General features: G+C 42.7%; 3 protein-coding genes across 10 annotated transcripts in view; all 3 read right to left on the bottom strand.

Moving 5' to 3' along the window:
- Nucleotides 1–4,759: 4,759 nt before the first annotated feature.
- pomt1 (protein-O-mannosyltransferase 1) lies at nucleotides 4,760–20,253 on the bottom strand. Of its 3 annotated transcripts, none has more exons than XM_029677486.2 (20): nucleotides 20,100–20,253; nucleotides 19,486–19,637; nucleotides 19,022–19,128; nucleotides 16,176–16,226; nucleotides 15,914–16,060; nucleotides 15,659–15,767; nucleotides 15,397–15,456; nucleotides 15,109–15,202; nucleotides 14,841–14,996; nucleotides 14,549–14,679; nucleotides 14,325–14,420; nucleotides 14,126–14,218; nucleotides 13,891–13,987; nucleotides 6,823–6,915; nucleotides 6,609–6,729; nucleotides 6,266–6,363; nucleotides 6,056–6,169; nucleotides 5,751–5,877; nucleotides 5,470–5,647; nucleotides 4,760–5,370 (listed from the first exon to the last, which is right to left on the bottom strand). In XM_029677486.2, the coding sequence occupies exons 1-20, from the start codon at nucleotides 20,235–20,237 to the stop codon at nucleotides 5,196–5,198; spliced, it is 2,337 nt and encodes a 778-aa protein (XP_029533346.1). In that variant the 5' UTR covers nucleotides 20,238–20,253; the 3' UTR covers nucleotides 4,760–5,195. The 3 variants fall into 3 exon arrangements, with proteins under 3 accessions (XP_029533346.1, XP_029533347.1, XP_064882584.1); XM_029677487.2 differs by having other exon boundaries at nucleotides 19,486–19,612; nucleotides 20,100–20,186; XM_065026512.1 differs by lacking the exon at nucleotides 20,100–20,253.
- Nucleotides 20,254–25,068: 4,815 nt separating this feature from the next.
- Nucleotides 25,069–73,235, bottom strand: LOC115140648 (rap guanine nucleotide exchange factor 1-like). Of its 4 annotated transcripts, XM_065026511.1 has the most exons (26): nucleotides 73,023–73,233; nucleotides 54,472–54,617; nucleotides 54,082–54,260; nucleotides 53,732–53,888; nucleotides 53,448–53,536; nucleotides 53,168–53,323; nucleotides 49,515–49,641; nucleotides 49,213–49,390; nucleotides 47,767–48,315; nucleotides 42,707–42,909; nucleotides 40,771–40,929; nucleotides 39,348–39,488; nucleotides 38,892–38,984; nucleotides 35,130–35,206; nucleotides 34,838–34,943; nucleotides 34,272–34,347; nucleotides 33,814–33,898; nucleotides 32,893–32,985; nucleotides 32,444–32,629; nucleotides 32,158–32,242; nucleotides 31,969–32,063; nucleotides 31,740–31,818; nucleotides 31,515–31,616; nucleotides 31,258–31,355; nucleotides 30,974–31,102; nucleotides 25,069–28,571 (listed from the first exon to the last, which is right to left on the bottom strand). In XM_065026511.1, the coding sequence occupies exons 1-26, from the start codon at nucleotides 73,048–73,050 to the stop codon at nucleotides 28,421–28,423; spliced, it is 3,567 nt and encodes a 1,188-aa protein (XP_064882583.1). In that variant the 5' UTR covers nucleotides 73,051–73,233; the 3' UTR covers nucleotides 25,069–28,420. The 4 variants fall into 4 exon arrangements, with proteins under 4 accessions (XP_064882583.1, XP_064882580.1, XP_064882582.1 ...); XM_065026508.1 differs by lacking the exon at nucleotides 40,771–40,929 and having other exon boundaries at nucleotides 73,023–73,231; XM_065026509.1 differs by lacking the exon at nucleotides 40,771–40,929 and having other exon boundaries at nucleotides 28,467–28,594; nucleotides 73,023–73,235.
- Nucleotides 73,236–110,296: 37,061 nt separating this feature from the next.
- LOC115139748 (mediator of RNA polymerase II transcription subunit 27) overlaps nucleotides 110,297–124,676 on the bottom strand; it is a 115,083-nt gene continuing 100,703 nt past the window's right edge. For all 3 annotated transcript variants that reach the window (XM_065026507.1, XM_029677484.2, XM_029677485.2), the window contains exons 7-8: nucleotides 120,577–120,654; nucleotides 110,297–111,201 (exon numbers count right to left, since the gene is read on the bottom strand). In XM_065026507.1, the coding sequence (XP_064882579.1) occupies nucleotides 111,067–111,201; nucleotides 120,577–120,654 (213 nt within the window). In that variant the 3' untranslated portion in view covers nucleotides 110,297–111,066. The remainder of the gene's footprint in view (nucleotides 111,202–120,576; nucleotides 120,655–124,676) is intronic.

The following is a 124,676-nucleotide window of genomic DNA, read 5'->3' as shown; positions in this document are numbered from 1 at the left end:
TATATTTAAAACCAAATACTTTTAGACTTTTAGACTCAAATACTATTTTACTGGGTGACTTTCACCTTTACTTGAGTAACTTTCTATTAAGGTATCTATACTTTTACTCAAGTATGACAATTGTGTACTTTTTCCACCACTGATCAGGACTAGCCTGGTGCTCAGTCTCTGAGCCATTTTGCGGTTTGTTCTTAGCTAAGCTAACATACCATGTGATCTGTCTGGCTTCCAGGCAAGAACAAATGCAAGAAGAACTTGTGCTCCAGTAAGATGTAGTGTTTTGTCTGTCTGTGCTCTCTGTACTTAAATTGTAATTTCCTATTGGGAAAAAGTCAGAGAAGAGCCCATCTGCTGAATCTGTCAGTGCGCAAAGGTCAGAGGACACCTTTTATTATCTTTATCAGTGGTGCACAATCACGCAGACATCACTTGTAGTAACAGTAAAGTTACTGTATAGCTTATGAATAGATTAGTATTGCTGTGAAGTTTTCCAAACCCACTCGCTTTGACAAGAGATTCCAGCGGTTTGGTCCCAAACCAGAGGAGCAGGGTGTGAGTACCCCCTTATTAGAACCCTTAACAGCACAAAAAACAGCCTTACTGAGATCAATGATTTGCCTATCAATACTGATTTCAATTCTCTGTGAAGCCAACTTTAGCATGTTTTATTGATTTCCAGAAAGCTTTTGATTGTGTAAATAGGGATATTTTAGCCTGTAGTTTGTTAAAGACACTTTTCTTTGATATGAAATTTGATCACCCAATCCAGTCTCTTTACAAAGTACCAATTGCTTGAGTGCGTGTTAATGAATATCGTATAGATTGGTTTCCAACACCCTCGGGTGTAAAACAAGGAGACACCTTATCACCGACTTTGTTTGCTTTGTTTATGAATGATCTGGCAAAATCATTTAAACAGTTAAATATTGGCGTAAGATATGATGACGAAATAAGTATCTAAGTATCATTTTATATGCGGATTATATTATTTTGATGGTATAAACTGAACAAGATCTGCAGAACATGTTATTATGTGCTGTCAATTGATGTAAAAGATGGAGACACACTATCAACTAGACAAAGACATTTTTAGAAAACCAGCTACTAAGAGAAGTGGTTTTCAGTTTTGTTTTGGTGAAGACATTCTTGAGTTTACTAGCAAATATAAAAATGTGGGTATTTTTATTGAACATATGACCTTTCTATACAGAACATCTGCCCTGGCCGACTCAGCAAGTAGAGCTCTTGAAGTTATAAGGGAAAACAAAAACACTCAAAGATATTGGTTTTGCTACGTATTCCAAACTTTATCAGACGTGTGTGTCCTGTTCTGGACGATTCAGCAGGAGTGTGGGGTACTAAGAGGTATTTTAAAAACGAACATGTCCATAACGGAGCAGTACGTTATTTTTTAGGTGTCCACAAGTTTGCACTTATAATTGCAATAACTGGGGATATGGGCTGGGAGCCTGTGATGTGAGATGGAAGGCGTGTCTGGTGAGACTTTGGAATAGACTGTTGGAAATGCCAACTGACAGAATAGCTAGTCAAGTTTTGCTATGGGATCTATCCATACGGGGAGCCTGGACAACTGAAATGTCCTACCTTTTTCAAGAGTCTGACTGAACTTAATCCCATAAGAGATGAGTTGCCAATTGGTGATTTGACACAAAAATAACATTTCATTCATTCCCTCTGACTGCAAGATAAGTTCTGTCATTCTTTCAGGACTGCCTTCCAAAGTTTGATAGCCAGCATTCTGTGGAAGACCAAAGGTATTCTTCTCCTGGTTCCTGAGGTAACAGCTTCTTATTTCTGATCTGCAGTTAAACCCAATAGTGTGATGTGCCATTTGATCATATTATTTGTAGTAAAGTCTAATATTCACAATTTTCAAAATCTTTCCAAAGTAATTGCCAGTAACACTAGTTTGAATGTGTGTGATGAGCAGGAGTTCTATAAGTTCTATCACAAGGCCTCAGTACCTCCCAGAAAACATTTGAACAATGTGCAGATGAGATGAACAAAAGGCTGCTCATCTACCAAAGCCAAGCTCAGGACTACCACAACTGTCTGCAAGGTTAGCATGAACTTTTGTAGCACTTTGTCAAGTTTGACTTTTTCAATGCATTTCCATTGATGGGTAACGGTTGAGGCATATTTTGTATTTTGAGGCACATTTTCTTCTCATTATCTGTCCCTTCCTCTCTGTCCTGTTCTTTGACTTTGGAAAGAATTCCAACAGCAGCTGAATGACTTGAGTGTCTTTCCAAAGGTGCCAGAGGTGCTCATCTCTAACCTGGGAGAACAACACCCTTCAACAGCAAGGCGTCACTTTGCAGGAGAGTGAGGCGAGAAAGTCACTGGGCCCTATTTGAATACTTTACTATGCACACGCCCTTCTGTCTTTTCTAGAGCAAACCACTGATCGGATAAGCTAAGATTGGTGAAAGCAATGGAGTGGAAACCATGTCTTCATCTATCCGCTCATATATCACTCCTTATCTCAAGGGAGTAACAATGCATTATAAAGTTATTCGAACAGGTCCAGTGAAAGCACACTGCCAAGCCGAATGCTGGTAGGACTAGGTGGGAGTCAGTCACGCTAGTGAATTTCCTTGTGTGCAAGGAACCATCCCGCTTTTGAGAGAGAGCTGTAGGCCTTGAATCATGCTGAAGACGAGAGACGATGAGAGCTGAGGGCATTTTGAAGTAAAAACCTTACTAATGCTTGTGTACTAAAACATCTGTCTTTAAGCCTAGGTATTGGGTTTGAGTGTCACATGAACTCATATAGGACAGAAAAGTGTGTGTGTGCGTGCAGTAATAGAGGCCTGTTCTGACTGTTTGTGAAGAATGACCCCGTGATATCTGGGCGCTCAGCCAAGAGCTGACAGAAACTAACTGGTTCCTCGTCGCTTAACTGGAGGGAAGTGTTATATTCTGCACACCAGTGATAGAGCTGTTTGGAGCCTGTTTCTGGGCGAAAAATTCATGTTTTGTGTGTGTGACCAGTACGACCATACATCATCTGGTCTGATAGTCAAAGGCGCTTTCTTGCCAAACTTGGGGGAACCGTTGAGCCTCTGTTAGAGGAAGTATGTCATTCTGGCCCCTGTTGTCCTCACTCAGTTGTGACAGACTGAGGCAACCTTTTCACCCAGTTGTCTCCCCTCACACACAGGGTCACGAGTAGCTTGACTATATCGCAAAACACCAGTCTCAATGTCAACAGTGACGAGGCGACTTTGGGATGCTGGCCTTCTAGGCAGAGATGCAAAGAAAAACCCATATCTCAGACTGGCCAAAATAATAATAATTAAGATGGGCAAAAGGACACTGGACAAAGGAACTCTGCCTACAAGACCAGCATCCCGGAGTCGCCTCTTTACTGTTGACGTTGAGACTGGCGTTTTGCGGGTACTATTTAATGAAGGACTTGTGAAGCGTCTGTTTTATCAAACTAGACACTCTAATGTACTTGTCCTCTTGCTCAGTTGTGCACCGGGGCCTCCCACTCTTTCTATTCTGGTTAGAGCCCGTTTGTGCTGTTCTGTGAAGGGAGTAGTACACAGTGTTGTACAAGAGCTTCAGTTTCTTGGCAATTTCCCACATGGAATAGCCTTCATTTCTCAGAACAAGAATAGACTGACGAGTTTCAGAAGAAAAGTCTTTGTTTCTGGCCATTTTGAGCCTGTAATCGAACCCACAAATGCTGATGCTCCAGCTACTCAACTAGTCTAAAGAAGGCCAGTTTTATTGCTTCTTTAATCAGAACAGTTTTCAGCTGTGCTAACAATTGCAAAATGGTTTTCTAATGATTAGTTAGCCTTTCAAAATGATAAACTTGGATTAGCTAACACAACGTGCCATTGAAACAGGAAAGAAAAGATGGTTAGCACAGGAAACAGGAAAGATGGTTGCTGATAATGGGCCTCTGTAGGTTTTCCTTTAAAAATCTGCCGTTTCCAGCTGCAATAGTTATTTACAATATTAACTATGTCTACACTATATTTCTGATCAATTTGATATTTTAAATGGACACAAATTTGCTTTTTCAAAAACAAGGACATTTCTAAGTGACCCAAAACTGTTGAACGGTTGTGTGTGTGCATATGTAAATATGTGCTTAATAATTTGCGTACAGGGAGGGAGTCGGGACCAGGAAATCTGGTCTCAATGCAGACAGTGGACCGATCAGACACATTAATACCAATAGCTATGCCCACGTATTAATCAGGACAAAGGATGCATGTTAGCACCAGGTACTGTATAAACGGGGATAGAGGCTGCCTGTAATTCATGTTGGTTTGGGGCCCACAGCACTATTAGCAGTGGTACAGGGAGGAGCTGGCCCGGGCTGTGCAGGAGAGCCAGGCCCAGACGAGGGAGGGACAGTGCTGGAGATACTTACTGAACATTCTGACCCAGCACCAAGACACCTTTTTTTCTGCAGCAATAGACTAGATTAAAATGAGATTTCACCAAAGACAGATTCATGGTTTGCATTTTCCGTTCTCTTGCTGCCACGAAGGGATTGAGAATACTGCTTCGGCAAAATTGTGTGTGTGACTAATAGATGTTATGGTTAGCTCTATAACAATGTTCAATACAAACAGCGTAGATTTGTTTCTGCCCGCGATTCAATCCGATCGCGAGTTGTAGGCTATACATTTACAGTAAAACGCTGTACATAAAATCTGACCTTAAAACTATTGTCTGCTGTCCAGCGTGCTGAGATACGGACAGAATCCCAGGCTAATTCTTTACAATGAATGCAACATTGTGGTTTATTCATTTAAAAAAAAATCAATTGTTATGCAGCCTTAAATTCCACATGGAGAAATTGTTTAAAAAAAAGTGGTTCATCACAGTGAAATTTTTGGGTAAACATTCCCTTTTGATCTGTAAATGATACTGAAAAATACATGTAAACATTTCATGGTTTTCACATTGACCGGAGCTGTAGCTGAAGTGAGAGATTTTAAATAGGTCCCTCAAAGATTTAAACCGTTTCTGGACCCAAAGTTCTGATCCCATGTAGATGCACCCACTAATAAAATTAAAGTAATGCACTCTACAAAACATGTTTTTAATAAGGCCTTCCTTTGGAACGGTTCCCTTAGGCGCTTCCTGCCCTGTGCAAATGTACGGCTTCGCCTCTCCCCAGTCAGCGGGGGGTGTACGGTTAAGACTTAACGTCTGCGAAACAAGATGTCCCAACTGTCCCTCCAGCGCAACGAAGCCAGCTGCTCAGCGCTCAGTTCTGGCTGACCATAGGTGAGAGGACTGAAGGTCCGAAAGGACAGATATACTGAGGACAACCCCGCCAATACGACTCCATGAAGAGCACGCCGGAGAGAAGCACATCTAGAGAGGAGGAGAATGGAACGATTATGACCGGTCATGAGAAAGGCAACCGCGTGACCTGATTCAATCCACAACCCGAGACGAGTCATTGGTGCCCACCTCAACATGTGTGTGTGCAGGTGCTCCAAAACCACAGGGATCAGCAGGATCTGGAAGGTGAGAGCTGGCAGGTAGTGATACAGGAAGAGCGTCTTCTCCATCATGAAGAAGGGCAGGTAGTTGACGGCCCAGCCACCAGCACACACTACTCCTGCCTGAAGCAGCTGGCACCAGGTGGCTGGACAACAAAGTCAAACATTACATGACTGCTTTTCGCCACTTTGCAACGTGTCAACATCATGTCAGCGTTTACATATCGTATGTCCGAAAGGCGAGTGTACCTTCTGGAATGTCTTCAATTTTCCGCCGCCTCCTTAATAGGTACGATAGGAAAAGAAGGACATACACCGCAAGGGCGAGGTTTGCCAGGGTCCAAGTGACAAAGTTCCCAATCAGGTGGATCTGGGCCTGAAACAGAGGGTCAAGGCTCATCAAGCTAACACGTGGTTGCGCCATTCCATTTCAATGTAAGAATTCATTAATACACACAACTGTTCAAATCTTGGCTGGAGTACAGTAGAGATACTGCAATATAAAACACAGCACACTTGAGTGAATGACTGACAAAAGGTTGAAGCAAACCTACATTGCTTGCAGGGTGGAGCCAGTACGCAATGTTGGTATTCATCGTGATCCATTCTAGAGGTGAAGAGCTGTACTTGTGTTCAGAATCCTCATGCTTCACCGTCAGCATCTTCCACTGTCAGACCAACACAAAAGGAGAGAACGTGAAGTCCACCAATGAAACAGCCTAAAAAGGAATCACGTGCTCATAGATATGCTATCCTATTCTTACCTGTAGCTCCAGGAATTTTGCAATGAAGGTGAGGTTGCGGTTGATGTCAATGTGTGTGGGGGAGTGTAGCTCCAGCTCTCTCTCCCTCTGCTCCAGACCTAAAAAATAAATAAAAGTCATTCTCTCATCATAACACCCATAACAATTACACAAAGTGTAGCGATTCGGTTAAGAAGCCTGATGAATGAGTTGAATAAATGTGTTATGAAGGTTGTAATGAATGACACAGCATCACTCAAAATATGTTATGACTGGTTTCATAAAGGTTTTATGAATGCCTCATGTATAGCTCCTGTAAGTAAAGTGTTACTGAACGTAGATGATGAGTGTTAGGAAAGCTTACTTCTGCCGTAGCGGTGCTCCTCTACATTCCACACACCGCTGGGCTGGTAGCCCTTGTAGATCTTATCCCCCACCACTTCCAGCTGCCTGTAGCCCCACTCTGGAAGGGAGGAACCGCTCAGCTGCACGTCGACAACATCAGAAAGAGGATGTTAAAACAGATAAAACAGTAAGGACAAACAGTTTGAGAAATCCCCCGGGCTCCCTGAGCGTACCTTGAGCACAGCCGAGGTGTTGATGTGAATCAAACGTACTTCAGAGAGAATAGTCTTCCAGACATCTTGTTCCGCCTCCCTGTTCGCAATGTCCTACAGAACAGAGTTAAGAACAATGTCAGTATATACTGTATATGTACACTCAGTGGCCAATTTATCTAGTAACGGGTTGGACCCCCCCCCCCCCCTTTGCCTCCAGAACAGGCTGAATTCTTTGGGGCATGGAAGCATTGCTCTATTGGAATCAAGGGACCGTGTGCTAGGAAGACATTCCCCATACCATTACACCACCAGCCTGTACCGTTGACACCAGTCAGGATGGGGCCATGGATTCATGCTGCTTACGCCAAATTAGGGACCATGCAATGTTTTCCACTCTTCAATTGTCTAGTGTTGGTGATCGCGTGCCCACTGGAGCCACTTCTTTTTTTCAGCTGACAGGAGTGGAATCCGGTGTGGTCGTCTGATGCAATAGCCCATCCGTGACAAAGACAGATGACTTGTGCATTCCAAGAGGCTGTCTGCACACTGTTGTACTGCCCTGTTATTTGCCAGTTTGTGGCCCGCCTGTTAGCCAAGAATCGTGCAAGCTTTCTCCTTCGACCTCATCAACAAATTGTTTTAGCCCACAGGACTGCCGCTGAATGGATGTTTTTGTTTGTAGCACCATTCTCTGGAAACCCTAGACCCTGTCGTGCATGAAAATCAAACGTTCAATCGAACTGTAACTGAATACCTCTGCCTACTTTATATAGCAAGCCATGGCTCACTGTCTGTAGGAGCAAACTATTTTAGTGAACTGCGTGGTGTACCTAATAAACTGGCCACTGAGTGTGTGCGCACAGACACAAGTATGTGGACACCCTTAAAAAAATGATTGGATTTGGAAAATTCAGCCACACCCATTGTTGACAGGTGTATAAAAATTGAGCACACGACCATGCAATCCCTGTAGCCAAACATTGGCAGTAGAATGCCCATATTGAAGAGCTCAGTGACATTGAACGTGGCACCGTCATAGGATGCCACTTTCCAACAAGTCAGTTCCTTCTGCCCTGTTAGAGCTAGAGCTGCCCCAGTCAACTGTATGTGCTGTTATTGTGAAGTGGAAACGTCTAGGAGCAACAACGGCTCAGCCACAAAATGGTAGGCCACACAAGCTCCCAGAATGGGTCCGCCGAGTGCTGAAGCACGTAGCGTGTAAAAATCATCTGTCCTCGGTTGCAACACTCACTACCGAGTCCCAAACTGCCTCTGGAAGCAATGTCAGCACAATAACTGTTCGTCGAGCAGCCACACACACACAAGCCTAAAGTCACCATGCGCAATGCCAAGCGTCGGCTGGAGTGGTGTTAAGCTCGTCGCCATTGGACTCTGGAGCGGTGGAAACACGTTCTCTGGAGGGATGAATCATGCTTTACCATCTGGCAGTCCAAAGGACGAATCTGGGTTTGGCGGATGCCAGGAGAACGTTACCTGCCCCAATGCATAGTGCCAACTGTAAAGTTTGGTGGAGGAGGAATACTTGTCTGAGGCTGTTTTTCATAGTTCATGCTAGGCCCCTTAGTTCCAGTGAAGGGAAAGCTTAACACTACAGCATACAATGACATTCTAAAAGATTCTGTGCTTCCCCAAACTGTTGCCACAAAGTTGGAAGGCCCTTTCCTGTTTCAGCATGACAATGCCCCTGTGTACAAAGCGAGGTACATACAGAACTGGCTTGTCGAGATCATTGTGAAAGAACTTAACTGGCCTGCACTGAGCCCTGACCTCAACCCCATCGAACACCTTTGGGATGAATTGGCATGCTGACTGCGAGCCAGGCCTAATCGCCCGACCTCACGAATACTCGTGACGGAATGGAAGCAACTCCCTGCAGTAATGTTCCAACATCTAGTGGAATGCCTTCCAAAAATAGTGAAGGCTGTTATAGCAGTAAAGTGGGACCAACTCCATATTAATGCCCATGATTTTGGAATGAATGATGTTCGACGAGCAGGTGTTCATACTTTTGCTCATGTAGTGAATACACATATACAGTTGAAGTCGGAAGTTTACATACACCTTAGCTAAATACATTTAAACTCAGTTTCACAATTCCTGACATTTAATCCTAGTAAAAAAATCCCTGTATTAGGTCAGTTAAGAGCACCACTATTTGAAGAATGTGAAATGTCAGAATAATAGTTGAGAGAATTATTTATTTCAGCTTTTACTTCTTTCGTCACATTCCCAGTGAGTTAGAAGTTTACATACACAGTTGGTAGCATTGCCTATAAATAGTTTAACTTGGGTCAAACGTTTTGGGTAGCCTTCCACAAGTTTCCCACAATAAGTTGGGTGAATTTTGGCCCATTCCTCCTGACAGAGCTGGTGTAACTGAGTCAGGTTTGTCGGCATCCTTGCTCACACTTTTTCAGTTCTGTCCACAACATTTCCATGGGATTGAGGTCAGGGCTTTGTGATGGCCACTCCAATACCTTGACTTTGTTGTCCTTCAGGCATTTTGCCACAACTTTGGAAGTATGCTTTGGGTCATTACCCATTTGCGACCAAGCATTAACTCCCTGACTGATGTCTTGAGATGTTGCTTCATTATAGCCACAATTTTCCATCCTCATGATGCCATCTATTTATGAAGTGCACATGATGAAACTGGCGCTCATGAGGACCGCCACAAGAAGAGGATAAGTTCATTAGAGCTACCAGCCTCAGAAATTGCAGCACGTAACAGACGCATTTCACGTAACAGACGCATCTCAACATCAACTGTTCAGAGGAGACTGCGTGAATCAGGCCTTCATGGTCAAATTGCAGCAAAGAAACCCCTACTAAAAGGACACCAATAAGAAGATACTTGCATGGGCCAAGAAACACGAGCAATGGACATTAGACCAGTGAAAATCTGTCCTTTGGTCTGATAAGTCCAAATTTGAGATTTTTGGTTCCAATCGCCGTGTCTTTGTGAGGTGCAGAGTAGGTGAACAGATGACCTCGGCACGTGTGGTTCCCACTGTGATGCATGGAGGTGGTGTGATGGTGCTTTGCTGATGACACTGTCGTTGATTTATTTAGAATTCAAGGCACACTTAACCAGAATGGCTACCACAGCATTCTGAAGCGATACACCATCCCATCTGGTTTGTGCTTAGTGGGACTATCATTTGTTTTTCAACAGGACAATGAACCCACATACCACCAGGCTGTGTAAGGGCTATTTGATCAAGAAGGAGAGTAATGGAGTGCCGCATCAGATGACCTGGTCTCCACAATCACCCGACTGCAATCCAATTATAGTAAGTATAGCTGAGAGTTTTCAGCTATACTATTCATGGCTGTTTATTTACCACCACAGATATATGCTGGCACTAAGACAGCACTCGGTCAGCTGTATAAGGAAATAAGCAAACAGGAAACCACTCATCCAGAGGCGGAGCTCCTAGTGGCCGGAGACTTTAATGCAGGGAAACTTAAATCAGTTCTACCAAATTTCCATCAACATGTTAAATGTGCAAGCAGAGGGAAAAAAAAAATTCTAGATCACCTGTACTCCACACACACAGATGCGTACAAAGCTCTCCCTCGCCCTCCATTTGGTAAATCCGACCACAACTCTATCCTCCTGATACCTGCTTACAAGCCAAAATGAAAGCAGGAAGCACCAGTGACTAGTCTATTAAAAAAAGTGTTCAGATGAAGCAGATGCTAAACTACAGGTTTGTTTTGCGATCACAGACTGGAACATGTTCCTGGATTCTTCCGATGGCATTGAGGAGTACACCACAGTCACTGGCTTTATCAATAAGTACGCAGATGACATTATCCCCACAGTGACTGTACGTACATACCCCAACCAGAAGCCATGGATTCCAGGCAACATTTGCACTGAGCTAAAAGGGTAGAGCTGCCGCTTTCAAGGTGCGGGACCCGGAAGCTTACAAGAAATCCTGCTATGCCCCGTGACGAACCATCAAACAGGCAAAGCGTCAATACAGGGCTAAGATTGAATCATACTACACCGGCTCCGACGCTCGTCTTATGTGGCAGGGCTTGCAAACTATTACAGACTACAAAGGGAAGCACAGCCGCGAGCTGCCCAGTGACATGAGCCTACCAGACTAGCTAAATCACTTCTATGCTCACTTCTAGGCAAGAAACACTGAGGCATGCATGAGAGCATCAGCTGTTCCAGACGACTATGCGATCACGTTCTCCGTAGCCAACGTGAGTAAGACCTTTAAACAGTTCAACATACACAAGGCTGCGGGGCCAGACAGATTACCAGAATGTGTGCTCCGGGCATGTGCTGACCAACTGGCAGGTGTCTTCACTGACATTTTCAACATGTCCCTGATTGAGTCTGTAATACCAACATGTTTCAAGCAGACCACCATAGTCCCTGTGCCCAAGAACACAAAGGCAACCTGCCTAAATGACTACAGACCCGTAGCACTCAAGTCCATAGCCATGAAGTGCTTTGAAAGGCTGGTAACGGCTCACATCAACACCATTATCCCAGAAACCCTAGACCCACTTCAATTTGCATACTGGACAAAAGGAACACTTATGTGAGAATGCTATTCATTGACAACAGCTCAGCAGTCAACACCACAGTACCCTCAAAGCTCATCACTAAGCTAAGGATCCTGGGACTAAACACCTCCCTCTGTAACTGGATCCTGGACTTCCTGTCAGGCTGCCTCCAGGGGGTGAGGGTAGGTAGCAACACATCTGCCACGCTGATCCTCAACACTGGAGCTCCCCAGGGGTGGGTGCTCAGTCGCCTCCTGTACTCCCTGTTCACCCACGACTGCATGGCCAGGCACGACTCCAACACCATCATTAAGTTTGCAGACGACACAACAGTGGTAGGCCTGATCACCGACAACGACGAGACAGCCTATAGGGAGAAGGTCAGAGACCTGGCCGTATGGTGCCAGAATAACAACCTATCCCTCAACGTAGCCAAGACTAAGGAGATGATTGTGGACTACAGGAAAAGGAGGACCGAGCACGCCCCTATTCTCATCGACGGGGATTTAGTGGAGCAGGTTGAGAGCTTCAAGTTCCTTGGAAGAGGGCACAACAAAGTTTATTCCCCCTCAGGAAACTAAAACGATTTGGCATGGGTCCTAAGATCCTCAAAAGATTCTACAGCTGCAACAGAGAGCATCCTGACTGGTTGCATCACTGCCTGGTATGGCAATTGCTCGGCCTCCGACCGCAAGGCACTACAGAGGGTAGTGCGTACGGCCCAGTATATCACTAGGGCCAAGCTGCCTGCCATCCAGGACCTCTACACCAGGCGGTGTCAGAGGAAGGCCCTAAAAATGGTCAAAGACCCCAGCCATAGAATGTTCTCTCTACTACCGCATGGCAAGCGGTCCCGGAGTGCCAAGTCTAGGACAAAAAGGCTTCAACAGTTTTTACCACAAAGCCATAAGACTCCTGAACAGGTAACCAAATGGTTACCTGGACTATTTGCATTGTGTGCCTCCCCCCAACCCCTCTTTTATACTGCTGTTACTCTCGGTTTAGCTTATATGCATAGTCACTAACTATACATTCATGTACATACTACCTCAATTGGGCCGACCAACCAGTGCTCCCGCACATTGGCTAAACGGGCTATCTGCATTGTGTTCCGCCAACCCCTTTTATGCTACTGCTACTCTATGTTCATCATAAAAGAATAGTCACTTTAACCATATCCACATACTACCTCAATCAGCCTGACTACTGTTGTTTTATTTCTTTACTTCCCTATTGTTCACCTAATACCTTTTTTGCACTATTGGTTAGAGCCTGTAAGTAAGCATTCACTGTAAGGTGAATACACCTGTTGTAAATAAACTTTGATTTGAATTGAGATGGTTTGGGATGAGTTGGACCGCAGAGTGAAGGAAAAGCAGCCAACAAGTACTCAGCATGTGGGAACTCCTTCAAGACTGTTGGAAAAGCATTCCAGGTGAAGCTGGTTGAGAGAATGCCAAGAGTGTGCAAAGCTGTCATCAAAGCAAATGGTGGCTACTTTGAACAATCTAAAATATATATTTTGATTTGTTTAACACTTCTTTGGTTACTAAATGATTCCATGTGCTATTTCATAGTTGTGATGTCTTATTATTCTACAATGTAGAAAACAGTAAAAAATAAAAACCCTTGTATATAACTAGGCAAGTCAGTTAAAGAACAAATTCTTATTTTCAATGTAGGCCTAGGAACAGTGGGTTAACTGCGTTGTTCAGGGGCAGAACGACAGATTTTCACCTTGTCAGCTCAGGGATTCAATCTCGTAACCTTTCGGTTACTAGTCCAATGCTCTAACTACTAGGCTACCTGCCGCCCCAGAGGTGTCCATGAGTAGATGTGTCCAAACTTGACACACACGCGCATTGGTTCCAGTATCTCAGAAACGGGTGGCTTCCAGGGCTTTTCACGCACAATAGTGTCTAGGGTTTATCGAGAATGTCAGCGGCAGTCCTGTGGGTGAAAACAACGACTTCTCATCAGCAAGATGGAGAATGGCAAGAATCGCACAAGCTAACAGACGGGCCACAAACAAGCAAATAACTGCGCAGTTCAACAGTGGTGTGCAGAACAGCACCTCAGAACGCATAACTCGTCGTTCCTTGTTACGGATGGGCGGCTCCAGTGGGCACGCCATCACCAACACTGGACAATTGAGGAGTGGAAAAACGTTGCCTGGTCCGACGAATCCCGGTTCCTGTTGCATCATTCTGATGGCAGTCAGGATTTGGCATAAGCAGCACAAGTCCACGGCCCCATCCTGTCTGGTGTCGGTGGTGTAATGTTTTTCGAACACATTAGGTCCCTTGATATCAATTGAGCAACGTTTCCATACCCTGAAGAATTCAGGCTGTTCTGGAGGTAAAGAAATGATCCAACCCGGTACTAGATATGTGTACCTAATAAAGTGTAACTCTTTTGTGGACATTGGAAAGAATCACAAAACAAAACAATGAGCATAAAATGAGTGTATAAGTCATTGTGATTAAATGCATGTAAAACAAAAAAGGTGGGAGTGTGTGTGTGCGTATGTCTCACCACTTTCCAGAGATTCTGGGCTGGCATTGACACATTGAAGTCAATGTAGCCAGACACCTCCTGTGCGTGAGGACTCATGGGAGCTGCAACGTCGTGCCTGAGAGACCATAAATAATACTAATGATGAGGTTAGGCAATAGCTAAGCACAGTAACATGACTAATATATTGGTTACAGATAAATTGACTGGGGCGCAGACGGAAAAGGCGGTGTGCAGAACCGTGGCTATACAGTACGTGTTGAGGAGGCGGGAGGTCATGCCGTGAAGAAGCTGGACAACATCACCATGGCGAACAGGGCGGGGAGGGCTGCTCACAACAAGGTCTTGTCTGGAAGAGAATCAGATAAACAACATGGCAACCGTTTAGTGGATAAACACTGCATCACAATGTGGGGGTGTTCTAGGCATCCAAATTAAAGCTGGCCTGCACAAACCTGCCTGGATCTTTGATTATCCACCAATTGTTGACATCTTTGAATGGATAACAGGTCACTTGCTGCTGGTGAGAGCTACCACGCCCATTTTCATACCTTCGGAGCACAAAAAAAATAAGAAACTGGTCATGCTGCAAGAACACAAATGCACTACATACTAGTGTTGTGTCACGTGCATGGTCCAGATCTGATAAAATAATTGAGAACCAGAAACACCCCCTCACCTGATGGGATAGTTTGCCTTATGGGAGTGTAGCCAGCAGGGTATGGGTTTACTGGAGACACTGCGGAGGGTCACCTGAGAGCCATAAGCCACCTCCAGAGGCTGACCCTGAGTGATCCTGGCCAATCCTCCCTGAATACAGCCAAACACACTAGATATAACCCCAAATGACATGCAGCAGAGCAGCGCCACTAGCCAATGTCAAGTCTTTTAAAAACACTTCATAAATCCAATAGATAATTCTGGTGGGTTGCTTGCCATCTCAACTGGGTCTCAGAGAGAGGGATGCTGACCTCTAGGCTGGCCTGGAAGGCACTGCTCATCATCTGGTCGTGTGGGCCACTGCGGTAGAGCAGGTTCAAATGCACATAGAAGAATCCCAGGTAGAGCAGTAGGGGTAGGACCACGAGGGCCAGGAAGCGGGTCACTACCTGCATCAGCACCACACCCTGCACGGTTGGGAGACACTTCAAACATCAGTAGTATGCTACTGGGAAGTCAAGCTGTCCATTTGAATTAATGGATATATTCATAAACAAAAAACAAACCTAATGAACTCACATTGCTCAGTGCTCTGTCCCCGATAAGCTGCCACGTGTGCACGGCCGCCAAGCCCAGCAGCAGAAAGTAGGTGAACAGGCCCATGTACTTTACTCTGATGAATGAGAAGCAGACCGTTTAGACATGCATGCAAACAAACCCAAACCTTTATGAGTTAGACCTAAAGAGGTAAAACACCGACAATCACAAACATGACCATGGGATGATTGTGAAAAACTGTTTAAACTTCAGTTTTCAATACATTCATTTCCATCCAATTAGTTTTAAAATGTGGCTGATTGAACTAACCCCACAGCACAGGCACATGTGACTCCAGTCAGCACCAGCCACGCCAATCTGACTGGTGAGCTAAAAAGGATGAAGAGAAACATCAGCTGGCACGGACACAGGCTCTGAGAGCACGCCGAGCGGACACTACACATCAACCATAATCAAGGGAAGTGGGGTACATTTCTGCTATGTACCCCACTTGTACTGTGTGTTAAGATGTGTTGGTGATCATAGAATGACAATCCCTTCCTAGTAGGTACAGAGGAATTGCAACACTTACCCGCTTTGTGCATTGTGAAATCTGAGGTAGGATACGACAGCGAGCAGAAGGAAGAAGATAAGCACAGATTCCAGCAGCATGAAGCGGGACTGAACAATCAAGGAATTCTCTGTTTCACAACAACAGAAAACACATAGTTCATCTTACTACACTCAATGGAGATGGCAAACAATGAGCAACAATGGAGTCAAAAATCTAATATACAAATCCAAATCCAACTTTGACTGTATAGGAGGAAGTACAGGACAACATTACCCATGAGGAAGAGCAATGCAGCCCCCAGTGCTGTGAGGTGCGAGTACCCGAGTTCCACAACCAGAAGGTAACACAGGGGTACACACAGTGACCCGGCCAGGGCCGGTATCAGTCTTAAACTCCATACAGGTACATTACTGGAGTACTCTGCAATGAATCGTAAGAAACAACTTGATTAAACAACTTAAGAAAAGCACATACATTCAGATGTTGGGAATTAGATCTGAAGATGCATTGGCAATGTAGTAATTAGATTTCCTACCTGCTCCAATCCTGTTCCAGATAAAGTTACCATCAAATCCACCAAGATAAGCTGTATAAATGAGAGAAACAACAATGAGCATTACTCTAAGTCTGTTATTCCCAAACTGGGTTAAGCAAAAAAAAAAAAAAAAAAAGTGATTCACATTTTCAAACAGCCCATTTAGATTTTCCAACGGGGCTAAACATTTGGATGATGTTTTTCTCACTCGCCTGAGTAGCCTTGTTTCACTGCCAAAAATAAAATTAAACCATCTAGCGTTCATCGAAATAACAACACAATGTCAAATACAGGTAAGCCTAGTCAAATAATTAACATCCAATCACATTAACAGTCCGTATGTAGCTGCTGCTCATTCCGTTTGCTCAAAAATGGATAAATGGTTAAAAAAAAGTAAGGCCCGTGTCCATTGACATGTATAAAACAACAGATACCATTAATAAGAAGGGGCTAGAAGCGTCTTATATGGTGAGCTACCGAGTGTCTAGGACACATACTATTGTAGAGGTCTTAATTCTTTCTGCTGCCGCGGATATGGCTGGGACAATGCCGGGGGAAAAGGCCCAAAAAACTATACAGACAATGCCTTCATCAAACAACACTGTTTCACAACACACCAGTGACACGGCAAGAGAGGTTTTGAAATGTTTACTGCTTTGCATACAAGCCAGTGAATTCTATAAGTTACAGCTGGAGGAGTCAACAATTGTGGCGGGCCTGGCACAGCTCCCGGTGTATGTCCGTTACGTTTATGGGATGTCAATTAAGGAAGACATCCTCTTCTGTAAACCACTGGAAAACAGGACAGGATATTTTTAAAGTACTGGACAGCTTTGTGCCATTAAATGGACTTTGGTGGTCAAGATGTGTTGGTATCTGTACTGATGGCGCAAAAGCCATGACAGGGAGACAGTGGAGTGGTAATGCACGTGCAAGCAGTTGCTCCCGACGCCACTTGGGTACACTGCACGGATGACATAAACAACTGGATTCGTTATCCCTTTCATGCCCTGCAACAAGCGGTTCTGTGAAAATTGAATTTAAATCAGAAGCCACTGCCAGATTTCTTGATAGGACTGTACTCACGAGTACCCTGCCTTGGCAAATTGCACTGTTAAGACACTGATGACCTTTGCAACCACGTACTTATGTGAGAGTGGATTCTCGTGCCTCACTAGCATGACAACTATACACAGGCAGTGTGTGGAAAATGATTTAAGACTGAGAACCTTTAAAGCACACCTTTCTCATTAACCTGTGGTGAGTTATTCACAATTTGATGAACAAATAAGGTTTTATACATAAAATAAGGTTTTATATATATTATTATTATTATGTGTCCTGGTCCTATAAGAGATCTTTGCCACTTCCCACATGCCGTGTTGTGACAAACTCACTGTGTGAATGGCAGGCTTACAATGATGGCAAAAAACAACATTTAAGAGTATGCTTACCTTGGTGCTAGAGGGGATACGCAGATGGAGGTTGAATGTTTGAATGGGTACAGGACTAAACCATTTTTGGGAACCACTGTTTTAAGTGAAGGGATTAAAGGTTCATCACAAAATTAATTTCCATGTAAATGCTAAATAGAATACACTATATATAAAAAAAGTATGTGGACCTTCAGATTAGTGTGTGGACCTTCAGATTAGTGTGTGGACCTTCAGATTAGTGGATTTGTCTTTTTCAGCCACATCCATTGTTGACAGGTGTATAAAATTGAGCACACAGCCTTGCAACCTCCATAGACAAGCATTGGTAGTAGAATTGCCTTACTGAAGAGCTCAGTGACTTTCAATGTGGTACCGTCTTCGATGCCACCTTTCCAACAAGTCAGTTGTTCAAATTTCTGCCCTGCTACAGCTGCCCCGGTCAACTGTAAGTACTGTTATTGTGAAGTGGAAATACCTAGGAGCAACAACGGCTCAGCCACAAAGTGGTAGGCCACACAACTCACAGAACGGGACCGCCGAGTGCTGAAGCACGTAGCGTGTAAAAACCGTCTGTCCTCGTTTGTAACACTCACTACCGAGTTCCAAACTGCCTCTGGAAGCAACATCAGCACATGAACTGTTCGTCGGGAGCTTTATGAAATGGGTTTCCATGGCCGAGCAGTCACACACAAGCCTAAGATCACCATGCGCAATGCCAAGCGTCCGCTGGAGTGGTGTAAAACTCACCACCATTGGACTCTGGAGCAGTGGAAACGTGTTCTCTGGAGCGATGAATCACGATTCACCATTTGGCAGTCCGACAGAAAAATCTGGGTTTGGTGGATGCCAGGAGAACGTTACCTGCCCCAATGCATAGTGCCAACAGTAAAGTTTGGTGGAGGATGAATAATGGTCTGGGCTGTTTTTCATGGTTCAGGATAAGCCCCTTAGTTCAGTGAAGGGAAATCTTAACGCTACAGCAAATAATGACATTCTAGACAATTCTGTGCTTCCAACTTTGTGGCAACAGTTTGGGGAAGGCCCTTTCCTGTTTCAGCATGACAATGCCCCCGTGCACAAAGCAAGGTCCATACAGAAATGGTTTGTCAAGATTGGTGTGGAAGAACAGAGCCATGACCTCAATCTTTGGGATGAATTGTAACGCCGACTGAGAGCAAGGCCTAATCGCACAACATCAGTGCCTGACCTCACTAATGCTCTTGTACCTGAATGGAAGCAAGTCCCCACAGCAATGTTCAAACTAGATGTGGAAAGCCTTCTCAGAAGAGTGGAGCCTGTTATAGCAGGGGGGGTCCCATGCCCATGATTTTGAAATAAGATGTTCCACGAGCAGGTGTCCATACAAAACTTTTGGCCATGTAGTGTATGTTGTAAGGGTTCAGTACTTACCTCCAAATGCTAGAATCATGTGACCAAGAGGTGGACCACTCTCATCAACAAAGAAGACCTGCTTTGTGTAGAGAGATACAAACTGTCCATAGTACACCTCATCAAACCTGCAAAACATCAAAGGGGGTGTCAGGGAAAACTACTGTCTTGCTAAATAATTAAATAAACAATATCTTATTAAAAAAAACTATATTGGCCTTATCTACCAAGGGCAGTCCAGTAGCTGTGACAGTTAGGGGACAGTGTAGTATGGGCTACTGTTGTTTAATGTGGGCCCTTCAACACCAGGATTTGTAGACTTTTGTTCCAGTACAGTTCTAGACACACAGATTGATTCAACTATTCAGTGGCTCTATCAGGTTTGTTCCGTGTTTCACACTGGGTTGGAACAAAAGCCTGCACACCCTATTGGATCCGGACCAGGAGTGAATTACATAGAGGTTGGATATACAGTAGCTACTTACACTACAGCTTTAGGGAAGTTAATTCCATACAGTCTGGACAAAAGTCCAAGGGCTGTCACCACCACCAAAACCAAATTGATTTCGGCTCTGATCACAATAGGCAACTTGATAGACGTCAGCATGGCTCCTGTGTGCCCAGTTGTCAGCATTAACTACAAGGATTCAATCATAACCAATGACAAAATCAGACAATTGTTCCCACATTACAATCTACTTAGCTAGTTAACAATCGAATAAAAGACGAGGCTAGAGACTGAGTGGATCCATGATGCTTGCATGGCCAAGTGTCTGTACAAAATGTAGCCAGCTACTGCTTGCTAACATATGGAGCAAAGAACATCACCTATAGGCAAACAGGCTACTCATTGAATTACATACCGAACAATTTAGGATATCTTGGCTACCTCTGTTGTAAACACATAATTGATTGACTGATTCCATGTGTTTTCCCCTAACTAGCTAACTAATTATAGCTAGCTAACCGACTGGCTAACCTTTACGCACCCCATTCCACCCACTCTTAGCAAGCTAACCTTAGCCTTTAATCTTCTAGCAAAATTTGAGGACGCGAATGTATATTATTAACTAGCTAGGTACAATGGCCATACAACTACCTTTAATTTGGCACTGTTTCGGAATGTCTCAACATTTCGATGCCAGCACGGCTTTCCATCAGTGAGACCATAAATCGGTAATCGACTTGAGGGCCTGCTGCAGTGGAGACGATGGCCGCGTTCAGACGTTGCATGCATCAACCAATGCTTGCGTGTTACCTCATTGTCTGTGTCTATAATTAATACCGCGTTCAAACAGTGTTGCACCTTTTTTGGCAACGTATTCAAGTAAGGAATCTGTGGCAAGATATCAGTAGGTTTATAATTGAACACATTTCTGACGAGTTTACACTATTGTGGAGAGATATACTGCTTGAAATCTTTACTTACGATATAAATAAGTTGAAACAATTTTATGTAATTCATTAAATTATTATTTTGGCCAAATGTCATATTCACAAATGTAAATTTACAAACACACCACATTTGATTACCTTATAAAAATACATGTAACTATATTTTAAGACAATGAAATACTCTGCCAATTTTTTATTTTATAATTTTTTTTTTTTTTAATTAAAAAAACAATGCCGCGTTCAAAACAACTGGGAACACCATAGTCTCATTACACTCCAGTTTGGAATTCCCAGATGGATGACCGTTCAAAACGATTTTCCCAGTCTGAGCTGTTTTTTTTGTCAGAGTTCCCAGTTGTAATGAACTCGGTAATAGGGGAACCGCATGTTTTTTAAATTTTTTTATTTAACATGTCCCAGATTGTGCGGGGTAGTTACATAGTTTGGCCCTTTGTCCCGCAACCAAACACTCAAGACGCTTTCAGTCAGACTTCATATTCATTTGATGATTATTTACATTCCAACCTATTTAGTTTGCAATCACGTTGCGCTTATGACAGCTATGCAACTCAGTGGCCAGTAGTGATGGGTCGTTCGCGAAAGAGTCGGCTCTAAGTTGAACGTTGGGAGCCGGCTCGCATATCAGAAGAGCCTAATCTATTTATACAAATATTTTAAATAAATTAATGATTATTCCATTTTTTAAATGAATAGAATTAACTAATTCAACGAACGAAAAATAAATAAAAATAATATAGGTCTAAATGCTCAAATGTACACATTTGTTCTGACTGTCTGCTCAGACTAACAGCCTCACCTGTTGTTCCTGTCAATCAGACACGCAGTGTCAACCAATGAACCAAAGATGCGTGAGGGAGGGCTGAGCCAACTCCCTCACAGTCACACACTTTGCAGCTGAGGAGAGAGAGGAAGGATAGCTGTGAAAACAACAGCAACGCAGTCTCTCTTCTATGTACCAGTTTATGGCAAAGTCTATGTTCATAGCAAAACAAGGCCACATTGATATTGCAATGGCTAAAAGGATTGCCACCAATTTCCAGCCGTGGAGGACAGAGGTTTTAGAAATTATAGCAATAGTCTATGTATAAAATTTCAAGTAGGAAAACCCTTTTAAAATCACTTATTCCACAACTGTAGACTGAGAGCACATAGGCTTAAGTGTGGGAAAGAGTCCAAAAAGCTACTGCAGTTTGCCTTACCACTGACTGCTGGACATCAAGCCCTCAGCAGTCCAATCCCTGTACCTTTTGCGGAATATCAGTCTGTCCCTGATGTTTTTCCTGGAGAGAAGAGGCTTCTTTGCTGCCCTTCTTGACACCAGGCGTCTTCGCCTCACTGTGCGTGCAGATGCACTCACACTTGCTGCCATTCCTGAACAAGCGCTGTACTGGTGGTGCCCCAATCCCGCAGCTGAACCCTTCATCACAACAATTGAACCACTTTCCTTGAAATTCTTGATGATCCGATAAATGGTTGATTTAGGTGCAATCTTACTGGCAGCAATATCCTTGCCTGTGAAGCCCTTTTTGTGCAAAGCAATGATGACGGCATGTGTTTCCTTGCAGGTAACCATGGCTGACAGAGGAAGAACAATGATTTCAAGCACCACCCTCCTTTTGAAGCTCTCAGTCTGTTATTTGAACTCAATCAGCATGACAGAGTGATCTCCAGCCTTGTCCTCATCAACACTCACACCTATGTTAACGAGAGAATCACTGACATGATGTCAGCTGGTCCTTTTGTGGCAGGGCTAAAATGCAGTGGAATTTTTTTGGGGGGGATTCAGTTAATTTGCATGGCAAAGAGGGACTTTGCAATTCATCTGATCACTCTTCATAACATTCTGGAGTATATACAAATTGCCATCATACAAACAGAGGCAGCAGACTTTGTTAAAATTAATATTTGTGTCATTCTCAAAACTTTAGGCCACGACTGTACAGTATATATATTTTTCACTTTAGTTTATTTAGTAAATATTTTCTTAACTCTATTTCTTGAACTGCATTGTTTAAGGGCTTGTAAGTAAGCATTTCAAGGTAAAGTCTGCACCTGTTGTATTCAGGCGCATGTGACAAATCAAATTTGATTTGTTCAAGTAGGCTATCCATCCTCATTTTTAAAGATCGCCCTACATCCGACTACCAAAGACACACTCCAGGCCTGCGTAAGCACAGTGCAATGGAACGGAATAAATGAATTACATCATCATGCTTCTGACCCGATCCTATTTAAAACAAGTTGTTCTGTTTTTATTAGAATTATATAATACATTTTTTAGACCTTATCAAACCCTAGTGGATTTAATCTTAATTATTGACTGTTTGGCATGTCCATGTTCAGAACGCAATTTACAGCAGGCCTAGCCGCTATATCAGTGTGAATGTTATAGCCTGTTTAACAATGCATTTCTGTATTGAAGCAATGCAATTAGAACAAATGTGAACTGCAAACATTTAACATATTTAGCAAATATGGGGCAGACTATATAACGAACTAGGCTATAAACTGAATAACATTCAAAGTGAAGTTGATGACAACATAATACATAAAATACCATAAATACACAACTTGAAGCAACCACATATTTAGCCATGGAGCACGTTCTGATTGGTCAAGCCTTGACAAAGCCACAACTTATTTATTCATCGAAACCCAGCCCTTTCGCGCCACCGCCAGCTACTGCACCCATAATTCCAGTTGTGAAAATAGCAACAATATTGGACACCCCGAATCTCTAACGCTACTGCCAGCTCTAGAGGGTGCAATCAATTCAAGACTCAAAAAGCTCACTTCAATGAAGTGAGTAGAAAAATGGTCCAATGTAGCAGAACAGATTATTTCCCCCGATGTTCCGACTGAGCTTCTGACTGTCATATTTAAGGCCGATTAGAAATACAGTACCAGTTAAAAGTTTGGACACACCTACTCATTCCAGGGTTTTTCTTTATTTTTAATATTTTCTACATGGTAGAGTAATAGTTAAGACATCAAAACTATGAAATAACACATATGGAATTATGTAGTAACCCAAAAAAAGTGTTAAACAAATCAAAATATATTTTATATTTGAGATTCTTCAAAGTAGCTACCCTTTGCCTTGATGACAGCTTTGCACAGCCTTGGCATTCTCTCAAGCAGCTTCAGCTTAGTCACCTGGAATGCATTTCAATTAACAGGTGTGCCTTGTTAAAAGTTCATTTGTGGAATTTCTTTCCTTCTTAATGTGTTTGAGCCAATCAGTTGTGTTGTGACAAGGTAAGGGTGGTATAGAGAAGATAGCCCTATTTGGTAAAAGACCAAGTCCATATTATGGCAAGAACAGCTCAAAAAAGCAAAGAGAAATGACAGTCCATCAGTATTCTCCTTGGACAAATAGCCCTGACACAGCCTGGAGGTGTGTTGGGTCAATATCCCGTTGAAAAACAAAATGATAGTCCCACTAAGTGCAACCCAGATGGGATGATGTATCCCTGCAGAATGCTGTGGTAGCCATGCAGGTTAAGAAGACATGAAGGTCAGTCAATCGGGACAATTTCAAGAACTTTTAAAGTTTCTTCAAGTGCAGTCGCAAAAACCATCAAATGCTATGATGAAACTGGCTCTCTCATAAGCAGAGGATAAGTTCATTAGTTAATTGCACCTCAGACTGCAGCCCAAATAAATGCTTCACAGAGTTCAAGTAAGACATCTCAACACCAACTTTTCAGAGGAGACTGCGTGAATCAGGCCTTCATGGTTGAATTTCTGCAAAGAAACCACTACTAAAAGGACACCAATAAGAAGAGACTTGCTTAGGCCAAGAAACACAAGCAATGGACAGATCGGTGGAAATCTGTCCTTTGGTCTGATAATTCCAAATTTGAGATGTTTGGTTCCAACCGCTGTCTTTGTGAGATGCAGAGTAGGTGAATGGATGATCTCCGCATTCGTGGTTCCCACTGTGAAGATTGGAGGTGTGATGGTGCTTTGCTGGTGACAACGTCTGTGATTTATTTAGAATTCAAGGCATATTTAACCAGCATGGCTACCACAGCATTCTGCAGCGATACATCATCCCATCTGGTTTGGGCTAAGTGGGACTATCATTAGTTGTCAACAGGACAATGACCCAACATACCTCCAGGCTGTGTAAGGGCTATTTGACCAAGAAGGAGAGTGATGGATTGCTGCATCAGAAGACATGGCCTCCACAATCCCCTGTCCTCAACCCAATTGAGATGGTTTGGGATGAGTTGGACCGTAGAGTGAAGGAAAAGCAGCCAAGACTGTTGGAAAAGCATTCCCGATGATGCTGGTTGAGAGAATGCCAAGAGTGTGCAAAGCTGTCATTAAGGCAAAGGGTGGCTACTTTGAATAATCTCAAATATATATATTTTGATTTGTTTAACACTTTTTTGGTTACTACATGATTCCATATGTGTTATTTCATAGTTTTGACATCTTCACTATTATTCTACAATGAGAAAATAGTCAAGTAAAGAAACTCTTGAATGAGTAAGTGTGTCTGAACTTTTGACTGGGACTGTATGTTTTTTTCATAAGGAAAACCTCCATGGACCCTCCATTCATTCTATGCTTACTTGATAACATGCAAGTGCAGACTGCATGGTATGACTGTGGCGGGGAGAAGAAATAATACCAACAGAGCATGAAGATATACTGCAGGTTTTATTTATTTGCACAGGGATTTGTGTGGTCTGGTAGGGTTGATTACATCAAGGGATAATGGTGCTAATGTGCCATCTTGATTTTGCGATACACACTGATGAAAAATATCAAACGCAACATGAAACAATTTCAAAAAGATTTTACAGAGTTACAGTTTAAATAAGGAAAGCAGACAATTGGCCTCAGATACCTTAACAAAATAGGTAGGGGCGTTGATCAGAAAACCAGTTAATACTTGGTGTGCAGCGAGGCACATCTCCTTTGCATAGAGTTGATCAGGCTGTTGCTTGTGGCCTGTGGAATGTTGTCCCACTCAATGGCTGTGCGAAGTTACTGGATATTGGCGGGAACTGGAAAACATTGTCATAAACTGATCCAGAGCATCTCAAATGTGCTCAATGGGTGACATATCTGGTGAGTATGCAGGCCATGGAAGAACTGGGACATTTTTAGCTTCCAGGAATTGTGTACGGATCCTTGCGACACGTGGCCGTGCATTATGTTGAAACATGATGGCAGACGATGAAAGGCACGACAATGGGTCTCAGGGTCTTGTCACGGTATCTCTATGCATTGAAATTGCCATTGATAAAATGCAATTGTGTTCCTTGTCCGTAGCTTATACCTGCCCATACCATAACCCCACCGCCACCATGGGGCACTCTGTTCACAACCGCTCGCCCAGACAACGCCATCTGCCCGGTACAGTTGAAACGGGGATGCATCCATGAAGAGCACGCTTCTCCAACATTGCTAGTGGCCATTGAAGGTGAGCATTTGTCTACTGAAATTGGTTATGACGCCAAACTGCAGTCAGGACAAGACCCTGGTGAGGATGACGAGCACACAGGTGAGCTTCCCTGGGACGGTTTATGGTTGTGCAAACCTACAGTTTCATCAGCTGTCTACTGGTTGGTCTCAGATGATCCCGCAGGTGAAGAAGCTGGATGTGGAGGTCCTGGGCTGACGTGGCTGCACATGGTCTGCGGTTGTGAGTCCGGTTGGAAGTACTGCCAAATTCTCTAAAACAACATTGTGGCTTGTGGTAGAGAAATGAATATTAAATTCTGGCAACAGCTCTGGTGGACATTCCTGCAGTCAGTATGCCAATTGCACGCTCCCTCAATCGTGAACCATCTGTGGCGACAAAACTGTACATTTTAGAGTGGCCTTTTATTGTCCCTAACACAAGGTACACCTGTGTAATGATCATGCCGTTTAATCAGCTCTTGATTTACCACACATATCAGGTAGATGGATCATCTTGGCAAAGGAGAAATGCTCACTAAAAGGGATGTAAACAAATGTGTGCACAAAGTTTGAGAGAAATAAGCTTTTTTTGCGTATGGAAAATTTCTGGGATCTTTTATTTCAGCTCATGAAACCAACACTTTACATGTTGCGTTTATATTTTTGTTCTGTATAAAAGGCCTTCATTCACCATCCAGATTAAACAGTAGAGGGATGGTGACCAGGTCCACTTCTGATTGCTGTAATGTTTCTAATGTTCACTGCTATGACACATACATCACATCACTTTTTTTGTTCATTTGATTTTTAAGTGCAAGTACAGTGGAGTCTGGAATTATTGGATCCCTTGATAAAGATATGCAAAAAAGACTGTAAAAATGCAAAAATAAATATTATTTTATACTAATACAATTTTTCGGAGAAAGATTGTTTAAAATAAATTAAATAAATTAAAAAAGAATAAAATGTATTGGATCCCGTTTTCAATTCTCCAGCAACCCTCCCCTAGCCAGGATAACGACAAAGCCTTTTTCTAAAATGTTTTATGAGATTGGAGAACACATTCGGAGGGATCTTAGATTATTCCTCCATACAGAATGTTTCCAGATGCTTGATATCCTTCATCTGTGCTTATAGACTGTCCCCTTCAATTCAAGCCACAGGTTTTCAATGAGGTTCAAAATGTTGATTTTGTGGTCAATTAACCATTTTTGGGGGATGATTTTTTAACATATGCTTTGGGGTTATTGTTTTGCTGGAAGATTCACCCGTGGAAAAGTTTCAGCCTTCTGGCAGAGGCAACCAGGTTTTTTGGCTAAAATGTCCTGGTACTTGGTAAAGTTAATGACGCCGTTGACCTTAACAAGGTCGTCGGGACTAGTGGAAGCAAAATAGCCCCGTGTCATTAAAAAAATACACCACCATATCTTACAGTAGGGATGAGGGTTTTTTCTGCATATGCATTGCTCTTTTGCCCAAGGAGCTCTATTTTCGTGTCCTATGACCATAGCTCTGGCTCCAATCCAAGTGCCAATGCCGTTTAGCAAACTCCTGGCGCTGCTATGGTCAGATGACATGAAAATAGAGCTAATTGGCCATGCACATCAATGGTGAGTTTGGCTTTCAAAAGAAAAATGCATAGACACTACTGTAAAATATGGTGGTAGATCTTTGATGTTATGGGGCTATTATGCTTCCACTGGTCCTGGAGCCCATGTTAAAGGTCAATGGCATTACCAAGTACCAGGACAATTTATACACAATATATTTATTTACAATATAGTTCAGCATTTGTATTGTTTATTTTATACAGTCTCCTTTGCTCATCTTTATCAAGGGATCCAATAAATCCGGACCCCAGTGTATATGAACTTCATGTATCACTTCCCCGCATTTCTGAAGTATAATTTTCACATCCTTTTAAAGAACAAAACAAAAACTGCATTGCATCAGTCAGACAGTATCATACATACAACACATCCTTGAAAAAACCCATGTTTTTTTAATGACAAAATGACGTCTTATGTGCACCAGTAATATATATTTTCCCACCAGTCTAGAAGCAGACCCAGGTGATTTGAGTGTCTTTGCGCAAAGTTCTGCACCACCCATAGCAGTTCTCTGCCATGTCAGGCGATACAGCGTCACAGTTTGTGGCAGCAAAAAAAGGGGCCTGGAGTCCCGTATAAAAAAAGTCTAAACTGAGTGACATTGGGCAGTGTTTCCCAAGGCCCACATCAGTATGATAAGGTTTTAGTCAGGGCAATGCCTTGGGTTGTGAGAGGACAGCCCCTAGCGTATCCTGTAATGCTTGGACCATACCCATAATATGGCATCGGGTGGATGAGGTTGGTGTCAAAGGTGAACATGAGCAATCTTTTTGCGAGCCTTCCAACACTGCACAGTGTCTCTCTCACTGGCTTTACTCACACACAGACAGAGAATCCCAAATCTGAGAGGTCCAGTAAAAAACATAAAATCATCCAGTCTTTTAGCTGCCTTCACAGTTCTACTTGTTTGTAGTCTCCTGTAATTCCATGATTTTGTAAAAGACCAAAAGGTCCAATACAGCGGGACAAGTTCCTATGTCTTCTCTTCGCGCTCTGTTTTGCGCCGCGTAATGTTCCGAGGTTTGATCTTTAGAGACAGCTCCCACAGAGCCTCCTCTGCCAGGTGGTCGCTGAAGTCATTGAAAAAGGAGACGATGTCGTCGTTGTGTTTCAGATCATAATGCCTGGGAGAGAGGGAAAACACCATCTAAACATTGCAAAGGTGGGAAAAGTCAAAGGAAAATTATCATACAATTCCAAAACATTTTTCAGGGGAGAAAGAAAAGTGCATTGAACATAAAGTTGTATGACAGCAACGGACAGATTGGCCACCAGACCTGGGCAGAAAATAGTTATATTTTGTAGTTTATTTGAAAATATCAACTTTTCAAATACTTAAGGTAGTCAGTTTCAACTATTTTCTTGGATTTTCAAATAAATACAGGTCTCAGAAAACTAAATATTTGAAGGTATTTGTATATAAATATATTTATTTGATGGCTGACAAATATTTGATGAACAACAAAATACTACAAGTTAGTTGAATTAGTCTAAATATATGATCATAAGCACATTGTTTGAGGGCTCTTAGATATGAATCTTAATATAGCCTATAGACTAGAATTATAATAATCTCAACAATAAGAGTAGATCACCTTTGCAGCTTCAAAATTACTAACAAATATATTTTCATAAAGAGTGATACATAAGTAGCACTTGTTATCAAGTTATAATGCATGTGTAGTAACTCTGTGATTATTACAATAGCAACATTGTTATTACATAGGACTTTGGAAATTGCTTTATAATTGAATAATAATGGAGTGGAACAAGTGGAATAAGGAACAGTTACATTTCCTGTGTACAGAAGAAACAAAAACTCAGCTCATTGCTATGCAATTAAAATGCAATTACCAAAGTATCATGTAACATGATAGTAAAATGTTGCTCCAAAAGTAAGTACAGTTTTATTACACAGGCACAAGAACAGTTTAAATGTTAAGTGTTACTGAGAATGCGAACTGTAACAAAATATGGTTATTAAGTGTCGAAAGGAAACAAAATATCCCAAAACTTCCTTATTGAATCAACGACAGTCAAGGTAGATGGGAAATCCCTTTAAAGATGGTGTAGTGTGTGTGTTTGAAACAAGAATACTTACCCTCAGATGGACAAAAAGGTTCAAACTTTTTTTTGCTAAGCATCCAACTTGCTGTTTGCAAATGGCTTTTAATTATAAAATGAATTGCTGCTTTCAACCTTTTCAGTGGCGTGTTCAAAGAGAGCGTCACAACTTATTTAAACTTATCTGTATAAAATATAATTGGTCAATTGGTTTGACTTGATTACGTACACATTGGGCAATGGACATTCAGGAGAATGGACATTCAGAAATGTATTGTGTAGATGAAATATGACTGTCAGATAAACTGGAATAGTTTAGGAGATTGTGCCCTCTATTAATTCTATTTCTTTCTTCTTAGCGATAGGGGGCAGTATTTTCACATCCTGAAGTAAAGTAAACTGCCCAAAGTAAACTGCCTGTACCTCAGGCCCAGAAGCTAGGATATGCATATAATTGGTAGATTTGGATAGAACACATGCCAACGTTTCCAAAACCGATAAAATAACGGTTAAATAACTGATTTGGCAGGCAAAACCCAGAGGTCAAACCATCCAAGGGGGATTTTTTTATAGGTCATAATATTTCCCATTGGTTATCTATTGAAAACCCTATTTAATTTATTTAGGAACCTGGTTGCAGTTCCTATGGCTTCCACTAGATGTCAACAGTCTTTAGAAATTGGTTGATGCTTTTCTTTTGAGAAATTAAGAAGTACGGCTGTTCTTTGTAAGTGTCACTCCAGATGGATTCTACATTTTGGGGATATAAAGAAGGACAATATCAAACAAAAGGACCATTTGTGATGTTTCTGGGACATTTTGGTGTGCCAACAGAAGAAGATCTTCAAAGGTAAGGCATTTATTATATTGTTATTTCTGACTTTTGTGTAGCCACCTGCCTGGTTGAAAATTATTCTCATGTGTTTGTATGCAGGGCGCTGTCCTCAGATAATCGCATGGTCTGCTTTTGCCATAAAGCCTTTTTGAAATCTGACACTGCGGCTGGATTAACAAGAAGTTAAGCTTTATTTTGATGTATTACACTTATATTTTCATGAATCTTGAATATTGATATTTCTGTAGTTTGAATTTGGCGCTCTGCAATTTCACTGGATGTTGTCAAATCGATCCCGCTAATGGGATTGGCTCGGGAAGGGATCACTAATAGGTTAACATGCCGTTCCAGATACAGCCCTGTCATTAGTTGAAAGCAGCCAATCCAACAGTTTCAGAAAAGTAGTCACTTCCTGAGATCTGTTTTCAAATAGTTTTGAAAAGTAGTTACTTCCTGAGATCTGTATACAAATAGTTTGAAAATGTAATACTTTTTGGGGATCTGTATTCAAATAGTTGTAGTCACCTCCAAAGTAAATATTTGTTCCCCTGGAAAAAAAGTATTACTTTCTACAAGGAATAGTTCAAAATAGAGTTCTCCCAGATCTGTTGGCCACTATATACGTACACTTGCTGGAAGCGCCTCATGCTGTCCAGGATATTGAACTGCTGCCAGCGCTTTGAGAAGTTGACCTTCCCGTTGATGAGGTCGGGGTTGCCCAGATGGACAAAGGTTAAGTCCTGGAGGATAAGTCCCCTATGTGTCGTGTGGGAAATAACCAAAACAAGAAACAGTCAGTACAATAAAGACGAGAAATACACAGTAAGCAATACATATCGGAGACGTGCAAATACATGTGTCACTTGTGACAACAAAGTGCATACACCTTGCAACCCAGCAGTTTGACTTACAGATATGGTATACATGGGGGCTCCACGTCGGCCAGTGCCGCTCGGTAGGCCCGGAACGACGAGGAGCTGTCTATCAACGTGCAGTATTCCTCTAGGCCCTGTAAACAGAACAGAACAGTGACAGCCATGTTAACCTCAAACACAACACATGTAGAGATTTCATCTAAGAATAAAGTGCTGCGAAGGAAAGATTAACAATTAACCAAAGGTTTCAGAGCAATCTTTGGACATCTATTAGACAACACAGTCCAACTTGCCTCGGAGGTCGTTTTCTGCCATTCCAGTCTTCGGATGGGAGCCGAATCCAAGGCAGATAATATTGCCAAATACGAGTTGAAATTATTTAGCTTCCGTAAGTGCTGCAAGACAGTGAAGGGAAACCACCTTAAAACGCACTTGAGAATGTGTTGCTTTATTCAACAAACCCTCCCCAATACCACTGTTTGCCCATTCTTAAGTATCCACATTTCAAACAGGTATACCTTCATTATTTTGATGAATTTAAGGAGGAGCTTTTCTCGGTCCTGGGCTTTCTCCTGCAGAATGATTATGGAGCGTACCCTGAGGGAGACACGAAGGAGGAGAGATGCATCAGTTTGTCATCACGTTCTCCAGACCTGGCTGCTTTCCTCTCGGAGAGGGCAGTGAAGTGCTGCAGGGACGAAGAGAAGCACTGTGGTGACTAAGTTAAGATTTGGGGCTCAGGCTTACCAGTAGGACATGTTGTTAAAGTGCTCTGTGAATTGTGTGAGGTTAGGACTCTTTTCCTCGTTCTGCTCCTTAGCCCAAAGCAACACCTCAGGGATCTGTGTAGAGGGAGACAGAGTGACGCGAATAAGGACTTTTTTTTAGAGAGGGGCAGCATATGCAAGAGGAGAAGGACATGCTTGGATGAGTTACCTCAATTTTGTAGAAGAGCTCCGCGTCCAGGAGAGTTAGCTGGTCAGCAATCTCGTGACTGCGGAAATCATGCAGGGTCCCCGGTCTAAAGACGACAACGAAAAAAGTAAATATGGCCAGAGTTCGAACTAGACACTGTGATACATTAATGTTCAGAAAGCAACAAAGAATTCTGTTACTGTTGCGGCGCCGAACATTTCTAAATGGTAACTTTCTCGGAAACAATACAAAATGCAAGGTTTTAGCGGTCACAGTATTCTCCTTTGCTAATTGTGAGCGGGCCTACCTAGCAGCGACACCTCGCGCGGCCAGTGGTTTAAGGGAGTTGGTGTAGCGCAGCAGCTTCCTCTGCTCCACCTTGTCCAGGATGTTCTTGCGGAGCACGCGGGCCAGGCTCAGCTCACCGTTACACACCAGCCTGAACACCAGATCCATCAGCTGCTTCAGGATGTCCTCAGTCATCTCCACCAAACTGACACACACACACACAGTTCCAAAGCCGAGGGAACGAAGGGATGAGAGAGGGGTATGAGAGCGGTGGGGGAAGGAGAAAAAAAAGACAGGAAAAAGACACGAGGCGTTTCATTGAAAATGAATCATGACCAGTTAAGCCCCCCCCCCCGCCTTTTCGCAAAAGGAAATGCGAATAAGAATCAGGACATGAAAGATGGTCTTTGCAGAGTGTAGGTTTTTGATAGACAGTTTTCTAGTCAAATGACAGCCCAGGGAACTCACCACAGCTCGTCCACCACACGGACCAGAACGAAGAAGGTGTTTTTGCTGACTCTCTTCTTGAAGGTGTCTGGGCTGTGACTAAATCTGGTGTATGTGTGGAGGGGTTAAGCGAAACAAACAGTCTCCAATCTTACAGTATTCAGTGTTTACGTCTATCGTAAGGATTTTGCTTCCCATTCCCTATTGTCTCAACCAAGCAGGCTTTGTTGAAGGAAGCTCTCTGTCCACATTAGTCAAGGGCAAGCCACCAAAAATCTGTTTCTTCTCTACGTAGATCATTTCATGAATATGAACGCTGTGGTTCAAAACATGTCAAAGTTGCACATTTATTTGTTCATCCTTGCATAAGGTCAAGCAACACGTTACAGGTCCATCACTGATCCAGGTGAACCCTCTAAATTAGAAAATGTGTTTTAAGCATGTACAGTATAAGATGTTTTAGCAGCTGTATTTAGCATAACAAGGGCCATCATTGCTATTGACTGCTAGCTAAACTAAAGACCGCACAACGTTTGCTAGGTAACACAGCTCTCAAAACATTCAAGGTCCTGACAGCTACATAAAGCGCTGTTCTGGCATCGGAGAAAACTATATTTAGCACCTTTGAACAGCTTATTTCGGAATTTCTCCAGTCCAGTACACAAGTTGCTTTCTGCAAGCATGAACAACGGAACATGTGTAACAATTGTAACCAAGCTGTAACATGGCAACCTCAATGAGGGGAAATGACCCAAAATGCGCTGATTTCAAAACTGTACCTTTTATTTATGTCATTAACGTGCAACTTTTACAAGTTTTAACACACAGTGTTCATATTCATAAAATGATCTACATTTCCTGGGCCACAGAATACTTTTCTCTGAAGCCTTTTTTGGTGGGTGACCCTTGTGACTGACTACATGTGAAGCATGGAAAGGATATCTGTAGTGCAGCTTTTTGATGAGGTCCTCGGGGGTTATAAATGTTCTGTACGTCGTCAGGAAAGCCTCACAGTACAAGACAAGATCTGGAAAAGAAGACCCCACATGAGATCACTAAATATCCTCTCGTTTGTCAAGAGCTCCCATCTGAGGGAAGGAAAGTCTGGGTCTATTAGGGGAAAAAGACGTATTACTGACAGTAACACATTCAACCTCGGATAGGTCATCACAAAATAAACATTTAAAAAAAACGACTTTGTTTTATATGCAAAACATTGGCATACAGAAGCACGACATATAGTGCTGTTGATTCCAGTAATTATGAGGTATTGAAGTAGGAGTGTGGGGAGAGACCCGCCCTACTGAGTGAACACAGACCACATGTACTAGTCTCCTCTGGGGGATGTGTGTGTCTGTCTGTGTGTGTGTTTGTGCGCTACGGAGGTCATACATACACACCTTTGCGGTCCGTTTCTGTGGCGTGGACTAATAAAATATCCCCCGATCCGGCTCGGACATCTGGACCGTCGTCGCTCTGGTATCACACGGACAGATGAAAAAGTTGTACGGGGAGAAAGGATTAGCCTAAGCGTTGACTTCGTGATGAGTCCCAGTGTAGCGCTACAAGTGACTATCCTGATTAAACCGTACCGACAATATGGAAAAAATATGTTTTGAAAAGCCAGACTTGTTAGCCGTGAGAGGGTTATCTATAAGGAGATATGCTCTACTAAAGCCGGTCTGACCTTGCCATGCCAACTCTAGCTTTTCGCCGATAATCACATACTTATCTACTGTGAGATTGTAACATTGAGTTACAGAGGCATAGGGTAGCAGAGGACAGGCTCTCTGTAAGCAGCTTTGGGGTGGAGGCTTATTTAGTATTATGAGTATCCTTCTTGTAGATTCCTATGAAGTATCTCATAGAAAGAGGCCTTCCCTGTGATTATAAACGGATTGAGCTCAAAGAGCCTCGAGGTCAAACGGACTGACCCGCAATAGTAGAAACTAAGAAGCACGTTTACCTCCTGCTTTAGTGTTATCCGAGACATGATGTCCATGTGATCGATGAGGGAAAGTTCATCCGTCTCCTCGCTACTCGGCCCTTCTTCTGAGGACTTTTGCCTTCGGCTGAGAGAGATAGAAAAAAAGATTATAGCGAAAAGGGGGAGAGGGTAGAGGGTGATTTAAGATATCAAAATCATTATGGGTTCACTTGTTAAATCGTCAAATCCTTACTATTGTCAATCGAGAGTAGGAACAATGGAGAATGATGAACTAACCGAAGGCACAGTCCGTCATGGCATGGGCACTTACCTGTCATTGCACGTGTCCTCGCACAGTGGGTTCTCTGAGGCAGTGTCCTCCAGTGAGTCATCTATGGCGGATGAGTCCTGACAATGACACACAATGTAGTTAGGACATGGACAGGTCTCGCACCAAATCCAGCAGCCTAAGTTCATGTTCATTAGGGCACGCAATGGAAAACATTTGGAAATGGTTCTGAAGTGGAAAACTAAAATGTGAGATTCTTATTGGACATTTCTATCCCTGTTTCAGTACATGTTCTTCTGTTTGGTGCCTAATGAACATGACCCCGAGGTCATGTTAAAAGGTGAAAAATGCCTTTTTAGTTAAGGTCGATGTGATCGTACGTTACGCTGTTTAAGCAACTTAGTATTCAGTGAGTTGTTCAGTCAGGTTTGAGTAAAACAGGCAAATGGTAGTTCACACACACTATCATTATCAAATGCTGTATGCATACATGCATAACTCCAGCCTTACTTCTCTAGCGCAAGTGTAACAGTAAATATACAGATAAGAGAAATGGTTTGAATCGTTTTTTTCTCCACCTTTTATTTTTCTGATCGGGGATTATAGAAACACATCAAATGTTTGTTTTTTTGGGGTGTACCGTAGGCTTACCCTGGCATGACGTTTTGATAACTGTAAATCTCTCTAGGACAAGGTGACTTTTATCAATATATTCACCTGTATTTACTCCCCAAAAATGAAATGCTAAGAGGGATTGACATGGTTACCAGAACGTCACGCCAGGGTAAGGCTACACGAAACACAGCCCTTATTTTAAGTGTTTCTTAAATTCCCTATCGGAAAAAACGAACGGTGGAAAAATAATTGTAACCATTTCCTAGTTTGACTGCTAGGTTTTACGGGTATTATGACACCTCCACTGTGGGGCTCTATGCAGCACCTTCAAAAAGCATTCACAGCCCTAGACCTTTTCCAAATTTAGTTGTGTTACAAAGTGGGATTAAAATGGATTTAAATTGCATTTGTTTGTCAATGATCTACACAAAATACTCTAATGGCAAAGTGGAAGAAACATTTTTATTTAATTTGAATTTTTTTACAAATGTTAGAATTTATGAAAAATAAAAACACTAATATATCTTTGTTGGATAAGTATTCAACCCCGAGTCAATACATTAGAATAGCTCCATTCCATTTTTTTTTTTATCCTGAAAAGCTCCCCAGTCCTTAACAATTACAAGCATACCCATAACATGATGCAGCCACCTCTATGCTTGACAATATGGAGTGGTATTCAGTAATGTGTTGTATTGGATTTGCCCTAAACAGAACACTTTGTATTCAGGACAAAAAGTGAATTACTTTGCCACATTTTTGCAGTATTACTTTTAGTGTCTTGTTGTAAACTTGAAGTATTTTTTCTTCAATGTTGTTGATCCATCCTCAGTTCTCCTATTACAGCCATTAAACTCTAACTGTTTTAAAGTCACAATTGGCCTCATGGTGAAATCGCTGAGCGGTTTCCTTCCTCTCTGGTAACCGAGTTAGGAAGGACTCCTGTATCGTTGGAGTGACGGTCTATTGATACACCATCCAAAGTGTAACTTAACCATGATCAAACGGATATTCAATATCTGTTTTTATTTTTTTAACCCTAACAATAGGTGCCCTTCTTTGCGAGGAATTGGAAAACCTCCCTGGTCTTTGTGCTTGAATCTGTGTTTGAAATCCACTGCTCGACTGAAGGAAGTTACAGATAATTGTGTGTTTGGGGTACAGAGATTCAAAATCATGTTAAACACTATTATTGCACACAGTGAGTCCATGCAACTTACACTATATATACAAAAGTATGTGGACACCCCTCAAATTCTGATATTTCAGCCACACTCATTGCTGACAGGGGTTCATTATCCAGCTTATAGCCATGGAATCTCCATAGACAAACAGTTGCAGTAGAATGGCCTTACTGAAGAGCTCAGTGATAGGATGCCACCTTTACAACAAAGTTCATTCTGCATTGCTGGAGCTGAGAGCTAGAGCTGTCCAGGTCAACTGTAAGTGCTGTTATTGTGAAGTGGAAACGTCAACAACATCTCAGCCACAAAATGATAGGCCACACAAGCTCACAGAACGGGACAGCTGAAGCCCGTAGCGCGTAAAAATCATCTGTCCTCGGTTGCAACACAAGCCTAAAATCACCATGCATAATGTCAAGTGTCGGCTGGAGTGGTGTAAAGCTCGCCCCCAATGGACTCTGGAGCAGTGGAGACGCGTTCTCTGGAGGGATGAATCGATTCACATTTCACCATCTGGCAATCCAATGGACGAATCTGGGTTTGGCGGATGCCAGGAGAACGCTACCTGCCCGAATGCATAGTACCAACTGTAGTTTTTTGGAAAAGTTTGATGGTCTGGGGCTGTTTCATGGCTCAGGCTAGACCCCTTAGTTCCAGTGAAGGGAAATCTTAATGCTACAGCATACAGTGACATTCTAGACAATTATGTGCTTCCAACTTTGTGGCAACAGTTTGTGGAAAGGCCTTTTCCTGTTTCAGCATGATAATTCCCCCGTGCAGAGGTCCATACATAAATGGTTTGTCGAGATCGGTGTGGAACTTGACTGACCTGCACAAAGTCCTGACCTCAACCCCATCGAACACCTTTGGGATGAATTAGAACGCAGACTGCGAGCCAGGCCTAATCGCCCAACATCAGTGCCCGACCTCACTAATGCTCTTGTGGCTGAATGGAAACAAGTCCCAGCACCAATGTTCCAACATCTAGTAGAAAGCCTTCCCAGAAGAGTGGAGGCTGTTATAGGGGGACCAACTCCATATTAACGGCCATGTTTTTTGGAATGAGATGTTCGACGAGCAGGTGTCCACATACTTTTGGTCATGTTGTGTATTATGAGAACATTTTTACTCCGGAATGTATTTAGTCTTGCCATAACAATAAGGGGTTGAATACTTACTGACTCAAGACATTGCAGCTTTTCTTTTTGAATGACTTAATGAATTTCCAAACATTTGGAAAAAACATGATTCCACTCTGACATTATGGGGAATTGTGTTAAGGCCAGTGACGAAATCTGAATTTAATACATTTTAAATTCAAGCTGTAACACAACAAAATGTGGAAAAAGTCAAGGGGTGTGAATCATTTCTGAAGGCCCTGTACATACAACCCATCTCCACCCCAAAAGCAGATGCTCTAATAGGCCAGTGTTTTTTTTAATGTGGGGAGAACTGAGTGATAATGATTTAAGAAGTAAACTGGGCGATTAGTCATTTTATTGGATTATATCATCCCTGATAAAAGGCCCGATGGAATAAGTGAAGCACAGGGACTAAACACAAAGCCATTAATGCTTCCAGTTGAAATTAGTTACTACGATCTGGACCTGAGACAACCACCGGTGGCTTTAACGGCCAAATGTCAAGTATGCGAACGTGGTAAAATGTCTCACTGTGACTTGGAGACAAACCCTCATTCAGACAATGACAGGAGGTGACTTTGGAGTCCTTTGAGGTTATAGTAGGACATGGGGACAGTCCAGTGGCAGGGGGGTTTGGAAAAGGGAGGACAACCCATGGTAATGTACAGACAAGTCAGCGAAGCAGGGCATGCCAAGCGGTCGAAGAGACGGTGAACCCTGAGAAGTCAGGTCGAGTTCAAAATGGGGTTAGATTGTGAGGTCCGCTGTCAGTCATGGTGCACTGTGTTTGTGAAAGCACCCCGCTCTCTCCGCTCTCTTCTTTTTCTCATGCCGCCTCTCTCTGCTAAGGCTACGCTACTTACTCGGCGGGAGAGCGGCCCGTCTCCTTTGGCTTGGCTGGATGAGTACAGATTGACGTACTCTCCCTCCCCGACTTCCTCATTAGCGCTTTCACTCTACGGAGGAAAAAGGAGGACAGCAAAGAGAATGACAGATGCCAGGAAAAAGCAAATGTGTAAAAAAAAGAAGTATACTGCGAATGCGAAAGCTGCTCGCAGTAAGCCGGTTAAAACAAACAAGTAGCTATATCATCTCAAGTGAAACCACTAAGAACCAACTGTTCCAATCACCACAGCATACATAGGCTACAGCCTGTTTTTTAAAACTTAAGGCTGGGCCTATTTTCAAGGATAAGAACATCACAGTCCTGACATTGAAACAATGTTTAGAACCTACTCCAGATCTGCCCCCCCCAAATCGAACGATTCATAGACAATCCCATTGTCAAACACTTGTCACAACACACAGCTAGGGCTCACCAAAGAGGTTTGACGAGTGTCAGAGAAAGAAGAGTCAGTGGGAAGGCAGACTGCAAGAGAGCCACCAGAGCTGTCCAGTGAGCCGTTGGCCACCAGCACAGGGTCAGGGCCGCCAGTGCCCGGGGCAGCTAGGTCCATGCTCTGCGATTGGTGGACAATGGGAGAGTGGGAAGAGACAGATGAGAGGAGATATGGAATGGATGACAGGCAGAGAGGCGCAAAGTCCTGAGAATAGGACCTGAGAATTGTCTTATGCTGAGTGAACGAGGGCGAGAAAAGGGGGAAAGAGAAAGAGAGATTAAGTTCAAACCTACTCGAGAGATGTAAAATTTTAAAGAGTAAAAATGTAAAGAAATAAATAAATAATTGAAGTAAGAAGCATTGGCCTTCCTGCCATCAGAAAACAATATGACTGTAGGCTATATTGTTTATTTGACTGGTTAGTTAGTGGCTAGAATTCCTATTCCAACTCAAGTCTCTTCAAAATGACATTTTCACAAAATGTGCTTGTGGTAATAAGTCTGTTGTAATATCTGTTGAATATCCCATGCATATGGGTTTAATTGCAACAAGGATAAACCGTTCTTCAGCAAGACCAAGTCAATCATCCTCATCATTGCTCCAAAATTACATCATTAGGCAGAAAAGAATAGTGAACATGCATTTTGATAGGCTTGTATACTTTAATAATCCCGGATGGGGTTCAAGAGCCACATTTAAAAGGAATGACATCGGTTGATTCAAATAACTGCAATACTCATATTGGTCTGAATCTTCTTTGATCTGTATGCTTTGCATGTGCCACATTTCACAAACGCTGGATGAAAAAACACATGTTAAAGTGCACCCTTTCTCTCTGACAACGATTGTCATTAGGAGTGTGTAAACATAGAGAGGTCTGGCAGAGAGTGAAGAATGAAAGTTGGTTTGTCAGTGTGTGCGCATGTTGTTGCCCCAGATACTCCCTTATTAGTAGCCGAACACGTCGTGTACAACGGCTAATAAATGAACTCGCTGGATTATTAGTTCTAAAGCCGGAGCGGAGCCTGAAGCGGAGCAGACCAGGGTTCAACTAGTATTGGTTTTTCTGCACTCGATCCAGGTTGCCTGGGAGCAGTGGGACAAGTGGAGTACACCACAAGCTGCAAAAAAAAAACGCCCATCTGGCTCTCCAAGGGGGCACAGAGCCAGATCATGTAGAGAGAGAGTCTCTACACTAAACAGGCTCAATGAAGCTTCCCCTTTCTTTTTTATTTAGCCCCGCACTTTAGCCCCGCACTTTAGCCCCGACTTGCCTGGTTAAATAAAGTTCAAATATAGAAAGTTCTAGAAATAAAAACACTATTTGAAGTCAAGTCTGCTGTAGAGAGTGAGCAGAGAAGCAGATGTAGAGAGACAGACAGGCCCATTGAGGGTCACTCACCATGGGGGTGGTCAGGGAGGACTGGCGGCTCAGGAAGGAGTTAGAGACGGACATGCTGAGTGCAGACCCCACCTCCTCCACCACCGCAGCCTGCGACTGCTGGAGGTGGCAGGAGAGAGAGGATGAGGACGAGGAAGAGGGAGACGCAGAGTGGGAGGCCTGGAAGAGGGGGGGAAGAAAGTAGAGAGGGAGAGAGCGAGAGAGAGGAGCAGAGATAAAAGTGCAGTGGGAGATGTTAGTCAGCGGAAGAAGATGTAGGTTTAGGCAGATAGTTAAGCACACAATAGAAGCAGCAGGAAAGAAGAGGCTTTGATGGACTAAAATAATGTTACAGCAGACAAAGGGTTAAAGTAGAGTCACACTAGTCCTAAGCATTCTCTAATATTCTACGGTTACCTCAGTATTACGAATCGCTCTGATGGAGAGTGGGCTTTCCAGAAAGACAAAAAGGAATGAGATTTGATGAGTGCAATGGAAAATAAGCAACAACATAAGACGGAAGAGATTGGACAGTAAATCAAATGCAAAATTTGAACACAACGTCGTGGTAAAAGGGAAAACGTAGAAACGTTCTCCATCTCATACATGACAATTGCAGTGAGTTAGGGAGGGAATGGATATTTCAGACCCGAGAACACATGTAGCCGACAGTGAGCAACACCACATGCTTTACCAGAGAGAGCCAGGCCTAAATGAGATTCATCGACCACACAATTTTGAAACTCGGCTGGGTACTCGACAGCAATTTAAAATACTTTAGCTCGGATTCCATATCCTATATATTGTGTACCTAATTTACAAACTAATTACTGTTGCAGTTCGAGCTATGCCTACATACTGTGCAAAGCAGGTGACTGGCCTAAACGTATGTAACTGCCTAAACGTATGTAACTAGTTACTTTCTCAGCTTTGGACCAGTGGTAGGTGGACTTTCTGCTCAGGGAAGAAGTCTATTCATTCCAGGAATCAGAAAGTACACCCAGTGGACATGACTTATCAACAGCCAGCTCAGAAACAACTTTTTGATTACATGAAACACAAAACACCCTTTCCTCGCCCTCCCTACATTTATAGCTTCAAACCAATCCTTGTTTTCTTTCCCTGCTCCAGAGAGAATTCTGCGATGTGACTCGTCTTAATCTACACCCAATATGTACTCGGATGCAGTAATCCCCAAGACCAAACAACAAAACGTGCAGAAATGTTTCTCACATTTTGATCTGCTTTAGATATAGCGTGTAAAAAAAAAAAATCATATTTGTAAATCGTGGATAAATCTTGAGCACGGATTTCCTCATTTATATCAATTACTTTGTCTGGTTACGGAGATAACAACATTCAATTGAACTACTACAGCCTTGCAGAGGTCTCAAACAATCACAACAATAGCAAAAGTGATGAAATCAAAGGCAAGCCTTGTGGTGGGATGTAAGATGGGTGTTGAACTAGTCTGTACAAAAGGCCAATCGTCTTATGCCACCGGGTACTTTCCCCCCTCTTCCTGTGACAGAAATCGTAGCAATTTATATTCTACCATAGAACTGGATTGTAAATCTGATGCTGAAAAAGCATTTAAATGGATTTTTATGTATAGAAGTAGTGTTGGGAGATGTGTTACCACTACCAAGGGCTCTGCAGCATCGCCTGCCATTTGGATGTTCAGGACTTTCAATTCACCCTGCTTTTCTTCCTCCATTATATATGCATGGGATAAAAGATTATGGACTCACTCGCCACTCAATCTTACAGACTTGGAACAATATATCATGAGAAAATTAGTTACTTTAAATGTATATGCATTGGGCCAAAAGGCATAGTAAGCGATGGATGTGCATGTACAGGGTGGGCTGCTGTACAATACGCTGTGCTACTGGTGGGTGTGAGGCCTCGGTGTGGGCGTCAGTGTGTGAGGTGGAGCTGTTGGGCTGTAACTCACCAGCTGCCTCTGTTTGGGTGGCAGTGCCGGGGGTGGGAGAGGCTCGTGAACAGAGTCATTGCTGCTATACGAGTCGTTGAAGCTGTAGACTTCCTGGAAGCGCTTGTTGCGTTGCTCGTAGATGCTCTCGCTCTGCGGTGTCTGGTAGAAGAGTGAGGGCTGGGGCTCCGAGTAGTCCTCCACAAACTGCATGTACTTCAGTACTGTGGGGGCGAGATGTGTGCACACACAAAAAAAAAAAAAAAAAATCATGACAAAACGTTAGCAGATGACAATGATAGTGTCCTGAGAATCTCAAACCGTATTACAGTGTTTTTTAATCTACATGTCAAACGTTGGTTTAAAACTGAGAACTTCTCTCTATCCCGTAAATTCTAACATTGGAAATTGAAAGTGGAACGAAGAATGTTCATTAAGTGAATTCAAACCAGCTCCACTTAAAAACAAGAAAAGCATATTTTGGGGGAAATGAGGGCAGTCCCGGACCCCCAAAAAATCTTGGTCGACCGAGAGGCGTCCTGTTCTTTCGACCAATAGATTTAACATTTTGACCACTTATTTTTCCATACACAGACAAACAAACCCTATGTGTTTGAATAAAATCAACTACATATGCATAGAGCTTGTCTGATGCTTTAGGCACACTGTTTTATTAAATAATCAAGACAAAAAATTACCCAAGAAAGACCATGTTGGTCATACTGTGTTAAAAAAAATGACAGCAAGGGCCTGTGTGACTGGCGCATGTTGTCTCACTCACCTGCCTACTAAAAAGGCACCACAACACAGCAAGTGTTTATTGCGCTGTCCATGCTGAAGCTGCAACATCATGTCAGCCATTTAGTTTCTTACTTGTTTCTGACTGGAAAGTTCTGTTACCGAAATCCCTTAATGTGTTTAGGAAAAACTTTCCCTATTCCCTCAACCCTTGCTCTCTTTATATGTGACCAATAGGGCCTGACCTATAGCCTATCATAATCACATCAATAAATTGGTTCTAACAAATTTTGAACACAGTAACACCTGACAGCAAAATGGATGCGGAGGAAGTGAAAAAGAAACTTGAAATGGGTGAATGTTTACTGGTTGCCCAGGAGAGGGAAAGGGAAGTCAGATCAGTGGAAGACATTTGACTTCGTTGTGGAAACTACCGGAGATCCAGAAAAATTAGGGTATAGGAGTGAGAGCTGCGGCATTATACGTGCGACAAACAGGTGCTGTTCGATTACAATATCATTTTTCTGCCTGTTTGGAACAGTGTAAACAACACTAATTTAAAGTAATAGACTTGAACAAAAATATTTTTGTAAAGCCTTTATTACAGCAGACAAATCTGTGAAATTGCTTTATCCGACATTTTGCCGTTGCATGCGGCTCGGTGCTAACGGAATCCGTAGGCTATTAACTTCTCTAGGGTAGGGGGCAGCATTCGGAATTTTGGATGAAAAGCATGCCCAAAATAAACTGCCTGCTACTCGGGGCCCAGAAGATATGATATGCATATAACTGGTAGATTTGGATAGAAAACACTCTAAAGTTTCCAAAACTGTTCAAATAGTGTCTGAGTATAACAGAACTGATTTGGCAGGCGAAAACCTGAGAAAAAGCCATTCAGGAAGTCGTTTTTTTGTTGGTTTTGTAGTTGTTTTCTATTCAATGCCATTACAGTATCCATTGACTTAGGACTCAAATTGCAGTTCCTATGCCTTCCACTAGATGTCAACAGTCTTTAGAAATAGTTTCAGACTTGTATTCAGAAAAATTAGGGAGTAAGAGTCGGAATGAGTGGACCCTGCCGTTTCACAGAGCTTTTTCATTCGTGCGACCGAGAGAGTGCCTTTCTTGTTTACCTTTTATATTGACGACGTTATTGTCCGGTTGAAATGTTATCGATTATTTAGGCTAAAAACAACCTGAGGATTGATTATAAACATCGTTTGACATGTTTCTTTGAACATTACGGATACAATTTGGATTTTTTTGTCTGCCTGTTTTGAGCCTGTGGATTACTGAAGAAAACGCGCAAACAGGTTTTTGGATATAAAGAGACTTTATCGAACAAAATAAATATTTATTGAGTAAATGAATGTCTTCTGAGTGCAACCATATGAAGATCAAAGGTAAGGGATTAATTGTATCTCTATTTCTGACTTGTGTAACTCTTCTACTTGGCTGGTTACTGTTTGTAATGATTTGTCTGCTATGTTCTCAAATAATCGTACGGTATGCTTAAAGCCGTAAAGCATTTTTTAAAATCTGACAGTGGTTGGATTCACAAGAAGTTAATCTTTAAACCTATGTAAAATATGTTTTGTTTTCTGAATTTTTATAATGAGTATTTCTGTATTTGAATTTGGCGCTCTGCAATCTCACTGGATGTTGGCCAGGTGGGACGCTAGCGTCCCACATACCCTAGAGAGGTTAAGGTCCCACAGTTGACTGTGCAAGCCAGAGCAAAAACCAAGCAATGAGGTCGAAGGAATTGTCTATAGAGCTCTAAGACAGCATTGTGTCGAGACACAGATCTGGGGAAGGGTACCAAAAAATGTCTGCATCATTGAAGGTCCCCAAGAACACAGTGTCCTTCATCATTCTTAAATGGAAGAAGTTTGGAACCACAAAGACATTTCCTAGAGCTGGCCGCTTGGCCAAACTGAGCAATCATGGGAGAATGGCCTTGGTCAGGGAGGTGACCAAGAACATGATGGTCACTCCGACAGAGCTCTGGAGTTCCTCTGTGGAGATGGGAGAACCTTCTAGAAGGAAAAAAAAACAAATCAGGCCTTTATGGTAGACTGGCCAGACAGAAGCCACTCCTCAGTAAAAGGCACATGACAGCCCGCTTGGAGTTTGCCAAAAGGCACCCAGAGACTCTCAGACCATGAGAAACAATATTCTCTGGTCTGATAAAACCAAGATTGAACTATTTGGCCTGAATGCCAAGCATAACATTTGGAAGAAACCTGGCACCATCCCTACGATAAAGCATGGTGGCAGAATCATGCTGTGGGGATATTTTTCAGTGGCAGGGACTGGGAGACCAGTCAGGATCGAGGCAAAGATGAACAGAGCAAAGTACAGAGAGATCCTTGCTCCAGAGCGCTCTCAGACCAGGAGAAACAATATTCTCTGGTCTGAATGAACTCTTTGGCCTGAGTGGCAAGTGTCACTTCTGGAGGTAACCTGGCACCATCCCTACGGTGAAGCATTGTGGTGGTGGCAGCATCATGCTGTGGGGATGTTTTTCAGCAGGAGGGACTAGTCCAGATCAAGGGAAAGATGAACAGAGCAAAGTACAGAGAGATCCTTGGTGAAAACTTGCTCCAGAGCGCTCAGGACCTCCGACTGGGGCGAAGGTTCACCTTCCAACAGGACAACAACCCTAAGCACACAGCCAAGACAATGCAGGAGTGGCTTCGGGACAAGTCTCTGAATGTCCTTGAGTGGCCCAGCCAGAGCCCAGACATCTCTGGAGAAACCTGAAAATAGCTGTGCAGCAACACTCCCCATCCAACCTGACAGAGCTTGAGAGAATCTGCAGAGAAGAATGGGAAACACCCCCCAAATACAGAGGTGCCATACCGAATCGATGCTGTAATCACTACAAAAGGTGCTTCAAAAAAGGCTCTGAATAGTTATGTACATTTCAGATTTCAGATTTTTTTTGTATAAATTAGCAACAATTTCTAAAAACATGTTTTTGCTTTGTCATTACAGGGTAATGTCTGTAAATAGATGAGGGGAAATAATCCATTTTAGAATACGGCTGTAACGTAAAAGTCGACTAAATGGGGTTAGCCCTAGCAGAAACCCTGACCATTTAGTTATTAGAATAGTGCTCAGCCGTTGGAAATCTAAATAAACAGGGGAGGCACAAGTGCAGCACAATCATGCTGGTCCTGGCTGTAAGCTCTTTATAGTGACGCTCCATATGGGGAATGGGCTGATTATCATAATGGCCACCCCTCAACACCTCCGCTGAGAGGGTCAATCAGCACATGCTCATTCTCTGCACGGCCGGGAGAGTCCACTCCTCTACTCACCCACACAATCCATCAACAAATGTATTATTCCATGTGAACTCAAAGGGCTGACATCGGTGATTCCCTCCAGGTCTGTGTGTGTGTGTGCGCACACACAGATGGCAGGAGTCTCAGATGTGGACTCATCCACACACATGCACAGAGCCCGAGGGCCACCCTGCAGCACAAACATGAAGAGCATAGAACTCCCAACTGATCTCCATTCAGCAACATGTCCTGTCCAACATGGCTGACCCATCATGATGGTCTAGCTAGCAGCAGCAACATGTCCTGTCCAACATGGCTGACCCATTGTGATGGTCTAGCTAGCAGCAGCAACATGTCATGTCCAACATGGCTGACCCATTGTGATGGTCTAGCTAGCAGCATGTCCTGTCCAACATGGCTGACCCATTGTGATGGTCTAGCTAGCAGCATGTCCTGTCCAACATGGCTGACCCATTGTGATGGTCTAGCTAGCAGCATGTCCTGTCCAACATGGCTGACCCATTGTGATGGTCTAGCTAGCAGCATGTCCTGTCCAACATGGCTGACCCATTGTGATGGTCTAGCTAGCAGCATGTCCTGTCCAACATGGCTGACCCATTGTGATGGTCTAGCTAGCAGCATGTCCTGTCCAACATGGCTGACCCATTATGATGGTCTAGCTAGCAGCAGACAGAGGGTTGAGAGCAAGGTGGAACAACCAAATCCTACTGGAACATAAGTATGGCAGAAATGCCAGGGATTACAAACATGTATCAGACAGACACACCAGGCGAATAAGGTCCCTAGTCTGAACATAGCCACACCTTATATGTTACAGAGAGAGAGAGAAAAAACATATACATTTTGTTTAATACTATGGTTTTATCATTCCATTATAGCAGGAGGCACGCATGTGTATTTCAGACATAACTAAGGGATCCAGTCCGGTGTATTTGGGGCAACACCCTGGGTTTCTTAACTCTGGTATCAGCAGAGTGTGTGTAATACTTGCTATGTCCTCTCTCCCTCCCCTTGGCGTCAGATACTCACTGTGGCGGCTCTTCTTCTCGGGGAGTGGGGGTGGACTCTGGGGGACGTCTGCCGTCTCGCTGGCACAGAACTCAGACACAAACCCATCGCCGGAGTGGCACAGGGTCATGGGCGAGACGCCAGGCGTGAACAGGGGGAAGGGGGGCACAGGCGGCATGTCCTCCTCCATGAGGTTGTCATACTGGGACGGGTGACGCTCAAAGGAGACACGCCAGGAGGAGCCCGAGTAGGAGCCGTCGGAGATGCCCGAGCTGGCCCCGCTGCGGCGCTTCTTTTCTGGCAGGGCGGGGGGCGGCAATGCCGGAGTCATGCGGGAGTAGAGGGGGGACGTGGAGGAGCCCTGGAGGGACGGCTGGGGGGAAGGGTAGGCAGGGGTGAAGTGGGGTTGGGCCAGTGGTGGGCCGGGGCACGGAGAAGGGGAGGAGGACTCGCTGTGGGATTCGGGCAGGGGGCTGAGGCACCCCCCCACCGGCAGGGGAGGCATCTGTTCCAGGCTGGACAGGTCCTGGTGCAGGAAGTCGTAGTCCGGGTCGTAGTGGTCTGTGGTGTCTGTGGTGGGAGAGAAAAGACAGGGAGGGACAGGCGAGTCACTGTTTAGAGCACTGAAAACAAACCTCACTGTCACTTCGGCATAAAAAGCACATTTCTCTACAAACCCCACTCTAAACAACAAGAACACAACTAAGACATTGGCGAAAACCAATTTCATTGGAGGGAGTTAGGATTTCACGAAAGGTATTGAGGTGCGAGCACCGTGTGTGAAATTGATCCGTGGCACATGTCAGTTGATCACAATGGAGAAGGCACACCACGGCTCGCTTCTCCTTCATCTGAGAAAAGTACCACCGGATGACTTGGTGCAACGTTGGTATCCCCAACCCTCACTGCTTGTCCCTGGTTCCACAATGTGACAGCCATGGTTTTACAGCTTAAGACTTTGAGGCTGCGCTTCAATAGCGTCACTCTCATCGTCTCTGGACGGCTAAAACTAGGCACATTCTCAGCGGCCATCCACCATATTGCTTTCCCCTCTGCTATCCTATGTTTTCAGACCAGTGCAGATGAAGGAGAGGAGGCAGTTTAAAGACTATTGAGATGCAGCCTCTGTGTCTGGTCTCTTTGCTCACAGGATGGTAGTCACAGGTAGTGAGCCTCGCTCTGTGCTGCTGGAGGCGGTAGGAACAGGAAGCCCCCTGCCTGCATGTGTCTATTTGGTTCATGCATCTGCAGCAGCTTGTTTCCACTGTCGTAGTGGTCTGTGAGCCACATTACGACAACCTGTGGTGACCCTGTGGCGACCGAGGTAAACACACACCGTATCAAAAAGAGACATGCCTCTCATGCTGGGCTCATGGTGGCTCCTCTCTAACCATCTGTGAAGTGTGTTTGTTGTTTCGTGTGTCCGTGTATGTGTTTCATGTGTGTGTGTGTGTGTCAGACTCTCACCCAGAGTCTCACAGCTGGTGTTGCGTGAGCACTGTCCACTGTCCACTGTCCAGGATAGCTGCTCGTCCGACTTGCTCAGCTTGCCCATGCTGTTGCAGGGTGACAGGCGCGGCGACTCCCCTCCGTACGAATGGCTGCCCCCTGAGAAGCGCCGCTGCAAAGCGTCCACCTCGTACTCCTGTCGACCAGAGCGGGAACAGACCCGTTATTAGCCACGGCGTTTGTCAAGACGTTTGTCAGAGCATTTGGTGAAAAGACACAATGGCACAAAATAAGTTAACAGTGCAACAAAGCTACTCTACCTGCTTGTGGAGGCCGGTGCCCATGGGAAGACCGGAGCCACTGGTGGCGTGGCTCATGGGGGCCACCACTGCCACCCGAGTGGGGGAGGGCGCCGACTGACGCTTCTTTGGAGGGAGAGCTGGAGGACTAGAGGGGGAGGAGAAGGGGGCATAATTTCAATATGAGGCAGTGTGCAACGTTCCCACTGTCCAGTATCCAATAGCCAAGTATGCAGCTCGAGCCACAGTACAATGACTGATCCACTTCTTCTGTGTGTATGTACTGCATGTATGGTGAAGGGAGGTGGGGAAAAGACTGCACTGGAGTGGAGGGGGGGTTGAGAGACAGGAGGACAATAGCTGACACACTCCGAGAGCCTTCTGTAATAGCAGCACAATGGAAAAGTGTGTCGTGCATGTGTCACTGCCTGGCTGCTTTCCCCCCTCCGCAAACATATAGCGGTGGGGAGAGCAGCAGCTACTGAACTGTTTCCACACCGCAGTGTACACAGATGGCCCAATGACAAGAGGGCATGTGGAGAATGCAGGCAGGCAGCTGTGGTGGTGAGGAGGTGGAAAATGAGGAGGATATCCTATCTGCCAGTAAGGCAAGGGTCAATGACAGCCCCCAGGAAAGAGGATAAAAATAAATTATGTCACAAAAAAATAAAATCTGCAGTGTAAGACACAGAGACTGGTGCAGAGCACCTTCTGCTGGCAAGGTGAAATTCAGAGAATTAGTGTTTGTATGATCGGAGCACAAGGAAAGGCATAGAGCCTTTTGTATTTAGGGAAAGGGGGATACCTAGTCAGTTGTTCAACAAAGCATTCAACTGAAATGTGTCTCCCGCATTTAACCCAACCCCAAATGTATAAGCGTCTGGATGTGCTGCTGTGTGTGGTAGGCTCTAGAATCTAATGTGGTCCCTTTCCATCCGTTGTCGTGTCTCTCTGGCTGTGAGCTCACCAGCCTCTGCCGAGCCCAGTTTCTCAGAAAATAAATTTGCCTCAGAAACAGTGCTGCACAAGCGGAAGTTTAATTTCTGACACCTCTCTTCACTACACCCTTCAAAGACCCATAAAGCCTTCTAAAGAATTAAGACTATTTATAGCCCAGTTACCCAGCTACCACTCTTGCTTTCTTGTAAAGACATGAGCGACAAGCACGTTGGCCTGTAATCAAAGCGCATCAAACGTTATGAGCGGTAAACAGTGCCTTCAGAAAGTATTCACACCCCTTGACTTTTTCCACATTTTGTTGTGTTACAGCCTGAATTTAAAATGCATTACATTGAGATTTTGTGTCACTGGCCTATCATGTAAAAGTGGAATTATGTTTTTAGAATTTTTTACAAATAAAAAATGAAAATCTGAAATATCTTGAGTCAATAAGTATTCAACCCCTTTGTTATGGCAAACCTAAATTATTTCAGGATTAAAAATGTGCCTTATAAGTCACATAATAAGTTGCATGGACTAACTGTGTGATATAATGCTGTTTAATATGATTTCTTTCTGAATACACCACATATGTACCCCCCCCCCCCCCCCCCACACACAATTATCTGGAAAGTCCTTCAGTCAAACAGATTCAACCACAAAGACCAGGGTTGTTTTCAGATGCCTCACAAATTAGGGCACTTAATGGATGACAAAAAAAGAAGCAGACATTAAATATCCTTTTGAGCATGGTAAAGTTATTATTTACACTTTTGGATGGTGTATCAATAGACCCAGTCATTACAAAGATACAGGCGTCCTTCCTAATCAGTTGCTGGAGAGGAAGGAAACCGCTCAGGGATTTCACCATGAGGCCAATGGTGACTTTAAGACAGTTACAAAGTTTAATGGCTGTGACAGGAGACAACTGAGGATGGATCAACAACATTGTAGTTACTCCACAACACTAACCTAAATGACAGAGTGAAAAGAATAAAGCCTGTCCAGAATAAATATATTCCAAAACATGCAACCTGTTTGCAATAAGGAACTAAAGTAATACTGGACAAGCATTATGTTTGGGGCAAATCCAGCACATCACTGAATACCACTTCATATTTTCAAACATGGCGGTGGCTGCATCATGTTATGGATATGCTTGTCATCGGCAAGAACTAGGGAGTTTTTTAGGATAAAAAGAAAAGGCATAGAACTAAGCACATGCTAGGTCCTGAAGGAAAACCTGTTTCAGTCTGCTTTCCAACAGACACTGGGAGACAAAATCCACCTTTCAGCAGGATAATAACCTAAAACACAAGGTGAATTATAGACTGGAGTTACTTATTAAGATGACATCGAATGTTCCCTGACTGACCTAGTTACAAAACTTAAATCGGCTTGAACATTTTTATTTAACTAGGCAAGTCAGTTAAGAACAAATTCTTATTTACAATGACGGCCTACCCCGGCCAACGACACCGGGCCAAATTGTGCGCCGCCCTATGGGACTCCCAATCATGGCCGGATGTGATATAGTCTGGATTCGAACAAGGGACTGTATTGACGCGTCTTGCACTGAGAAGCAGTGCCTTAGGCCGCTGCTCCACTCAGGAGCCCATTTATGGCAAGACTAGAAAATGGCTGTCTAACAATGATCAACAACCAACTACACAGAGCTTGAAGAATAATACAAATTTAAAAAATGGGCAAATATGGTACAATCCAATTTTGCGAATCCCTTAGAGCAGGGCTCTCCAACACTGTTCCTGGAGAGCTACCGTCCAACCTAATCTAGCACACCTGACTAATAATTAGCTGATTGATAAGCTGAACCAGGTTAGTTACAACTGTGGTTGGAGTGAAAACCTACAGGAAGGTAGCTCTCCAGGAACAGGGTTGGAGAGCCCGGTCTTAGAGACTTACCCAAAAAAGACTCACAGCTGTAATTGCTGCCTAAAGGGAATCCAACATGACTCCGGGGGTTGAATACTTATCTAAATATATTAGTGTTTTATTTTACATTTAAAAAAGTTTGCATTTGTCTTCATATTTGACGGAGTATTTTGTGTAGATCGTTGACCAAAAATAACAAACCAATTTTAAATCCCACTTTGTAACACAAAAACATTTGGAAAAAGTCAAGGGGTGTAAATACTTCCTGAAGGCACTGAACATTCTTTTGTGATGTTGGCGGAGGCTACAAGAGAGCTGTGTGCTCAGCTCTCTGCAGGCCTAACGAGTATACAGATGGAGACCTGAGTCAGTGTCTAAACAGTGAATTGTGACGTGGCTAGAACTCTGCATTCACTTCAGTTCAGACTTGACTCTGACTTGTGCTGTGACATCAAATGTTCTGAGAGTTATCAATGACTGAACGAAAAGGTAGTTATTATCACAAACTGCTCTTAGGAAGGGTTAAACCCCCCCAACACAAATTCCCTTGGTGGTAAAGGTCTAGATGAATAGTAATTTATCGGCGTAGTAACGACCCCCACTTCACGACCCGTGTAACCTCATGCTGATGCACCACCCAATTTCAAAATAGCACCTTATGCATTCTATTACAACTTTCAAGAGTAAGTTCTAAGGCCAACGGAGTTCATAAAAATACAAAATAAAGGGCTTTCAACTTACTCACCCCACCGACCCAGGCGCACCCCACAGTTTTGGATCCACTGAACTACTGTTTGTTAGAGCTATGAAAGGGACACCATCTCTATGAAATGAGCTCTTACTTGTGTTCAGCCATCTTTACGCCAGGGAGAGGGGGTTTCGGAGGGGCCACCTCCTCTGCTTCCTCCTCGGTGGGTTCAGTCAAGACTTCCGTAGATTGGGTTGTGGCTGAACTCTTGTCCAGACTCTCCTTCTCTTTGGCAGGTGGCTCTGCAGCGCTGTGGGTATACGAGTTGTATACAGGTGTTGTTCACATTGTGTACAATTTCCTCACAGTGTAAGACGTGTTCAGTACAGGTTCAAGTGGAGGAGTGTGATTGATATCCTCTGTGGCTCACTCACCTCTCAGTCAGGGCGGCCGGTGGCACTGGTTTGACAGGAGACGTAGGGGAGGGATGCTCCTGTTTCTCGATGGTCAGTTTCACCAGCTCCTGTGGACAATCACCGTGTGCAGTTATTAAATGTGAGCCAACTTCAACCCCTTTCAACATCTCTTCCCCAAAGAGTAACAAGTACTCGACTAGCTACAGTTTCCCCCAAAAACACAACATGCATTAATTGTTACAAATCATTTGTGACGTCGCATATTTCATGTTCGTTAGTTTTTTTGGGTATGCCAACTTTACCTTAACACCGTCGAGCACTGCCTTGATCACAGTGGTGACGGTAACGATGGTTTCTTTATCTTCCAGGTTGACCCCCTCCAGCATAACTTGGTCAGACCAGCGAATGAGATTGCCCAGACTCTGGTACACACGGTTAAGACAAGATGACACCGCTGAACTGGGAACAACCAAGAGGAAAGATTAGGCTAACAGACAGTTGAAGGTATCTTACGATTGCAACCCTACAAAACAAATAAAATCGTCAACCTTAAATGACATTTGGCTGCACCTCGTCTCATGTCAACTGAAGCCTCGTCTTAAAACACACAATGGAAGAGCTCCAGATATACATCCTCGTGGGCCAGACTCACCTGTGCTGGATCCTTGGTTCCACTTGGACTAAAGGCAGGATGGCCTCCAGGACCTTACTGGCAGAGCCTGGTAACATCTCCAGCACCTTCTTGTCCACCGCCATCTTGTCAATGATGGTCTTGAAGTAACGCAAGGCACTGACCACGTCTTTCTCATGCTCCTCTAACCGACTCAAACCCTACAAAAGAAAGCCAACATGAGAGCAATCTTGAACATGGTGGTGCATCTTGGTTACGTGATTATTGCATAATGTGAGGCTTTTTCGCTCTGCGGTCACAGTCTCATTCTCTGTTCTTGTAGGATATAAATGAACAACTAATTGCCCTTATGAGATGGACAAAGCAAAAGCTTGCGGCCTATGTAGAGGGAGAAACAGACATTTAACAAACCTTGTTAGCAGGTTTCTCCGCAGTCTTGACGCTATGTTCTAAAGGCGGCTTACTGACTTTCTTCGAGGGTGTCCTTTTGATTTTGGGAGAGTGGAACTTGTCCATAAGCTTCATGGTGAAGGAAGACAAATGGGAGCGTTGGGAGTCTGAGGAGGAGAGGGAAAGCGAGAGGGAGAATTAAGAGAATAACCTTTCATTATCTACAGAGAGTGTGAATTGAGAGAACCCTTGTTAGAAATTCACTTTCGGATACCTCACACATACGGAAGTTTCATCTAATGTTACATGATTTCAGACTTAAACACAACCTCTCACAATTGCTCAGATATAAGAAATAAGCCAGCAAAAATTTGTTGTCAGAGTGAGATAATAGAAAACTCATGAACACGAATTAGTCTAAACCGCATTATACGAATGAGAGCCTTGTAGATCTGTCTTCACTTCAAAAACCATGTACTGTTCTTCAACTGTATGAAAATAATGGTTACCCACAAAACCTGAAATTAATTGTAGGCTAAATTGACCGTTTTTCCAAGTCAACTGCATCAAAAGGCCCAAATGAACTCCTTTAGCAACTCGTACAGACCCAGGCGCTGGGACACACTAGGCAGGTTTCCATTGACCCAGGTTTATTCAACAAAAGCAATGTTGCAACAACATTGCGACATGGGTAATGCAAACAGCAACTTCAGGAGAAATGTTATCGGTTCAACAGGGGTGCATTTTTCTTTGTCAAACTTTCTATATTATGACAAATGATGAACAGTTTTTTAAAAAATAAATTAGGATCGCCCAAAAACGCGGTGATGTCATCACGTAACTATTAGGGCCAGGACAATACCAGTATCACTATACCCATTAGTATCATGGCAAGGAAACAAAACACGAAGAGGATGTAACTTTTTTTTTATAGGAAAACAGCCCTGGAAACAAATATCATTATGGTGTCATCCAGAGTTACATTTATTTTCCAAGCATTAGCACTGATTATTTTACATCCAGCAGATTTTTAAAAGGACCAAAGAGTTTGGACTGCTTCGTATTTCCATTTTTGCCATTGAAAAAAATATTGCAGTACTGGTATCGTCAGACTTAGTAATTATAAAGCTCCACTCCAAAATGTATTCTAAATGCCTACGGATTGATATATATTTTTTAAACTATAAAAAATGAAGATTTCAAATCAATTGGTTGCGTGCACATATTTAGCAGATATAATCGCAGGTGTAGGAAAAATACTTACGTTCCTAGCGCAGTAATACCTGACAATATCAAACAATACACACAAATCCCCAAAATGTAAAGAAAGGACTTAAGAAACATTGAAATATTAGAAAGAGCAATGCCAGAGTCAGGAATATAAATCTACAATGCATTCAGAAAGTATTCAGACCCCATGACTTTTAACACAATTTGTTAAGTTACGGCTTTATTCTAAAATTGATTAAAACGTTTCCCCCCCCCCCTCATCAATCTATACACAATGGCCAATAATAACCAAGCAAAAACAAGTTGAGACATTTTTACAAATGTTTTTTTTTTTTTTTTTAACTACTGAGAAATTACATTTAGATAAGTATACAGTACCAGTCAAAAGACTGGACACACCTACTCCAAGGGCTTTTCTTTATTTTGGCTATTTTCTACATTGTAGAATAATAGTGAAGACATCAAAACTATGAAATAACACATATGGAATCATGTAGTACCCCAAAAAAGTGTTAAAATACTCAAAATATATTTTAGATTATTCAAAGCAGCCACTCTTTGCCTTGACAGCTTTGCACACTCTTGGCATTCTCTCAACCAGCTTCACCTGGAATGCTTTTCCAACAGTCTTGAAGGAGTTACCACATATGCTGAGCACTTGTTGGCTGCTTTTCCTTCACTCTGCAGTCCAACTCATCCCAAACATCTCATTTGAGTTGAGGTCTGGTGATTGTGGAGGCCAAGTCATCTGAATGCAGCACTCCATTACTCTCCTTCTTGGTCAAATAGCCCATACACAGCCTGGAGTTATGTTAGGTCATTGTCCTGTTTAAAAACAAAATAATAGTCTCACTAAGAGCAAACCAGATGGGATGGCGTATGGCTGCAGAGTGTTGTGGTAGCCATGCTGGTTAAGTGTACATTGAATTCTAAATAAAATACTGACAGTGTCACTAGTAAAGCACACCCACACCACCTCCTCCATGCTTCACGGTGGGAAACACACATGCAGAGATCATCAGTTACTACTCTGCGTCAGACCAAAGGACAGGATTTCCACCGGTCTAATGTCCAGTGCTTGTGTTTCTTGGATGAAGCAAGTGTCTTCTTAATTGGTGTCCTTTAGTAGTGGTTCCTTTGCAGAAATTCAACCATGAAGGCCTGATTCACACAGTTTCCTGTGAACAGTTGGTGTTGAGATGTGTCTGTTACTTGAACTCTGAAGCATTTATTTGGGCTGCAATCTAAGGTGCAGTTAACTCTAATAAACATCCTCTGCAGCAGAGGTAACTCTGGGTCTTCCTTTCCTGTGGCGGTCCTCATGAGAGCCAGTTTCATAGCGACTGCACTTGAAGAAACTTTTCAAGTTCTTGAAATGTTTCGGATTGACTGACCTTCATGTCTTAAAGTAATGATGGACTGTCGTTTCTCATTGCTTATTTGAGCTGTTCTTGCCATAATTTGGACTTGATATTTTACCAAATAGGGCTATCTTCTGTATACCACCTCTACCTTGTAACAACACAACTGATTGGCTTAAGGAAAGAAATTCCACAAATTAACATAACAAGGCATACCTGTTAATTGAAAAGCATTCCAGGTGACTACCTCATGAAGATTTGAGAGAATTCCAAGAGTGTGCAAAGCTGGCTACTTTGAAGAATTTCAAATAAAATGTATTTTGATTTGTTTAACACTTTTTGGATTACTACATGATTCCATAGGTGTTATTTCATAGTTTTGATGTCTTCACTATTATTCTATAATGTAGAAAATAGTAAAATAAAGAAAAACCCTTGAATGAGTAGGTGTGTCCAAACTTTTTGACTGGCACTGTAAGTATTGCTCCGTTCACCTTTGCCTCGACCTGACTAGTCTCCCAGTCCCTGCATCACGCTCCCATAACCCACAGCATGATGCTACCACCACCATTCTTCACCGTAGGGAGGGTGACAGGTTTCTTCTAGATGTGACGCTTGGCATTCAGGCCAAAGAGTTCAATCTTGGTTTCATCAGACCAGAGAATCTTGTTTCTCATGGTCTGAGAGTCCTTCAGGTGCCTTTTGGCAAACTCCAAGCAGGCTGGCATGTATGTTTTACTGAGGAGTGGCTTACATCTGGCCACTGTACCATGAAAGGTGGAGTGCTGCAGAGATGTTGTCCTTATTGAAAGTTCTTCCATCTCCACAGAGGAACTCTAGAACTCTGTCAGAGTGACCATTGGGTTCTTGGCCACCTCCCTGACCAAGGCCCTTCTCCCCGGATTGTTCAGTTTGGCCAGGCGACCAGCTCTTGGTGGTTCCAAACTTCTTCCATTTAAGAATGATGGAACCACTGTGTTCTTGGGGTCCTTCAATGTTGCAGCAGAAATGTTTTGGTACCCTTCCCCAGATCTGTGCATCGATACAATCCTGTATCGGGGCTCTACGGACAATTCCTTCGACCTCATGGCTTGGTATTTTCTCTGACATGCATTGTCAACTGTGGGACCTTATATAGACAGGTGTGTGCATTTCCATATCATCTCCAATCAATTGAATTTACCACAGGTGGACTCCAATCAAGTTGTAGAAACATCTCAAAGATGATTAATGAAAACAGAATTGCACCTGAGCTCAATTTCAAGTCTCATAGCAAAGGGTCTGAATACTTATGTAAATAAGGTATTTCATGTTTTTTTTGTTAATTTCTAAAAGTCTGTCTTTGCTTTATCATTATGGGGTAATGTGTGTAGATTGCTGACAATTATTTTTATTTAATACATTTTCGAATAAGGCTGTAACGTAACAAAATGTAGAATAGTCAAGAATCTGAAATAAAATAAAAACATTCAACACATTAATATTTCAAAACGTTTTTGATTTATCTTATTTTTAGACATGGACTGTAACAATATACTCTTCAAACATGTCGCATTTCCAGAATAGGCTCTGGTAGTTTTGATACTATTTCCCTTTAAAACCAGACTATTTAATTAAACAGAAGTAAAATCTTGTTTGACTACAGACTAAATTGATCAGAGGGACTTAAGTTTCAAGTTAAGGTCACATGCACAAGTACGGTGAAATGCCTTTCTTTGCAAGCTCTAACCCCAACAATGCAGTAATCAATAACCAAACTAAAAACTAAAAATAACATGGTAGAACAAAAACACACGAGATATAAAAAGAAGAACACAATAACATAAGTAAGCACACTATGTACAGGGTCAGTTCCAGCACCATATTTACAATGTGCAGGGATACTGGATCAATAGAGGTAGATATGCATAGGGGTAAGGTAACTAGGCATCAGGATATATGATAAACAGAGTAGCAGAAGCACATATGATGATTGTATGTGGGTGTGTATGTGTCTGTGTGTATATATAGAATTAATATAAAATGTACGTTAATATTATGCGTCTGTGAGCAAATCGTGGAATGAGTGTTTGTATGCGTGTTGGAGTATCAGTGTGCATAGTGTGAGTATACAGAAATATGAATAAAATACAAAGGTCAACTCTGATAGTCCGTGTAGCCATTTAGTTAGCTATTTAGTTAGCTATTTAGCAGTCTTATGGCATGGGGATAGAAGCTGTTCAGGAGCCTGTTGGTGTCAGACTTGATGCACCGGTAACCACTTAACGTGCGGAAGCAGAGAGCACAGTCTATGGCTTGGGTGGTTGGAGTCTAACTATTTTCCGGGCCTTTATTTAACACCGCCTGACACAGAGGTTCTGGATGGCAGGGAGCTCGGCCTCAGTGATGTACTGGGATGTCTGCACCAGCCTCTGTAGTGCCATTCGATCAAGGGCAATCGATTGCAATAGCAAGCAGCGAAGCAGCCAGTCAAGATGCTCTCAACGGTACAGCTGTCGCGCCTTCACGACTGTGTCCGTGTGTGTGGAACTTTTTAAATTCTTTGTGATTTGACTTTCTTGCAAGCTCTAACCCCAACAATGCAGTAATCAATAACAATGTAATACTAAAAATAACAAGGTAGAACAAAAACACACGAGATATAAAAAGAAGAACAAAGCCAAGGAACTTGAAGCTCTCGACCCGCTCCACTGCAGCCCCATCAAAGTGGATTGGGGTGTGCTCTCCCCCGTTTCCTGTAGTCCAAAATCAGTTCCTTGGTCTTAGTTACGTTGAGCTTGTTGTTCCAGCCCCACACTGCCAGGTCACTGACCTCCGCCCTGTAGGCTGTCTCATCGTCACAGGTGATCAGGCCAACCACCATTGTGTCGTCAGCAAACTTGATGATGATGTTGGGGTCGTGCATGGCCACGCAGTCGTTGGTGAACAGGGAGTACAGGAGGTAACTAAGCACACACCCCTGTGGGGCCCCCGTGTTAGGGGTCAGCGTGGCAGAGGTGTTGTTGCCTACCCTCACCACCTGGGGTTGGTCCGTAAGGAAGTCCAGGATCTAGTTGCAGAGAGAGGTGTTCAGTCCCAGGGTCCAAAGCTTGGTGATTCGCTTGGAGAGGACAATGGTGTAGAACACTGAGCTGTCTGTACTCAATTAACAAATATACTCACATAGGTAGGTGAGGGCAGTGTGGAGTGCAATTGAGATGGTGTCATCTATGGTTCTGTTGGGGGGAATGTAAATTGTTGTGTCTGGGATGTTAGAGTTGCTGTGTGCCATAACCAGCCTCTCAAAGCACTTTATGATTACAGATGTGAGTGCTACGGGGCGGTAGTCATTGGAGCAGGAAGCCGTATAATGATTGGGAACAGGAATGACGGTGGCCATCTTAAACTACAGTGGGGCACTCGTTACCTGTATTAATGGCACCTGTTTGAACTTGTTATCAGTATAGAAGACACCTGTCCACAACCTCAAACAGTCACAATCCAAACTCCACTATGGCCAAGACCAAAGAGCTGTCAAAGGACACCAGAAACAAAATTGAAGACCTGCACCAGGCTGGGAAGATTGAATCTGCAATAGGCAAGCAGCTTGGTATGAAGAAATCAACTGTGGGAGCAATTATTAGGAAATGGAAGACATACAAGACCACTGATACTCTCCCTCGATCTGGGGCTCCACGCAAGATCTCACCCCGTGGGGTCAAAATGATCACAAGAACGGTGAGCAAAAATCCCAGGACCACACGGGGGGACCTAGTGAATGACCTGCAGAGAGCTAGGACCAAAGTAACAAAGCCTACCATCAGTAACACACTACGCCGCCAGGGACTCAAATCCTGCAGTGCCAGACGTGTCCCCCTGCTTAAGCCAGTACATGTCCAGGCCCGTCTGAAGTTTGCTAGAGAGCATTTGGATGATCCAGAAGAAGATTGGGAGAATGTCATATGGTCAGGTGAAACCAAAATAGAACGTTTTGGTAAAAACTCAACTCGTCGTGTTTGGAGGACAAAGAATGCTGAGTTGCATCCAAAGAACGAACACCATACCTACTGTGAAGCATGGGGGTGGAAACATCATGCTTTGGGGCTGTTTTTCTGCAAAGGGACCAGGACGACTGATCCATGTAAAGGAAAGAATGAATGGGGCCATGTATCGTGAGATTTTAAGTGAAAACCTCCTTCCATCAGCAAGGGCATTGAAGATGAAACGTGGCTGGGTCTTTCAGCATGACAATGATCCCAAACACACTGCCCGGGCAACGAAGGAGTGGCTTCGTAAGAAGCATTTCAAGGTCCTGGAGTGGCCTAGCCAGTCTCCAGATCTCAACCCCATAGAAAATCTTTGGAGGGAGTTGAAAGTCCATGTTGCCCAGCAACAGCCCCAAAACATCACTGCTCTAGAGGAGATCTGCATGGAGGAATGGGCCAAAATGCCAGCAACAGTGTGTGAAAAACTTGTCAAGCGTTTTCTGTAAGTCTTCACTTCTGTCATTGCCAATAAAGGGTATATAACAAAGTATTGAGATAAACTTTTGTTATTGACTAAATACTTTTTTGCCCCACTGTATGTGGGGATTACAGACTGGGACAAGGAGAGGTTGATTGTCACTGGGTGTGTTGTCTCCGGCTAATTTCATATACACTTGTCACGTAGCAATATAAAAACTAGGCATATGCATTTTATGATTCCCTTTCCCTGTGCAGTGCTTCCAAATGTGCAGTGGTTTCCACTAAAGCTCTATTAGTTCCACCTCAGTGCAGACCTGAGGGCAGATCGTGTGGAGAGATGCTCACCACACACTGCAACAGTCTTCCCCTGGAGACGCCCGTGGCAACAGCTTGACTGCTCAACTCAGTCTTGCCTGAGCAGCAGTGGCCTTACATACACCGGAGTCCGGACACGTGTCCAATGGTAGCCAGGCATCATGCGTTAAGGACAACATAGTGAACCTTGCAAATGGACACTGGGACCCCAAAACAAATCAATGAAATACATTGGTGTCATATGATTTCTGAATCTAGCACTGCATTCAGTGATAAAGAGTATTCATCCTCAGTATTCAGGACAGAAGAGTGGGTGTGAATATAGGCTACTCCCAGTCCCACTAAAATAACTTTACTAATGCTGAGTGATTTCAGTTTTTAAATAACTAATTGACCACATCGGGTCAATTAGTATATTTCAATTCCATTTAGTTTGGCCGTTTTTCTGTCCTTCAACATGCTGTTTGTGCCATGTCCAACTCATAATAGTTAAGTGCAGAAAACGTGATAATTAACTACAATGACCAGAATCCATTGTGCCTACAGCTGCCTGTTCTCATTGCTTCTTGCCGGGCAAGCCTGTAGGGCCGGCAGACACGGAGAGGAAGGGTGATAGAGACATGAAAATGTATTTTTATTTAACTAGGCAAGTCCATTAAGAACAATCTTATTTACAAAGATGGCCTACCAAGGGGCAAAAAGGTCTCAGGGGCTGGGATTCAAAATAGGTGTGTTGGGTCAATGTCCTGTTGAAAAACAAATTACATTCCCACTAAGTGCAACCCAGATGGGATGACGTATCCCTGCAGAATGCTGTGGTAGCCATGCTGGTTAAGTGTGCCTTGAATTCTAAATAAAATCACAGATAGTGTTACCAACAAAGCACCCCCCAAACCATCAGACCTCCACCGCCATGCTTCACGGTGGGAACCACACATGCAGAGGTCATCCACTCACCTTTTCTAAGTCTCAAAGACACGCCGGTTTGAACCGAAAATCACACATTTGGACTCAGACCAAAGGACATATTTCCACCGGTCTAATTATATCCATTGCTTGTGTTTCTAGGCCCAAGAGTTCAAGTAACAGACACATCTAAATATCTAAACTGGGTCTTCCTTTCCTGTAGTGGTCCTCATGAGAGGCAGTTTTATCATAGCGCTTGATGGTTTTTGCGACTGCACTTGAATAAACTTTCAAAGTAACATTTTCCAGATTGACTGACCTTCATGTCTTCAAGTAATGATGGACCGTCATTTCTCTTTGATTATTTGAGCTGTTCTTGCCACAAAATGGACTTGGTCTTTTACAAAATAGGACTATCATCTATATAAAACTCCTACCATGTCACAACACAACTGATTATCTCAAACGCATTAAGGAGGAAAGAAATTACACAAATTAACCTTTAACAAGGCATACCTGTTAATTGAAATTGCATTCCAGGTGACAACCTCATAAAGCTGGTTTAGAGAATGCCAAGAGCGTGCAAAGCTGTAATCAAGGCAAAGGGTGGCTACTTTGAAGAATCTAACATATAAATCATATTTTAACACTTTTTTGGTTACTACATGATTCCATGTGTTATTTCATATGTTGCTGTCTTTACTATTATTCTACAATGTAGAAAATTGTAAACATAAAGAAAAACCCTGGAATGAGTAGGTGTCCAAACTTTTCACTGGTAGTGTGTGTGTGTGTGTGTGTGTGTGGCTAAATATTTTATTTAGGTAATATGAATAAATTATGGTTAGAGCCTAATAATTGATAGTAATGGGCAGTCACTACAATCAAATGTTTAATTCTGTGTTGTTACCGCATTGAACCTACATAATGTATGTATATAATTTTTGAAAATATAGACCAACCTGAAACCAAACCAACCTCAAAAAGCACAAATCACTCAGCACTAAAGTGTACACTATTATTTCAGTCAAGACTTTCAAACGATATATCTTCAAAAAAAAAGGCTTATACACCTAGCCTAAACATTGACTTGCTCAGTGAATTAAGCGGTGTAGACAGGTTGAAGAAAAACAAAAAAGCCATCGTTTGGAGCTCGTATCTAGGCTACTGCCAGCATTGCTGCCGGCACGGCACACCCAGTGATCAAATAATACAGAGGCCATTACAAAGAGTGGTAAGAAACACTTCAATAGACCAAGTCATTAAACAGCAAGCAGGGCACAAAAACAATGGCGAACGTGCATAAAGATGGCACAATTCAGATATGACGTCATTGTTTTAACACTGTATACAAAGTTTTTATACTTTGGCGCGCGATATGGTTCAATGTGCCAATAAATCAGTACAATCTACTTTAGGTTTTTCACATTTCTGGTGTCTTGAAGCTAAAATTGGGATAGTGTATACTTTGCTAATGAGCATACAAGAACATAGTAAATGGAGAGCAATGTACAATACGGTGAACTTAGCAAAACAAGGAATTAGCACCTCCGCTATTGAGCAGTGCTCAAGTTGAGAAAAATATGTAGTCTACATCGATCATGTGCGACAGAATTAATCCATCTAGGCCTAGACATTGAACAATAAACGAGGCTGTGTGTGTGTGTGTGTGTGTGTTCTGACTGCTCTCCTTGCCGGAAGCTGGCTGTTGCCGCTCAATAGGATGTTAACAGCTGGCTACTGTGGATGACAGGCTATTTCCCGCTGTTCTGCAAGCTATGACAGGTCACTTTTATCTCAGGTCAACATGCACACCGACTATTAAACCAAAAGATAAACTAAATGGCTGAGGCATCGGTCTCCAACATCGTGTGAGGGCTGAACCATTTGCCTTCCTGTAATAGATACATTCAGACAACAGCCTACATAGCCCGTTTTAGAGTCAGGGTTCTCCTCACTACTTCCTATTACATTTCAAAACTAATTGAACTGAAACACCGTACTACTGGGAGTTAACTCTTTTGACAATAAGGCATGATTGCTATGCATCCATTTGCAACAGCCAGTCCAGCTAGCTTGAGAAGAAAAGTAACAATAAGCAAGAGGGTACAGTAAACTCGCCTGTTTACTCGGTCTCTGTGTGAGGGTGGAAATCACTTCACCGAGAGGGAGGTTTCTCCACAATGGTTGTAAACAAAGGAGAGGCCAGAACAGCCATGACTGAGGCAGTGTTCTCACCATGTTAGTAGGTCTCAGCCTCTCCACATTTAAATAAACCCCGAAACAACCACAGAAGTAGGTCACGCATAAAAACGTATCTGGTCTCTCAACCAAGAAAAACTGCAGAGAACTTGTGGGAGAACAACTGAAGATGAAGGTTAATTTTAGAGATGCAGCCACAACAAAAAGACATTGCATCTATAGCTCTCTCCCCGTGGGAGGAAGTGTCTGCCTAAAATACACCTACTGCTAGTATTAAGCAACATCACTTCAAGAGAGAGCACATACAATGAAATGTAGGGCCTCAGACTGTGTTCAATACGGATCTGTCGGCTCTGGAAAGATTTTGTCTGCAAAACATAAACATACTTAAAGTAACTGAGTGAAAATATCACATATGCTGTGAACTCACACCCAAATAATGTTGCTGACTTATGTGGCCAAAGCATAAATTGGGTGGGGGGGAACACTTCATACGTGTATCTCAAACAGACGGTTTTAAAAATGCTTGCCATTTCCTCATGAAGTATGATATGAGCTGGCCAATCAGCGTTTTACTCGCATGCATATTTTTAAATAACCAGCATACACTCACACCATTCTGTTGTTGGTGTAAGCCTAACACCATCACAAAACAGAAAACCTGCTTTTTAACATACTTAATTACCATTTTTTGGAAGGAAAACTATTTAACTCATATTGTAAGTAATTATAGGTCATATTTAATAGAAATTTGGAAACGATGAACCATTACTTTAAAATAAAACACAGTAAAGTGTATGACTGGGCGATAAAGCCAAAATATCACTACGATATTTTTTTACATTTCAGACGGTCTGATTGTATTTTATGTTTATGTTTTTGAATAATAAAAGTTCAACCATTTGCTTTATGAGTAGTGCATGACCCTCGGGCGGCAACACACATTCTAAGTGATTTCAATGAGTCTTTCTCCATTATAATCGTTTTATACTGCTCAATTAAAACTTCACCCCCCCCAAAAGTATACATTTTCATTAATTTCTGCCTTTGCTGCACTCATTTGAGATCATTTCCACACTGCCACGTAGGGCTGCACGATATGGGCAAACAAATGTAGGCCATATTTGAATACAGCGTTTGACATGACAATTAAAGAAATGCCAGGGAGGAGTTATTTTCAAACAAAGTGTTGGTCAGTGTTTCCTAGGGGACCCTATAATCTTTGAATAGATTAAACGTTCTCTTAGTTACTTAATGTACCTAACATATTCATGATTTGCCTATTCCTCTTTGATTTAGAAGGTACTGTTGCACAAACAACATGATCATTTAGGCATATACCATCACTGGTATCTGGCTGTACAGCTAGCTACGTTTGCTCTGACTCAATACATTTATTAGCTAGCTAGCCAGCTATTTAGCATTAGCGGATAACATGAACTAGCGATTAGTATTAATGTGAACACGATTTAAAAGACAAACTAGATGTTTGCGGATGTAAGAAACAAACAGTGTAATTATAGAGCGCTTGTGGATTTATATTAAGCAAAGTGGAAATAACATTGTTGTCGTCAACATTGTTGCATGACCATGCAGACTGAACTCTTGTGTCTTGTGGTCGAGCAACAACAAATGCGTTCCTTCAGTGACAGGGGGCGGGGCTAGGTCTGTGTGCAAAGCGGCGTGGAGAGAGACAACTCAAGTAGTGAAGTAAACTATTAAAATGGACGTTACACACAGTGTATCACACCTAACAAACCAAACATTGAAATACCGTTATAGAAGGTAAAAACCCAAACCGGTCCGTGCACCAATACTGGTACATAGTAAAATACGGTATACCGCTCAGCCCTAGTACAGTAAATCTAATTCCCCCCAACTTTGTAGCCTAGCTGATGTGGAATCGCTAGCTAGTTAGCAGTGCGCTAGTTGTTTCCTTTGCTCCACAAAGGGATATGGCTTTTGTGGAGTGATAGGTAATGCTGCTTCATGACTGCAAAATGTTGCTGTGCAGAAGATCACTGGTCCCTGGAAGCTCCAAACGGGCACTGCATAGCCAACACTCATTTTTCCTGAAACACTAGTAGTAGAGCATTTCCATCTAAAAGGACCCACGAGCATCAACATGTGAAGTTCATAAGAACATATCAAATTGGAGGGTTAAATGATAGCTAAGAGTCTATATTTTGGGGAAATGAAGGCAGACACATTTCAGCTTCCTACTTCGCAACAAAGCATCATTCACTCATGCTTCCTAATAAACTCAGTCACCGTATCAGTATATTCGTCAATGTTTTTCTCGGGAGCTACCCGGAACATATCCCAGTCCGTGTGATCAAAACAATAATGAAGCATGGATTCCGATTGATTAGACCAGCATTGAATAGTCCTTAGAATGGGTCCTTCCTGTTAGAGTTTCTGCCTATAGGAAGGGAGGAACAAAATGGAGTCATGGTCAGAGAGGACCTTGTAGGCATCCCGGAAGTTGGAGTAGCAGTGGTTGAAGTGTTTTAGCACCATAAGTACTACAGTGGATGTGTTGATAGAACTTCGGCAAAAGTCTCCTAAGAAAAAATACTGCAAAGTCTCCTAAGAGCTAGAAGCACGGCAGCACTATCCGTCAGCGCCATTGTCACCCAGGTTCAGTGTATAATAAAATCAGCTGCCAAGTTCTGCTTGAATGCAGAGGATGATGTCTTGTTTCTTTGCGTTTACGTCTTGCTCCAGGTTACTGGGATGATGTTGGTGTAAATGTGTCAACATATTTGAGGTGTTGGCGGCTGCATATGCTATTCTCGTTGAGCATGATGACATACGGTTAACATTTTATCCGCAACTCTCTGTTCATCACCATTGTAATCTACTGGGAAGTCAAAATGATGGAGGATACTCCAATTCTGGTTTATCAACCTCATCACACAGAACTAGTTCCCAGCTGTGCCTCACAAAAGGACGGTTTGAAATGCACCAATTAAGATTAACATTTTTGATTACAATGTGCACTCTAATTGTTTTCACGGAATAGCCTGAAAATAGATTTACTCAAAGGACGTAGGCATAACCTATAGCCTAGTGTTTTTATTTTGTAAATATTCATTATTTTACGTATTCATTCGGGTTCACAGTGCGGACCAAACCGGTACGAATATGTTACATGGTCCTCCCTTCCACTGGCATACTGTTCTTTAGCTAATAACGGTTTTCTTTGTCTTTCTGTTGTCTGGTTGTCAAACCAAGAGTGTTAAAACAGTCCGAGTCTGGACAACGCCTCCCTCTCTGTCCATCTCTCCATCTACCTCGCTTTCTCTCCAGTTAATGTCACCTCTCCCAGCTCTTACTGACACCTACCCATGAGCCCCCTCTTGTTCCATTTACTGTAACCAGCATCCTCACCCACTGAGCACCGACCAACACTAGATGTCCATGAACGTTGAAAAGTAGTTCAAATTTGGTCAGTCCACCCTGGCCTTGGATGTTAATGTCCAAAGATGGGATCAGATTTGGTCCGGTCCATCATAGATGTGTGTTTCACAAGTTTGGATAGTAGAGTACAATACAGTATATTGTACTATACTCTACCATACGCTACTGGACTGTACAAACCGCTACCTTACTCTGCTCTTCTTTGCTGTGCATTAGATTCATAATAATGCATTTCTGTGTAGTACAGATCAGGGACCCATGATATAATTCAGTTATCATAATTCCATCACCGGGTGCAAATCCACTTCACTTGCTGTAGTTCAATAACCCAAATATTTGTTTTCCCAATCTCAAGGTGCTATGTCGTAGTTGCAAAGCCATACTTTCTACAGACTTCTTTGAATCTTAATTTGGAACAGATACACGACGCACACAAAGAATGTGGACACCCATTCAAATGAATGGATTCGGCTATTTCAGCCACACCCGTTGCTGACAGGTGTATGAAAATCGAGCACACAGCCACGTAATCTCTATAGGAAAACATTGGTAGTAGAATGGCCTTACTGAAGAGCTGTCACTTTCAACATGGCACAGCATACAATGACATTCTAGACGATTCTGTGCTTCCAACTTTGTGGCTACAGTTTGGGGAAGGCCCTTTAGTACTTCAGCATGACAATGCTCCTGTGCACAAAGCGAGGTCCATAGAGAAATGATGTGTCAAGATTGGTGTGGAATTTGACTGGCCTGCACAGTTCCCTGACCTCAACCCCATTGAACACCTTTGGGGTTAATTGGAACGGCGACTGCGAGCCAGGCCTAATCCCCCAACATCAGTGCCCGACCTCACCAATGCTCGTCGCTGAATGGAAGCCTTCCCAGAAGAGTGGAGGGTGTTGTGGCAGCAAACAGGGGACCAACTCCATATTAATGCCCATGATTTGGGAATGAGATTTTTTTTCCCAGACGAGCAGGTGTCCACATACTTTTGGTAAGTAGTGTATTTAACAGAATTATTGGAAAATGCGGCCACATAAAAATCTGTGGGAGATTTTACAGTAATTCTATCACCAAAGTATGCATCTGCACAGTTCTTTCACCAACTTAGTTTTTGTAATTTTTTTAGCAGAAATTGTTAAAAGTAATCCTTGTGCATAGAGTTGTATGGTTTGTTAAACTTTGAAATCATGGTTTTTGTTTGGTATACATTTTAGAGTGGAAAAAAACTAGCAACGCGTGATTCCGTTACTGTGAAATTTTCCAGTAGTACACACAGTAGCAAATACAATAGCATCTTGTAGGGTAGCCAGCAGATCCGACCCGCTTGCTTACAGCTGCACTGGGGTCGGACAGGCTTCTTGGGTAGATTACGAAAACGCGGAGCCAGCGCAAGATATGGCTCGGAAAAAACATACATCAATCCAGGGATGAGACAATGCTAGCTAGCATTAATCCTCATGCTAGCTAGCAGTAGCCACAGCAGCCATTATGGAATGTCGTTGAACAACAAAGAAACTGATTGGCCCACACTGCCATTCCAAAAATGGCTATTGTGGCTTCTGCTACCTAGCATGAGGATTAATGGCCATTTCTCATTCCTGGATAAAGGTGTTCTCCGAACCATATCTCGGGACGCTTCCGGGCGGGGGGGCTGTCCGACCTTAGTGGAGCTCTAAGCATGTGGGTCGGATCTGCTGGCTACTTGTAGGGGAGAAAAGACACTTGCTGCTCCACTTGCTTGCACTAGCCTAAACCTTTTCCCATGGCTCATGAGTTACAACCGCCATTGGGCAAATACCCAGTTCTTTAAAATCAGACCCCATCTGTAGGCTACACCACAGAGTTTGTTTTAATTAGGCTACAACACATTTTGAAACTCGTATTGGGACAACGTCTCTAGAATTCCATGATTCTACTTGCTTGTTTGCACAAAACCACAAATTATAGCTTAGTGTGGAATCCGAGCTAATAAACCATTACGGAAAAGATACACCAGGAACATATTTTCAATCCATTCATAACCAGAGACAGACATTTTAGTGCAAAAACAAACAAGGGAAATAGACTGAGTAGGGCATACTGTAAGTTGGACATTCTTAGGGGTGGGACATACAGTGCATTCGGAAAGTATTCAGACCCCTTTGACTTTTTCCACATTGTTAAGTTAGCCTTATTCTAAAGTTTTCCCTCATCAATCAACACACAATACCCCATAATGACAAAGCAAAAACAGGTTTTTAGAAATGTTTGTAAAACAGAAATACCTTATTTACATAAGTATTCAGACCCTTTGCTATGAGACTCGAAATTGAGCTCAGGTGCATCCTGTTTCCATTGGTCATCCTTGAGATGTTCCTACAACTGAGCAATCAGGGGAGAAGGGCCTTGGTCAGGGAGGTGACCAAGAACCTGATGGTTACTCTGACAGAGCTCCAGAGTTCCTCTGTGGAGATGGGAGAACCTTCCAGATGGACAACCATCTCTGCAGCACTCCACCAATCAGAGTAGCCAGACGGAAGCATTAAAAGAAGGCACATAACAGCCCACTTGGAGTTTTCCAAAAGGCACCTAAAGAACTCTCTGACCATGAGAAACAAGATTCTCTGGTCTGATAAAACCAAGGTTGAACTCTTTGGCCTGAATGCCAAGCTTCACGCCTGGAGGAAACCTGGCACCATCCCTACTGTGAAACATTGTGGTGGCAGCATCATGCTGTGGGGGAGTTTTTCAGCAGCAGGGACTGGGAGACCAGTCAGGATAGAGGGAAAAATTAACAGAGCAAAGTACAGAGAGATCCTTGATGAAAACATGCTCCAAAGCTGGGGCCAATGTTCACCTAACAGGACAACAACCCTAAGCACACAGCCAAGACAATGCAGGAGTGACTTCGGGACAAGTCTCTGAATGCCCTTGAGTGACCTTTTATTTATTTATTTTACCTTTATTTAACTAGGCAAGTCAGTTAAGAACAAATTCTTATTTTCAATGACGGCCTAGGAACAGTGGGTTAACTGCCTGTTCAGGGGCCTTCCGGTTACTAGTCCAACACTCTAACCACTAGGCTACCCTGCCGCCCCAAAGCCCGGACCTAGCCAAAGCCCGGACTTGAACCCGATCGAACAACTCTGGAAAAACCTGAAAATAGCTGTCCTATTCAAACCTGATAGTGCTTGAGAGGATCTGCAGAGAAGAATGGGATAAACTCCCCAAATACAGGTGTGCCAAGCTTATATCATCATATCCAAGACGACGCAAGGCTGTAATCACTGGCAAAGGTGCTTCAAAGTACTGAGTAAAGGGTCTGAATACTTATGTGAATGATATTTCCATACATGTGCAAAAATGTCTAATAGCCTGTTTTTTCTTTGTCATTATGGGGTATTGAGTGTAGATTGAGGGTAAAAAATAAATACAAAATTAGAATAAGGCTATAACGTAACAAATATGGGGGAAAGTCAAGGGTCTGAATACTTTTCGAATACACTCAGGTATGAGTAACAAACATACCAAATTCATTCCAAGGTTGCAAAAAAAGATAGGTTGGCTTGACTCCCGTCCATAGCAGTCTCAACTAGCTCTCCAGTGACAACTCACAAAATACATAGCTAGAACACATACATGGTACAAGTGGCAACAGATGGGGACACTTGACTGAAGAGGAAGAGACTCTCCAGTCAAAGGAGCTTTTCAGTGTTCCGTGATATAGAGAACTAGCCATGACTCATAATAGTTCGAGAACCCAAGCTAAGGGGGAAACTCAAACACAGTGAATTAAACAAAGTACTTGTCGTTCTCCTCGAATGGCTAGTGCCTGATTAGTAAAGTCAGTGCTGGTGGTGCATGAGGTACTGTAATATTACCAACCCAGATTAGTACGTTACCATTATTTCCTATAAAAAAACATAGGGATGGAAAAAAAACACAAGGTTACTGTACTAACGTTAGCCTACTAATTTACAGTACCTAGCTAGACCCCACCACGTATCATAGAATGAATGACGACTACTGTCACTGTGCATCTTAAAAGTAACATGGATTAGCAAACTAGGTTAGAATGTAGCTAAAGTACTTAGCTACTTAAACGATAGTTTAGTACCGTTACGGTCAAGACAACATTCTATTCGGGCTATAGCTGACTGTACTGTAGCTAGTCATATTCCATAACGTTAAATTCGTCACCATCTTTTCAGGGGGAAAGGCAGCTAACGTTAGCTAGCTAACTTGACTAATATAACCATAATATAGCTAGCTATATTGCAACATTGTAGCTAGCTAGAACACACGTTATGAAAATCTCTAGCTAACGTGTCAGTTAGCTAGCTACCTAATGTTTTCCATTTCAATTACGTTAGCTAGCTAGCCTAGCATGTAGATATAACATCTATCCAATTCTAGCGCATTCTAGCTAGAAATCAAATATTATCTGGCTCGCTAACTGACAACAACTCGCTAGGTAGTCAAACACGGATTGAATGTTTAGCAAATATTGACTATGTAGTAGATAGCCAGCTAGCTCCTGTTACGGCAAAAATGTGGAAGTTTGGTGTTAGAATCGGCCTTTGATCCACAGCTAGACCAAACCACACTGGCTGGCCGCATTTCTGGCTACAAGAGGCAGACAAACCCCAGACTAACAGCTAGCTACCGTTAGCTATGTATCTACCTAGTCCAGTCTAGACGAGCTTACCTTGCTTACTCTCTATTTTCCCCGACATTTCGAAGCAGAGACGGTAACGTTAAACAAATTAAAACCAGTGAGGTGTGTTGTCCGTTTATTCTCTTTTAATCCCACATCCTTTAGCCAAAGCACTTTTTTTTAGCTCGGACCGTTCCGACGCAAATACAACAGCCAGCCAGACCCCGATGATGATGATGATGATGATAGGCAGACTAGCAGTAGACAACTCGGTTCTGTATCACAATCAACACCTCCCTCTTGCGGCTGGAATTAAGAAATGTGAGCGCACCGTACGGAAAGGTGTGCCCTCAGGTGATGGATTTAGCTAGACTAATCAGATTCATGAGGCTGAATGTATCTCACTGGAAAAAGCATCAAACCGAGCGAAACAACGCTCCTCTGTTTCTGTATGTGTAGGCCATCTATCTGATGCTGTCTGGTCATAAACAGTATGGTATTGTCGCCGCCAATAGCATTGAATGCAAGGGAAGCCAGCGAGCATTTGGCCTCCCTTGAGAAAAAAAGTATAAAGTAATAGCCAATCAGCATTGAGCTAAAATGATTCAGCTCAACTGTGTAAAGGAACGCCAGTTTGGATTAGGCTTCACTCCATCACATCGCATCAAGAGGAATATGTCATTGACAGAAACAACTTGAATTGTTGCATCTTGTTGTGTTGTCCTACGGTGGCTAACTAGCTAGCTAAAATGGTCTGTTTCCTAAATTAGCCATGAATGGAGATAGGGATTTGGACTTGTGGTTTTACTTATCTCCGTACTGGCCAATGATTATAATGGCGATTCTGATCCAACCATAAATTCATACTTTGTGCCCCTGGACAGAGAGGATGTAGAAGTATAATGTTAACTAGCTAACGTTGTCCATGAAATGAAGTTAGGCTTGCAATCGAGCATTTTAGCCAGGTAGCCTAGGACAACAAAAAATAAAAGTGTGTACTGTATGACAGTCATAGACCATTTAATCAACATAATATATGTCACTTCGCAGATGCTTTTATCCAAAGCAACTTACAGTCATATGGGCATACATTTTACGTATGGGTGGCTCCGGGAATCAAATCCGCTACCCTGGCATTCATTACAAACACCATGCTCTACCAACACACACACACACACACACACACACACACACACACACACACACACACACACACACACACACACACACACACACACACACACACACAAATCAGAACCATGGACAGCCGCATCATATTTAGCTTACGTTAATTGGACAAAATTGTTTTTGGTATCTTTTAGTTGTAACTGTATTAGATGAAGCATAGGTGATTTGATGCTGTTGAAATGTTGTAGTTAAAATTGTGTTGGAATATTGGATGCAGCTCCTGTGTGTACTTGCTGTAACTCTTCAGTAGTCTGAAAATGTCGGAACCAGTAACTTGCATGACTGTTGGTCATGTAACTGTTTGTTACATGCAATATGCTTCGTGGACTTCATCGGACAGACATTGCACTCTGGGTTTTGTAGTGAAACAAAGGTGTATATCAAGGTCGCAAGGCATATTAACTAACAGGTTAAAGAGCAAACAAAGCAATTGTCACAATAGTGATTTTACCCATGTACCGCTACTGGCTAAATGTTGCAGTGGACCCCTTGCCTCCTTAATGAAGTATGTAGTGAACATACACTGAGTTTACAAAACATGATCTTCCCATGACATATAGTAGATTGACCAGGTGAATCCCTTATTGAATCCCTTATTGATGTCACCTGGTAAATCCACTTCAATCATTGTCGATGAAGGGTAGGAGACAGGATAAATAATTATTTTTAAGCCTTGAGACACGGATTATGAATGAGCAAGACAAACGGGCGAAAGGGGGTTAAACTCGAATGTTTTGTACACTCAGTGTAGAGCAGCAGAAGTATTCCGTTTGAGTTGTCAGGCAAGTCGACCCTAATCGATAAAATGATAAATTACTAAATATTAATTGATATTTAAGAGACAAGAGCAATTAGTTAAGGGAAAATCTGGGTTATGTCCTGCTCTTCAATTATCATTTCAATTGATGATATTGTTGTGACCTTTGTAAAACAGCTAGCAACCTTGTCCAATGGTTCAGACCTCTTGGTGTAATGGTTAAGGTGTTGGGCTGACAGCAGCAGTAACAAACTCAAGGCCGGAGCTATCCCTAAACTTGCTACATTGGTGTCTGAAGTGGCATGGCATCCTGGTGAGGCCATCGAGAGTGTGAGGGTCTCAAGAGTGTGGGATGCACTCTCCAAAGGAAGGGGGTAGAGCAGCGACCTTGGTACAACACCTAGCAACCTCATCAAGAGGTTATGACTTCTTGGGTTAACTGACAGCCACAGGGACATATGAAGTAAAAAATTAACAACGGATTAAGATGAATTCAACTGCGGCCAGAGTTGGATTAATAATACATTTGGATTAATAAAGTGATTAATACAGCTGTAGCCAAAGTTGGATTAATAATACATTTGGATTAATAAAGTATTGTATTGTATTTCCGCTCCAACTTGTGCTGCTGCTTTTTAGCAGCATTAAACTATGAGAAAATGAACTCCATTGTAACCCCATTATTCTTTATCATCAAATTCCTACAGGCCCTACAGAAGAGGTGACTAATAAGTATAGAAATCTTTTTTGTGAAATTTTTGTGATAAAAAAAAAAGCTTTAAAAAATCACGGGGCATATTATTAACTGAAATGCGCTGATCAACTGGCAAGTGTCTTCACTGACATTTTCAACCTCTCCCTGTCTGAGTTTGTAATACCAACATGTTTCAAGCAGACCGCCATAGTCCCTGTGCTCAAGAACACTAAGGTAACCTGCCTAAATTACTACCAACCCGTAGCACTGACGTCTGTAGCCATGAAATGCTTTGAAAGGCTGGTCATGGCTCACATCAACACCATTTTCCCAGAAACCCTAGACCCACTCCAATTTGCATACCACACCAACAGATCCACAGATGATGCAATCTGTATTGCACTCCACACTGCTCTTTCACACCTGGACAATAGGAACACCTATGTGAGAATGATATTCATTGACTACAGCTCAGCGTTCAACACCATAGTGCCCTCAAAGCTCATCACTAAGCTAAGGACCCTGGGACTTAACACCTCCCTCTGCAACTGGATCCTGGACTTCCTGACGGGCCTCCACCAGGTGGTAAGGGTAGGTAGCAACACATCCGCCACGCTGATCCTCAACACGGGAGCCCCTCAGGGGTGTGTGCTCAGTCCCATCCTGTACTCCCAGGTTCACTCAAGACTGCACGGCCAGGCACGACTCCAACACCATCATTAAGTTTGCTGATGACAACAGTGGAAGGCCTGATCACAGACAACGATGAGACAGCCTTTAGGGAGAATGTCAGAGACCTGACCGTGTGGTGCAAGGACAACAACCTCTCCCTCAACGCAATCAAGACAAAGAGATGATTGTGGACTACAGGAAAAGGAGAACCGAGCATGCCCCCATTCTCATTGATGGGGCTGTAGTGGAGCAGGTTGAGAGCTTCAAGTTCTTTGGCGTCCACATCACCAACAAACTAACATGGTCAAAGCACACCAAGACAGTAGTGAAGAGGGCACAACAGAACCTATTCCCCCTCAGGAGACTGAAAAGATTTGGCATGGGTCCTCAGATTCTCAAAAGCTTTTACAGCTGCCCCATCGAGACCGGTTGCATCACTGCCTGGTATGGCAACTGCTCGGCATCCAACCTCAAAGCACTACAGAGGGTAGTGCATACGGCCCAGTACATCACCGAGGCCAAGCTTCCTGCCATCCAGGACCTCTATACCAGGTGGTGTCAGAGGAAGGCCCTAAAAATGATCAAAGACTCCAGCCACCCGAGTCATAGAGTGTTCTCTCTGCTACCGCATGGCAAGCGGTACCGGAGTGCCAAGTCTAGGTCCAAGAGGTTCCTAAATAGCTTGTACCCCCAAGCCATAAGACTCCTGAACATCTAATCAAATGGCTACCCAGACTATTTGCATTGCCCCCCCTCTACCTACATAACTCTACCTACATGTACATATTACTATCAGGAATCAAGGTAAGACCCAGATGCAGACTGTCGAAGTTACACTGTTTATTGTGGTAACCGAGGCAGGCAAAGACAGGTCAAGGCAGGCAGGGGTCGAAAAGCCAGGGTACGGCAAAGGTACAGGACGGCAGGTGGACTCAGGGTCAGGCGGGCGGGTACAGGGTCGAGACAGGCAAAGGTTAAAAAAAAAAAAAAACAGGAGGACGAGGAAAGAGAAGCTGGGAAACGATAGGAGCGGACAGGACACAACACTGGCTAGCTTGAACGAATAAGGTGAACTGGCAACAAACAGACAGAGAACACAGGTATAAAAACACAGGGGAATAATAGGGAAGATGGGCGAAACCTGGAGGGGGTGGAGACAAGCACAAGGACAGGTGAAACAGATCAGGCCGTTACCTCAATTACCTCGACACCTGCATATAGCCCCGCTATTGTTATTTACTGCTGCTCTTTAATTATTTGTTATCCTTATCTCTTAATTTAAATTTTGTTTTACATTTTCATAGGTATTTTCTTAAAACTGCATTGCTGGTTAAGGGCTTGTAAAGTAAGCATTTCACTGTAGTGTCTACAGCTGTTGTATTCGGCGCATGTGACAAATAACGTTTGTTTTGATTTGATTTAAAATGAAGTCAGCAGGAAATCTGACAGATTGTGCCTTTCACTAAAGTTCATTCTTGAAGAGACTTCAGGATGGTTGGGCAGGGATGCACTAGCATGGCTGACGCGACCCAAGTGCCTCACAATGCAGGGAGAGCTGTGACCACACTGGTCTGGAAAGGAGGCTGTTTCTAAATGCAATATTCGCTGAGAAATTGTGCGACGAGTTTGATTGGTTTCTCAAATGTTGTTTTTTTCCCCTTTCGGGGGTTGAGACCTCTCATTGTTTGGATTTGAAAGTACGACCATTGTAATGGAAGGGAGTGGCGCTCGGGGGCTGAGTGTGGCTATGTATGTTGGTGTTTGAGTGAGAAAGATACAGAAGAGAATCAACTAGTAAAAGCACAGCCTCTTCATCATCAACGCATTGTGCCAACATCAAAGAGCCATTCCAGACTCTGAAGTCAGGAGGACTTCAAGAGTTAGGTGTTAGCTAGACTACCTCGGCTCAGGGAAACATACAGTTGAAGTCGGAGGTTTACATACACCTTAGCCAAATACATTTAAACTCAGTTTTTCACATTTCCTGACATTTAATCGTGGTAAAAATTCCCTGTTTTAGGTCAATTAGGATCACCAGATCCTAGAATGTGAAATGTCAGAATAATAGTGGAGAGAATGATTTATTTCAGCTTTTGTTTCTTTCATCACATTTCCAGTGGGTAAGAAGTTTACATATACTCAATTAGTATTTGGTAGCATTGCCTTTAATTTGTTTAACTTGGGATAAACGTTTCAGGTAGCCTTCCACAAGCTTCCCACAATAAGTTGGGTGAATTTTGGCCCATTCCTCCTAACAGAGCTGCTGTAACTGAATCAGGTTTGTAGGCCTCCTTGCTCACACACGCTTTTCAGTTCTGTCCACAAATGTTCTATAGTATTGAGGTCAGGGCTTGGTGATGGCCACTCCAATACCTTGACATTATTGTCCTTAAGCCATTTTGCCTTTGGAAGACCCATTTGCGACCAAGCTTTAACTTCCTGACTGATGCCTTGAGATGTTGCTTCAATATATCCACATACTTTCCACCCTCATGATGCCATCTATTTTGTGAAGTGCACCAGTCCCTCCTGCAGAAAAGCACCCCCACAACATGATGCTGCCACCCCAGTGCTTCACGGTTGGGATGGTGTTCTTCGACTTGCAAGCCTCCCCCTTTTTCCTCCAAACATAACGATGGTCATTATGGCAAACAGTTCTATTTTTGTTTCATCAGACCAGAGGACATTTCTCCAAAAAGTACGATCTTTGTCCCCATGTGCAGTTGCAAACCGTAGTCTGGCTATTTTATGGCGGTTTTGGAGTAGTGGCTTCTTCCTTGCTGAGCGGCCTTTCAGGTTATTTCCTCTCATTTTCCCATGATGTCAAGCAAAGAGGCACTGAGTTTGAAGGTAGGCCTTGAAATACATCCACATGTACACCTCCAATTGACTCAAATTATGTCAATTAGCCTATCAGAAGCTTCTAAAGCCATGGCATCATTTTCTGGAATTTTCCAAGCTGTTTATTGGCACAGTCAACTTAGTGTATGTAAACTTCTGACTTCAACTGTATGTACTGTATCTATTATGGCCATTTGAAGTTATCTCCAAAAGAAACTCTACCACAACTTATTAATATTCCTTTTGTTATATCCATTTGGTTTATTGGTGGCCACTAGATGGCCATCTATCTCTATTATCTTTCATCAACTAGTTGCTCAACAAGGTGATTGATTTGATGCTTAGGAGCAGGTGAGTTTTCACTTCAAGATTGACATTCTCTTTAAGTGAACCCTTGTCAAGAAAAGCAGCATATAAATGTACAATGCCTTTAAAGCCCTTAGATTGTACTCCATTATGTACATCTTAAAATGTGACCAATAATGACTTATTGGTCATTTATCATGCATTGACTTGACAAAATATTTTCTCTTTTAATTATGTGACTCTTACTGTTCATTATTGTAGTAAATATACACCGCCACAGTAGGCTTGAAAGGCTAAGGGTGACGTAACAGTTTTAATTGATTTATGAGGACATTTCCTTTTTCAATAATTAATATTACAATACTTATGTAAACTCTGCTGCTTCTGGTTATGAGTAGTCTAGCCTTCCAATTGGTTTATCTTATATTTCTGTTGTAATGATTACAACTATACTGAACAGAAATATAAATGCAACATGCAGCAATTACAGTTCATAGAAGGAAATCTTTAAATAGATAAATTAGGCCCTAATCTATGGATTTCACATGAATGGGCAGGGGTGTAGCCATGCGTGGGCCTGGGTGGGCATAGGTCCACCCACTGGAGAGCCAGGCCCAGCCAATCAGAATGAGTTTTTCCCCACAAAAGGTCTTTATTACAGACATAAATACTCCCCAGACCCCTCTCAGATGATCCCGCAGGTGAAGAAGCTGGATGTGGAGGTTCTGGGCTGACATGGTAACACGTGTCTGCGGTTGTGAGGCCGGTTGCACGTACTGCCAAATTGTCTAAAACAACATTGGCCATGGCTTATGGTAGAGAAAAGAACATTCAATTCTCTGGCAACAACTCTGGTGGACATTCCTGCACTCAGCATGCCATTTGCACGCTCCTTCAAAACTTTAGACATCTGTGGCATTGTGTTGTGTGACAAAACTGCACATTTTAGAGTGGCATTTTATTGTCCCCAGCACAAGGTGCTGTAATGATCATGCTGTTTAAACAGCTTCTTGATATGTCACACCTGCCCAGTGGATTAATTATCTTGGCAAAAGAGAAATGCTCACTAAGAGGGATGTAAACAAATTTGTGCACAACAATTGAGAGAAAAAAGCTTTTTGTGCATATGGAACATTTCTGTGTTTTATATCAGCACATGAAACATGGGACCAACACTTTACATTTTGTGTATATATTTTTGTTCACTATACATTTTGGTAGATGGGTTGTGAACAGCATTCCTACATACTGCAGAGAAGGCTAGTTTAAATGTATTGATCTGTTTTAGAGGGAGGTACTGTATCTGCCATAGGGTGTAGTTGCTAATTAGGCCCAACCGCTGGCAATGAGTTACTGGACGGGGTAAAACACAAAACCTAAAGACCAACACATCAAAGTGGGTTTGCCGTGTCTCCATATCCATCTCATCAATAAAACTACAGCAACAGTTTTGAAATTTTAGCACACTAGTATCACAATTTGTTTAGGAGCCCAGGAGGTTGCCTAAGATATAAGTAATTCATTATTCATCTCAATTATTCTTTTTTTCAGTTGCAGTTTTGTCTGCTGTTCTCCTTTTTTCTTCCCCATATTTTTTATGAAAAGTCCCCTGGTTCCCATTAAGTCTATGGGCAATTAGTTAACAGCAAAAAAGGCACACAAAAAGCCATACCAAGCATTAAGCGAGTGGTCTAATTCATTAACAGTTTCTCTATTAGCTCTGTGAAGGATAAACACTATCATACCCTCTCCATCATCCCCTGTGAACAAATACAGTCAGCATCAGGCACTCAGTATCTGTTGTATGTGTTCAGCTGAAAATCAAATAGTACTATACTCAGTCTATGCACTTCTCACTGCCTCAGTGTATGAGAGAGAGAGAGGGGGGGGGGGGGGGACATGTGACATGGCAGAACTTCCTGTCCAGAATGACTTTCTCAGTAAACACATTCTGACAGGCCATGTTTAATGTAAACCCAACCTGCTACGCCGTGGTGTGTGTATCAACGGTGTCTTTGCACACTCATTTCACCTCAATACATAATAACAGAAACACTGTCAGCCATTCCCATTTGAATGACATGATGATAAGGTCATGCATCTTCATGTTACCTATACATTGACACGTTACCCGCCAATATCCTCTGCCATACCACATGAATAATCTCAGTTGGATCATTTAGGCTGGGGTTACTATATTCAAGTTGTTTCAGTAGGACACTCTTAGGGTGTTTTCACATATAGTCCTCTTTAAAATAACTGATCTCAGTCCTCTTTAATTAAAGAGAACTCTGGGGTAAAAAGGCAAAATAACCCAGTTCTCTTTGTTTTCACACCACCCTTGCCTTTGAACGAGGACTCCACTCTTTTGCCAGTTTACTTAATCTATTTTGTGATCCGAGTCCTCCTTGAATTCACGTTGCTATTTTTATAAAAGAACCAAGATCTTTTTCCAACATTCACTCAATGCACTCTGGGTTTTTACAAAGTGCAGGACAAGCCATTCCATCAGAACATGTTATCAGACAGCTAGATACTGTACCTACAGTACTTACATTTTGAACTAGAATAGATTTGGTACCTTATGTTGTGATTCTCACCAAATATGTTGTTTTCTTCTCACACTATTCAAACCCCTCAATCTATTAAACAGCATATGAAGCTCTCTTAGCCAATAAACCACATTATGAAAAGACACAATCTGAATTGAAAACTCCACACATATTTTGGAATTTCTGTGCATCCTTGGCAATCGCTACACAATATCCAAAAACAGCACAATTTTTTTGCTCCGAACCTGCACATCATCATCTTCTCTCGTTTGTAGCACCAATGTGAGGGGTTATGGCATAGGAAACGGTGTTATAGTAGTCTAGTATGTGGTGCGGGAATAACGACAAGTGAAACCGGGGAGCTTTGTGTTCATATTGCCCTAAAAAAGGGAACTGGACTGCTGAATTGAAGCGAACTGAACTCAGACCACCTCTTGAGATGGTCTCAGTTTGGGGGCTCTATTCCGGGGTCTGAGTTCCATTAAGCGAACCTCACTGAGTTAGAAAAAATTGTCTGAAAGGAGCTATCGAGATCCTAAAAGTGTTCTTCGGCTGTCCCAGTAGGAGAACCCTTTGAAGAAACCCTTTTGGGCTCAATGTAGGACCATTTCCAAAAGGGTTCTATGTGGAACCAAAAATGGTTATCCCTGGAACCAAAAAGGGTTCTCCTATGGGGAGAGCCAAAGGAACCTTTTGGAACCCTTTTTTCTAAGAGTGTAGTTGTTCAATGGAAAAGTGACATTAGCTGTGCTACTGCAAGAGGTTTGAAAAAGATGCCCACTCTTCCATCCTCGGCAAAGGTCACTTCCACACACTGCAGTGGGACTATGGCTGTCGAAGTACATAGACAGCTGGGACAAACCACTCATCCATCACGAGCTGCCACACACCCCAATAACAGGGGAATTAAGAACAAGTCCAGAGATCAATACATTATTGAGGAGGCAGCATGCAGATTAGTGATGAAAATCAATGAGTATCCCCCACCCCTCTCTCTCATTCTCTGCCTCACTCTCACTTAACCGTCTCTCTTTCTGCTCCTCTTCCCCTTTTCTCTGTCTCTTCCTCTCTCTCTCATTCTCTATTTCCCTGTCTCTCGTTCTCTCACCCCACACATACAATGCACATGGTGATTGCTGACAAATTTTGCTTAAAAAATTCTGTAAAATGTAAAACCACACCCAGGCCTGAGAGCTGCATCGTTCTCATCTATTATCAATACAGGCCTTGACAAGTGTTCCATAAAAGAGAAGAGGGAGGAAGAAGGCATCTCCTCCCAGGCACCTGTTAGCGTTCACAGTCACATTGTTATATTCCAGGTTATAGTCCTTGTGATTGAATAAATACTTCATGATGGTGATCTCTGGTCTCTGAGCGGATATCCCCTCCACATCTTTGATCTCTGGTCTCTGAGCGGCTATCCCCTCCACATCTTTGATCTCTGGTCTCTGAGCGGCTATCCCCTCCACATCTTTGATCTCTGGTCTCTGAGCGGCTATCCCCTCCACATCTTTGATCTCTGGTCTCTGAGCGGCTATCCCCTCCACATCTTTGATCTCTGGTCTCTGAGCGGATATCCCCTCCACATCTTTGATCTCTGGTCTCTGAGCGGCTATCCCCTCCACATCTTTGATCTCTGGTCTCTGAGCGGCTATTCCCTCCACATCTTTGATCTCTGGTCTCTGAGCGGCTATCCCCTCTACATCTCTGGTCTCTGAGCTGCCCCCCCCACCCAGCCTCCCCTCCCCCAACACACATGCACACACACACACACCTTTTACATTGTGCATTGTATAACAGTGCAGTGAATTTGACATGGTTTTGATTCTTTAGGTTGCTGGTCCATTCCCGAAACGATTCTCTGCCTATTGCCTACCCTCACGTTGGTGCTTCAATCTGTATGCACTTTGACTGTGTACCCTTGAGGAAAGGCAGTCTGTCCTGGAACAAGAAGAACACATCACTCATTACTGTAGTCTGCAGGGAAGGACGTGCAGCGGTAGTCTCTCCGTGACCTTGTCCAAGCAAACAGCAGAGGCCGCAGTTCTAAACAGGCTTACCCCCCCGAGGTAAAGGAAAAGATAAAAGACAGTGTGCTTAAACAGTGATTAAATAGTGTTCGATAGGCAAAGTGGAGCAGGTCCTGTTAGCGATACAGGAGAAAGATGGAAGCAGTGTGACAGGGACATGGGAGTAGCACGTCTGCAATTCAGGGTGAGCCACGTGGAGCTGGAGTGTGGCGTGGTGTTCAAAGGCAGCTCTTTCATTTTTATGGGGGGCTCCTGATAAATTGATCATAACGAAGGCCTTTGAGAGAGGCCCCATTAGAGATCCATTATTTATCCATGTCCATATTACAAGCAGAATGTATCCCTACACTTAAAAAAAACATGCCTTACATCACACATTATTTGGATTGTTGCACTGTCATGGTAGAGCAGACTTATTTTAAGAATGAAGAACTTGATGAGACATGATCTGATGAATGGTGAGGGATGTCTACAGTACAGCAGTGGCAGCAGGTGATTTAAAAAGTAGTGGAGGATGATGGAGACACTTATGCAACAAGGGATAAAGGAGCTATTTAGAGGCTGAAAAGCCATGGGTTTATATGCTTGGTCAATTTTCTCAACAGTAATACAATATAATAACAAGTTAACAAACTAGTTATGATAACATACTTATGACTGGAGAGATACTACGAGTGTAGGCTACTTGCAGTAACAACCAGCCATACCTGGCTGATAAAGTGTACACTCAAAGTCATAGAATTGTATGAATTGATTCATTTCAAGATGACTGAAAGCTTGTGTGGACGATTCACCTTATTTCTTATTTTAGCACTTTGATTATTTCTTAAACGTTTCCTTGAGGATAATTAGAAATGTTCCAGTTAAAGGATTATTTACAGAGAAATTGCTTGGGAATATTTCACAATAATATTTAGAACGTCCCAAACTACCTTTGGTAGTATATGGCAGTACTGATGTTGAAAATATATTGTATGAGGTATCTTTTAAAGAAAAACAGCTTGAAAGATATTCAAATAGATTTCCCTTCAAAAGGAATTTTTATTCCTACCTCATTGGAATGCATGGTGTGATGCACTGTATTTCTCTCTGCGTACATATTTAGTGGGAATATGACAGCTAGCATATTGCTCCCAAACTAATGAGAAAAGCCGGGATAAATATTCACACATTAAAAAAATATGATGAAGCATTTTCCTCCAAATGAATTTAGATGCATATGTTCTTACATAAACTCAAATCAACTGGGTGGTATCAGAAATTAGCAGTGTTGACATTTATTTCATCGCTCTAGTTTAAATGGTTTCATACCCCAGGGTATTGAATTGATAATGATCCAAAGTTATAAACTTTTTCTTAATGCTTAATGATGCGCGAACCTTCAGGACATCGAAACTTTCATGGCAATCTTGCTCCTCTTTGAACAGAGGTCAATCCATGTATTTTGTGAACAGGCACATTCAGTGGGCTACTTTATGGCATGTTGCTACTATTCTGGTCATGCAGTTCCCCCACTTTTGGTATGGGGCCTTCAAACAGCAGAGAAATCTCAAATCAAACACATTTAGGCATCATTAAAGAACGGCTCCTGGAGTGATCTGCTCATCTCTAATGAAGGTTAGACTTTCATGCAAATGAAAGAAGCTATGCTCCTGTTAGAAGAGCTAGATCAGAAATAAATCGCACCAAGGATACACCATAAGTTCCCTGTTCCCTGCTCTGAGTTCAAATTGCAGAATGCAACAGTGTAAAAACACATCTTTATAATTGGTTGTCCATGTTGAATTATAATTTACCACTACATCCAAACAAGTGTCATGTGATTGTGCTTCATATTAGGTTGGTTTCAGAAACAGCACGCATTCTTAAGAAGACATTGATTGACTGAAATTGTGTCTGCATCACAAAACCAAATGCATATAAAAATGAATACTACAGGAGAACTTCTGGTTCCGGTGGCATGCATTGAAACGCGTGGCTTTCTCATGGCTTTCTTTGGTTAAATAGCTATGAAACAGACTTCAAATCATTGTCAACATATAACACCACATGAATGTGTGTGACATTCACTGTATTACAAGGAACAACTAGCAGATCTATTTTTCTCCAGCAGCTAGCATAATCTGTCCTGTCACGCCCTGGTCTAAGTATTTTGTGTTTTTCTTCATGTATTGGGTCAGGCCAGGGTGTGGCATGGAGTTTTTGTATTGTGGTGTGTTTTGTTTTGGGGTTTTGGTGTGTATGTATTTGGGATTGTAGCTAGTGGGGTTATCTAGCAAAGTCTATGGCTGTCTGGAGTGGTTCTCAATCAGAGGCAGGTGCTTATCGTTGTCTCTGATTGGGAACCATATTTAGGCAGCCATATTCTTTGAGTTTGTCGTGGGTGATTGTCCTGAGTGGGTGATGTCCTTGTTTGATGTTAGTTGACACAAGTATAGGCTGTTTTCGGTTTTGTTTATTGTTTTGTAGTAGTCGTGTTTACATTTTGTTTAAATAAACATGGATCGCAATCGACACGCTGCAGTTTGGTCCGACTCTCCTTCACCACACCTAGAAAGCCGTTACATGTCCGTTCACAATTGACCCATGGGAGGCCTCTCAACACCCAACAACAGAAAGAGTTGGCCGCTACTACCCAAGAGATTGTTTGTGAGGAAATGACCTTAAAATCCAACGCATTACTTGAAATGTGCACAGGCTTTATGATGGGGGAAAAAAGCATATGGTTCTTGAACACTAAAAGAGATTGTCAGCAGATGTGGTTTTCAAAACAGCAGAGTTACATTTTTTTTTAAATAAATCTAATTGAATATATAGAGAGGGACTGGGTTGGAGAGGCCTATGCTGCCACCTACTGTACCAACAGCAAAGGTGTAGGAATCCTGATAAATAAGAATAAACCCTTTCCCCTTATATCCAAGCACAAAGACCAAGAAGGCCATTTATTAAGAAAGCCACCTTACAATTCAACAATGGTGAAAAGTACACATTGATTGCATTGCATGTGTTACCAGGGGTAAATCTGGTGTTTTCAGATAGAATTCAAGCTATATTAGATCAAATACAAACAGGAACTGTAATTTTGGCGGTTGACCTAAATCATACATTCGATAAGATTGACAAACGTAGCAATTAAAAAGGCAAATTCAAGGAACTGTCACACACTGATCTGTTTCACTTATCTTTGTGCTTGTCTCCACCCCCCTCCAGGCGTTGCCCATCTTCCCCATTATCCCCAATTTATTTATACCTGTGTTCTCTGTTTGTCTGTTGCCAGTTTGTTTTGTTCGTCAAGCCTACCAGCATTTTCCACTTTCACCTGTCTTTTCTAGTTCTAGACTTCTAGTTTTCCCATTTCTTTACAATTTCTGCCTGCCCTGACCCTGAGCCTGCCTGCCGTTCTGTACCTCATGGGCTCTGATCTGGATTACTGACCTCTGCCTACCCTTGACTTGTCGTGTTGCCTGCCCCCTGTTCTAGTAATAAACGTTTGTTACTTCGATACTGTCTGCACCTGGGTCTTCTCCTGAAACTTGATAGGAACCTCTAAAGAGGCTGAAAGATTTTCATCTCTACAAATAGTCTACAGGATGCCTGGGGGCTACTATTCCCAACTACAAAAGACAAAACACTGTCTCTCAAAGTAAGAAAAGCTATTCAAGAGTTGACAACATTTTTATTTGCAAAAATACACTCAACAATTTATTGGGTTAAAAAATCCATGACATAGTGATATCGGATCATTCTCCGGTATCATGCTTAATTACACCAACAGAAAATACACTTAGCTACAGAATATGGAGAATGAACAGAGAGCATCTTCAAGATGCCAAATGTATTAAATATGTAAATTAAAAAATAAAATAGAAATTCAAATGTAGACATTGAGGATAGAGAAAAGCCGACCCCTGATTTAATTTGCTTTTAAGGCGTGCATTAGGGGAATGATAATCTCACACTTTGCAAAAGTTAAATCTGAGTTAGAAATAAAAATGTAACAAAAATATATCACTATCTTAGAAAAAGGCAACAAAAAATGTTAAGGTAAAGAAGAACATTTTATTTCTAAACTTAAGCAGGAATATGATTTTTTACTTTTGAAGAGAACCAACAACTACAGGTTAAACTGAAATAAACTACACGACTTAATGACAAATTACCTGGTAAACATCTCTCAGCCTTCACAAAACGAATACACGCCAAACCAGTTATAATCTTAAAAGATACCAATGCATTGATTAGAAACAACAACGCGATTAATGATCATTTTAAAAGCTTCTATGAAAATCTATATAAATCTGAATTAAACAACAGTGGGACTGATCCTACAGACTTCTTAAACCCAACAACCCTGAAGCAATTATCAGCAGACAAAAAAATTATCACAAAATAAATATCAGACAGGAACAGACAGCTTTCCCACAGAATTCTATTTAACATTTTGGGACAAAGTAACGCCCCTATTTACACAAAAGACAGCACACAAGGTCACTCAATTCAGTGCTTCCTAGTTCCATGTATCAAACAGTTATTTCAGGTATATTAAAACCAGGAAAATCTGGAGAGTCACCTGCTGATTACAGACCCATACGTTTAATAAATTGCGACAATAAAATAATAACATAGCTCATAAGCAATAGAATAGCAAAAGTTTTACCAGACTTGATAAATATCAAACAGGGTTTATTAAAAATAAACACTTACAAACACATACAAGAACATGTTTCAGTTTAATAGAACACGCAAATAAAAATGAAAAAGATTTATAAATAATGTCTGTTGATGCTGAAAATACCAAGGCACAAGGCGAGACCCAAATGCAGACAAGCAGGAGAACGGGAAGACTGCTGGTTGACTTGGAACCATACAAGGCAAACTGGCACAGAGGGACAGGAAACACAGGGATAAAAACACTGGGGAAAATAAGCAACACCTGGAGGGGGTGGATACAATCACATCGACAGGTGAAACAGATCAGGGCGTGACAGAAAAGACTTTCAACCATCTTTCTATTTCTATTAAACTGTGGAAGCTTTAAACATTCCAGCTGAAATAATAGATTTTTAATAAAGACACTATATATACGTCCTAAAGCAAATATATACACAAATAATACATCATTAGATTGAATTGCTTTAGAAAGGGGCACAAGACTGGGATGTCCTCTCTCCCCCCTCCTGTTTGCACTGGCAATTGAACCGCTTGCAAAAAGAATTAGACAGGACTCAAACATCACAGCTATAAGTATTGGTAAACATGAATATAAACAAAACTTATTTGCAGCTGATCTCCTGATATACCTGACCAATACTGAAAACTCAGTGTCCCCCCTGTTATGCTTACTAACAAGCCCTTAACCAACAGTGCAGTTCAGGAAGAAATCAATATTTACCAAGTAGACTAAATAAAAGTAACACATTAAGAATAACAATAACGAGGTTCTATACAGGGGGCACCGGTACCGAGTCAGTGTGCGGGGGTACAGGCTAGTTGAGGTAATCTGTACATGTAGGTGGGGGCAAAGTGACTATGCATAGGTGACAAACAAACAGCGAGTGTAGAAAAGGGGGGGGGGGTGGGTCAATGTAAATAGTCCGGTGGCAATTTTATGAATTGTTCAGCAGTCTTATGGCTTGGGGGTAGAAGCTGTTGAGGAGCCTTTTGGTCCTAGACTTGGCATTCCGGTACCGCTTGCAGTGCGGTAAGCAGAGAAAACAGTCTATAGACTGGGATGTCCTTTCTCCCCCCTCCTGTTTGCACTGGCAAACCCTCCTGGGTGACTGGAGTCTCTGACAATTTTATGGGCCTTCCTCAGACACAGCCTAGTATATAGATCCTGTATGTCAGGAAGCTTGGACCCAGTGATGTACTGGGCCGTACGCACCACCCTCTGTAGCGCCTTACGGTCAGATGTCGAGCAGTTGCCATACCAGACGGTGATGCAACTGGTCAGAATGCTCGCAATGGTAGAACCTTTTGAGGATCTGGGGACCCATGCCAAATCCTGTCCTGAGGGGGAAAAGGTGTTGTCGTGCCCTCTTCACGACTGTCATTCTCTTAAATTCAATATGTGGGTCACAGGACCAGAAACTGGTGTTAAAGAGGCAACTCAACTTCCTTCATGAGCAATCTTTTCTATTAACTATTTGGGCAGGAGTAGCTGGGTCCCATGCTGACATATCTAGGCGCAACTATCACGTTTCAGGTAAGACCCAGATGCAGACAGTGTCGAAGTAACAAAAGTTTATTACTAGTACAGGGGCAGGCAAAATGAAAAGGCAAGGGCAGGCAGAGCAGTATCGCACAAAGGCCAGTGTCCGCCGGGCGCCCGGGTGGCAGTCAAGCCTGGAGGAGTGGGCCCACTCCAGGACCGAGGAGTGGATCGTGTCAGGACCGAATGTCCGGTTATCTGGGACCCAGATATATTTAGCCTACTTTTTAAAAAATGTCTTCATTCACTACCCACCCTAACTCATCAAGTCCGCTAACTAAACTGTAAAGGTCTGGAAATGGTTGCTTATTTTATGTTTTACTTTATTTTTGATTAGCTTAAAGACCTAAAAAATATGCTGCTTAATAAGAGACTCCAAGTGTAAGGCCGCCACCCTGCAGGGTGTCCTGGGGGCTAGGGAAGGGGGCGGGGGAGTTAAGGAAGGGGGAAAGGGAAGGGGTGACTGGTTTATAGGGAAGGTTTTCTGGGTGTGGAATGACCAATGGGTGGGTTTCCCTGTGGGTCCTGCTTTTTGCTACACATCCATGGGCTCATCAACAAATCAAATCAAAATCAAATTTGATTTATCACATACACGTGTTTAGCAGATGTTTTGTGGGTGTAGCAAAATGCTTGTGTTTCTAGCTCCAACAGTGCAGTAATATTTAAGAAGTAATATCTAACAATACACACTAAAGTAAAGGAATGGAATTAAGAATATATAAATATTTGGATGAGAAATGTCAGAGCGGCATAGACTAAGATACAGTAGAATAGGATAGAATACAGTTTATACATATGAGATGAGTAATGCAAAATATGTCAACATTATTAAAGTGACTAGTGTTCCATTAATAAAGTGGCTAATGATTTCAAGTCTATGTATATAGGGCAGCAGCCACTAATGTGCTCGTGGTGGCTATTTAACAGTCTCTCGGTCCCATTTTTGACACATCTGTACTGACCTCGCCTTCTGGATGATAGCGGGGTGACAGGCAGCTGCTCGGGTGGTTGTTGTCCTTCATGATCTTTTTGGCCTTCCTGTGACATCGGGTGCTGTAGGTGTCCTGGAGGGCAGGTAGTTTGCCCCCTGTGATGCGTTGTGCAGATTCGCACCACCCTCTGCAGAGCCTTGCGGTTGCGGATGGTGTAGTTGCCGTACAAGGCTGTGACACAGCCCGACAGGATGCTCTCCATTGTGAATCTGTAAATGTTTGTCAGGGTTTTAGGTGCCAAACCATCTTTTTTTCAGCCTCCTGAGGTTGAAGAGGCTCTGTTGCGCCTTCTTCACCACACTGTCTGTATGGGTGGGCCATTTCAGTTTGTCTGTGATGTGTACGCCGAGGAACTTGATGCTATCCACTGTCTCCACTGCGGTAACGTTGATGTGGATAGGGGGGTGCTCCCTCTGCTGTTCACTGAAGTCCACGATCAGCTCCTTTGTTTTGTTGACGTTAGGTGAGAGGTTGTTTTCCTGGCACCACGCTCCCAGGGCCCTCACCTCCTCCCTGTAGGCTTTCTCGTCATTGTTGGTAATTAGGCCTACTACTGCTGGGTCGTCTGCAAACTTGATGATTGAGTTTGAGGTGTGCATAGTTGTGGGGCCCCAGTGTTGAGGATCAGCGAAGTGGAGGTGTTGTTTCCTACCTTCACCCCCTGGGGGCGGCCCGTCAGGAAGTCCAGGACCGAGTTACACAGGGCGGGGTTCAGACCCAGGGCCTCAAGCTTAATGATGATCTAGGAGGGTGCTATGGTGTTGAATACTGAGCTGTAGTCAATGAACAGCATTCTTACACAGGTATTTCTCTTGTCCAGATGGGATAGGGCGGTGAGCAGTGTGATGGCGATTGCATCGTCTGTGGATGCATGCTAAATGCATGCTCTTCAAACTAAATATATGCTCTTCAACCGATCACTGCATGCATCTGCCCGCCCGTCCAGCTCTGGACGGTTCTGACTTAGAATATGTGGACAACTACAAATACCTAGGTGTCTGGTTAAACTGTAAACTCTCCTTCCAGACTCACATCAAACATCTCCAATACAAGTTAAATCTAGAATTGGCTTCCTATTTTGCAACAAAGCATCCTTCACTCATGCTGCCAAACATACCCTCGTAAAACTGACCATCCTACCGATCCTCGACTTCGGCGATGTAATTTACAAAATAGCCTCCAATACCCTACTCAATAAATTGGATGCAGTCTATCACAGTGCAATCCGTTTTGTCACCAAAGCCCCATATACTACCCACCACTGCGACCTGTATGCTCTCATTGGCTGGCCCTCGCTTCATACTCGTCGCCAAACCCACTGGCTCCAGGTCATCTACAAGACCCTGCTAGGTAAAGTCCAACCTTTTCTCAGCTCGCTGGTCGCCATAGCAGCACCCACCTGTAGCACACGCTCCAGCAGGTATATCTCTCTGGTCACCCCCAAAACCAATTCTTCCTTTGGCCGTCTCTCCTTCCAGTTCTCTGCTGCCAATGACTGGAACGAACTACAAAAATCTCTGAAACTGGAAACACATCTCCCTCACTAGCTTTAAGCACCAGCTGTCAGAGCAACTCACAGATTACTGCACCTGTACATAGCCCACCTATAATTTAGCCCAAACAACTACCTCTTCCCCTACTTTATTTATTTATTTATTTTGCTCCTTTGCACCCCATTATTTGTATTTCTACTTTGCACATTCTTCCACGGCAAATCTACCATTCCAGTGTTTTACTTGCTATATTGTATTTACTTCTCCACCATGGCCTTTTTTTGCCTTTACCTCCCTTATCTCACCTAATTTGCTCACATCGTATATAGACTTATTTTTAAACTGTATTATTGACTGTATGTTTGTTTTACTTCATGTGTAACTCTGTGTTGTTGTATGTGTCGAACTGCTTTGCTTTATCTTCGCCAGGTCGCAATTGTAAATTAGAACTTGTTCTCATCTTGCCTACCTGGTTAAATAAAGGTGAAATAAAAATAAATATAATTGTCTATGGATCTATTGGGGCGGTAAGCAAATTGAAGTGGGTCTATGGTGCCAGGTAAGGTAGAGGTGAAATGATCCTTGACTAGTCTCTCAAAGCACTCCATGACAACAGAAGTGAGTGCTACGGGGCGATTTAGTTCATTTAGTTGAGTTACCTTTACATTCTTTGGTACAGGAACAATGGTGGACATCTAGAAGCATGTGGGGACAACAGACTGGGATAGGGAGAGATTGAATTTGTCCATAAACACTCCGGTCAGCTGGTCTGCGCATGCTCTGAGGATGCGGCTAGGGATGCCGTCTGGGCCGGCAGCCTTGTGAGGTTTAACATGGTTAAATATCTTACTCACGTCGGCCACAGAGAAGGAGATTCCACTGTCCTTGGTAGTGAAAGCGGACGAAGAAGGTGTTAAGCTTGTCTGAAAGCAAGACGTCGGTGTCTGCGATGTGGCTGGTTTTTACTTTGTAGTCCGTGAAAACAATGTTGATTGTTTGAGTTTCTGCCTATAGTAAGGGAGGAACAAAATTGAGTCGTGATCAGATTTGCCCGAAAGGAGGGCTGGGGAGGGCCTTGTAGGCATCCTGGAAGTTGTAGTAGCATTGGTCGAGTATTTTAACAGCGCGAGATCTACAGTCAATGTGTTGCTACAACTTCGGTAATGTTTTCCTCAAATTTGCTTTGTTAAAATCTCCATCTACAATAAATGCGGCCTCAGGATATGTGGTTTCCAGTTTGCATAAAGTCCAGGGAAGTTCTTTGAGGGCCATCGTGGTATCGGCTTGAGGGGGAATATACACGGCTGTGACTATAACTGAAGAGAATTCTCTTGGGAGGTAATACGATCAGCATTTGATTGAGGTATTCTAGGTCGGGTGAACAAAAAGACTTGAATTCCTGTATGTTATCACAATCACATCATGAGTAAACACACACACCCGTCCTTCTTCTTCCCGGGGAGATATTTATTCCTGTTTGCGCAATGAACTGAGAACCCAACTGGCTGAATGGACTCAGACATTATATCCAGAGAGAGCCGTGTTTCCACGAAACAGAGTATGTTAAATCCCTGATGGCAGGAAATCCTTGCCCTGAGCTCATCAACTTTATTATCCAGAGACTGAACATTAGCGAGTAATATACTTGGAAGCGGTAGGTGGTGTGCGCGCCTCCTAAGTCGGACTAAAATGCAGCTCCGAGTACCTCTTTTCTGCTAGCTGAATTTTGGAACAGCCTCTGGGATCAGTTCAATTGCACTGCAAGGTACAAACAAAGGATCCGGTTCGAGAAAGTCATATTCCTGGCCGTAATGCTGGTGAGTTGCCGATGCTCTGATATACAAAAGTTATTCTCGGCTGTTGTAATAACACAAAAATGTGGCCCGTGGGCCGCCAGATTGGGTACCAAGGCCAAAATGTTCCTATCAAACGTTCCGGCTGTCTTGATATCCTACCAAGAAACTATATTGATAGCAATGCTCCAAAAAACACACCTGCTCCAAAAGGATGCACATAGAATGCAGAACCATTTGTGGTTGCTTTTTCATCAGCCCCAAGCAAAGCTAAAGATGTATTCATAATGATACATAAGAAACTCAAAATCACTATCTTGGGTAAAGGCAAAGACCAAAAAGGCGGAACCCCTTTCCTTTCATGTATACAAAATGGAAAGAAAATTAAATTCATATGATCCTACATTTTTTGACTGTCTGAACAGTATATTGTTAGAATTAACTGAATTCCAACTGGTTATTAGGACAGGTATGAATGCCATTTTGGACATGCAAGACAAATCTAGTAAGACCAACTACAATCCACATGCAACAAGGCTCTCCAACATACTGCTTTCTGATGACAACCTCATTGATGCTGTCACGTCTACTCCCCCTCTCCGGTGCTCAACGTCACCAGTTTACTCATTAGTACGCACACCTGCCACCATCGTTATGCACACCTGTGCCTCCTGAAACTCACCTGGACTCCATCACCTTCCTGATTACCTCCCCTATATATGTCACTCTCTTTGGATCTTTTCCAAGCATTATTGTTCCTGTGTTTTATGTTTGTACGCTATTCGTGTTTCTTGTTTTGTTCCATGTTTCACTTATTATTAAATTCACTGCATGTACTTGCTTCCCGACTCCTAGTGTAAACGTTACCGAATAACGCCTCACCAAAGGGAAGCAACAGGGATTTTATTTTTTGCTAGAGACGTCGGCTCCAAATGTAACTGTCGAAGCAACAGGGGATGCCTCAGCTGGCTCGTCATGCCTCAGCTGACTCGACTGGTTCACAAGCCTCGGTTGGCTCTACAGGTGCCTTCACCTCAGCAGAAGTGACTGGCCCACTCCTGGTCCCCAGGACCGTCCCTCTGGTTGGCGTCCTGTGGCTGGAGGCCCACGTCAGGGAGGGGGTACCCCTCTCCGGTTGGTCAGGGTCATCCTGCTGCTGGAGATGCTCGTCAGGGAAGGGTGGTACCGTCATGTCTACTCCCCCGCTGGCGCTAAACGTCGCCAGTTTACTCATTTTTACGCACGCCTGCCACCATCGTTACGCACACCTGCTCTGCATGAGACTCACCTGGATTCCATCATCTTCCGGATTACCTCCCCTATATCTGTCACTCTCTTTGGATCTTTTCCGAGGCGCTATTTCTTGTTTTCCATGTTTCAATTATTACGTTCACTCCCTGTACTTGCTTCCAGCGTACACGTTACAGATGCCTGGTGAGCACTTAATCTAAAAGCAAACGGGTACACTTTGTACTCAAACAGACATAAAACCTTCTCCCGAATCGATTTTAAATTATTATCTACATCTCTATTTCCTAAAATTAAGAACATTTAAATTTGACATGAGCTTGTCTGATCCTCACACTTACTACTGCCAGCTAAAACTTTAATAATTTCCTTAAAGAGCCACAAGATGATGTTTCATTACTACAAAATCCTAAATTCTGTCATCAATTTGACATTTCATTAAATTCATTCCTAATAATTAATAAAAATTCAGTCAATTCAATTATTGATAGGACAGAGTTGAATTCGCATTCCACAGAGTTAGACTCAACCATTATGTCCATGGTAAACATCGCAGTCATTTACTGGCTAACAAGCTATGCAGTAATGATCAATTAGCTGATATAGCAACTATCACATCCGAAATGGAGGGGGGGGGGGTGGAGCAGGCCCACCTCTTGGTGTTAATTTTACATACCAATTTTACTATTATAAAATCCTATTCGATCAATATGATAATTTCTCTATGAATTTCTTACTTTTGTTTTTCTTTTGAGTGTCAGTCCACGGGTAGATGTTATATGAAATGATAATATGAATTTAAATGAATATTGTATCTGTAAACCCCCCCAGCAAAAAAAAATCGAAACAAATGAATACCGCATAGTGATACCGGTAAGCAAGGCTTTATGATCAAACGTAATGTGATAATAGGTTGTCACATCTTACTTAATGATGCTGACAGATTTAATCATTTTGATTTGTTTCGAAATTTATACATAGTCATTTCTAGTCATTGTAAAATGTATGTGAGTAAAGATGCTTTTTTGACAAATCAACGAAGTACAACGTTTTAGTGAACATCCTCTCTGGTCAGAGAAACTAACAGTAATACCGCGAAAAAGTAATAGAATTTGATAATGAGCCTCAAATAAACATTGAATGCATTATTCATTTTGAGTAAAGGTTATACATGATCTTGCTCAATGAATACGATTTCATCAAGTTAAATTATTGAATTCCATGAACTCTATCAGACCTTTTAGTGTCCCATCATATCCATCCCATTAGGATAAGAGGGGGCAGAGTAGGGCAGAGCAGTTTCGCCATGTCCATTGAAACTGTACACATTAAGATGTTTGACGTCTCTAGCGTAGGGGATCAGAAGCATCATACGCCACATTCTTTTGAAGGGGTAATGATGGCCAAATTCAACCTTTTGAATATATACATAAAACAAAGAATATATTCAACATTTTTAGTGTACAAGTGGATACATCTGAGGGGCGTGTTGCTGTGGCCCTCAGTTTTAACAGGCACCATGCCTCTGTGAGGACAAGTCTATGTGCTATGGCTCAGGGACTGCACCTGTGGAGCTCATTCCCAGTCCACCCACCATCTGTGGATGTGATCTGAGGGTTTATATGTGGCAGGTTCAATGTGAGCTGAGCTCCACCTGTCCATGTCTTTGTATAGGAGAACCAGCTGACTCAGCAGATGTTCCCTGAATGTGTTTGAAGAGTCCAGCACCCACTTGCCCTGCGAGACACAGATGGTCTTGGGGATACAGATTAGTCCGTAATGTGGACTGAGTGGCCCTCTCCCCAGCTGTGATTTCATCCAACAGGGCCACACGACTTTCATTTAAAGAGAGAAAGGACGCGCCAGGTACAGTTGCCTGGCAGCCAGCGCCGGTTATTGCTTGGTTGTTTTTATTTGGGATCTTTCTCCGAGATTAATTCCTCGCCTCCCACTTCCTGCCTGTCAGTTCGGGGATTAAAGCCATTCTTTCTAACAGATCTGTGCTCTCTGGTATCAGGCCGTAGTGTGGAAAACAAGATTGAGTAACACTATTCTTCTGAGTTTTCAAAAAGTACGAATGTATTGCCCTGAAACTATCAATGTGTGTCTGAGAGTAATGCACTTGGCAAACCCAAAAGCCATGAGAAGAAATGTTTAAAGCCACAGTTTGTAATTTATGCAGCATTTAAAAAATATATATAATATATCCCTTGATTTAGCATGTTATCTAGTGCCATGGTAAATTTACCACATGAAAACTGGTCAATGAAACCCACTTGAAATGAAGAATATTTGCAAGTATAATGTATCTTGGATTATCTGATATGAATTCCACTGTCTATATTTGATTTGATTTATTAGCATCCTCATTAGCTGACGCCAATGGCGACAGCTAGTCTTACTGAGGTCCGACACGTAACGGAACGTATTAAAATGAGTTATTTTGTTGGAATGGGAACAGATATACAGGCCCGGCACTAGAGGGTGGGTAACTGGGAGTTTTTGAACCTGGGGCCAGCCTCACAGTTTCTCACGGCACTGCTAGCTTCCTGGGCTACAGCAGGCTGCCAGCTGCAGCATGCATTGATTGGCTCTCATTAGCATCCCGCTAGTGATGACCAATACCTACTGAGCCCCATTACGATCTGACTCCAATGGATTAACATGCACAAAAATTCTGCCAGGGACAGAAAATCAGTTAACACTTGTCAGAGAGCCCAAAATCAATACAATTCGCATCATTAACCCCTTATGGACCCCGTGGAAGCACTTTCAAGCTGCAACTCTGATACAAACATCTATTTTCATATTTGCATTTAATTACACTATCAATCAGTCTTCTGACCTCAGTGCCCTTCTGCTAATCTACAATCCAGAATTCAAGATGTGTTTACCACCGGGGGCTGTAGCTGCCCTGACTGTGCTGCCTTTAATGCTCTGCCACTCCGGATATTGATATTGTAGCTGAATTCACTTTAGAGGCTTTGACCAGTCACGAAATGCTTGTTCCCAGAAGGAAGAGAATGGGGGAATAATGTATTGCACATTGATTGTAGTACTTTGTTGATGCTATTCTAGTTTCCTTGTTTGTTTAGTCGGAACTAGAAGGAACAACACATATTTTTTTATTTTTTTTATTTCACCTTTATTTAACCAGGTAGGCTAGTTGAGAACAAGTTCTCATTTGCAACTGCGACCTGGCCAAGATAAAGCATAGCAGTGTGAACAGACAACACAGAGTTACACATGGAGTAAACAATTAACAAGTCAATAACACAGTAGAAAAAAGGGGAGTCTATATACAATGTGTGCAAAAGGCATGAGGAGGTAGGCGAATAATTACAATTTTGCAGATTAACACTGGAGTGATAAATGATCAGATGGTCATGTACAGGTAGAGATATTGGTGTGCAAAAGAGCAGAAAAGTAAATAAATAAAAACAGTATGGGGATGAGGTAGGTGAAAAAGGGTGGGCTATTTACCAATAGACTATGTACAGCTGCAGCGATCGGTTAGCTGCTCAGATAGCTGATGTTTGAAGTTGGTGAGGGAGATAAAAGTCTCCAACTTCAGCGATTTTTGCAATTCGTTCCAGTCACAGGCAGCAGAGTACTGGAACGAAAGGCGGCCGAATGAGGTATTGGCTTTAGGGATGATCAGTGAGATACACCTGCTGGAGCGCGTGCTACGGATGGGTGTTGCCATCGTGACCAGTGAACTGAGATAAGGTGGAGCTTTACCTAGCATGGCCTTGTAGATGACCTGGAGCCAGTGGGTCTGGCGACGAATATGTAGCGAGGGCCAGCCGACTAGAGCATACAAGTCGCAGTGGTGGGTGGTATAAGGTGCTTTAGTGACAAAACGGATGGCACTGTGATAAACTGCATCCAGTTTGCTGAGTAGAGTGTTGGAAGCAATTTTGTAGATGACATCGCCGAAGTTGAGGATCGGTAGGATAGTCAGTTTTACTAGGGTAAGCTTGGCGGCGTGAGTGAAGGAGGCTTTTTTTCGGAATAGAAAGCCGACTCTTGATTTGATTTTCGATTGGAGATGTTTGATATGAGTCTGGAAGGAGAGTTTGCAGTCTAGCCAGACACCTAGGTACTTATAGATGTTCACATATTCAAGGTCGGAACCATCCAGGGTGGTGATGCTAGTCGGGCATGCGGGTGCAGGCAGCGATCGGTTGAAAAGCATGCATTTGGTTTTACTAGCGTTTAAGAGCAGTTGGAGGCCACGGAAGGAGTGTTGTATGGCATTGAAGCTCGTTTGGAGGTTAGATATCACAGTGTCCAATGACGGGCCGAAAGTATATAGAATGGTGTTGTCTGCGTAGAGGTGGATCATGGAATCGCCCGCAGCAAGAGCAACATCATTGATATATACAGAGAAAAGAGTCGGCCCGAGAATTGAACCCTGTGGCACCCCCATAGAGACTGCCAGAGGACCGGACAGCATGCCCTCCGATTTGACACACTGAACTCTGTCTGCAAAGTAATTGGTGAACCAGGCAAGGCAGTCATCCGAAAAACCGAGGCTACTGAGTCTGCCGATAAGAATATGGTGATTGACAGAGTCGAAAGCCTTGGTAAGGTCGATGAAGACGGCTGCACAGTCTTTTATCGATGGCGGTTATGATATCGTTTAGTACCTTGAGTGTGGCTGAGGTGCACCCGTGACCGGCTCGGAAACCAGATTGCACAGCGGAGAAGGTACGGTGGGATTCGAGATGGTCAGTGACCTGTTTGTTGACTTGGCTTTCGAAGACCTTAGATAGGCAGGGCAGGATGGATATAGGTCTGTAACAGTTTGGGTCCAGGGTGTCTCCCCCTTTGAAGAGGGGGATGACTGCGGCAGCTTTCCAATCCTTGGGGATCTCAGACGATATGAAAGAGAGGTTGAACAGGCTGGTAATAGGGGTTGCGACAATGGCGGCGGATAGTTTCAGAAATAGAGGGTCCAGATTGTCCAGCCCAGCTGATTTATACGGGTCCAGGTTTTACAGCTCTTTCAGAACATCTGCTATCTGGATTTGGGTAAAGGAGAACCTGGAGAGGCTTGGGCGAGGAGCTGCGGGGGGGGGCGGAGCTGTTGGCCGAGGTTGGAGTAGCCAGGCGGAAGGCATGGCCAGCCGTTGAGAAATGCTTGTTGAAGTTTTCGATAATCATGGATTTATCGGTGGTGACCGTGTTACCTAGCCTCAGTGCAGTGGGCAGCTGGGAGGAGGTGCTCTTGTTCTCCATGGACTTCACAGTGTCCCAGAACTTTTTGGAGTTGGAGCTACAGGATGCAAACTTCTGCCTGAAGAAGCTGGCCTTAGCTTTCCTGACTGACTGCGTGTATTGGTTCCTGACTTCCCTGAACAGTTGCATATCGCGGGGACTATTCGATGCTATTGCAGTCCGCCACAGGATGTTTTTGTGCTGGTCGAGGGCAGTCAGGTCTGGAGTGAACCAAGGGCTGTATCTGTTCTTGGTTCTGCATTTTTTTGAACGGAGCATGCTTATCTAAAATGGTGAGGAAGTTACTTTTAAAGAATGACCAGGCATCCTCAACTGACGGGATGAGGTCAATGTCCTTCCAGGATACCCGGGCCAGGTCGATTAGAAAGGCCTGCTCACAGAAGTGTTTTAGGGAGCGTTTGACAGTGATGAGGGGTGGTCGTTTGACTGCGGCTCCGTAGCGGATACAGGCAATGAGGCAGTGATCGCTGAGATCCTGGTTGAAGACAGCGGAGGTGTATTTGGAGGGCCAGTTGGTCAGGATGACGTCTATGAGGGTGCCCTTGCTTACAGAGTTAGGGTTGTACCTGGTGGGTTCCTTGATGATTTGTGTGAGATTGAGGACATCTAGCTTAGATTGTAGGACTGCCGGGGTGTTAAGCATATCCCAGTTTAGGTCACCTAACAGAACAAACTCTGAAGCTAGATGGGGGGCGATCAATTCACAAATGATGTCCAGGGCACAGCTGGGAACTGAGGGGGGTCGGTAGCAGGCGGCAACAGTGAGAGACTTCTGGATTTCTGGAGAGAGTAATTTTCAAAATTAGTAGTTCGAACTGTTTGGGTATGGACCTGGAAAGTATGACATTACTTTGCAGGCTCTCTCTGCAGTAGACTGCAACTCCTCCCCCTTTGGCAGCTCTATCTTGACGGAAGATGTTATAGTTGGGTATGGAAATCTCTGAATTTTTGGTGGCCTTCCTGAGCCAGGATTCAGACACGGCAAGGACATCAGGGTTAGCAGAGTGTGCTAAAGCAGTGAGTAAAACAAACTTAGGGAGGAGGCTTCTGATGTTGACATGCATGAAACCAAGGCTTTTTCGATCACAGAAGTCAACAAATGAGGGTGCCTGGGGACATGCAGGGCCTGGGTTTACCTCCACATCACCCGCGGAACAGAGAAGGAGTAGTATGAGGGTGCGGCTAAAGGCTATCAAAACTGGTCGCCTAGAGCGTTGGGGACAGAGAATAAGAGGAGCAGGTTTCTGGGCATGGTAGAATATATTCAGGGCATAATGCGCAGACAGGGGTATGGTGGGGTGCGGGTACAGCGGAGGTAAGCCCAGGCACTGGGTGATGATGAGAGAGGTTGTATCTCTGGACATGCTGGTTGTAATGGGTGAGGTCACCGCATGTGTGGGAGGTGGGACAAAGGAGGTATCAGGGGTGTGAAGAGTGGAACTAGGGGCTCCATTGTGAACTAAGACAATGATAACTAACCTGAACAACAGTATACAAGGCATATTGACATTTGAGAGAGACATACAGCGAGGCATACAGTAATCACAGGTGTTGAATTGGGAAAGCTAGCTAAAACAGTAGGTGAGACAACAGCTAATCAGCTAGCACAACAACAGCAGGTAAAATGGCGTTGACTAGGCAACGGGGCCGACAGATAAAACAAACAAGCAGAATGGAGTACCGTGATTAATGGACAGTCCAGCGTGCATCAGCTATGTAGCCAAGTGATCAGTGTCCAGGGGCAGCGGTGGATGGGGCAGGGAAGCTGGACTGGCGAGTGTTATCCAGGTTAAAAAACTAACAATGACTAAATAGCTTGTAGCTAGTTAGCTTCTGGAGGTTCTTGAGTGTGTTCTAAAAATTAAAAATAATAGCGATTCCGTATCACATTGGGTGAGGCAGGTTTCCGGAAGGTATAAACAAATTAACAATCGAAAAGAGATAGAAAGTAAATATGGGTCCAGTGAGTGTTTGGGACGCGGCGATGCAGACGGTTAGCAGGCCTGTGCTAACAAGCTAACAGTTAGCAGGCCGGGGGTAAACAAGGTAGCAGTTAGCGGACCAGGGCTAAACAAGCTAGCAGTTAGCAGGCCGAATTAGCAAGCAAGGAGATAGCAAGGGCTAGAGAGTTAGCCTTTGGGGGACGTCGCGATGGGGTGAGTCTGTTTATTCCTCTTCATGCGGTGACATCGATAGACCGGTCGTGGGCCCGGGTATTGTAGCCCAGGAGTATGCTACGGTGGTAAGCACAGGTGCTCTGGCCGGGCTAGCTTCAAGCTAAGTGGGTGGAAATGCTAGCCAGGAGTAGTCATCCGGGGTTGCGGTTTAGCTAGATAGCTAGTTCTGAAGATCCAGCTGAAAAATGTTCCGTTTGCGGTGGGAATCCGGGGATAAAAAATAAATAGCTCCGTTATGCTCTGGTTATCGTCGCGTTGTTCGAACTGGCGAGAGCTTTCCGAGCTAAAGGTTAGCTGATGACCGGTTAGCTGAAGACCGCTAGCATAGCTGGTGGTTAGCTGGCAAGCTTCAGTTGAGGGGTTCCGGTTCCGAAGTAAATATAAATACTTTAGGAAAAAAAGCTACATTGGGTGAGGCGGGTTGCAGGAGAGTATTTGAAAGCTTAGGTTTAGCAAAATGTTTTTAAAGATATGCGAAGAAAAATATGTAAAAACGAAAAAGAAACCATATATACAAGGTTCACGACACGACAGGACGACTTACTGCTACGCCATCTTGGATCTTCAATATACTGAACAAAAATGCAACATGCAACAATTTCAACGATTTTACTGAGCTACAGTTCATATAAGGAAACCAGTCAATTAAAATAAATCCATTAGGCCCTAATCTATGGATTTCACATGACTGGGCAAGGGTGCAGCCATAGGTGGGCCTGGGAGGGTATAGGCCCACTCACTTGGGAACCAGGCCTCCCCACTGGAGAGCAAGGCCCAGCCAATCAAAATATGTTTTTCCCCAAGGGCTTACTCATATCACATGTACAGTATATACTGTATTTTATACCATCTATTGCTCCTTGCCTATGCCGCTTGGCGATCGCTCATCCATATACTTACATGTACATATTCTCATTCACCCCTTTAGATTTGTGTGTATTAGGTAGTTGTTGGGGAATTGTTAGATTACTTGTTAGATATTACCACACCGTTGGAACTAGAAGCACAAGCATTTCGCTACACTCACATTAACATCTGCTAACCATGTGTATGTGACAAATAACATTTGATTTGGTTTGATGGTAGATAAACAAACATTAAATTATCTGGCAATACCTCTGGTGGAACTTGAGACATCTGTGGCATTGTGTTGTGTGACAAAACGGCCCATTTTAGAGTGGTCTTTTATTATCCCCAGCACAAGGTGCACCTGCGTAAAGTTCATGCTGTTGAATCAGCTTGATATGTGACACCTGTCAGGTGGATGGATTATCTTGGCAAAGGAGAAACACTGACTAACAGGGATGTAAATACATTTATGCACAAAATTTGAGAGAAATACGTTTTTTTTTGTGCATAGAACATTTCAACTCATGAAGCATTAGACCAACGCTTTACAGTACATGTTGCGTTTATATTTTCGTTCAGTATTGTATTAAATTATCACAATAGGGCCCCGAGTTTCATTCCTCCAAATCTGTAAGCCTATGTGTATTTGCCTTAATTTACTGAACTGATGATGACTCTAAGAAAACTCAATTATCAATGAATTAGAAGACTGGTGCACACTAAACATTTCTCGGAATAAAGCATTATTCTCTGGAGCAAATTCAATTCTGTTAAATATCACATTAAAGCACTGCCACCAAATAAAGAAACGGACATTAAAATGCTGTAATTCAGCATTATGAAAAGCTCAAGCACTTATTTATAACAGTACATTTGCATAGATATAATAAAATGACATCATTGAATGAACAATGCCCTGGAGTTGATATTTCATTGGATGACTATCATGAATATTTTAATATGTGGGGTTCATCAGGGCAGTACATCTCTTAGTGTTTATTGCAAACTTGTTCTGTGATAATCCTGTCTAATCATATCATTGTGCTTTACTTTTCTCACTCTCAGCCCTCCAAGTTAATCATAGGCATAACATTTACACTGTTTTCCAGGGAGTTCTGGGTCCCATAGACTCAATAAAAACATACACATCACGTAAAAGTCAACGTGATTGTAAGGCCACCACCCGATTGGCTGCTGCAAACTTCTGGGTTCGATTTGATCTCAGTCTGCCTTTCTCCCTAATACTGTGCATCTTGTACTTGACTTTTGTCAATGTATGTTTCACCATATGTTATGGAATGGGATACAATTCTACAGTATTTCTGTCCAGGAGCCAGTAGAGCATCTGATTTAGAGAGCTTTCAGGGCTGTTGTGTCACCACCTCTGGTGCTTGGCTATTCCCCGGCCAAAAGCACGATTCCCCCGAAATTGTCATTCAGTAGCACGAAAGCCAACTGAGGGCCAGTGATATGTACTGCTTGCTTATGTTCCTCAATCTGGCGTACCAGGATTTTGAATGCCATACAAATGTGTCGCTGTATCTTTCTATTTAAACATGGTGATACACAATCATTACGGTGGTGTGGTTTGGGCAGGTTCACGGTTCGAAACGTGATCATTCCGCGACCAGAGAGAGGGAAGGAATCAGGTGTGATAATGCGAGCCCGGAGTACTGTTGATAACACAGTGCTTAGTTGGGGGATCTGGTGGCGATGCTGAGGAACAGATGGGACGTGGATGTGGCCTCCACTGCTGAGGCCGATCCCGGTGTACGCACCTCCTACATACGCCTAGGGCTGTGTGAACGGAGCCGTCCAAAAAACTCCTGGCACCAAGAGGAACTCATCACCATCTGTCTCCCGGGACAACAACCGACCTCCCTTAAGCAGAACTTCTCCTTCTATCTTCCACCACCCGTCTCTCTCTACTCAGTAATGCAGGCAGAATGGGAGACCACGGGAAAAACGCCTCCACTGTAATTAAGAAATGTCAGGGTGTCTGTTCAATAGGTTTATGACAACCTTTAACATAGGCTTAGCCTTTCTTTTATTATGCTGTCAGTTTCCATTTTCATGACGAAGGAGAACTTTATTCAACAAGGAGGGAAAGCGCCTTGTCGGTGTCCACTGCTTTTTCTTACTTAATAACACACATTTCAATCGACGTGTATTTGGATGGTGAATCCTTGGATTGTAAGGAGAATTGAGTAGTCTTAACTTCCAGTGTGGGGACTGAAATCTGTGCAGGCCCCAATCTGTCTAACTTTGCATCAACCCAGAGGAGGGAATTACGGCATGGGGCACAGTTAGCGTTACAGACACCAGTCATACAGCACCGATGCCAGCTACACACCTCACGCCCTGCTCTGGTTCTTCTTTCTGACTCACAGTGGTTTGAGGGCAGGGCAACACCAGCACTTGTTATCAATAATAAGCAGTGTTTGGGAGCAGTAATTAGGTGTTCGAAGGGAACATGTCTGAGATGGGGGGGCCTGGGGGTAACGAGGTGGGCTGGGGGTGGGTGAGATAATGAGGACACAGTCCTTGGGGGGAGTAGGAGGCGGGCACAGCAGGTGGGGTGGGGGCATACAGGAGGGGGAAAGAGTGGGAAGGGCTAACACGAGGAGGAAATGCAGTCCAAGTGTCTATCCATTATGACGTTTACAATTCCCTACTGGAAGCTACAGGTAACTGCCGAAATAATGGAAACACTTGAGTAAACGAAGGATACAAAGTACATTGAAAACAGGTTCTTCCACACAGGTTTGGTTCCCGAGTTAATTAAGTAATTAACATCCCATCATGCTTAGGGTCATGTATAAAAATGTTGGGCAGGCCATTATTTTGGCTACCATGTCTACGCACCCATAGGATAACAATGCCCCCATCCACAGGGCACGAGTGGACACTGAATGGTTTGATTAAAACGATGTAAACCATATGCCATAGCCGTCTCAGTCACCAGATCTCAACTCAATTGAACGCTTATGGTGAGATTCTGGAGCGGCGCCTGAGGCAGCGTTTTCCACCGCCATCAACAAAACATCAAATGATGGAGTTACTCGTGGAACAATGGTGTCGCATCCCTCTAATAGAGTTCCAGACACTTGTAGAATCTATGCCGAGATGCATTGAAGCTGTTCTGGCTCGTGGAGGCCCAACATCCTATTAAGACACTTTATGTTGGGGTTCCTTTATTTTGGCAGTTAACTGTATATATTTAGCTTTAGGTACCACTACAGGTACCACCATTGAAGGTTTATTTTTGTCCACTATGGCGGGTGGGATGAAGAGAGTCTGTTTCCCAAACACTGAGTAGAGTTATATCTATGTTGCTAATCACTTTAGGTCATTCTGATGAATGACGACACAAACTAATCGTACTATATGGTTACTTGAGTGGAAGTGAAACAGTTCTAAATGAAAAGTTTCTGGGGAACTGGGAACCTAGGTAAAACATTGGAAATTAATTGTTAACTTTTAGAGTTCTCTCATTACAAAGAGGGGCAGAAGTCAGAATGGGGGCAGGTAAACATCCTGAATAATTCATTTGTTTGAATACTCAGGTTGGGAGCAGATTGTGACATGGGATTTGCAGAAATAACACACACAAATTCATCATAAGCAAAGAGTTAAGACAAAATAAACACAATATTCCTCTGTGCAGTTTAGCGGAATAGAACATAATGCTAAGAAATTATTGTTGTTACTTTGTTTTTTTTAACAGAGTTACCAAAATAGTTCAGATTCACTAGAAAAGGATTCTTCTGGTGTTCAATCAGACAAGTCAGATTGCAACACCAGTTACAGCAAACTATCATAATACACTGTACCATTTTATGTTTCCATGATTCATTATTAGGAGTGAGTCTGTTTTCCAAATGTAAAATGACATTCACAAGCCCGTGTTTTTCAACTGTAGCTACCCAGCGTCTCAGACTCTGGTCTAATGGTAACGTTGGGATTTTATCCCCAGGTCCTCCGCTTGCCACTTTCCTCTGTACATCACACTCATCTCTCCATCTAGTTCTGGTCTTTCTTAAAAGGACCAGTGCAATCAACACTATGAGGTTGGAATAGTCATTTCAAATTGTGAAAATGCCCTTTCGGTTTAAGAGCTGTTTGAAAACACTGCCTGAAATTTCTGCCTGTTTTGGTGGGATGGAGTTTTGGCCTGCCTGGTGACATCACCAGTATAGAAATAGCACACATAGAACATATCTACCGTTCTTAGACTTGCTTTCAATGAGAATGAAAAAAGTTACATATTTCAACTTTAATAGACTAATAAGAAAGAGTTCCAAACTTCTCTGCCAATAACGGTGGTTTTTCCCTCCCAACTTAGACCTCTCCCAGACAGTCCTATCAAAATTATTGCTTGAAAAATTGCTCTTTGCTAAGAAGCAATTTGTATTTGTTTTTTGGCCATTTTTATGGAATACAATTACAGTAAGGTACTTCATTGCTACCCAAATGGGTATTTATCATGATGAATAGCCCCTGGCTCAAAACAGAACTAACATCAACAACATGCATGCCAGTCTTTCCTGGTTGGGTTCACAAGAGATTAACTGCTTCTCTTCTAGTTTTTATGATATATTCATATTACTGTGATGAAAATTCCAGATTGTCTGTATAATCAAATAACATTCAGCTCAGACACCCATACATACCCCACAAGACATGCCACCAGGGGACTCTGGAAAAACGAAATCACGTTAATGCAGTTTCATACAAAGTCATGATCGTGTTGAACTCCCATCTCCAATTACTCAAGCATCAATTCATGGAACAGTGGGGAATGTGAGGGGACACACAGACACAATATTTTTTAGTTGTATTATTTGTATATGGTTGTATTTTAAATGTGTGTGACTGTCCTTGTCTATCAGTGTTTTGTTGCTGGTCATGTTTTGTGTTTTTTGTGTAAACCCTAGGAAGAGCAGCTGCTGCTTCTACAGAAGCTAATGGGGATCCAAATAAACACAACTTATAGCAACCACACATTTAGACGTGGAGCACGTTATGATTGGCCAGTAAGGGTTCAAGCCTCGACACATTTACAACTTGTTTATTAATCATCACCCAGCCAGCACACCACCGCCAACTATTGCGCCCATAATTCTGGTTGTGAAAATATACAAAACATTTTGGACACAACCACAAACCTATAGTGCTACCACCAGTGCTACGATTTACCACTGCTTTCGGTTTGTTATAGAGCCTATTGAGTACTAGGTGTACTTGACTGATGTCATTGACAGAATAAAATATTTTACATTCACTAAGATTGTTACTAAACGTGCACCCCGTGCAGACTACAAGTTGAACGTGTAAGAATGCTAAGATAATTGAGAGAGATAATAAGAACAAGTGGGCTACACTGGGCTTGACTGTACACTCGACTAGAGGGAATGAATCAGCTGGGCTTTCTTTAGCCACCGGCCCTGGTGCATTTCTCTTTTCCCCACATCGCCCTACTCTGCCAATCAATCACACTATTACACTCTGATGAAGGCTCTGTGGCTATTTCACACAGCAAATAAATTGGAGGGAAGGGGTGTTTGGAGCTTCTCAGAATGGAGCATTGACTAATTCCTGTGGATGGATGGACAGAACAGGCAGACGGACACATACCCACGGTCCTGTCCTGCTGTCCTATGGAGGAGATGGATACTAACAGTACTCTTTTATCACCATTATTCATATTCTGCTTAATCTGACTAGCTCTTCCAGTGGCTGATTCTACAAAGTAACATAAACAAAATCAATAATTCAGAGCTGGAAAGCCAGAAGGGAACCTGTACAGAAGAGACACAGCATGATGTCCCTATTGTGCTGGAAAGGTTACTATACAAAAAGGCCCATTCCAATTTCATGCTTCATGCAATCTGAACCACTCTTGTAAACTCATATTGTTTTCCCTCAAAAGTGTGCAACTAAGTTTTTAGTTAGGAGAGAATCTTGTATGCGGTGTATCCGTGACTTAAAATACCTTGGTTCAGAATGTCAGTATTGCGTGTAGTCAAAGAAATGTACACTGCATTTGACTGTATGCTCAATGACAATGAGCCTAGGATCCTTGACAAAAACTGCTGTTCAGAGTCACAAAGAGTCCCACGAATGATGAAATGCATGGGTAATGTCTATCTAAAAGTTGATGAACAAGACTAGAGATGTTCAAAAGTATTCATATTTGGTTGTGTTACGAATTGGGAAAACCATTTTCTCCCATCCCGCAAAAGCTTAAAATAAGATGACACTGATGGCTACTATTAAACAAAATGTTGTACTTTATTTGGACAATGGTTATCAAAAAAGAGCACAGATTATTTTGAAAGTGTAAAGTGCCGCCTAATTCTACAAAATGAGCAATTCCCTTCACTTGCCTTTTTAACTCCCATCTCACAAAAAAAAAAGCCTTTTTCCTCCACATATCCAGCATGGTTCATGAAATATTAAACTCCTGTACAAAAGGGATACAACACAATGCCAAACAAACTGCACAATATTTGGGCCATACATGTGTTCGCTCTAACTTTGCTGAAAAATAACTTATTTTATTATTATTTGGAGAAGTTCTGGTTGTGCAGAACCTAAATAAAAAGGTTACGCACAACGAGGGAGCTGGAGCAGGAGCACTGAACAATTTATTATATGGCAAACATTTGGACAGCTGTGAGATTGGGTTAAACGTGAGTAGACGCATTAATGACATCATCCTACACATTGGGAGGACAACAACAAAATTCTAATCAAACCACCGGGACTGCCACTACTGCCTCAGCCCTATGTGTCAATGAGGGAGGAAGAGCCAATAGTGGCAGTCTTGGCATGTTTGATTAGATCCCTTCTCCCTCCCATTCCAACCCAGTTGGCTTCCTGATGCCCATTCAACCAGGAGGAGGACTATAAGGCAGTGACATACAGTCCATAAACAACAGTGTTGATTCCTACATGAACAACAGAGGTTGAAGAGCAGGTGAAGTCTTATTAGATGGGGTGTCAGCACAGTTTCCAATTGAACTTCCCCCCCGCTGATTCCTCATTGCCTACACGTGTCGTGGAAGGCCTCCAGGGTACGAAAGTCTCTCCAGGTCGGGGGAAGGCCCTCCTGCAGAAATTTCCCACAACGCTGACACGGGGTCTGGAACAGCTTGATGTAGCTTCTTAGCCAGGTCTGACAAGGAGAAAAGAAAAGAGAAATTCAGGCAGGAAGACAGTGATATATTTCTCAGAAGGACTCACCAATGATTCTAGTAAAACATAAAATGTTGGGCTATTTTGATGAACATATGAGCTGACATGGTGAGAGAGAAAGAGATAGAGAGCGAGGAGGACAGAGACACAGAGCACCAATGTGGGGATTGTGGTCGATCCACCCAGGGGTGTGAGTGGAGTCTCTCCACATCCTCGGGCCCCCTTCTCTCTCCCAGCCCATCAGTCGGCCCCAGCCAGCAACACTGCCAGACCTCCCTCACACAGTCACACACCTGTCAAACCTATTCACTGGCACCATCCATCTGCAGGATTAAAAACCTGCTCCTCGATTCATCACCGGCCAGCGTAATGATCACCACCCTCATTGGGCGGCATGAGAAAAGACCCATTACAACAATCTCATGTTAGCGCTGCGATGAGAACACTACGGTTAAAGGTAAGTAGAGAGTAATGCATTTGCAAAGCCTATGGAATAGCAACTGCAAAACAGGTGCAAAGAAGCCATATTTGTGTTGTTTCTTAGAGGCTACTTAAGACGGGACCGAGGCCAACTGTTCCTTTAAACAGGATTGATTGCAGACATTGTGCTAATGTCTTTCTAGACAGAGTCAAGTTGTAAACGAGGACAGGCTTGTAATGGAGGCGCCCGGGTGTTGCCCTTGAAGCCGAGCCGTTGATCTGTCTGATTGGACCCAGCCACCACACCTCGGCCAGGCCAGATCAGAATAGGTCTCCAACACCGGAGTGGCTAATTAATCTCCCTCACCTCAGCACTAAGAGCACAGTTCTGCAGAGTGGACAGTGGGGCTATTTAAAAACATCAAGTAGGGCGGGCACAATTACTGCATAACCGGTGGTTATGGATGAAGACTGCCATGAAAATAAAATACCTGTCATTCTTTTCGTGTGGAACAAACAGATGACTGAAGACAGGATAGCCAGGCATTAGTGCGGTTGAGTCTGTTCTGCGGTAACATGAAGTTTTTACAACATGATGAAACTTTAGCAAGGTGTTGTAGCAAACCAGTCTTTGGTTGCCTAGCAAAGCCCCCCTCCCTGCAGCAGCACATGCTGTCAGGAGCAGGGCAGAGAAGGAAATGTGTGAATTTTTAAAATGTTATTATATATATAGTTGAAGTTGGAAGTTTACATACACCTTAGCCAAATACATTTCAACTCAGTTTTTCACAATTCCTGACATTTAATCCTAGTAAGAATTCCCTGTCTTAGGTCAGTTAGGATCACCAATTTATTTTAAGAATGTGAAATGTCAGAATAATAGCAGAGAGAATGATTTATTTCAGCTTTTATTTCTTTCATCACATTCCCAGTGGGTCAGCAGCTTACATACACTCAATTAGTATTTGGTAGCATTGCCTTCAAATTGTTCAACTTGGGTCAAACGTTTCGGGTAGCCTTTCACAAGCTTCCCACAATAAGTTGGGTGAATTTTGGCCCATTCCTTCTGACAGAGCTGGTGTAATTGAGTCAGGTTTGTAGGCCTTCTTTTTCACACACGGTTCTTCAGTTCTGCCCACACATGTTCTATAGGATTGAGGTCAGGGCTTTGTGATGGCCAGTCCAATACCTTGACTTTGTTGTGCTTAGGCCATTTTGCCACAACTTTGGAAGTATGCTTGTGGTCATTGTCCATTTGGAAGACCCATTTGAGACCAAGCTTTAACTTCCTGACTGATGTCTTGAAATGTTGCTTCAATATATCCACATAATTTTTCTTTCCTCATGTCAATATATTTTGTGAAGTGCACCAGTCCCTCCTGCAGCAAAGCACCCGCCACAACATGCATCACGGTTGGGATGATTATCACACAAATGATTATTATTATTTGACCATGCTGGTCATTTATGAACATTTGAACATCTTGGCCATGTTCTGTTATAATCTCCATGTTATAATAACCCGGCACAGCCAGAAGAGGACTGACCACCCCACATAGCCTGGTTCCTCTCTAGGTTTCTTCCTAGATTTTGGCCTTTCTATGGAGTTTTTCCTAGCCACCGTGCTTCTACCCCTGCATTGCTTGCTATTTGAGGTTTTAGGCTGGGTTTCTGTACAGCACTTTGAGATATCAGCTGATGTACGAAGGGCTATATAAATACATTTGATTTGATGGTGTTCTTTGGCTTGCAAGCCTCCCCCTTTTTCCTCCAAACATAATGATGGTCATTATAGCCAAACAGTTGTATTTTTGTTTCATCAGACCAGAGGACATTTCTCCAAAAAGTAAGATCTTTGTCCCCATGGGGCGGCAAGGTAGCATAGTGGTTAGAGCGTTGAACTAGTAACCCGAAAGGTTGCAAGTTCAAATCCCCAAGCTGACAAGGTACAAATCTGTCGTTCTGCCCCTGAACAGGCAGTTAACCCACTGTTCCTAGGCTGTCATTGAAAATAAGAATTTGTTCTTAATTAACTGACTTGCCTAGTTAAATAAAGGTTAACATTATTTGCAATGTGCAGTTGCAAACCATAGTCTGGCTTTTTTATGGTGGTTTTGTAGCAGTTGTTTCTTCATTGCTGAGTGGCCTTTCAGGTTATGTCGATATAGGACTCGTTTTACTGTGGATATAGATACTTTGTACCCGTTTCCTCCAGCATCTTCACAAGGTCCTTTGCTGTTGTTCTGGGATTGATTTGCACATTTCACACCAAAATATGTTAATCTCTAGGAGACAGAATGCGTCTCCTTCCTGAGCGGTATAATGGCTGCGTGGTCCCATGGTATTTACACTTGCGTACTATTGTTTGTACAGATGAACGTGGTACCTTCAGGCATTTGGTGATTTTTGCTCCCTAAGATGAACCAGACTTGTGGAAGTCTACAATTTGTTTTCTGAGGTCTTGGCTGATTTGTTTAGATTTTCCTATGATGTCAAGCAAAGAGGCACTGAGTTTGAAGGTAGGCCTTGAAATACATCCACAGGTACACCTCCAATTGACTCAAATTATGTAAATTAGCCTATCAGAAGCTTCTAAAGTCATGACATCATTTTCTGGAATTTTCCAAGCTTTTAAAGGCACAGTCAACTTAGTGTATGTAAACTTCTGACCCACTGGAATTGTGATACAGTGTATTATTATAAGTGAAATAATCTGTCTGTAAACAATTGTTGGAAAAATTACTTGTGTCATGCAGAAAGTAGATGTCCTAACCGACTTGCCAAAACTATAGTTCATTGACAAGAAATTTGTGGAGTGGTTGAAAAACAAGTTTTAATTGACTCCAACCTAAGTGTATGTAAACTTCCGACTTCAACTGTATATATTTTATTTGTCTTCTTCTTTCTATTCTAACAGTTATAACGGGGACCGCGGTCATTTGGCTGACCAATTACTGTCATCCAAAATTCCATGACCGTCACAGCCAACATCAAGACACTAATGCATAATATTGCCCGCACTCCAGGAAGTAAGGAGTAAAAACCTCCAATGGTACCTGACACATCACGCAGTAACAATGACAAGTCTATAGTACAGTACGCTTCCTAAGGTACTTCCTCCATAGGACTGTACATGTGGAGACTGGTTACAAGCTTCAGCGGGACAGGGGAACTCTGCCCGACTCACAACCACTAATTACAGTGGCTTGCGAAAGTATTCACCCCCCGTGGCATTTTTCCTATTTTGTTGCCTTACAACTGGAATTCAAATTGATTTTGGGGGGTTTGTATCATTTGATTTACACAACATGCCTACCACTTTGAAGATGCAATATATTCTGAAACAAACAAGAAATAAGACAAAATAACAGAAAAGGGCTTTTTTAAATGTAACCATTAGAACCATTGCAGTAATATTGTACAGAAGAAGTATTTTGTTTCACACAGCTTCCAAAATGGAGTATTACGTCAAGCATTTCATTAACTGCAAAACCACTCATGTCATCTACAGAATGGAATGTCCACAGTGCAAGGTGTTCTACATTGGAAGGACAAAGAGACGCCTTCAAGAACGCTTAGTGGAACACAAGTACGCCATACAGGTAGGTAATGAAGACTACCCCATGGCAAGGTACAAGTCCCTACACCATGACAACCCTGCCTCCCTACAAGCTATGGGTATTGATCATATTCCGGCCTCTATTAGAAAAGGGGACCGTCTTAAACAGTTAAGCCAAAGGGAAAGTTTTTGGATTTACAAACTACAGGCCACTAAATACCCTGGTTTTAATGAAGATATGGATTTCTCACCCTTCCTGTAGGGTCGTGATGGGTCCATTTGCTGTCATCTAGTGGACATTTTGCTCTATTGCCCTCAGCTATGGTTAGACTGTTGTTGTTCATGTTTTGCTGTGTTCTAGTGTACTATGGTATATTTAGCTTTCTTATTCTTGACACTTCTCCCAGTCATATTTAAGGTTAGAACTACCTTTTAGTGTTCTGATACTTCTAGTTTGGAGTTGTATTTTTATGATAACATAGCTACAGTATTTCAATGTGTATAGTATTGCTTACTAGGTGTGTCCAATAAATTGTGTAACCAGTCCCTCTTCCAATTAGGGCTAATTGATAAGCTGTTAAAAAGAGGACCTTGTAATTCCTCTTTTTTTTGTACTCCCTGACGAAGGCCATGCAGCCGAAACGCGTCGGTTTAAAAAAAACTTTGTTTCTATTGAACATGCCATACTAATAAAGGTATTTTAATAAATTATATGAAGAGTGCCTTGGTCCTCCTTTCTTTTTGATGACCAATTTACCCCTTTTACCAAAGAGCACTTTCTATCTACCAAAATGTACTATTGTGTACCTTAGTAGTGCTTCCCTTCCTCCTCTTTCTATTAAAAAAACAGAAAACTTGAGCATTCATAACAATTCACCCCCCCAAAGTCAATACTTTGTAGAGCCACATTTTGCATCAACTACAGCTTCAAGTCTCTTGGGGTAGGTCTCTATAAGCTTGGCACATCTAGCCACTGGGATTTTTGCCCATACTCCAGGGAAAAACTGCTCCAGCTCCTTCAAGTTGGATGGGTTCCGCTGATGTAGAGCAATCTTTAAGCCATATCACAGATTCTTAATTGGATTGAGGTCTGGGCTTTGACTAGGCCATTCCAAGACATTTAAATGTTTCCCCTTAAACCACTTGAGTGTTGCTTTAGCAGTATGCTTGGGGTCATTGTCCTGCTGGAAGGTGAACCTCCGTCCCAGTCTCAAATCTCTGGAAGACTGAAACAGGTTTCCCTCAAGAATTTCCATGTATTTAGCGCAGACATGGGCAAACTACGGCCCGCGGGCCACATACGGCCCGTTAGGCTTTTTAATCAGGCCCGCCGAACTTGTCCAAATTATAGTAAAAACCTCCTTTTTTCCCCTTTCCCTGCAATGCCCACGTTTCCCCAATAGATAGCGCACTCAAAACACATTGACCGTTGTTGGAGTGGCGCGTATTTCTCTTTATTTCACTTTAATTTTCACTTCGTTTCACGTCACCATTAAGCCCTTCTGTGAAAATGAGCGGACCAAAGAGAAGGAAAGTGGACAGCGAATGCCGAGTGTTTAATAAGGAGTGGACAACAAAATACTTCTTCACTGAAGTCCGATCAACGGCTGTATGTCTGATATGCCAAGAAGCTGTTGCGGTTTTCAAAGAGTACAATATCAGCCGTCACTTTGCCACGAAGCATGCAAACTATGCTAGCAAGCAGTCAACACAAGAACGGGCGGCTACTGCTCAGAGGTTGGCAGCTAATTTACAGAGTCAAACAGAACTTTTTTCACCGACAAACTGCAATTCAAGAGTCAAGTACCAAGGCAAGTTATTTGCTGGCATTCAAATTAGCAAAGGCTAGCAAGCCTTTCTCCGAAGGCGAGTTTTTGAAAGAGTGCATGGTAGAGACAGCAGGTCTCTTGTGTCCGGAGAGCAAAGCCAAGTTTGAAAAAATCAGTTTAGCACGCAGGACAGTGACTCGCCGCGTGGAACTGATTGACGAAGATATAGTCAGCGAGTTAAACAAAAGGCGGAGTCCTTTAAGTTATATTCACTAGCACTGGATGAAAGTAACGACATAAAAGACACTGCTCAGCTCCTAATTTTTATCCGAGGGATTAACGACAGTTTTGAGATAACGGAGGAGCTTTTGAGCATGGAATCACTGAAAGGGAAAACGCGAGGAGAGGACTTATATGAACAGGTGTCTGCTGTCATCGAGAGAATGAAGCTACCTTGGAGTAAACTTGCCAATGTCACCACGGATGGATCGCCAAATTTAACTGGAAAAAACATCGGGCTGCTGAAAAGAATCCAGGATAAAGTGAAAGAAGAAAACCCTGACCAGGATGTTATTTTACTTCACTGCATCATTCATCAGGAGTCTCTGTGTAAGTCTGTATTGCAGCTTAATCACGTCGTGGATCCAGTTGTAAAACTTGTTAGCTTCATACGAGCAAGGGGACTTAATCATCGTCAGTTCATTACGTTCCTGGAAGAAACTAATGTGGATCACCAGGACCTAATTTACCACTCTCGCGTCCGCTGGTTAAGTTTGGGGAAAGTGTTTCAACGAGTCTGGGAGCTCAAAGACGAGATTCGCTCATTTTTTAATTTAATGGGGAAATCCGGAGAATTCCCCGAGCTGAGCGACACAAACTGGCTTTGTGACTTTGCGTTTGCTGTGGACATATTTTCACACATGAATGAGCTGAACGTGAAGCTACAGGGGAAAGATCAGTTTGCGCACGACATGTACACAAATGTGAGAGCCTTCAAATCCAAGCTGGTTTTATTCTCCAGGCAAATGTCAAACAAATCTTTCGCACATTTCCCCACACTAGCCGTGCAGAAAGAGGCCGCCCGAAATGCGAAGAAATACTGCAAATCACTGGACGATCTGCACAGAGAATTTTGCCGTCGGTTCTGTGATTTTGAAAAAATTGACAAGTCACTTCAACTGGTGTCCTGTCCCCTGTCACAAGACCCCGAATCAGCACCGCAGGAGCTGCAATTGGAACTGATCGATCTTCAGTCTGACTCCGTCTCAAAGGAGAAGTTCAAGTCTCTTAAACTGAATGACTTTTACGCTTCACTTAACGAGACCGCGTTTCCAAACCTCCGGAGGACGGCGCAGAAGATGCTGGTGTTGTTTGGCTCGACCTACGTGTGTGAGCAGACGTTTAGCGTCATGAAAATCAACAAAGCCCATCACAGATCCAAGTTAACTGACCAACACCTCAGATCTGTCCTGAGAATTGCCACAACAAAACTAACTCCAGACTTTGATGCACTGGCAAAAAGGGAGACCAACAACACTGTTCCCACTGAAATGGTGAGTTTTTCTGCTGTGTTATGAAAAAATGCATATGGAAAGTTTGGAAGTGCGTCTTTTAATTAAGAGCAATGCGCATTTACGCACAGCAGCGGTACAGTAGCTTAATTAACACGCCGCACATCGCTCTTAATTTAAATTTAAATTTTCAGCTGCAGGTAGGATATTTAATACAGCCTATGTCTGTGTGCTTGGCAACGATACACGTGTACTGTTTGCGCGTGAAGGCGAGGGCGTCCGTGGCAAGTTTGTAGAGCGCGCGGTCAGGACAATTCATCCATGATTTTGCGGAGTTTAACACAAGTAGATATTATTGAGCTTGAGTATTTCGTTGTGTAATAATATGTTTTGAATGTTGAAAGTGATTCCATTTTTCAATAAATTTTGATTTCTTTAACTTTGCACCTTCGATTGAAACTTATTAAAAACAGACGCAATCTTGATAAATCACAGTGCGTATGTTATTTTAATCTATTTACATTTCCTCCTCCCAGTATCTGCGAAATAGTATGTAAATGCCATATCTTGCAGATTCCTTGAGACAAATTTATTAACTGATAAGGGCTATTTTTCACATTTGAAAGACAGTTAATAAATTGGGTTGTAGTGTTCTTACTGTGCTATGAGGTTTGCACACACTACATTTAATGCTTTAGTATATCCGGCCCAAACACTCCCTCCAAATGCTCCTGGCCCGGCCCCTCTGTCAAATTTTAGAACCCATTGTGGCCCGCGAGTCAAAAAGTTTGCCCACCCCTGATTTAGCGCCATCCATCATTCCTTCAATTCGGACCAGTTTCCCAGCCCCTGCCGATGAAAAACACCCCCACAGCATGATGCTGCCACCACACTTCACTGTGGGGATGTTGGTCTCGGTGGGATGAGGTGTTGGGTTTGCGCCAGACATAGCGTTTTCCTTGATGGCCAAAAAGCTCAATTTTAGTCTCATCTGACCAAAGTACCTTCTTCCATACGTTTGGGGAGTCTCCCACATGCCTTTTGGTGAACACCAAACGTGTTTGCTAATTTATTTCTTTAAGCAATGGCTTTTATCTGGACAATCATCCATAAAGCCCAGCTCTGTGGAGTGTACGGCTTAAAGTGGTCCTATGGACAGATACTCCAATCTCCGCTGTGGAGCTTTGCAGCTCCTTCAGGGTTATCTTTGGTCTCTTTGTTGCCTCTATGATTAATGCCCTCCTTGCCTGGTCCGTGAGTTTTGGTGGGCGGCCCTCTCTTGGCAGGTTTGTTGTGGTGCCATATTCTTTCCATTTAAATGGTGTTCTGTGGGATGTTCAAAGTTTTGGATATTTTTTTATCACCCAACCCTGATCTGTACTTCTCCACAATGTTGTCCCTGACCTGTTTGGAAAGCTCCTTGGTCTTGATGGTGCCACTTGCATAGTGGTGCCCCTAGCTTAGTGATGTTGCAGACTCTGGAGCCTTTGAGAACAGGTGTGTGTATATATACTGAGATCATGTGACAGATCATGTGACACTTAGATTGCACACAGGTGAACTTTATTTAACTAATTATGTGGCTTCTGAAGGTAATTGGTTGCACCAGATCGTATTTAGGGACTTCATAGCAAAGGGGGTGAATACATATGCACGTACCACTTTTCTGTTTTTTCTTTTTTAGAATTTTTTGAAACAAGTTATTTATTTCATTTCACAAATTTGGACTATTTTATGTATGTCCATTACATGAAATCCAAATAAAAAATACATTTAAATTACAGGTTGTTACGCAGCAAAATAGGAAAAACACCAAGGGGGATGAATACGTTTGCAAGGTACTGTATCCAGTAATAGCCTGACAGTATTTAACCCCTTCCTCAAAAATTTGTTAGAGCTTTCAATCAAAAGCAGGCACTGTAACAGTACTGTAGATGTGATAAGATGCCTAGAGACAGCAATGCAAGTGCAATCCATCGGCTATGTGCATATGGTGAAGATATGGGACCAAAGACAGAGTAGATGATCAAGTAGTGGAGCTCAGTCACGGGGTGGGAGTGGGTTATGTAGAGGGTTTGCTTTGTGAATGTGCTCACCATGAAGGAACGTACCACCACGTCGGGCATCTGGGGGAGTTGGTAGTGCAGCAGAGCAGTAGTGGCATGATCCGTAACCTTAGAGAAAAAAAACAGGGCTTGTAAAATCACATTGTCCCTGAATATTTGTAAACATTCCAATTCCCTCTGCTAAGCCTGAGACAATACAATCACATTAAGTCTGCCAGTTCTTTTTCAATTCAATATGATTTTATGAGCAAGTGAGTACTACATAACTTAATCAATAAAAGCTGTCAAGTGAAACATGTTTTCAAGGCCTGAGCAATCATTACTCGACTTTCTAAATAACTAATAGAAGTCTGCTAGACCAGCGCAGGGAGCAATCCTGGAGCAATCCTAATCATAGAATATACTGTACCAATCTCTCCCTCCTACACATTCACTTGGTAGTGACTAGGCGTCTAATTATTCTTAATATTTTGACCAAAATCTAATATTCATCCCACATGCAATTATATGCGCCCATTTATTATGTAACTTTGATGAACCAAGTTATTCTGACAATTGTTGCTGTGTCCAGTCAATATGTCCATTGCTATTGCATTTTGACCATCTGGAGACGCATGACGAGTTTTTGGCTATTACTAGCACATGGCAGGCAGTACAGTACATGCGCACGGAAAACATATCAAAACCGGGGGGGAAAGTTCTCCCCAAAGAAGATGTAAGGTATATGACTGGACAGGTAACAAAGTAAGAGGCTTCGGTCACAAGTCAGACCTTACCAGTGCAATGAAAGATGGGAGGGGAAGCTGAGCGGTGCCCTGCTCCTCCCTCCCTCCCCATCAGACCGGGTCTGTTTACATTAGGATGAGATCAAGAAATAAACATACTGTAGTTTACCAATAAAATGGTCTGACGGTGAAGTGGACATACTCTGTATTTATATCCTAAAATAAAGAAATTCTCCCATTACAATACATTTGAATGGAAAGTTAACAAAGATAGATAAGATCTTGCTACCGTGGAAAGGAAAATACCTGTCTATTTGTGGGAAAATCACCCTGATTAACTATTTAGTCATATCCCAGTTTACCTATTTGCTTATGACCTTGCATACACCTAGCAACTTGTTTTTTAAATTAGTTGAGCAAAGAAGGTTACATTTTACTTGGAACGGCAAGCCAGACAAAATTAAACGGGCCTATTTATATCATGAATATGAATTCGGAGGGCAGAAATGATTAAATATTAAACCATTAGACCTCTCACTAAAAGCTTTAGTCATTCAAAAGTTATACTTAAATCCGAACTGGTTCTCTAGAAGATTAGTAAGAATATCTCACCTCATGTTCAAGAATGACCTTTTCCCTTTTATTCAGATTACAACCTCTCACTTTCGGTTATTTGAAAATGAAAGCATCTCCAAAATATTGCTATTTTTAAAACAAGCCATAGAAAGTTAGTTGCAACTTCAACCTTTTTGGGATAGGGGGGGCAGCATTTTCACTTTTGGATAAATAGCGTGCCCAAACTGAACTGCCTCCTACTCTGTCCCATATGCTAATATATGCATATCATTATTAGTATTGGATAGAAAACAGAAGTTTATAAAACTGTTTGAATGATGTCTGTGAGTATAACAGAACTCATATGGCAGGCAAAAACCTGAGAAAGAATCCAAACAGGAAGTGAGCAATTCATTTTCAAAACAGTACCTATTGAAATCCCAGTGAGATATGAATGAGGATGCACTTCTTTAGAAACTGGTTTGAGGATTCTACTATAAAGGAGGGGCTCATAATAGCTCTGAGTGAGTGGTCTGGCAGAGAGCCTCGGTCTCAAAACGCGCGCCCCCGACAGAGTTTTCTGTCGTTCCAATGCTTTTTTTCAGACAAAGAAATTCTCCGGTTGGAACCTTATTGATGATTTATGATAAAAACATCCTAAAGATTGATTGCATACATCATTTGACTTGTTTCTACGGACTGTAATGGAACTTTGAGTTTTTGTTTGGAGGAAGTGCTCGCGTCTCACGAAGATGGATTACTGGGATGAACAAGCTAACAACAAAGTGGCTAAATGATGGGCTTTATGGAACAAATCAGTCATTTATTGTCGAACTGGGATTCCTGGGAGTGCCTTCTGATGAAGATCAAAAGGTAAATTAATATTTATAGTGTTTTTTCTAGCTTCTGTTGACGCCAAAATGGCGGATATTCCTCTGGCTGTTTTGGGTTTTGAGCGCCGTTCTCAGATGATGCTTTTTCCGTAAAGTAAAAAAAAATCTGACACAGCAGTTTAACCTCTTACCTCTACCTGGGACGCTTGCGTCCCAACTAGAGCTCTGGAAATGCAAATGCGCTACGCTAAATGCTAATAGTATTAGTTAAAACTCAAAAGTTCATTAAAATACACATGCAGGGTATCAAATTAAAGCTACACTCGTTGTGAATCCAGGCAACAAGTCAGATTTTTAAAATGCTTTTCGGCGACAGCATGAGAAGCTATTATCTGATAGCATGCACCAATACACTACAACAGAAAAGCACAGCAGGGGACGTAAACAAAATAATTAGCATTTCGGCGTTACACAAACCGCACAATAAAATAGAAAACAGTCATTACCTTTCACCATCTTCTTTGTTGGCACTCCTAGATGTCCCATAAACACTATTGGGTCTTTATTTCGATTAAATCGGGCCATATAAAGCCAAGATATCGTTATATGTAGACTGTGTGATAAACGAAAAAAACAGCGATTTCACAACGTAACGTCATTTTTAAAATTCAAAAAGTAGACGATAAACTTTCACAAAACACTTCGAAATACGTTTGTAATGCTACTTTAGGTATTAGTAAACGTTAATAAGCGATAAAAATCATCCGTAGGCGATGTATATATCATTAGCTGTCGTCTTGGAAAAAATTTCAGGAGAGAGCTCTTCCGGAATGATCTGGGCGGAGACCGGAGGTAAGCGGTGCCCCTCTTTCGGTTCAACCAAGAATCAAAGATGATTAAATTCACAAGATACTCGACTACATGGGGATGCTGTGGGAGTTGAATGCTCGGTCTTATCTAATTCGGCTCACTGTTAACAATTGCTGGAAGTGGCGCAAGGATATTTATTTCCATTTTCTGTGATCAGGTTTTCCTGCGCTTTCCGATGTAACGCACGTTATGTAATAGCCACAGTCGTGATTTAACCAGTTTTAAAAACGTCCGAGGGTTTCCTATACACACATTCTAACCATATGAACGTACTATATTCCTGGCATGAGTAGCAGGGCGCTGAAATGTTGCGCGATTTTTAACAAAATGTTCAAAAAAGTAGAGGGTCGACTGAAGAGGTTAATAGAGGTTAAGTCTATCTTTAATTCTGTGAATAACACTTGCATCTTTTATCAATGTTTATTATGAGTATTTCTGCAAAATCACCAGATGTTTTGGAATCAAAACATTACTGCACGTAACGCGCCAATGTAAACTGAGATTTTTGGATATAAATATGAACATTATCGAACAAAACATACATGTATTGTGTAACATGATGTCCTATGAGTGTCATCTGATGAAGATCATCAAAGGTTAGTGATTCATTTTATCTATACTTCTGCTTTTTGTGACTCCTATCTTTGGCTAGAAAATGGCTGTGTGTTTTTGTGACTTGACTCTGACCTAACATAATCATATGTTGTGCTTTAGCTGTAAAGCATTTTTGAAATCGGACACGATGGGTAGATTAACAATAAGTTTATCTTTCATTTGCTGTATTGGACTTGTTAATGTGTGAAAGTTATATATTGCTAAAAAATATTTTTGAATTTCGCGCCCTGCCTTTTCAGCGGAATGTTGTCGAGGGGTTCCGCTAGAAAGGTTAATCCAACAGAAAAGACAGAATATATTACAACAAATATTATGGTTAAACTCAAATATAGTAATTGATAAAAACAAAAATGTTGATTTTATATATACAGTGGGGCAAAAAAGTATTTAGTCAGCCAATTGTGCAGGTTCTCCCACTTAAAAAGATGAGAGAGGCCTGTAATTTTCATCATAGGTACACTTCAACTATGACAGACAAAATGAGAAGAAACCCCCCCAGAAAATGACATTGTAGGATTTTTAATGAATTTAT

The sequence above is a fragment of the Oncorhynchus nerka genome, linkage group LG13 (genome assembly GCF_034236695.1).
Source record: "Oncorhynchus nerka isolate Pitt River linkage group LG13, Oner_Uvic_2.0, whole genome shotgun sequence".
Taxonomy (NCBI): domain Eukaryota; kingdom Metazoa; phylum Chordata; class Actinopteri; order Salmoniformes; family Salmonidae; genus Oncorhynchus; species Oncorhynchus nerka.
The sequence above is the reverse complement of the archived record's forward strand: the minus strand, read 5'-3'. Positions and strand labels throughout refer to the sequence as shown.

Bases quoted from the DNA above. Each gene is read 5' to 3' on its own strand.
- LOC115140648 (XM_065026511.1), bottom strand. From the start codon at position 73,050: ATGTCGGGGAAAATAGAGAGTAAGCAAG. The intron at 49,642-53,167 runs GTAAGAGCTCAT...CTCCCCCTCTAG, and splicing joins GTAAAGATGGCTGAACACAA to TCCTCCAGCTCTCCCTCCAA. The intron at 33,899-34,271 runs GTGTGTATGTAT...CTTCTTTTCCAG, and splicing joins CACAGAAACGGACCGCAAAG to ATCTTGTCTTGTACTGTGAG.
- pomt1 (XM_029677486.2), bottom strand. From the start codon at position 20,237: ATGCATGCAACGTCTGAACGCGGCCATCGTCTCCACTGCAGCAGGCCC. The intron at 15,768-15,913 runs GTAATGTTGTCC...GTTGTGAAACAG, and splicing joins TGCATTGCTCTTCCTCATGG to AGAATTCCTTGATTGTTCAG. The intron at 5,878-6,055 runs GTAGGTTTGCTT...CCTCTGTTTCAG, and splicing joins GGCTCCACCCTGCAAGCAAT to GCCCAGATCCACCTGATTGG.